The following is a 144179-nucleotide window of genomic DNA, read 5'->3' on the forward strand; positions in this document are numbered from 1 at the left end:
ACCAAAAAATGTGGTCGCCAAATATATATCCTATAGCAACAATAAAATATGGTCACTGTAAGTATATATCATTTAGCAACCAAAAATATATGGCCACTATATGTGTTGCTATAGCAACCATGTTAATTGAAAGAATTTATGGTCCCGAATTCGTTTAATACAGAGGTGTTATCTTAAGTGTTATGACACTTGAACAAACATGCAGCGGAAATATAAAGATAAAAGAACAATACTCAGAATTAAAAATGTTCACAAGTAAAGACTTGTGAACTTGCCCTTTACAAGACGGAAAAATATATTAAAATCAGTATTCCAAGAATACAAACAGAAGAGGTGCGAAAACTTCTTCCTTATGAATGAATCATTCTCATGATCATTCTTACATTCAAATCTAGATACAAAAAGAAAAATATTAAAAATTCTAGATTTCAAAGATGTACTCGTGAGGAGTACTTAAAGAACTTATGAATGAATCACTATCTTGATCATTCTTACAACCAAGTCTAGAAACATATATACTGAACAATCTAGACTACAAAGAATGTACTTATGAGAAGTACGTAAAGAATGTACTCATAAGGAGTACGTAAAGATTGTACTCATGAGGAGTACAACCAACCGATCATAAAAACACACTAAAACACTCATGTATTTTTTTCAGCTCTCGGTGTTTTTTTTCTTCGGAATCGATAAAAATCATTGAGTATTGAATCGGTATTTATAGACATTTCAAGCTTCCACTCCTCAGCCCATGATCTGCAAGAAAACCAACCACAAGAGCACTCAAGAAAATGGGTTAGTGGGTTAGTTAGGAAGTTAGAATAAAGTCCACAATTAAATCCACTAAGCACTACTTAGCCCACTAAGCACTATACTTAACCGACTAAGCACTATACTTAACCCACTAAGCACTACTTATTCCATAACTAAAATTTAGTTTAAAAAATAAGAAAGTTAAAAAACACAATGTGGAAATAATCCACATGTTTCAAACTCCCCCTTTTTAACTTTCTGATCAAAACTAAATTTTAGCTTAACTCCCCCTGAGTCATTGCTTGAACTCCCCCTGAATATGATAACCAATATAGCAAATAACAATAATAGTGCAATCCTAGCATAAAAGATCAGAGGGAAAATAACAAACTGAACAAAAACAAATATTGTTCATAAAAATAACTTTAGAGCAGAATATCCAAAGTGTCCTCAGTATCAGCTGCTGCTGTTTTCCTCTGCTCCTTCAGCTTCACCCTCATTCTTTTCTTCTTCTTCATTAACTCCATGTTCTCTGCCTCTGGCATCCAAATGATGAAATGATGAGAAGTCCCTGCTTCAACTTCATGACTAGCTTTTTCTCCCCCTTTTTGATCAGAAAGCGTTTTTCGGAGCATTTCCACCATGGACTGGTGATAGGTAATCTGAGCTAGAGAGTGAGTAAGCTGTTGTAACAAGAGATCTCTAGGAACAGAAACAAGATTGTCAGGGGTGTTGTCAACATGAGGAGCAACACCTTCAGTACCAAGATTATTTTGACCTGATTCAGTTGAGAGAAAATTATCTCCATTCCAGGGAAGATCTTGGACATGAGTAGCCTGGAGAAAATTTTGAGAACCAGTTATCATGCCAAGTGGAGTGTGAAGATATTAAGATTCATCTTGGCCCAAATTTTGAGAAAACATAATGGAGTAGATGAGAGAAGGATACGAAAGATGAGTGGAGGATGAAATTTTCTGGGCAAGATGACCTAAATTATTAAAGAAAAGTTTGCCAACATCAACTTGTAATCCCATCTCCAATTTGTACATGAGTACTGCATGAGTTTTAGTAACCACAGAGACATTTTTGGATGGAATCCAATTCATCACTGTGAGTCTGAACAAGACAAAATAAAATGCAGTGAGTTGAGAAACTTTGAATTTTCTGGGGTGAGCAGGCCAACATTTTAAACGATTGCCAGAAAGAGTCTTACAAACCTCAGAAAAATCACCATAATTATCCTCATCAATCACAGTAGGAGTTTGTAAATGAGAGTTGATAATTTTGGGAGAAAAGGGAGAAAATGGAATTTCACACAAAAACTTTGCCAAAGTTGGAGAATTTTTCTTTAAAAAAGAGGTTTGTAACAGAAGGATCATAAGGACAGGCAATCTCAACTAGACTAAGGATTTTTCTTTGATCACGAAAATCAGTAATCCTATGTCTATTAAACTCATCCTTGGAAATTTTCTTCTCCTCAATGAATTGGCAATTCATGATTTGAGGACTCAAATTTGAATCAGATTCAAAATAAAAGGTTGTACTGAAAACATTGTTTACCTCAAAAGGAGTTGACAGATCATTCCCATCCAATTTCAGCTCTTCTTCCTCAGAAGATTCCTCTTCTTCTGAGTCTTCAAGTTTATCTGGGATGTATGTTGGCTCAGGTGATGCAACACGTGGGGCAGCATTTTCCTGCATTTGAGAGAATTCCTCAGACGAATCACTGTCTGACTCTGAGGGTGGCAATTTTTTGCGAAATGAGACAAGGGGAACTTCCCAGCTATCATCACTTTTCTCTTCTTCTTCAGCCTGGGAAGGTGATGCATCCACTTGAACAGCTTCCTCTGCCAGAGTTTCCAGTGGATCTTCATGTGGAGCAGAGGGTGTTTCTTCAGTGGTGGTGAAATCCTGGGCATCAACAGTGGGAATGTCTACATGCTCAGCAGAAGACATCCCAGAAAAGTCAGGCATTTCCTCATCCTGGTAGGGAACAGCATCCTCAGCAGCATTTTGAAGGGCATTGTCTGAGACAGTAGGTGCGGCAGCATTTTCAGGAACATGTGCAGCAACATCTTCGGAAACAGGATGTTTGAGAACAGGCTGCTGCCATGTTAGGCTGAAGTGTCTCCCCCTGAGTTGATGCTGGTGGAGTTGAGTCGTTGGAGGATAACTCAGTAAAGCTTGAGGAGAGAGCTTGGGCTTCTGGTTCTGCAAAGGTTGGATCTCCTTCTTCATCATCGGTTTCTTCATCAACCAAATGAAGGCCTCTTGGTGAGTTTGGCCTAACTGGAGTACGGCTACCTCTGTCGCCTCTTCTTCCACCTCTGCCGTCTCTGCTGGGAGAATTTCCTCCCCTTCGACGTTGTGACCCAGTAGCATTCAGATCTGGGAAGGGATTCATGTGCTTGGATCGGCGAGTAGGGAACCTTCCTGCAGTGGAAGAAGGACCCACGTTCTGGAAGTTGGCTGGGTCAATTGGATTCAGCTCGTCTCCGGCTCAATAAAGCTGATCGGCATGGCTTCAAGGTTGACAGGATGAACAATGATGGCCAGATTCGGGTCTGCTGGTTCAGGTGCTGCAACATCCTTGTGGACATCACCAACGGCTGGAAGAGGATTTCTAGGAGGAGATGCCATGATACAGTAGATAAAAAAATGCTTCTTGTGCTTTTGATTTTTGAGTGTGAATTTTCGAAAGAGAAGCACGAAATTTATAAGCCCTAATTTTTGCTGAGAAAAATCGAAGTGGATAAGATGAAGAAGTGGGGTGCGTTTTTCTTGGAGAAAGTGTGATTAAAGAGAATAAAACTTTATTTGACAAATTAAGGCAAAACGTGACACATGGCACAATAAGGAGTGGACTTAGTGGAAAATGAAAGACTAACCCATGTACCCATGACCCATATAAATAGGGATAATTCAATAAAAAATAAAATGAAATTAGTAGCACTCACGAAATTTTCACAAAAATAAGAAACACATTTATTAATGATTAATAGTGTGAGAAAAATAACTTGGCTAACAGGCATAGATTTTATTATATATATATATATAATGATAATAATTTTTTTTTTTTTAAACTCTTATTTTCAAGTCAAACAATTCACATGGAACATGATCAAGTGTTCAGTTTGAAGGTTCCTCAGTTACTAAGATATGACTATCAAAATAGAGGAGTTTGACTTATATGATTATAATTGTTCTCTGAAATGTTTACATGAAGCATGATCACGTTTCAAGGTGAAAGACTTCCAGTTACTTATTTAGAGAATAATTCATCACAGTGAAGTCATTATTTAAAGAAGCTAAGCTTCCGTAAATTATGTTGCAGCTTAAGATGTTTGATGAGGTGCTGCAACATATTTCAGGACATGATTATTGAGTACACATCCCGAGAGATTTTCTGAGTTTAGAAAACCTATCATAATCTAATGCCTTTGTAAAGATGTCAGCCAGCTGATCTTCTGTAGGAATGTACTTTAAGCACACTATATTTTTCTCAACTATATCACGAATAAAATGATGTTTAATATCTATGTGTTTAGTTCGTGAGTGTTGAACAGGATTTTTTGAAATGTCAATAGCACTTGAATTATCACAATATATGGTCAGGGTATCACTGGTCAACCCATAATCTCCCAACATTTGTTTCATCCAAATTAGTTGACCACAACATCCTCCAGCAGCTACATATTCTGATTCAGCTGTTGAGAGAGATACACAATTTTGCTTTCTACTAAACCAAGAAACCAAATTATTCCCCAAAAAGAAACATGCACCTGATGTGCTTTTTCTGTCACTAATATCCCCAGCCCAATCAGAATCACTAAAACTTATCAAATTTGTATTAGTTTCTTTGAAAAACTGAATCCCTAAGTCTACTGTACCTGCAACATACCTAATAATCCTCTTCACAGCTTTAAGATGAGTGACTTTGGGATTATCTTGATACCTGGCACACACACAAACACTAAACATAATGTCAGGCCTGCTTGCTGTTAGATACAGAAGACTTCCAATCATGCTTCTGTAAAGGGTGCCGTCAACATCTTCAGCAACATCATCCTTGGACAGTTTTTGACTTGAACCCATTGGAGTTTTCATGTGCTTGGCTGACTCCAACTCAAACCGTTTGACCAGATTTAGAGCATAGTTCTTTTGATTTACAAAAATTCCTTCACCTGTCTGTTTGATCTGGAGTCCTATGAAGTAATTCAACTCTCCTACCATGCTCATTTCAAAAGTGTAAGACATAGAATCTACAAAAGACTGTAAGAGGTTAGCACAAGTAGAACCAAAAATAATATCATCAACATATATATGTACAATAATGATATGGTTATTTGTTCTTCGAACAAATAGAGTTATGTCTGCTTCTCCTCTAGTGAATTGTATTTCAAGTAAGAAGTCAGTGAGTCTTTGATACCAAGCTCTAGGAGCTTGTTTAAGACCATACAGAGCCTTCTTAAGCTTGAGCACATGATCAGGTTTGGCAGAATCTTCAAAACCCTTGGGTTGTTCTACATATGCTTCCTCATTTAGAATCCCATTCAGAAACGCACTTTTGATATCCATCTGATACAGTTTGATTTTAAGAAAGCAGGCTATAGCAAGAAGTAATCTAATAGATTCAATTCTAGCTACTGGAGCAAAAGTCTCATCAAAGTCTATACCCTCAATTTGGGTATAACCTTGTGCTACTAACCTAGCCTTATTTCTAACCACTGTACCTTTTTCATCAGTTTTGTTTTTGAAGATCCACTTAGTTCCTATCACATTTACATGATTTGGCCTGGGAACTAAGTACCAAAGATCATTTCTGATGAACTGATTCAACTCTTCATGCATTGCATTGACCCAGAATTCATCCTTCAGAGCTTCTACAATATTCATTGGTTCCACTGAAGACACAAAACAAGTGGTTCCAGTTAGTGCACATTCAGACGATAAATTTGCAAATCTTACCATATCTCTGTAATTCACTCTCTCTTTTCTTCTGGTTCTTATTCCATCAAAGATATCTCCCACTACTTGAGTAGATGGGTGATTTTTCTGGATTCTACTTGATGGTTCCTTTCTGCAGACATCAAAGGTTGGCTGCAATTCAGTCTCTGCATACTCTGGAGGATGTACTGAGTCAGATGTGGTAACACTTGGCTCAGCACCTTCTTCTCTTGAAACTGGACTGTCTGTATTTGGGCCATCTGTGGCAGAAGTGTCTTCTTCAGTTGTTTCTCCTTCAGCAATCAGGTCATCAACTTCATCTTCAGCTGTTTTACTGCGGGGATCAGCAAAATCATCAAATACCACATTTACAGATTCAACAATGGTTCGAGTTCTTAAGTTATATACTCTATAAGCATGACTGTTATTAGAGTATCCCTTAAATAAACTCAAATCACTTTTGGAATCAAATTTAGCTAGATGATCTCTATCATTGAGGACATAGCAAACACATCCAAACACATGCATGTATTCTAGATCAGATTTTTCTCTTAAAAAATACACCAAAGTATATCTCGAAAAATCATCAACACACACAAATACATATTTTTTACCACCTAGGCTTTCTACCTCTATAGGACCCATAAGATCCATATGTACAAGTTCAAAACAAATGGTGGTACCAACAGGTTGTAACACTTTGTGTGGTACTCTAGTTTGCTTTCCCTTCTGGCACATTCCACATATACGAATGTCCTTGATCTTGAGATCAGGAATTCCTCTTATGGCATTGTACTTGTTGAGCAGCTTCAGATTTTTAAGTTTGTGTGCCCAACTTTCTGGTGCCACAACTCTAATTCACTTACTCTTGAGCTCTTGCATGAGATGGTGTCACCTGTTTGATAACAATTCTCCATTGATCTGGAACCTGTCAGTACACAATGATTTTGATTATCAAACACAGAACAACAGTATTTATCAAATTGAACATGCAGATCATCATCACACAATTTACTAATACTGATGAGATTTGACCCCAATCCTTCAACATGTAAGACATTTGAAAGTTTTTGAAGTCCCTCAAGACTGAGTGTTCCACGTCCAACCACTTTGCATTTAGCCCCTCCTCCATAGGTTACACGTCCTCCATTGAGTGTATAGTAGTTTGATAGAAACTCTTTAGTTCCAGTCATGTGCCTAGAGCATCCACTATCAAAGTACCATGAACCTGAAATGTTAGCATTTAAAGAAGTGTATACTGCTTTGCACATAAGTTTACCTTTGGGAGTCCATATTCTACACTTTTTTTTGGTAAATTCTACCTTTTTCTTGGAGGTGTTCCCTGGAGTGCTGTGACTCATCCTGTACAACATTTTGTCACTACTTAGTTTCTCACACAATGGACGGGTATGTCCTGGTGAGAAACAGTCATGACAAATGTATCCCCTTATTCTGGACTCTGAAGTGGTGACTGTGGAATTTCTGCATTCTTTTCCATTTGAACCCTTCTCTTTTACAAAGACAATTTCTTTCTTCTTTACTGGCTTGTGTTTCTTCACTTGTTTGTTGAACCCTAGACCTTCATTCTTGTTGTACTTCTCTAGTGGCACAATCTCTTCCAGTTTAGTTGTGCCGGTATTCATCCTCTTGATTGCTAGAGTTGCTTCTTTGAGTTCATCTTTCACCTTTGCCAGTTCAAGATCCTTCTTGGTGATACCAACCTCCAAATGTGTGATTGTTTCTTTAAGGGAAGAATTTTCCTTGTTGGCTGCATCTAGAGCTTGAGTCTTCTTCTCCAAGTCACAGAACAATCTCTTACACATTTCTTCCTCATCACTAACTGCTTCATTACTGGATTCTGCTGCATTCAAAGAAATAGAGTTTAAACATGTATAATGATCAGTATTTAACTCAGAAATTTCAGTTACTGAAAGTGTTTCAGAAAGTGTTGCAGCATCCAGAGAAACTCCTTGTGATTCTGTTTCAGAGGCACTTCCAGTGAGATATCTGACAGAAAGAGCTTGTTTAGAGGATTGTTGTTCCTCTGTCTGTTCAGGTTGTTCTTCCTCCTCATCACTGACAGCACAAATCAGACTCATTCCTCTTCTTCTCAAGGTAGTTGCACATTCATTAGCATAATGTCCAAATCCTGAACATGCCCTGCATTTAATATGATCCAAGTTAGGGGGTTCAGAATTTGAACGAATAAATGAAGAATTTTTTAAAGTGTTTTGAGAAGATGTTAGAGGAAATGTTCTCTGTGGAATAGATCTGTTCCGAGGTTGAGTTTTTCGATTTTGTGGAGAGCCATCTGGAAATAACTGTCTAGGCTTGATTCCACTTCGTCTGTATGCCCTATTGAATTTTTGAATCTGAAATGCCACATTGTTGAGACATTCATCCGCATCATCATCATATTCTGTAGCAACTTCTTCCTTTTCTAGTTCTGCCTGGAGTGCATTTGATAGATCATCTGTTGTCCACCGTAATTCTGGTGTTGGAAATACATCCACATCCGCATATGTGATAGTTGGTGGCTTCCATCCAGTAAGAATAGATCTCCAGGCTTTCTCATAAGTGGCTTTGATATACGCCCTCATCTCGACTTTCCAGTAGGTGTAGTTTGTGCCATCAAGTACAGGAGGTCGCATAGAAGCAATCATCAGAGTATCCATCACGAATTCGTTTCTGAAAAAGAAAATAGGAACAAACACTTAGTATACGTCAAGTGTTGGCTCTTGATGCCAATTGGAAGAATTTATGGTCCCGAATTCATTTAATACAGAGGTGTTATCTTAAGTGTTATGACACTTGAACAAACATGCAGCGGAAATATAAAGATAAAAGAACAATACTCAGAATTAAAAATGTTCACAAGTAAAGACTTGTGAACTTGCCCTTTACAGGACGGAAAAATATTAAAATCAGTATTCCAAGAATACAAACAGAAGAGGTGCGAAAACTTTTTCCTTATGAATGAATCATTCTCATGATCATTCTTACATTCAAATCTAGATACAAAAAGAAAAATATTAAAAATTCTAGATTTCAAAGATGTACTCGTGAGTCGTGAGGAGTACGTAAAGAACATATGAATGATCACTATCTTAATCATTCTTACAACCAAGTCTAGAAACATATATACTGAACAATCTAGACTACAAAGAATGTACTTATGAGAAGTACGTAAAGAATGTACTCATAAGGAGTACGTAAAGATTGTACTCATGAGGAGTACAACCAACCGATCCTAAAAACACACTAAAACACTCATGTATTCTTTTCAGCTCTCGGTGTTTTTTTTTCTTCGGAATCGATAAAAATCATTGAGTATTGAAATCGGTATTTATAGACATTTCAAGCTTCCACTCCTCAGCCCATAATCTGCAAGAAAACCAACCACAAGAGCACTCAAGAAAATGGGTTAGTGGGTTAGTTAGGAAGTTAGAATAAAGTCCACAATTAAATCCACTAAGCACTACTTAGCCCACTAAGCACTATACTTAACCCACTAAGCACTATACTTAACCCACTAAGCACTACTTATTCCATAACTAAAATTTAGTTTAAAAAATAAGAAAGTTAAAAAACACAATGTGGAAATAATCCACATGTTTCATTAATGTTATTGCAACCATAAATTTTACATTAGCGAGTCAAAAACTGGTAGCTAATAATTATATTTGTAGTGACCATTATTAGTTCGTCGCTAAATCTTATTTTTAGCGTCCAATTAATTTTCTCGTCACCGAGTACTTTTAGTAGCCACCCTGTTGTGACCACCGGTGACCAAGCTTAATTTGGTTGCTATAAGTTTTAACTACCATTTTCTAACTTTTAGTGACCATAAAAAATCGTCACTAAAACCAAAATTTCTTGTAGTGTCACGATCAACTGTAAATTTTTTTTTTGCACGTTTGTTTTTTTATTTTATTTTTATAATTATTATCTTTTTCTTCTTCTTTTCCCTTCCCCACTAATGACGATCAACTGTGATTTTTTTATTTTTTTATTTTTTATTCCACTAAACATGATCTTCAGATTCTCTTCTTAACTGCCCACTTTCTGGACACATTTTTTTTCAAAAAATTCTCCATCTCAACTTAAATTTTCCTATATATACATGTTACCAAGAACATCGAAGAACACTATCGCTTTATAGAGATTATTATTATTATTTGTTTTGTCCTCTCTTTCATCAAATCAATAATTTTCGGCGTAAGCACTTATATGTTTTTGTATTTGTTAACAATTCAATTATGTTATTTGTTCTTCGTTTTCCTAACATTCTTTATAAAGTATTGTAATTATTTGCACGTATATTTCTATTTTTTGTTGTGTTTATTTTTTGAATATATGTTTCCCCACAACAGTATGTCCAAATATTACACTATTACGGTACAATTGTTTTAGGAATATTAACGACTTCACAATTTATTTTTGGCTACTAGGTAATTTCTTCGATCAAGCAGTTATATTCTCAACAATGCCGACTTCCTTTGCTTCTACATCAATTATCATGGCATTCATTCTATTTGTTTCATTAATCATGGTATTTTTCGATTTCATAAACTTATTTTTTTATCACGTTCTTCCGTTTTTTTCCTCTTTACATGTTATTTTTCAGGTTCAAAGTTCTGCCGTTCGAGTTGGAGTCCATAACATACCAATTTATGGAAAACATCTTTCCATTCTCATTGTAATCTTTTATCGGACAACGATTGTCTTAACTTTCTTCTTCTTCTGTAAATACATGTTTCATTGCTTTCGTACGCAATGTCACTTTCTTTATTTTTATTTTTTTCAAACATTCTTTGTTATTCGTTGTAATTATTTATTTTTTTTTAAATTATTTCTCTTACATCTTCGTAAATGTTTTTATTTTTCTAATAATCATTTTTCTTAACCCTCTTTGTTATTCCCCTTTCTTTGTCAACGATGTCTTTGTAAAAACAAATTAAAAAATAATTATATTTTACGAAACCGCTAATGACATCTTTGTAACTTTGTTTTCCTCATCAAATTATGGATAACTTTTCACTTAATATTTTCTTCAAATATAATCATTTTTAGTGTTACGAGTTTAATTATTGTTAATTTTTTTGACTTTTGGAATATCACCCATTGCACGGGGAGAAATATTAGTCTTCTACTAATTGGAAGCATAAATGTTAACCATATGATGACTGTAAAATTTAATAGTCTCTAATTTGAGAAGATTATTTAGGTATTAACTTGGAAGATCTTGAGACCAAGAATAAATAATTGGTTCAAATGCATATTATTAGTATAATTACGAATATTATTATGGGGTTCTTTGAGGAAACCTCTCATTACTTCTTTTAATGCGGAGAGGCTCAAAATATTTTGTTTTATTTGAGAAAAGTCCATACCCATTTTCAGCCATTATGTTTTCCAACTTTGCACCGGCCTGCCACATCATCACTGCATCACGCGCGATTTTTTTTTAGATTTTTTTTTCCTTTTCTATATCAGTTTTATTAATCGACTATTAAGCATAGTCGATTAAGGAAATTCTTTAATTTTTCTTTTCTTTTCTTTTTTTGTTTTTTAATTTTTTTTCTATATCAGGTATATTAATCGACTATGATGAAGCATAGTCGACTAAAAATCTGCTACTAAAAATAACAAATCACAACTGCAAAACAATGCAAAATCGACTATATTTTACAAAAACAAAAAATATACAAACATTATAATTGATTTATACAATTGGAATCAATAAACAAAAAATCCAAAAAAAATGGAGTCGATCAACCTTAGTCGACTACCAGAGCATAGTCGATTAAGAATCTGCTACTAAAAATAGCAAATCACAACTGCGAAAAAATGCAAAATCAATTATATTTTACAAAAACAAAAAATAAACAAACATTATAAATGATTTATTCAATCGGAATCAATAAACAAAAAATCCAAAAAAATAAATAAGTTGGAGTCGATCAACCTTAATCGACTACCAGAGCACAGTTGATTAGCTTAATCGACTATTGAACATGTACATAGTCAATTAACATTCCAATATGCGCGAATTTCTCTACACGCGCCATCCTCCGCCCGATCCCAAAAAATACTAAATTTGCTTCCCCATCGTCACCACACCGTCGCACCACACAATTCAACCAATCTTTAACAAGAATAAAATAAATAATAAAAATAATTCATACAAAAAAAACACAAATCGGCATTTCAATATCCAAAAAAAAAAAAGAATGATTCAAAGGTATTTGTCAATCATTGTTGGTCACTCCATAAACAATTTTGAGCACATGACAAAACCAACACTAAAAAAATAATAAAAGTAAAAAAAAAAATACCTTCATCAACAATTTCCGTTGATTCTCCTCCGCCAACGAGTGCTTCTTCTTCTTTCTCAACAACTTGTTCCTCTTCTTTTTCCTCCACACGCCGGCAGGGTGGAACATGATGTTGAGAAAGAAGAATATTTCTCCTCCACATGCCGACGACGAGTGATTCCTCTTCTTTCTTTCTCCATCTTCCGGCGACGGGGAGAAGATTGCCAGAGAAAACAAAGAAAAAAAAAAGAAAAAAACAGAGCAAAGAGAAATCAGAGGAGAGAGAAAATACAGAAGAAGAGAAGAGAGAAACGAGAAAGCGGCGGAATGGAAAATTAAAAATAAGATTAGAGTTTTGAAAGAGTATAATAGACAATTAAGGATAGTTTTGGAATTATGAAAATATCACATAGATGGAATATTAGCTAAGAGGGTTTTCTCTAATTATTTTTGGGAGAGGTGTTTCATTAACTATATTTCCTAGATGAGGGGTTTTCGCTAATTTTCCCTATTATTATAGAGTCACATTTAGATTAATAGGTCTATTTAAATTATAACTAGACTTATATGCCTTATTATAAAGGAAAATTTGACAAACCCCCCGTTAGACGTGTGTAGTTACAATCAACCCAAAAAAATAGATTTTTAAGGTAAATCCAAAATATTTTTAATTAATAAAAAATAATTAAGTTTCACTATTATACCCTTATATCAATCATTATGGAAAATCAATTATTTTTTTTGTAAAGATGCAAATCTCTCTAATTTCTCTCGATCTCACGTCAATTTCTGTTTTTCCTTTTTCTTTTTGATTATTTAATGATTTTCTTTATTTCGATTAAAACATAAATAGATTATTTTTCATTTTTTAATTTTGTTTTATTTTTATTTTTGGTTTTTATTTTAAATTATTTTTTTCTTATTTATATTTTTCATGTTTTTCATTTTGATATTTACAAAAATGGTCTTATGTTTATTTTTCATTTTTTTAATGGTTTATTTTTCTTAATTTCAATTTTTTTTAAATTTAATTTTTATTTTTTTGTCTAGTTTTTTTGAATAAAAAATATTTTGTTTAATTATTTTTTTTTTTATATTTCGATTAAAAAATCAATTCTTCTTTTTAATATTTTAAAAAAAATCCAGCAGGTTTATCAAATTGGAATCCACTATGCACGGATTTCGACTAATTTGTAGTGAATTTCAATAAAGTTATAGTGGATTTCGATAAATTTATAGTGAATTTCAACAAATTTATAGTGGATTTCGATAATTTATAGTGGATTTCAACAAATTTATAGTGTGTTTCGATAAGTTTATAGTGGATTTCGATAAATTTATAATGGATTTCAACAAATTTATAGTGGATTTCGATAAGTTTATAATGGATTTCAACAAATTATAGTGGATTTCGATAAGTTTATAGTGGATTTCGATAAGTTTATAGTGGATTTCAAAAAATTTGTAGTGGATTTCAATAAGTTTATAGTCGATTTCGACAAGTTCGTAGTGGATTTTCGATAAATTTATAGTGGTTTTCAACAAATTTATAGTAGATTTCGATAAGTCTATAGTGGATTCCACTTTGATAAACCTGCTAGATTTTTTTTTTTAAATATAAAAAAATTAATTTTTTTAATCAAAAAATAATTAAACAAAACATTTTCTTATTCAAAAAAACTGAGAAAAGAATAAAAAAAAATCATTATAAAAAAATTGAAAATTAAAAAAAAACAAAACGAAAAATAAAAATAAAACCATTAAAAAAAATCAAAATGAAAAAGATGAAAAATATAAATAAGAAAAAAATTATTTAAAAAAAACCGAAAATACAAATAACAAAATTAAAAAATAAAAATTAACCAATTTTTGTTTTAAATTAAAATAAAGAAAACCAGTAAAAAATATTAAAAAAAAAAAAAGGAAAAATAGAAACTGAAATGGCGTGATATGGGGAGATATTAAGAGAATTTGCATATTTAAAAAAAATTAATTGATTTTTCATAATAATATAATATGGTAACTTTCAGTAATATTAAATGGGGGTATTTTGAATAATTCGAGTCAGTTGAGTTTATAATAAATATAATTAATATAAATAGATTTATTATGAAGTCAAAATTTAATAAGGGATTTTTGTTAAATAGCCTCTATTATAAAAAGGTACCTCTATGAGAAAACAATATACAAATAATACTATAAATCATGATATTTTTTTAAGTATTTTAACATGGCATTAGAGCCCTACCGTTGGTTTTTCTTTTCTTTTCCTTTTTTTTTTGTTTTTTTTTTTTTTTTTGTATTTCTCCATCTTTCGCTTGTTTTAATCGAGACAGAGAATGCCATAAACCATTGCTCCTTTTGATTTGTCATTGGTTTGTGGTGTTTATTCTTATTCTTCGTGTTTTCGCCGCTAGGAAAAACACCATAAATTATTGCTTTTATTTTTCTTTGCAGTTTCGATTTTGGTGTTTTTCCATATTTCGCTCGGTATAACCGTAATAAGAAGAAAAAAACACACCATAAACTATTGTTGTTCATCGGTGATGTCCTACCGTCGTGCACGACGTTCCGATCAATATTCTGATCAAGATACCATCAAGATCGTCATTTGCTGATCTATTCAATCGATGGAAACTAGACAATTATCAGAGTTGTCAGAAATTTTGCACACCTTCAAGCACCGAGACTCACAGACGCTAGGCGCCTCAACTGATAGACGTCATTATGATTTAGTTAACAACCTCACGTTGGTCTATCACCCTCCTTGAGTTCTAGGGGAGTGTTAGTAGACACAACCACGGGTCGGTTCCAACTTTTAGGGGACTCGAAACCAACCTATGGTGAGTCGGATTTGAGTCCGGGTCGGGTGACCTCGGGTCTGGGTCCAAACTGGATTTTTAATTTTTTTTTTTTTTTTTTTGTTAATAATAAATTACGATGAAGAAAAAAAAAAGTAAATTTAAATTTGAAAGCACTTGAGCTTAACTTTAAATTCAAAATTACAAAAAAAAATGTTATCTTTTACGATTTAATTCTTACTGTTTTTACAAATTAAAATTTATTATTTTTTTATAATAAAATTCAATTAAAAAGATAGTACTTAACTTATAAATATTTAATTTGACTAATACGTCATTGTCAATATTTGAGCTTAATCAATTTAAATTCTTGAATAAAGCTTACGGATTGAAAGAACTTGAGCTTCACCAATTCAAATCTTACGATTAAAAGATTTATTCTTACGATTTTTTCGAATTATATTTTACTATTTTTATGATAAAATAATCAATAATTTTAATAAGTTCTTGTCAATAAATGAGGTTAATCGATTTAAATTAATTGAAATCAGATATAATCTTTCTTTCTTTTTTAAATAAGCATCTTATTTTATTTTGCATTCGTATTTTTCACACTATCAATTTTAATAACATAAGTGAGTTTGTATTAAGTCATGCATTTGTTTATATATTGAATTGATTCCATACTTTATATTTTTTTAATAGTGAAGATTATATTGAATATAGTACCAAATAATAGATGTCTGAAACTTGGAAATAATGAACGGGGATTGTTTATATTTTTTTAAACTTATTATATTACATTTGTTATTACTTTAATTAATATTATTTAATAATAATGCATATGAAAATTAATAATTTATTTATAGATAATTATTAAACATTTTATGTGGTCCAGTGGTTAGTAGTATCAAAATCATGCAAGGGATCCGAGTTCCAGCCCTACTTGAAAGCATTTTTAGGCATAATTCCTTCAATTAAAATGGGGTCCACAAAAATAAGACCCGAAACCGACCCATGCTAACTCGGATCCAGGTCCAAGGTGGTCGGGTCAGGGCCGGTCCTTTTCCGTGTTGGGTCGTGTCAGACCCGGCCCGTGGCCATGTATGTCTAGGTGTTAGTATAATTAGGATCCGTTTACTTCTAGTTATTAGCCTATACTAATTTTATCCAACCAATTAACAGGTTTGATTTTTTTGCTTTTTTTTTTTTTTCTTTTAGAAAAAGTAACATGTTTACTTAGCTTTATATTAATACCCAGCCCATTGTTGATGAATGGCCCGATCCAATTTACAAAAATTGAAAAAAATTGAAATTTTAGAATTCTATTGAAATTTCCAAAATTCACTTCGGATCGAAACCTGCAGAATCTAAAAATTATAAACATAAATTCCACTTATATGTAACCTCGTTTATAATATATTATCTACATAAATATTAATTAGTTACTCCATAATATATTATCAAATGTTTTTTTTAGTATTTACCTATTTCGTCACACTTTGTGGTGTCTGAAAAGAAGATCTAAGATCTTTCCCACAATCTTTTGTATCCTTTATTAATTATTGGGTAAATTACAAACACCCTCCTGAGGTATGGTCAAATTACAAAAATCCCCCTCTTGTTTGGATAATTACATCTACCCCCCTCAACTATGATTTTTTCTTACACCTCCACCCTTATGGTGCCAAATTCAACATAATCATCTAGATTCCGTGAAATGTGCTCTAGTTTGTACTCATTTTGTGTAAAAATACTGTTTCCGATGCACCACAAACTGATATATACAAGCTAAAAAACACATATTATGATCATCTTGCTTCATAATGTAGAGTTCGAATAGGATAAAACGGGTACAAAAGTGATAATATTCCATATAATCTCGAAGCTTCCACTAAATTTGAGGAGTTGAGGGGGTGGTTGTAATTATCCAAACAAGAGGGGTGTTTTTGTAATTTGACCATACCTCAGGGGTGTTTGTAATTTACCCTTAATTATTTCTCAATTTTATTCTTTTATTTTTTTATTTTTTTTAGTAGATTGCTTTTATCTTTTTGTTGAGATGAACTGGAAGTCTGGCTGTATTGAGGACACCTGTCTCTGTATCAAGCACTGTTAATACATTCATCTGCCAAATTTTCCCAACCAAAAATAAATAAATAAATAAATAAAACTTGTGGCCATTATATTTTCGTATTATTTAATTTGTTCCAGGTGTAGTGGTCCAGAAACACCCCTTACTTTCTCTTTCTCTCACTAAAAGTCTAAAACCATACGGTATAAAACGCTTCTCTCTCTCTAGCAGAAAAATGACGTGGCGGTATTAAATAATTATGGAGGGGCGAGTGGCGGTGACGTGGCGGAAAAAGTGCAAAAAGGCCACTCGCCACCACCTGAAAGGAAAGCGGGTCCCACAGAAATTAAATAGGTGAAAACATATCATCTTCTCATCCATCCTCATCCTCACCCACCACACTTTGGTTTGTTTCTTTCTAGTCCACAATTCTTGCCTTACCCTTATCTCTCTCTCTCTCTCCTCTCTCTCTCTCTCTCTCTCTCTCTCCTCTCTTCTATTTCCTTCTTCTTATTTCTTAATTATTAATTGTTATTATATTATTTTATTTCTTTTTTCTTTTAAGCAACTCTCTTCTATTTCATTTTTTTTAAATAACTCTTTTTTTTATTAGGGCTGGCAATCAGATCATGTGGGTCGAGCTTGAGTTGACTCAAGCTCACGTACCATTGAGTCTCATTATTAATTTATTATATGTTCAAGTTCACATACCATCGGACTTTATTATGGGCTCAAACTTAACTCATTTACTTTTTCGGGCCTTCTGATTCATATCGGGCCTATGTTGAGCAATATGTAAACTACATATTTTACAACTTTGCAGCCGAACGTGTTTAAAAAGAATAAGTATGGGCCAAAGAAACAAAATCATAATATTCATGAAGAACAAAATAGGATAAAAACCATTCGCAAAATAAGATAAAATCATAGTATGTTCCTTGATACAAATCAAGTTTAACATTGTAATGATTAGTCTCCTTAAGTAGTTATATGACAAAAAATGTATCACAAACCAAACTGAAGAAACATAAAATAAAATAAAAAGTAATTCTAGATGTAATTGTATTTTAACCTGTTTTTCGTTTTGACTTTTTTGTATTTTTTTGTTTTTCCATCAGAGTCCACAATGAAGGATTATTTTTTACTAATGTTTTTGCAAAATATAACGATCTAATAAGGTTGTAACTTGTATGTATTAAAATAATAAATAATTTATATATATTTAATTATTAATTTAATTAGGCGGAGGTCATAAACAAATCAAGTTTAATAAAGTGGCTCAAATTTAACCGGTTCATTAAAACTTAAACTTAGTTCAAATATAATCGGGTCGAACCATCGGACTCCGATTACGCGTTGCTCAATTCAGTCCTATTTCTCCCTAATTTGTGCTTCAATACCTCATTTGATATGGTTGGGGTGTAAAATGTGTCCCACACTGACTCGGTATGAAAAAAGGACCAATGGTTTATATTGGACGAATAATAATATAATATACTTATGGCGGTAGGTCTTTGAAAGATATACAAAAACAAAAACAAAGTTTGATCTTGATTAAAATATACAATATCATACTATTGTGGATGTATAATCAATTGGTCTAGATACGTATATGCTTGATTGATCTTATTTTATTACTATTAAAATATTCAATTACTTATCCAATAGTTTGTTTCATAATTAATAATATATTAGAGAGGCCCGTTTGGCTAAATTTAATTTAAATAGCTGGTAAACTCATATAAGATGTTTTAAAAGTTGAAAAGCTTATAAGCTATTTTCAGCATCTTATAAACTTAGCCAAACAACATCTGAATGATGTATTCACCTACAAGTTAAGTTTTTTTGTTAAGGTGGTCATTCAATATGGTATTATATTCATACCAAATGAAAGGCTTTAAGCTCGAATCTCACTGCAATCGCCCATTTCAAATAATTTAAGTGCAAGACTTCAAATGTTATTCGCGTCTGCACTTGAGAGAACGTATTGAAGCGTTATTCGCTTGACTTGAGATGGCATATTGAAAGTGGTGGAATCCAAAATTATATACGATCACATTTTTTTAATGACACGGAACCCAAATACAGGGTAAATTACAACCATCCCCTGATGTATGGTCAAATTACGAAAACTCTCATCATGTTTGGGTAATTACAACAACCCCTTAACTATAAATCTTCTTACATATACACCCTTGCGGTTTCAAATTTTCTGGAATCTTCGAAATTATATGGAATATTATCACTTTTGTACCCGTTTTATGACATTCGAACTCTACTTTTTGAAGCAAGATAATCATAATATGTGTTTTTTGGCTTGTATATATTAAATTGTGGTGCATCAGAAATTGTATTTTTGCACAAAACGAGTACAAATTAGAGTACATTCCACAAATCTAGATAATAACGTTGAATTTGACACCATAAAGATAGAGAGTGTAAGAAAAATTATAGGTGAGAGGTAAATATAATTATTCGAACAAGAGGAATTTTTTTCATAAATTAACCATACCTCAGGGGTGGTTATAATTTACCCTTAATAAATTAGAATACGATTCTATCTTCTTCAAGAGTGGAAATATATATACCACATAATAATATCTTAGCAATATCCACAAATAGGGAAAAAAAATGTTGAATATATGCCTATTTTAAGAGGTTGTAAGATATTTAAGTAATATAAAAATATATATAAATGCATGTGTGTGTGTGGGGATATTTGTGTAAGGAAATGAGCTTTTGCAAGTTGTGGAGACAAAAGCAAGTGTAACTCGCCCTGGATGACGAACATGTGGACCGCCTTTATATTTAATTTCTGGTTAAACATTTATTTATCATGTGGTCCTTGTTGCTTTTTCTTCCAATTGGGGCCCACCTACATTATTCAAATTTGCATGTTCATTGAAAAATACCTATTACCAATTTTAATTTTACTTATCTTCAATTTATAATTATTGAATTTTGATTTAAGTAGTATATATAATTTTTTTAATGACAGGAACCACAGCTAATCATATAAATGCATAAAAACTACACTCTCGTCGTATATATAATTTGCAAACCACACGAGACATGTGAACTATATTAGGTTACCCATGTTTGACAAACTCGACCTAACAATTGTTGACAAGTGGATTCGAACTTGGATCAGTTGACACAAATTCTCACTTGCTCAAACCACTAGATCCTCATTTGGGGGACGATTTTGTAGTATACTAGATTTAGCCCACGGAGAGGTTGTCTAATGGGTGTGGCAAGAAAATATAGTGCCATAATTTGACACAAGTTCGAATCTCCTTGTCAATAATTTTTAGGTTAAACTCATTAATTATACATGGTTAGTTGTCTATTATATTGTTGTTTGTATATCTCATTTGGTTTACAAGGTATTACACGAAAGAGTAAGTATATCTACTGCACCTATAAGATTGAATGTGATTCCTTCGTGTAAAAAAAAAAGCTATATTGGGTGGGTTTTTTGATGCTACACCAGCGAATTACATCGAGTGATTAATAACCGTTGATCTGCACACAATTACACACAAACTCTCATTTGTATGTGTGCTTAGTGGAAAGATATTTCACACACGTGTATTTCATCAAGTGTAGCATCTCAAAGACCAATATGGTTTATATTTTATAATATAACATATTAAAAAACAAATCCATTAAAGTCTAAAATTTATGTTCAAATTTGTAATAGTTTTTTAAATATCAAGCAATTAAGAAAAGAAATTGAATCAACCAAATGAATTTAGTGACGAGGACGCAGAAGACTTTAAGGTACTTTAATTATTTTCTTATACCTTCATCTTATGAATATTTTTCAATTTTTTTTTGGTCAAATATTATTGTTGTTATTCACAATTTGTCATTATAGTAATTATTCGACATATATAATTGATAAGTTTTGTTTTCTTATCACCTTTTAGTTCGAATTAGAAAATATATATTATAATTATTGCGCAGCTTCATTTGTAGTACATTTTCCCCTAGTTACTTTTTCCAACATAAATGAAAGGAAAGCAAATATGAAAATTTCAATGTTATAACATCAAATCAATTCTCGAGCCTCATTTTACAATAAATCTAAGTTAAATTTTACTGTACCCCAATATTGATTATGTTAAGTAGGTTTATGAATTAAAAGAAAAACTAAAAAGAAAAAGAGCGGAAAACTGTGAGTTATTACTCTGGACTTCACATATTGTTGAGAAACATGTTATTACTCTGGACTTCACATATTGTTGAGAAACACAAGTTTTGGGCTTCGCTGCCGGAAATGATTTCAAAAGCAAAGTGCAATTGAATCGTTATAAAACTATTAAAAAAGTAATAACAACAACGACATTAGTTAGTGTAACTGGTTCATGTAATTCAACACGAACCACTTATTCTTTTTTCTTCAAATATTTATAAAACATAAATATATAATGTTGGATTCATAGATATTGGTAATGTTTGAAATAATTTTAGAAATTATTTTCATTTTATTTTGAAGAAATATGTTTTGCTCTTGAGAATGCTAGAGTGAAATCATTTTTAAAGGTGATGGAAAAGTGTAATTTAAAAAAAAAATTAATAGGTAAAGTGATACTTGTTTGTTTTTAGTGGAAATATCTTCTAACGCGGCAGTCAGTCAATTTTTTTCTTATTGAAGCAGCCAAATTATATTTACAATAGACATAAAGACATAAACTTTTGAAATTGCTGTAAGAATTATTTTTGATAAGTTAACAAATACGAATTTATTTTCGAGAAATAATAAAATTGAAATTGAAAGAAAACCAAGCATCCATTGTTTTACGAACAACTTTGACCAAGGGATATGGTTTTTTTTTTTTTTTTTAATATTGTCCTATAAATATAATAATATAATAATAAAATAAGTTGGCCTTTGCAAATATCAAACCCCAACACGAACAATGTTTTCCCGTGAGGGAAGATAGCTGTCCACGAAACGACAGACACGTGGCATCCGACTAATGGAAAAGTGCGAAACCCCCCCTCATTTATTAAATAATTAGTAAACGCTCAGATAAGATTTTGAACAAAACAAAGAAAAAAGAGAAAAAGCGCTGGTGGTGTTAGCTTACGTAGACGCGCCACGTGTCGTCACCTCCAATTCAATTTTAGCCACAAGATTCCTTCGTATTTCTCAATCAAATACCAGAAAGCCCCCCCATAAAGTGCACAATTTACACTTTCACCCCCAATGACGTGGCATCCATAACACTTTTTCTTTCTTCTTCTCTCTCATCCCCACCCCACCCATTAAGCAGCCAAACCCAAAATCATTTCCTCCTCTTATATATTATTTTCCTTTTTTTCTCCTCTCATTTGTTCTTAGCTCATAATAAAAAATAAATTAAAAAAATCTGTGGCTCTTCTTTCACTCTCAGTTGCCCTTTGTAATAAAGTTCTGATCTTGATTTCGAATTCACGGCGGAGAGAAAAAAATATTTTATTTGATTAATAAATAGGTTCAGCGGATTTCTCGGCTAAGCTTCTGGTTTGTGAAGCTATGGGTTCATTACAGGTGAGCTTTATTTTTTTTAGCTATGGATTCTGTAGTTCGATTTGGGTTTTTTTGTTCTGTTTAATTTGATGGCAATTTTACCTTTTTGCCCCTGTCTCTCTGCTGTTTTGCTCTAGTAGTATATAACAGATTTAAAAAAAAAACCAAGAAAAGATGATGGTTTCTTGTAATTCTTCTGTTAGCTATACCAAATAAAATTGAGATTTTGTCAAGAAAAAAATTAAAAATAAATTCTTGTTCATAGGGTAAAATTATGGCCCGAAGTAAGGTCAAATTACGAAAAAGCCCCTCATGATGTTCGGGTAAGTATAACAACCCGGATCTACTTACGAAAAACCCTTTGCAAAATGTGTGGAATTTAGTGGAATCTTTTTGATTATGTGTAATAATTCTCCAGTTTGTAACCGTTTTTCGTTTTTTCTGGTAAAAACTCTTGATAGGACATAAATTTGCTGGTAAAAATTTCTTAATTAATCATTCCGAAAGTGAATCAGATGTGGGTTTGTGCCATATGAGGTTGTTTGATAATCGAACAAGATCGGTATGCGAAAAGAAACGAACTCGTTACAACTCGAATTAACTCAGTCTCTTAATAAAAAATAAAACTTTAATTCTCAGTATTAATGTTTCTAATTGAATTCTTGATGTTTCTAATGCAGGAAGAAGAAAATGGATGTAAGAAAATCGAAATTATCCCGTTGAAAGAGCAGTTCAGTCCCGTGGACGATTGCGGCCTAAAGGTTTTTTACACGCTTCCCTTAGTTTTTTTTGCTTATTAAACAATTTAAAACGTAAATCATTCGACTTATTTCCGTAAATTTTTTGCATTTTATTCGAGTAGGTGAGAAAGCCGTACACGATTACTAAACAAAGAGAAAGATGGACCGAAGAAGAGCACAAGAAATTTCTCGAGGCCTTGAAACTATACGGTCGCGCTTGGAGGAAAATCGAAGGTACGTATTTGATCCGATCCACACACATTTATTTTTATTTTTTCGTGCAACGAGAATTCTAACCTTTTTTTTTTTTTTTTTGAAATTTTCAGAGCATGTGGGCACGAAAACGGCAGTGCAAATAAGAAGCCATGCTCAGAAGTTTTTCTCCAAGGTTTTAATGCTCTTATACAACTACCATTATAATCTAATACGCCGCCTTCTTGAGTAAGTCATATCTCTTTATGACCATCAAGGCGTGCGAAAAAATATAGGGTTTATTGCATTTAGTACCCCTGCGCTGTATCGAATTGCTAAAAAACTCCCCGTGTTATTAAATATTAGCAAAAAGAACCCCTTCTAATGCATTTTAGTTTTGGACACAACCCCTAAGCAGTTGGTTTTTAGTGGCTGGTTGCTAAACAAAATTGAATCATATGGGGTTTTTTTTGCTATCAAAATAACATGGAGAGGAGTTTTGTGCAATTAGATAAAACAGAGGGGTGCTGAATGCAATAAACCCAAAAATTATATTAGTAGTAAAAACTAGATCATTTGGGTATCTATTGTACTAACTAACACACGGAATCTCTTTGGCTCTATTCAGGTTGTTCGTGAGTCTAATACGATCGATGGCATTCCCGTAAAACCGATCGAAATTCCGCCACCTAGGCCTAAGAGGAAACCGATGCACCCTTACCCTCGTAAGCTCGTTTCTCCACTGAAAATGGGAATCTCGATACAGGAGGAGAATATTCCGGCAGCATCTCCGAGCACTTCGGAGGATGAGAACCAATCTCCTACTTCCGTTTTATCTGCTGTAGCTTCGGATTCATCGTCTGATCTTGCTCTCAATGATTCCGATACCGAGGCGCCCAAATTTCTTCCGGAAGATTGCCAAATTGGAAATTCGAGTGAAGATGAACGAAAAAATCTGGTACTACTATAGCGCGATTCGTTTTTATGAGCCTTGTTTATGATTGCATTTGATTTGATTAGGGGTGTGGAAATTGGAACGGAAGTTTTGAAATCTCGCTGATTCCAATCCGAAAACCGATTTTGGAACTATAATTTTGATTTTGAATTGTGAAAGTTTCGTAATCCAATATTTCCATTTTTTTAATTGAATTGGAAAACATATTAGATTCTCGGTTCCCGATTTTATGTTAATTTTTTAAAATATTTCCGAATATTCCAATTTTTTTTTCCGAAAATTACACTTATAATATCAATATTATCATATAAATTAGCTGGCCGGAAAATGGGAATTTATTTTAATTTTTTTTTTTATTTTGCCAATTTCGATCGGAAATTTTCGATTTCAGAACAAGTATTTTTTTTTCCAATTTCTGATTTTTTTTTTTGGAATGGAATTGGAATTAGTTTTCCACTTCTGAAAAAAATGGAATTTTCCTGAAAGTGCTAATTCCGATTTGATCGGTCCGATTTCCAAACCTAGATGTGATCAAAATTTATGTTCAAACTAACAATTTCCGAAATTTCAATTTTCGAATTATTTTGGAACAGAATTGAAATTAATTTTCCACTTCCAAAAACAGAATTGGAATTTTTCCAAAGTCCTAATTCCGATCTGATTTCCTTCCCTAGATATTGATCCAATTTATACTGGAACTAACAATGTTTTACTTTTACCGAACAGGAATCGGAAATTTCGTCTTCTTGTGGACAAGAGTCGAACGAATCTTCCGCCCAAAGTTTGAAGCTGTTTGGCAAGATATTATTGATCAATTCCACCGTGGAGACTTGTGATCGATCAACTACGCCAGTTTATAGTAACGAAATTAAGACTAGTAATATCTCGTGCACACAAACGACGAGTGATAAGTGGGGCCCGTTTCCATGGTTGACTCTCGAAGTGCACAATCCAACCCCGGTCAAAGCGCAGCCCTTGTACAACGATGAAAAGACGTTTTCGTCCTCGACCGGTTCGAATAGCTGCCCTCAACGGAGAGGGGAGGATGAAAGGGCGTTTTCGTCCAATAAATTGAGTAGGAAAATATCGGGGTCGTCGGTGAACTCCAGGAGGGGGTTTATGCCGTACAAGAGATGCCTTGTGAAGCAAGATTCGAATGTTTCCTCCACGGAAATCGACGAGGAGAGGGAGAAAGAAACGATTCGACTTTGCTTGTAGCTAGTAGGAGAAAACAAATACCCTGTATTTAATGTCTGATATTATTTGTCTTCTATTTTTTTTTTGGGCACTTTTTCTAGTTGACTATTGAAAATGTACTTGTTGAGTAAATTTTTGAAATTCTTGAATATTATGTTGACATCTGCAAGAAAGCTGTTAACTTTTGTACTGTAATTTGAAAGAGATGCATTTTCTGCTGGGAAAAAGTTTTAACTGTTTTTGGAGCCAAAATGGCAAGATCTGTTTTATGTTATTGAGAGAAAGAAATGTTATTGTGTAAGAGACGACAACGGGCCATGCGATAATACGCATGCACCACCGACCAGCTAATCGACGACGACTAATGCTAAACTTTTTTTTTTTTTTATTTTATTTATGAGTGGTGCTATTTCTATCTCTAAATTAGGGCTGAGCATGAATCGGTTTTATCGGCCAACCGATCCACTTTCGACCTACTTCTTTTGGTCGATAATTTTGTTATCGGGCCGGTAATTTTGACCGATCCATTTATACTCAAAAGTCGGTTGGTCGGGTGATAATAATATCAACCAACCGACTTTTTTAATAATTTTTTTTATTATAAATATTTAATTGTAATTCTTATTTTTTTTATTTTAAAATAATATATGAAAGAAGTAAAAACTCAAAAACTCAAATCACAAATTTATAAACCTTTCCGTACTATTTTTATTTTATAATTCTTATTCCAAATTATTCATTATATATTTATTTATTGCAGAAGTTTAATAAAAAAAACTCTTAATTTTAAAAATTTAAGATTTTTACTCAAATAATTTTTCTCTCAGTTTTTAATATCTTTTAAAAAAACATCTTATTATTGTAAAAAAAAAAATGATGGCCGATAATACCAACCAACCACCCATTGTTCACCCGACTCATAATGGTCGAGACGGTAATGGTTTTGAATTTTCAGCAAAATCGGATGGTCAGGTCGGGTAGATAATTGGCCAATAATTGCCCAACCCGACCCATGCCCAACCCTGCTCTAAATTATCTAAATTCGCCATCAAATTTATATAAAATATTATAAATATTTCTAATCCACCATCATCCCCTTATACCGCTTAATCCTCCTATGTTATAATTTTTTTTTTTTATTGCAATAAAATATTTATTACAAGATATTCAAAATTTCATATCATACGATCTACAGATTATGTGACTTGTGTTAATGCAACAAAACATTTCATTCAATTTTGCACAACAACATTGTTAACTTTAGATTTTGTATAGTTACCAGTCTGTTGATCCTTTCCAAAAACAAGATTCTAATAATCATTCAATCCTTCTCGATTTCTGGGCGGATAGCGCTGAATGAAATGTAACCCATTTCAAGATATTCAAAATTTCTTATCATCGACCTGCAGATTATGTGACTTGTGTTAATGCAACAAAACATTTCATCCAATTTTGTACAACAAAATTGTGAACTTTAGATTTTTTATAGTTAGCAGACTGTTGATTCTTCCAAAATACAAGATCCTGAAAATCGTTCAATCCGATTCAGTTTTTGGGCGGATTGCGCTAAATGAAATGTAACCCATTTTCTAAATTTTAATCCACCGAAAACAACAATATCAAAATTCTCTGTTTAAAAAAAAATCTATTCAACGTGAATTCCTACTCTTTTTGACCTTTAAGTGTTTTTCTCTAAGGAAGGTATGGCTCACTTAAGGTGGAGAGAGTGAGATTTTGTAATAAAGATTATAGTGGAAAATTGTGTAGTTTTTTGTAATTATTCTAATTAGTTTGGTGGTAGACATTCTATGAATTTGCATAAGATATGGGTCAAAGAGAAAGAAAGAAATAAAATAGGAAATATTTTAATTTAGTAGTGAAATAAGATATTTTAAAGGTAAAAATAGCACTGTCATTTTTTTTTACTAACATGAATAGAACATGCATAAAGAAGAAAATGACATAGCAAAAATAAAGAAAGGCATATCTTTGTTTATATTCTACAATTGTTCTTGAATACTTCCCTTTTATATGACTTCTTCGACCCTGCACCCGATGATAAATATCGGGTAAATTTTTTGCTGCCACGTGTCCTTTTTTATATTTTATAATATATCTCCCCACTAAAATTAACTTGTAGGGGTCTTAGAAAAATACAAAAAATAACACGTGGAAGCAGAAGACCCACCCAATGTATATCACCGAATATAGGATCGAATGAGCCCCTTTTATAGATACACATAAACAACTTAAAATGCCACTCGCTTGATCAATTGTTCCGAAAGTTCCCCCCTTATCGGTGATATTAATGCCTTCACAAATAGAAGACCTAATCACATGATCAATAATGTTAACCTCACTACCATGATTAACAATGTTAATGCCTTCACAAATGAAAGACCTAACCACATGATTAATAATGTTAATGCCACTACCATGATCTTGAAAAATCACTGTCAATTGGTTCATTCTATTAATTACTTCTCCAACAATCTCCACATGAATGACCAAATTGAACGTTCGCAATCAAATTACTATCGAAAAAGTTCACATGGAATCGAACAATATCAAGAATGAGGTGACGTGACCTCTCACACCTCGTTGCTCTTCAAATAGACTCATGTAGGTCTTTGAGTTTGTTTTTGCTTTCCGTATTTTATTTTAATTTATTAGAAAGCGTATAATCCCTAAACGCGTTTCCCTTTTCGATTATCTTCTATATTTATATATATTCATAATTATTCGGTTTGAAATAATTATAATAGCTCAACGGGTACCCAACAAACTGTTTGCCTATAATTTTCAATAATACAATGACATTCACACAATAATAACTGTTTTTTATTTTATAAATATTATGCATCCTTCATTTTTATAATTATTAAGAATCAAATATATTAAAAAAAAAATTAAACATATGTTGTATCATTTTCTTTTATTTGCTTACATTTTATATTTTTTTTATACAGGATTTTGCAAAAAAATATAGTACATATAAATAAAGGGGTGGCTAGAATAAATACCAAAATTTTCTCACTTCAATACTACCAAGTTTTATACCATACTAGTACTTCACCCGTGCGTTGCACGGGGTTAGTTTTGAAATGAGAAAAAATAATAATATGGAAATGGTTATTTCTTTATAACTTCATGAATTCAAGTAAAACAAAATGGAAGGAAATAAAAAAAAAATAAACTTTATCTCTTAATTCAGAGTTGTAACATATGAAATTCAATTAAATATACAAAGAAAAAAACGCGAAGCGCGCAAAACACAATATGAAGATTAAGTGAAATCATTCAAAATATATGGTATAACTCTATTTTGTGGAATGCAAACTACTACACCATGTCAATCTTCTACAAAATAAATAACTTAACAACCAATACGATAGCAGAGAAGTAACACAATAGATATTCAAATAACCTGCAAGTTTATCACTAACGGCGTTCAATTAGTGATGTACATTACTCAAACAATAATACAACCTATAAATATTTCAAAAAAGATAATGTTTACGCCATTATTGATACCATTGCTGATACCAACACCGATACCAATACGGATATCAATACTTACCAATATCGATACTAATATCGATACTAATACTGATACTAATATCGATACTAATATTAATACTAATACTGATACTAATATCGATATTAATACTAATACTAATACTAATATTGATATTCGTACTGATATTGATACTAATAATAATACTAATACTAATACTAATACTAATACTAATACTAATACTAATACTAATACTAATATTAATACTAATATTAATACTAATACTAATACTAATACTAATACTAATACTAATACTAATACTAATACTAATACTAATACTAATACTAATACTAATACTAATACTAATACTAATACTAATACTAATATTAATACTAATACTAATACTAATACTAATACTAATACTAATACTAATGCCAATGCTAATACTAATACTAATACTAATATTAATACTAATACTAATACAAATATTAATTCTAATACTAATACTAATATGCTAATATGGTTAATGTTAATGCTAATATACATGTACTAATACTAATACTAATTTTATGTTAATGCTAATCTGGATATGTTAATGTTAATTATAATTCTAATCCTAATATTATCCAAATTCTTATCCTATTCCTAATCCTATTCATAACACTAATCATGATTCTAATCCTAATCATATTCCTAACACTAATCATAAGTCTAATCCTAGCCTAATAATTTTAATACTAATAATGCTAATGCTTATACGCATGCTAATGTTAATTCTAATTATAATTATAATCTTAATTATAATCATAATCCTAATCCTAATGTTAATCATAATCCTAATATTAATACATGTCACTAATTGTAGTACTAATCATAATCATATTCTTAATTGTAATTCTAATACTAATACTAATCATAATCATAATACTAATACATGTCACTAATTGTAGTACTAATCATAATCATAATCTTAATTGTAATTCTAATACTAATACTAATACTAATCATAATCCTTATATATCACAATCCTAATATTATCTAATACTATATTAATTCGAATCCTAATCCTAGTCTTAATACTAATACCAATTCAAAGAATATTAATAATAATCACAATTCTAATTAATGCTAATACTAATCACAATACTAATAATGATTTTGTATCAATGTGTTTTGCAATGATCTATTATTTTGTATAAAAAAACAATTATATTCAATCTCGCAACCTTTATATCAAAGTCCTTATGTGTGGTAACTGAAGCATCCAAAAACACATTAAATATATTAGAAATTAATATTTAATTATATTATCAAACTGACATTAAAATTATTTAAATTGAAAGGGTATAAGCAAACGTAAGACGTAAAAACAACAATAATTGTTGTTAATATGATAGATTATGAAAATCCTCATGAACTTTGGCTAAATTACGAAAAACACCCCCATTTATCGGTAATTACCAAAATTTCCTCATGTTTGTTTCTATCTTACACGACCCCCTTAAGGTATGATTTTTTTTTTTTTTTTTTTTGCAATCTTTTTTATTCCATGTAATATCCCAAAAAATGTGGATTCTATCATTGTACACGTGACATTTCTTTTATCCTACTTTTTAAAAACAAAAATTACCCTTAGGGGATGTAGTTGTAATATTAAAAGGTTGTGAAACATTTATTTAAGAAAAATAAATTAAGATTCCGTGTAAAGTCTCCCTTATGGTAATTTTTATCGCGTGTGCAAGGTAGAAACAACATTTTTCGGGGAATATTCCAAGTAATAAAAAAAAATCCGTGAAAAATTATATTGTAAGGGGGTTTGTAAGATGGAAAGAAACATGAGGAAAATTTTGATAATTATGAATATGTGGGGCTGTTTTTCTCAAATTAGCCTAAGTTCAGAGGGTTTTTGTAATTTATCCCTGTTAATATACATCTTAAATTGATTTACACGTATGACCATATGTTAAAAACTAACATAAAGGCTGATGCTAATCAAAATAGATCAAATTCCAAGTAAACAAAAGTCATCATAAAATGCTTATGTAAATAATAAATGAAAAAATAAAAATTAATTGATTTTTTGTTTAAATCAGTCGAATATATTGTGATTTAAAAAAAATAGAGATACATAATCGATAGTAGATTTTTATAAACATTATAAAATAAATAATTTTATTTTATAAATATTTAAAAAATGTAAAGTAAAAAAATAAATATATCTTATTATATATGATGGGAAAATAGAAAACTTAAGTATATTTCACTAATTTACATACATAACTTGTAAGTTAGACAAAAGAACTCATGTATTCCAATATCAAAATATAGTGAGACATACACGGTGTTAAAATATTTAATAATCAATTATTTACGCTATAATACCCTACATTGATATTTTTATTTTCTTATGATTTAAAATTTTAATTTTAAAAATTAGTCAGGATATTTGTAGCTAAACATTTTTTTCCGTGATAGTATGTTTATATCTTTACCCACACTATAATGGATTGTAATAAATCTCGTATAATTTCAATATGGTACCAATATCGTACCAAATGAAATGATAACCACTAATTTGATATTTGTTAGATAATTTTTTATTGGTATAATATGATACTGGAAATTTGATAGCTTTTTCCATCCATAGCAACAATATTGCATCAAACTTTTTCGATTTGGAAAGACACACACATAATTATGCAATTACTTCTTATATAATTGTAGTCATTTATATAATATATAAATATTTTATTGAGTTTGTAACTAAAAATGGATTGTAGAAACTATTAATTTGCCTATTGATATTGTATTTGTTAATGTAAACTATTTAAAGTAACAACACCTCGAGTGAGGTTATTAAATGGGCTATCAAAACCTTTAACCACAATTTTCATACTAAAAAAATAGTAATTTTAATTCCAATAGAGTTATGAAATAAGGGTTGTATTTTGATACTTTCAGAATTTAAAAATACTTCATGCCGAATAAAATATCAAATGTGAGTTATGAATTTAACCACACACCTCAGTGCCCATTTAGATTATGACATGTGGCAGTTAGATATATAAATTAATTTAATTATTTTTAATTGACAACCATTTAATACCTATGGTTAGAGCATATTAAATATCACATAAATATTTGCAAAATCATTTTGATACTTTTGAGTTAGAGTTGCTCTAGATATGTATTTATATATATCTATCAAAGTTATAGAGAAACACTTATTAGTAGAATACGGTATATAGTATATACAATCATTATACATTTTAAATAAAACAATTGATATTCTTATTTTTTTGTATTTAATAAAGTGAATAAACGAATTTAATATTGAAGATTTAGAATAGTATTGTCATATTTTGAAAATATATAAAAATAAATATTTTTTTTATCAATTGGTTAAACTTAACTTATGTTCTTCAATTTATTAGTATAATCATGAGAAATTTTGTATTTTAATTAGTATATAATTAAAAAAAAAATCAATTATAAAATTTATTGTCACTGGATCCGGTGAAGAAAAAAGAAAAGATAAAACAATAACATGAAATTCATGTAGTATAACTTTTTAATATGGTAAATAATTGGATAATATTAGTGCACACATGACAGGAAATAAAAATTAAAGTCAATTTCCGCAATATAGTAAATTCAAACATGTATCTTTCTTTTATACAAATAATGTTAATCTATGATATTAAATTAGTACAAAAAAACATATTCTCTAGTCATGTTCACGTAAAATGTATTATATATTAATATCAAATGATTTATTCTGCATATTTTTTTAATATAAATCCAAATTTATTAATTAAAATAAAAATTTTCGTAACATCACAAATCATGCAACAATAATAAGAGGAGCCTTTTTTAAATTGTATTTAACTAAATTTAAATTAAATTAATTACTATTAAAATTAAATTCAAAAATAAATCTATTTATAGTTTCCAAGAAAGTTGATATATTTAAAGATTTTATAAATGATAGATATAAATATATTAATAAAATAATAAAATATATTTAATTATCTTTAATTTTGGAAATGATGACATGTTTTTTGATGATTTATTTTTACCAATCAATTTGCCACATGAGATGAAATTGAATACATGTCATCATTTGAAATTGACAAATGTCAATCAATTAGGTGTGGAATTCAACTTTTATATATTATATAGATTTTAAAGAAGTTTTTAAAGTTTTTCTTAGATTAATACCACAATTTTTTTTAATAGGAAAGTACTAAAATATCCCTCATCAAATAAAATACAATTTATCACAAAAATATCTTTTTTCCTCATTTCAATACCAAAAATTAAACAAACTCTCTTCTTCTCCACTAAACCCAACCCTCTCTTATTCTCCCCCAAACCCAACCCTCTCTTCTTCTTCTTCATCTTATTACAAACCCTCCAAAAAATCTCAAAATTTTAAAAAATCAAATCTTCACAAAACTTGTAAAACGGAGTCACAAAACAATAAAATGGTGGTTAACATGGAAGGAGAACTCATTAAAGTATTTATTCATGTCTTTTTTGAGATTCAAAGTCGATTTTGAAGAATTTTTTTTTTTGTTTTTTTTGAAATTCGCCTAAAGTTTTCGACAAAAAACATGTCGAATTTTTAATACAAATTTTGACAAGTTGGTGTCGAAAATTGATCAAAAATTCGACCTGTATGTGTCGAAAACTGTAGGCGAATTTAAAAAAAAAAAAAATCTTCAAAATCGACTTTGAATCTCAAAAAAGACATGATTACATACCTTAATGGGTTCTCCTTGCTCATAAACCATCATTTTATTGTCATTTGACTCCATTTTGTAAGTTGTGTAAGGTTTTGATTTCTTTAGTTTTGAGATTTTTTTAGAAGGGTTTATTGGTAGGAAGAAGAAGAAGAAGGAGGTGAGGGGTTTCTGAAGAGGGAGATGGGTTTGAGGGGATTTGCGTGTTTGGCATTGAAAAAAGAAAAATGAGATTTGTAATGTATTTTTGGTTTTTGATTTTCATTAAGGGTATTTATGTAATTTAACCATTTATTTTTTTGGTGGTATTAAAGTAAGAAAATTTTGGTACTTGTTCTAACCATCCCCATAAATAAATCATTAAAAAAATATTTCATCTTCTTCCTATCCCCCATCCATGCAACTGGTTATCCACTTCTCCTCTTGGCTATTTGATGTAACAAGTTATTTATGCAATGGGTGCGGTCGAGTTTCAATATTCAAATCTGTTATCCGACCCATATAACTTGGGTGAACATATTTGTAAACTGGTATTGATGGTTTATAAAATAAAATTTACGGGTCATGGGGGGTTGGGTTGTGTATTCGCTAGTTTATGTTCACCCCAAATCATAGTTGTTATTTTTTTTTTAATGAAGGAAACTCACAACCAACCATATAGGTGCACTGAGTGAACTTACACTCTCGTGTAATAGCTTGCAAATTATACGAGAGACGTAAATCACACTATTCTAATATGTGACAAGCTCGACCTAGCGACCGTTGGCAATGAGATTCGAACCTGGGTCAATTGAAACATACTCACTTGCTTCAACCGCTAGGTCATCCTTTGCGGACCTAATCATAGTTGTTATTGTTACTGCCTGAGGAAGTTAATTGTAATGGTTAAACTGCTAGGTCATCTTCCTTCCACAAATATATCTCTCTCTACACGTTCTTCTCTAGTTTTTTTTTCCTTTTTCTTTAATTTTTTTAGGAAGAAATATTACAGAGAAGGAAAAAAAATGATATTTTTAGCTTATGAGATGATTTTTTGTTGAAATAATTAAAGAGGGCAACAAACATCCTCTCTTCCCCTCCCAATTTTTTTCTTCAGAAATCCGAAATCCTAGCCAAAATTCGCATTGTGCCTTCCGTATGTACATACTTCCCATCGTTTGTTCTTAGTAATTTCCGTTTGCAGGTTGGTTTTAACTTTGTTTGTTGTTTGAAGAATTGCGTTTGGTGTTGAGATTCGATTCCTCTGGTTTACAATTTGCAAGGTATGTCTTAAGTTATTTTTTTACAAAGACTTTGTTTAATGTTTTTGTTGTTTGCAACGTGTTCCATAAACAATTTTTTTGCAACGTGTTCCATAAACAATTTTTTTTTTCAGTTTGCTGTTTGCATTTGGCGAAGCCATAGGTAGTTTATTGCTTGCAATTCAATATTGCTAGTTCTGCAGATTGTTTTTCTTCACTTTGTTGTTTGCATTTGACGAAGTCATATACAGTTTTTTCTTTGCATTTCAATAATGCAAAATCTGGGGTTTTTTTTTCCAGTTTGCTGTTTATATTTCGCGAAATCATATGTATTTTGTTGTTTGCAATTCAATAATACAAATTGTAAATTTCAATTTGCTATTTGCAGTTCACAGAGTTATAGGCGTCGCAGTTCATGGAGTCATAGATGGCGGTGATTTTTTTAGAGTATGAGTTTGTAATATAAATAGTATACTTTTTTTTTACGAATTAATTTAACTTTTTAGTTAATATTTGGAAGAGATGTGTTTGAGAATTTGTTTGGATAAAGAGATGTTTGGGGATTTGATTTGATTTGTCTTTAAGTATTTTGACCACAGTAAATCTTATACATAAAAGTAAGAAACGCTAAGGCAGCTTACGGAACCTTAATGATATATTTGTAACATTTTTTAAATTAATTACATCTCTTATTTTTCAGAATATTTTTCTCTAATGACTTTCATTGCAAATCGTTTAGCAAAATCCTAATAAACTCGCATATAGTGTTTTTTTTTTTGTTTTTTTTTTTTGTAAACAATTATGTTGTGGTTAATATTTCTTACGAATAGCAACTAAATGGAAGTCAAATAACTTATTTTGGTAATTTAAATTTCACACCTAATTATTTTACTATAGTGTTATTTTTTTTAATACAATAATTATCGTATATTTTTATTTTTTTATTTTTTTACAATGCTAGCCGTGCATCGCACGGGAAAATTTCTAGTATTATTAATTTATTATAACATGGAGATTTTGACTTGGATCTATGCAAATAAATTATAATATAGAGGGATCTATAGCAAATTGTCCCTAATTTATAACACTCTATATTTTTGGACTATTACAAATAAGCCCATCATTGGCTACTTATTCATAAATATGACCAGACCAAAACTCATTTACAAAAAAGTCCAGACAAAGTGCAGAGGTGTGTAAAAGACTAAAATATCCCCTCACATTTAATATGCTCTAATTTCACCCCTTTAACCCAATTTAACCTCAGCTTGACCCTGAATTTTACCATTTATTCAATTTTGACCCTTAACCAAAATTTTTAGTCCAATTTTGATAGTCCCCACCGTTGACCGCTGGTCTCGGACGTTGACTTTTTTTTTTCTTTATGCTTTTTTTTTCTGCCGCTCACCAGCGATCTACGTTGATCTCCGGATGTGTTGACCTTTTTTTTTTTTCCTGAACGTTTGTTGGCCCTCGTAAAAAAAGAGTAATAATAATGTGGTTGACAATTACCGTTTAACACAATCATATTGCAATATTACTATCTAGCACAATAATATTTACACAACAAAATAAGTATGTTACATATTAAATTATGTGTGATACAATAATATTATTATGTTGGTCGATCAACAAAGGCAAACATAATAAAAAATAAAAAAGAATAATATTGTTGTGGTTGACAGTAATATTAGTAATATTATTATTGTTTTTCAGTAATTTTACTGTTAACCAAATAATATTATAATAGTAGACAGTAATATTATTACGTTGACTGGTCAACAAATCAAACAAAATAAAAAAAATTAAAAGAAAAATAATAATATTGATGTGGTTGACAGTAATATTATTGTGTTTACAGTAATTTTATTATCAATCACAGTAATATTACAGTCACCTGTTAGCGGCGGGCTGACAAAAAAAGAAGATTTTTTTTTTACAAAAAAATAAATAATAATATTGATATGGTTGACAGTAATATTATTGTGTCCTATGATCATGGATTGAATCAACACTCTCTGCTTGACTACCATCCAACAAAATCACGATCTTCCGAACTTTATGGACATCTTCAGCATAAAACGCACAAGCACGTCTACTCTCTTTAAGATCAATGTCATGTTTGCTGGGGAGACCATGAGTACTGTTCTTCAAATAAAAATTGCAATCCTCGATATTTTTTTCACGCTCAACGTCCAAAAGTCAAAGGGTCGCATACGTGACGATTCCGGACGATAAAATTTAAAAAAACATGTATATTGATAGTCTTCACTCGAATCCTCTTTGATTTGCAAAATTTTTCAGAATCTGATTAAGTTGAATAATCATCTGTGAGTGATATGGTCCCCAAAATGTGTCAAATCCAGCGGTGGACGACGACAAATCAATTCTTTATTGCTTTATGACCGCTCTCAACCCTAATTAATGAACAAAGAAAAAATTTAAATCCACAAGTAATATTAAATTTCACATTTATGTTTCACAAGTAATATAAATTACCTGTTTGTTGAGATATTGTTGAGGTGGAATACAAAATCTGTACATGCACGAGCAAACCTATCTTTGTATAAGAGCCAAGTTGTTTCAAGGTACTCGAGTAGATCCGGATGGTTTCTGTACTCATCAGCAATCGGCGCAAGGTTACTTTCGAATTCTGCAATAGATAGTGAAGTTACAATCCTTCGCCAAGCCCCATGAACGAATGCAATTCCTCGAGACTTACTGTTACCCAAACATTGTGCAGCACGACGACCCACATTCTTATTAATATGGAATGTGCTTAGAAGATGATATGGCTCCGGCAACACATTGTCTAACCCCTTTATCAGCCTAAACTCTCTATCAGTGACAACAACACCCGGTACACTGTTTGGGAGGTATAACTTTCTCAAATTGTCCTCTCAAATTGTCCAACGCCCTTGTATATTGCTCTTCATTCTCATGACGCATAAATGCCATCGCAAAAGTAAAATTCAGACCCTCGGAGCAAACACTAATAACCTCCAACAAAGGCGTTTTGTACACATTTGTTTTGTACGTACAGTCGAACAGTAGAACATACAGAAACAATCTCAACATTTCGACCGACTGAGGGTGAGCTAGCCCACATCAAATCAATAACTTCATGCGTAGTTGGATCAGTGTGGATCCACTTATAATAGTTATGCTCCTCAAGCAACCCAACCAAATGCTGCATAATTGTATGTCCACCCCTAGCCTACTTTTTCATTTTTTTCCTTTTCATTGTATACTTGTCTCAAATGCACATCCTGTGCCAAGTTGTTCTCTTTCAAATGTACTAAAATCTTCTTTGGCGGCACATGACTTTTTGCCAGTAATGTCCACCTCATCTTTAGTCATTTTCGTAGAGTCATGCCCCCACAAATATACGGGATCATGATTATGCTTCTCATATAATATTCTAAGTTCCCATCTATATCCTTGTAGTGTTCAGCTCTCACCAACAGAATTTACAACGACATTTCTTTGTGCTAGTCCATCTCTTATTTTCCACATCTATGTCCGTTGAAGTTACTCACTTCGCCCCAAATAGATCACAAGTAAGATATACTCTATTCTTAGGACTACTACGCTTCACCAACTTTACACCAAGATTCTGGGCGGTAGCTCTCGCCCAATCTATCAACTCATTCTTCGAGTTAAATAGTTCCTTTACTACAAAATGCTCACTATGATGAACTTCAAATGTAGAAGAATTTTGTTGTTCTTCCCGAAATAATTACAAACAAAATAAAGTTAAAAAGTAGTAACAAAATTAGTAGTAAAAAGAAAAAAATGCAGAACTTGTCGGCGCCCAAATCGGGCGCAGAAAGGCCAACCGTGCATCCGCTTTGGGTGTGGATCAGCCTTTTCCGCGGCCAGTTTGGGCGTCTAAATCAATTTTCCGCGCTCGTTTTGGTCGTGAGCCACGTTTTCCCGATTTATAGAACAAAAATGAATAAACTTTACCTCATTGGATTTTGTATCTTGATCCTCATCCGATGCACTCATTTTCTTTTGTAAATCACTACAATAAAATGAATTTCGGGACTATTTATAATATAAAAACTTGAGAGAATTTTTTTCTAGAGAGAGAAAGAGAGGTAGATAGTGAACTATTACAAATCCGTATTCATAAAAGTGGTACCACGAATATCAAGTCCCTTGTATAAATTATATTTTATTTGATGAGGGGTATTTCAGTACTTTGATGATTAAAAAAAGAAAATGCTCTTTACGGTTTAAAAAGTGCTATTTACCGTTCAAAACAAAAAAAATGTTTATCTCTCTAAAACCCCTAAAATTTTCGAAAAAAATGGACGAACGCCTAAGTCGGGCGCCCGCCGCCTGAACAGACGCCCAAAGTGGGCGTCCGTTCAGGCGACCGGCGCCCGACTTAGGCGTGTAAACAGTTTTTGGACGCCCGGTCCAGGCGTCGGTTCGGCCGGGAAAAGCCCAAACTGGGCGTTCGATTAATTTTTTTTTTTTTTTCTGTTTTAAAATAAATATATTTTTTTTCTGAATTAAAATAAGTTAGTAAATTTAATATAATTTATGTTTACAGAATGTCTAATTGGGCGAAAAAATTCGGACTCGGAAAAGGGAAAGGACCCCTCATTCGTCCTCCTGCAGATTCGTACTTCTACGATAACTTGCCTCCGTCTACTATTCCAGGATATCGGCGTATGCCCGATGACTTCTTCAGGACGATCCAGGACATGTGCGCCCCATTTGCTAAGTATCTACAGTTGGACCGTGCTGATGCTGACGATCGGGATGCAGGACCCTCTCAGGGGCGACATTCTCACCGCAGGCGTAGGACGAGGGATACTTAGGTGTTCAGGACCTGATTTTCGTTTTTTAGGCAAAATTTATGTTTAATAAAATATGTTGTTCAAAACCTTATTATTATTATTATTATTATTATTATTATTATTATTATTATTATTATTATTATTATTATTATTATTATTATTATTATTATTATTATTATTATTATTATTATTATTATTATTATTATTATTATTATTATTATTATTATTATTATTATTATTATTATTATTATTATTATTATTATTATTATTATTATTATTATTATTATTATTATTATTATTATTATTATTATTATTATTATTATTATTATTATTATTATTATTATTATTATTATTATTATTATTATTATTATTATTATTATTATTATTATTATTATTATTATTATTATTATTATTATTATTATTATTATTATTATTATTATTATTATTATTATTATTATTATTATTATTATTATTATTATTATTATTATTATTATTATTATTATTATTATTATTATTATTATTATTATTATTATTATTATTATTATTATTATTATTATTATTATTATTTTATTATTATTATTATTATTATTATTATTATTATTATTATTATTATTATTATTATTATTATTATTATTATTATTATTATTATTATTATTATTATTATTATTATTACTATTATTATTACTATTATTACTATTATTATTACTATTATTATTACTATTATTATTATTATTATTATTATTATTATTATTATTATTATTACTATTATTATTATTATTATTATTATTATTATTATTATTATTATTATTATTATTATTATTATTATTATTATTATTATTATTATTATTATTATTATTATTATTATTATTATTATTATTATTATTATTATTATTATTATTATTATTATTATTATTATTATTATTATTATTATTATTATTATTATTATTATTATTATTATTATTATTATTATTATTATTATTATTAGTATTAGTATTATTATTATTATTATTATTATTATTATTATTAGAACATAATATAATAATAATAATAACATACTAACATTCATTATAACATCATAACATAATAATAATAACATACAATGTCAATAGTAATACATTATATTTGGAATATCCCACGCTTCACGTCGACTCCGCAACGCCTTTGGTAGACTACTCTGACCTCCCATATATTGGAAAATGATTATGTTTCCCGTATACTACTCTGACCTCCCATCTATCGTCCGACCGTAGCTCTCCGACAATTTGAAAACCACAGTGTCTTTTTTTGCTACCGGTCCTTCTCGGGCGCGTGTTTGGGTTAGTTGATGGACATTCTCGTTTCTCCCCGTATAGGTCACAAGTCAGAAAAATCTTTTTTTTAGAACAACTTTTTTTTAGCATTTTCACAAAAAGACCTCTTGCAACGAACCACGCCCAAACCACTACCTCATCCTTCGAGTCAAACAACTGAGTTGTTGTAAAATAATCGGTATGATCAACTTCAATTGTAGACGTATCGTCCTGAAAAAAGCGTAAAAAAATTGATAAAAAAAAAAAAAAAAAAAAAAAAAAACGTTTCAAAGCCAAAAGCCCAACTCGGGCGCCCGAAGGTGCAGTGCACGCCCATGTTGGGCGTGCAAGAGCCAACTGCACGCCCAACATGGGCGTGCACTGCACCTTCGGGCGCCCGAGTTGGGCTTTTAAACGTTTAGCCCATTTTTTTCGATCGAAAAGACGGAATTTTTACCTCGTTGTGTCCGCTATCCAGATCTTCATCCGATGAACTCATTTATGTTCGTATATCACACCAATAAGTATGATTTGTGATGAAATCGTCTTGAGAGCGAATTTTTTTAGAGAGAGAGAGAGAGTCTTTGAACGGTAAATAGCAATTTTCAAACGGTAAAAAGCAAATCCCTAAAAAAATTATTTATGGTATTAATCTAAGAGAAAAATTGTAAAAACTTCTTATGGTATTAAACCTGTCGAAGTCGGAAAAATTGGTATTAATTTTAGGTGAAGTTTATAAAAGAGATTAAAAGAGGCACACTCTTTGTATTGGGATTTGAAACTTTTTGGGTGGGTGGGGACTCTATAGAAGAAAGTGTTAGTTAGCAAATATAATAGCTGGAGAAAAGGGGCGTTGCTTCCCAAGAAATTTCTTCTTCTTCCATGGCGTTCGAGGCCGACGGTAGGTTCAGTGATCGGCGATCTCCGCCGACTCCGGCGGAGTTCAAGGGCTCTCCGGGATCGATTCTGCACACACTATTGGCGCTAGTGCTATGGCTCGGTTCCGTCCATTTCAACTTCGTCGTCGTCCTTCTCTCCTTCATTCTGCTTCCTCTGCAGAAAGCACTAGGGTTCGTATTCGCTTCCTTCTCAATGTGTGTGTGTGTGTGTGTGTGTCGTAATTCAATTTATTTTTTGAAAATCTGAATTTGCTGTTCGGTTTCAGAGTAATCGGATTGCTTCTGATATTTATGGTGATTCCAATTGATGACCGGAGCAAATGGGGTCGGAAGTTGTCTAGGTTAGCTTTACGCCATTAATTGTTCTATTATTGTAAAATTGGTCTTAGTATTTCCAATTAATTTTTCATCGAATTGTGTTCGTGCTGTTAAAATTACAGTGTTAACTGATTGATTTGATCAGGTATATATGTAAGCATGCGGTTGGGTATTTCCCGGTGAGTTTGTATGTGGAAGACATCAAAGCCTTTGATCCTAATGAGGCTTATGGTAAAGCTAGTTTTTTCTTCTGAAAATCTCTCTCTGATTTTTTTATACTTGCTGCTGCTTGGAACTCTGAATATGATCCCGATTCTCTACTTTATCGTACCAGTCTTATAATATTAGTGATATGTTATGTTTTCAGAAGAAAGTTGATTACTTCTAATTTTTTTAACGATGGCAATCTTAAGAAGCCTACCATGGAGTATTTCACTTTTCATGCATTTGTAATGTTAATAGCAGTGCAATAAGATGCGAAAGATCTGTTGCATGCACCTCAGCATAATGAATCATATTCTAATTACCCTTGAGGACGAAATTCTTCGGCATTCGTGATTTGCATGGATTAATTCTGCCGACTGGCAACCATATCTCAAGTTCTAAACAGTATGGTGTAATATCTTGCATTTAGTTATTTGAATAGCACAGTAATAATGTTGCATCAGCTTATCATGCGCAAATTGTTTTCAATAGTCAGTGGTATTCACATTTGTCCTGCACCCCTTGGGTTTGCTTAAAGAAGCGTCATTAGCATCAAAACGAGTCTTATACTTTAGTTGATAAAGATCAAGCGAGGGTTCAGATGAAAATAATTTGGGTGCTGAGTATTAAAATATCATACCTTCGACAACATGATTGGGTGTTTAAAAAATAAAAAGAGTTTGCCTTACAGTTTAGCTAATGAATCAAGTTCTTAGAAGGGGACAAGGTAAATCATCAATGGTCAAAATTGCGGTCTCTCATCTGTATGGAGTGGGGCAGACCGCGTAAAAATTAGGCTCGATGTATTCTGTTCATATGTATATGTTCAAAGGGTAAATTCGTCCTTCAGATTGTCATAGTTACCGTTGCCACATTACCACGTGAAATATTGTTTTCATTTTGGCATACTGCTCTACATATGGATCAATTATTGCTGATACCATCTCGTAGAAACTTAGTCAGTTGCAGTTGAGGGTTTGAGTGAAGACTAATAATGTGTGATGTTTATCATCGGTGTTTGGAAGCTGCTCGTCAACCCTCTTATCAATAGCCTTCTCCTTGTTGATTCTTTTTGTGGCATTAAGTTCATCCCCCGTCTAGACTTCTGTGATCTCTCTATTCTAAGTTCCACTTCCAGGATTTCTGTGTTAGGTTCGAACTTTATCTGGTTACTGATGGTGGTTTTATTTGCTGTTTTTGGTTGCCGATGTTACATATTAGATCCAGATGATTATAGATGACACGAGAAGAATGAAGAGGAGAACCGAAGTAATTTGGATGGAAAAAAGTTATAGTAAAACTTATTTCCTTTATCATTCCCATCTAAATTATAGTCCAGGTGATAACTTTGGATTCCATAATTAGAAACATAAAACAATCATTGGCATATATAACAACCAAGGTCCTTGAGCTGCTTCTTTCAGTGGATAAACCGGGTCCTTTCTACGCTGGTAGATACTGTTGCAACTGCTGTTGCTTGAGTAGGAGGTTGGGCCAATTGTCTTTTATACCATTAGGTATTCCTTAAGTGCATGATTCTTGAGTTTTGAAACTCCTTCTGTTTTTAGTATAGATTTGCCTGCAGAAGCTCCTTGAACACTGCTGCATGCAATCTTTTGCATATGTAGATGTGAAATTCATATGTTGGAAATGCAAGAGTCCAAGTAGGCTCTCATAAGTAGCTTCATTTTTGGTGTCAATTTTTTTTTTTTTTTTTGTTTAGTAGCAATGAGGTGCATAAAGCTCATGCAGATTTTGGATTCAAAATTCAAGGAAGGTGATTAGGTTACATAGGACATGCAAGATTCCAAGTTGAACTCCGTACACAGTTTAATTTGATGTCTTAATTTTTTTAGCTAATTGGTTCAAATAAATGCCTGCATGGATTTGCCCAGAGGATTTTGTGTTGTCTTCGTTTTTGTTGTCATTGTATCATATCCAAAATAGTCACGACCCCAATAATTCTGTTTCTCAATGACAGTTATTGGAAGTATTTAGTCTAAGGACAGGGCCAGAACTTTCTTTCTGTGTCAATGGATCACTAATGACAAGTCCCAAACCTTACTTGCAAGCTGTATCACAAATAACATAGACCTCAAAACTTCTATTTGTTTAGTATAATTCCGATTTAGCATAAAAGTCACTTTATAGTTTGCTTTCATGATACTTTCAAAGCGGGTTTTTGCTACTACCAGTCGATACCATGTTTTTCTTCTTTAATGTGGAAATTTTAGATGATAGTTCCTTTCTTACAGAAATTTTGGACCTTGATCCTTTCAGTTTTTGGTTACGAACCGCATTCAGTTTGGCCTATAGGAGTTGTCGCACTTGCTGACCTTACCGGTTTCATGCCTCTCCCGAAAATCAAGGTTCTTGCAAGTACTGCTGTAAGAATCTTACTCTTAAATATATATATCACAAACTCATAATATTGACATGCCATGACGACTACATGTGATTATGAAGAACATTTGATCAGGTGTTCTACACTCCATTCATGAGGCATGTATGGTCGTGGTTGGGACTTTCACCTGCCACAAGAAACAATTTCAGTTCTCTTCTCTCGTCTGGTTGCAGCTGCATCATAGTGCCAGGTGGCGTTCAAGAGGCCTTTTATATGGAGCATGGCTCTGAGGTTTATCCCTTGAACTCATTAAAGTTCTTCTTATGCTTTTTTTCCGCTTTTTATTTGAACTTGTGCTTATTAAAGTTCGTCTGAGTGTTACTGTCCAGAACCCTATTCATAATTGAAAAGGAAAATGGACACAAAAGAAAAAAGAAACAGAAAAAAGGGCATAGGTGAAATATTTGTATGGGATGGTATCACATCTAAGTAGATAGTGAGCGAGTGGAAGATAAGTGGCTCCTTTTTCATCATCCCTTTTGCAATGTTCTACTCGCTAATTTTTCTACTTCTTCATACACAGATTGCCTTTATTCAGAAAAGAAAAGGATTTGTGCGTATTGCTATGCAGAAGGGCAATCCTCTGGTTCCCGTTTTTTGTTTCGGTCAGGTATAATCAGTTTTCGTTCTTCCTTGGATTGTTTTTTTCTACGAAAAAGTATCCATACATATAAGCAGGAGTAGCCCAGTAATCACTTGATGACTCGTGTAATATATTTGTATATGAAACATATCTACTATGTAAAAGTGCAATGCTTTCTCGATGGAGTCCAATATTACTTACTTTTACATAATATATTTGTATACCTCTCTGTTATTAAATGTTACAAACAGTATCTTTCATTTCATAACTGTTTTCGGCTCTTTCAAACAGCAAAACGAATACCTGTTGTCTGATTATGTCAAATTATTCTGCAGTCCGACGTATACAAGTGGTGGAAGCCTAGCTGGAAACTCTACAGGGATTTCTCGAGAGCTATAAAATTCGCACCAATTATTTTCTGGGGTGTTCTAGGGTATGTCGTACTGAATTATGAATATCGGCGACCCTCAATTATTTTGCCTTTTTACTTCCATAACGACTTTTTTATTTAATGAGGAAATAAAATATTTTATTATGTGGTAATGAGTGCTCGTTTATACAACTGTCCATTTTTATGGTTCTTTTGCAGTTCACCTCTACCTTTTAGGAATCCCCTGCACGTGGTAGTTGGTCGACCGTTTGTGGTAAATAAAAATCCACAACCGACTGTGGAAGAGGTACTCTGTATACACCTTTTACTTTGAATTTACGCTCACAAATTCATTTGAACAAACTTTAAAATGCTACTATGTTGGTTCGTCTTGTGTGTTTCTAATAGAGGACAGCCGATAAGTCTTACATTCATTAGTCTTGTGCATTAGTGGTAGAAATAAATGGTAACCGATAAGATTCTACTGGATCTGTCGGAAGATTCTTCTTCCAAGGCTAACAACTAATATGAATCATATCGCTAATATATATTATATGTATAAATAGTGTTTATAGTACCTGGGGAATTTTGTTATTTAGTTGCAAGAATCTGGGATTTATGCGTTGGTTGCTAGCTGTATTTCTAAGGTTGATATGGGTTTCGTGCAATAACTTGGAGGGAAAATAGAGAACGCATTATGACATGTATACGAGAGTCATTCCGTTTTTCATAATTGTTTGTTTGTCTGAAATTGTTGAATTCTCATCTCGTTTTGTTTTTGTCTTATGTGGAAATTGATTAAGGTTGACGAAGTCCATGCCCAGTTTGTCGAAGCGCTTAAAGATCTGTTTGAAAGGCACAAAGCCAGAGTTGGCTGTGCTGAATTAAAGTTGAGGATTCTCTAGTTACCACTTACCACCACACCTTGTATCAGTAGTAATTCCTTCTTGTTGTATATTTGATATATTTATTTATTAGGGTAAACTATTGAGTTAATAGCAAAACACCCCTTGTACTTTTTCTAATTACCAAAAACGTCATTATCTTTTATTTTATTTTATGAACTTCTCTTTTGCTATGTATGTTGCTATGTTTTTTATTTCCTTGGACTTGCTCACAAACAGTGAGCTCCAAAGGTATTGTTCATCTTCTCTAGTAAGACCTTGGTGTAAATATCCGGAAACTCGTCGGATTTTCTGGTCCTCAGTCGTGATTTGTAAAGCTATAGTTACTTGGGTATATTACAAATATAAGTCCATCATAGACTATTTATTCATAAAAGGGTTCAAACAAAAACTCTTTTACAAAAAAATCAGATATTGCCGAAAGGTGTGAAAAAGACTAAAATACGCCATCAGATTTTAATATGCTCTAATTTCCTTATTTTATTCAATTTAACCTTAATTTGACCCCAAATTTCACCCATTATTCAATTTTGACCCATGACTCAATGTTGACTACAATTTCGTTTGTCGCCGCCGTTGACCGTTGGTCTCCGGTGTTGATTTTTTTTTTCTTTAAAATTTTTTTGCCCGTTTAAGCAGTATATTGCTGTGGTTGTCAGTCATATTAACTATATTACTGTTTCACACAGTAATATAGTACTCTCTAACACAGTCATATTAACACAACAAAAATCACAATTGTTGTGTAATAGAGTAATATTAGTATGTTGACCGTTCAACAAAGGCAAACATAATAAAAAGCCAAAATAATTAATATTGATGTGGTTGATAATAATATTACTATCAACCATAGTAATATTACTGTAATGACTGTAATATTACCGTCAACTAAAGTAATATTATTGTGTTTACAGTAATATTACTATAGTAGACATTGATATTATAAGGTTGGGGTTGTCTAGGGTCCGAGAGGGCTGTACTTCTCGGACCGTAAAATATTTAATCTAGTGCGTTCAAAATAATTAAATTTTAATCTCGTCCATTGATTTTCTGTACGGACCTAGTACGACCTAGTACGATACATGAAATTTAAAAATAAAAGTACGATCCAGTAAAAACACATCGTACACATTCGTACACACATTGTACTATACATAAATTACTTAATTAACCTTATAAACTCAAATCAATAAATTAAAATCTTTCATTAAAAAAATGCACAATAATCAAAATCAATTAACACAATTACACGCCAAATAAAATCAAAACCTCCAAATGTTCTTCCCCAAAATCAAAATATATGCCGATCGAGATTAAGAAGAGAAGCCCTAGTTTTTCCGCGCTACTTTAACGAAGAGAACCAAGAAAGTTGGAATTGTTGGGAAATATGGTAAGTGTTCATCGTCTCGTCGCCTCTCTCAATCTTCTCCGATGGCCAATAAACTGGTTTGGATGGGTGGAGGATATATGAACTTCTATGGTTATTCAATGTGCCTCAGGATTCATAAGCTATTAAGGAGCGATATACATTTATATTTCGTTCGTTTTTATTGTGAATTACAGTTGGTCTCTTCAAATCAATACCAGAGAAATCGAAGACTGCCACTTAAAAGGTATCACTGAAATTCTTGTTAAATATTTATTTCTTTTGTTTTTCCGCATTATCTTGCTCTCTCTAATATTCCAGGTGACGAGTTTTCTGTTTTTTGGAATTTTTTTAAATGATAGAGCTGCAAAATTCGTTGTCATGTTAATATCTAGTTTCTTCGTGAAATTCTATTAGATACAGTGAATTAATTGAACTCTAAAAGGGTAAATATTAATTAAAAAATGATTCACAACTCTAAATAGGTGGGTTTTTTTCTCTTTTTTTTTTCGCGTTGATAAAAAAATGAGTTTGTTTCACAGTTTTAGGCTTCTGATTATTTATGCTCGATAAGTTGTGAATTCCGTGAATGATTTAGTGGGTGCTCTGCTCAGAAAATAGTGAAATTGGTGGATTGAACGACTTTTCTGAGTGCTAGTAACAACAAAATTCAGGCTTTTCCTCTCGATGTTAAAGTTCACATATTCCAGTTGAACAGTGAAATTCTACTAAAGAGTGTATGCTACTTTCTAGGTATGCTCCTTGACAGATTATTATATGAAACCTTTCAGGACGTCTATTTGATATCAGACTTTAGTTGTAGAATCCATGAATGATGTTTTAGGGGGCAATAAGATTTATCTCTAATTCTAGAGCACATTTTGCTAATATATCCTTTTGTATTTCAAGAGTGCAGGATTCAGATTGAAGAATCACAGTGATATTACATAGTATGTATATATGTGTGGCGTCTGGTTTAGAGCAGAGCAAAATAAGTAGTTCTTTCATTCATTGATGAAGCTTATTCTTATTATTAAAACATTTGAATAGAAAATCGTAACATAAGGTGATAATGTAGCAGCAAACACGTTCTCGATGACAATCATCAAAGGAGAAAGGTATGGCTTCTTTCACCTTTTCACGAACGAAGCCAAATTACTTGTAAATTGATTCAAAACGAGAGCTAACGATTTGAATTTCATTTCAAAGTGAATTCCATCCAAACAAGCTGAATGTGTTTGTTATTGTGATCTCGTAATAATTAACTTCAAATCTTTTCTTATCAAAATGAAATCCATATGTAATCTTTGCATCAATTATGTTATTTTCTATTATCAATTGTACATGCACTTGATGTCTTCGACTGAGCTACGAGATTATGTGTTGCAGATTTGAATATATAATCTTTGCATCGGTTTGCTTGGCCGAGATAAGAAGTGTTGTGCACGGTGACGAACTGATGATGTAGTGCTCATATCCTTGGAGGACAACTATTCTTGGGTTATGAGCTCTGCTATAGCTTGTAATTTTGGAACCAGAAATTTAAGAATTTTCATGCATTTCTTTTGGATACTGTACTCCCTTGTAGTGGAAGTTTTGGATTCATATCTATATTATTTCATTGATTCGTCGAAAACAGTTAATTTATAATGTAATAGATCTTTTCTGGTTTTGGCTCTTTTTTGTAATGGTTGTAACGACCATTTGTTGCTATTCAGAGGCTACTGTTCTGATGGCAACAAGGTATTTTTGTTCTTTTGCATAATGTGTATCTCTCATATTTTTCTAAAAATATGCAGTTTTTTGTTTGTACCATGAACTTCTTTGGTTAAATTAATTTTAAAAGTATTATTGGATGATGGAGAAATAAAAAACACTATAACCTGTTGAGACCATACTACAACACATCCCCCGGATGGAGAGATGGCCGATGGGGGGTGTTGCTGAAACACACCAGCAACTTTTTATGTATATAAATTGTTTACAGTTTAAGTTAAGCTCGCACTAGCCCACTAATCTTAAACCTTAGAGAAATTGGTCCTATCTCGGAGTTGTAGAAACAAATTGACGAGAAATGAAAATTTGATGAGTTTGTTTAACTTATTTGTATTATTATGCATCTCTACAATTTACCAGCAACAAGTTATTTGATTATTAATGACCAATAAAGTGTTTTAGGTTTGATTAACCTACATGCCTGCAATAATTTGATTAATATTTTTTGTTGATGATACCTCTTGCTAGGCAGATAATTCGGAACAATATGATTCAAATGTGAAATTTCAACCAAAATGAAAGCTGGATTTTAGTGGTAGTAGCATATGATATTTTTGTCCACAATTTACTTGGATGAGAATCATATTTGCCTTTCACTCAGAACGTAGAATAATCAAAACTATGCAGAGCATTAAGAAAGTAAGAAAGTAAAGCCATAGCATGAAAGAATGTTTTTGCACATGAAAGAAACATTCAGCCTATATATCAATAGCAGCTAAATGTTTTCATTTGTTATTATTATTGTCACATTATTCTAATACTCATAATCATCATCTGGAGCTTTCTCTGCAATATCTTTAGGTGAATGTGTCTTGGTGAACCATTAACTTATACCAAGTGAAAAATTGAGTAAAATTTTTGTGGCATATTAAAGAATTCATTTAACAGGAAATATACGCAGCTATTCCAATCTAACATAGATTTGAATATTGTTTTTTCTGCTTGGATCTGTGTAACTAAGGAAGCAACATAAATTCCTGTGTCAATAAGAAAATAAGTATTTTTTTCCTTTTTTCACAGAACCTTCACAATGATGGAATAAAAAAGATTATATGAATCAAGAGAAGAAAACCCAAAAATCTGGAAAAGGGAAGGCTTGATAGAGAAAGCGACGTGATTTAAAAAAAACAATTTAAACGAGAAGAATGTGTTGACAAGTTTCAACCGCATCATGAATTAGATAAACAAACAAAAAATTAAAACCCTACTCCTTAAAAGATCGATGATTTTGTTTTCTTGAGAGGAATGGTGAAGACGATGAACAGATCAAAAACGATTATTGAAGAATAAGATTTTAATATAAATTTAAATTTGTTTATTCGTAGTTAACTTTTAAATTATTAATTATATAATTAAAATTTTAAGTTTAATTAAAAGGGGTTTTATGTAATTTTACTTGTAATCTAGGGGGTTGTACTTTTTTTACTGGGTACGTACTAATCCTACGTGGCACATTCTCATTGGTAGATTACTGTCCGAGAAGTACGGCCCTCTCGGACCCTAGACAACCCCTATAAGGTTAATCGGTCAGCAAATCAAACAAAATAAAAATGCCAAAAATCAACGGCGACGACGGGCGAAATTGTACTCAAAATTGAGTTTTTGGTCAAAATTGAATAATTTGTGAAATTTGGGGTCAAATTGAGGTTAAATTAAATTAAATGATGAAATTGGAGCATATTAAAATGTGAGGGGCTATTTTAGTCTTTTACACACCTCTGAACAATGAGTGGACTTTTTTATAAATATTTTTTTGTTTGGACCCCTTTATGAAAAGGGGAAATATGCAATACACCCTTCAAATAGAAAATATTTCGAACTAAACCCAATTGACTTTTAAAGACTTTTCTTACACCCAAATTGTATTCTTAATTAGTGAGACCTCCCTCTACTACCCTAAACTACTGTAACCCTAATTATTTGCCCACATCTATCACTTTCATCTTCTCCACCTCTCCACCTCCTTCAACTCTCTCCGAAAATTCCAACTTTCATCCACTGCCGTTGCCGCCGCCACCGTCGCTCATTGCCATCGCCGCTTCCTCTTTCTTCTCCACATAAATATCTTTCTCTCTCGTTTCTTATCTCTCTCAATTTCTCTCTCTCTCTCTCTCTCTCTCTCTCTCTCTCTCTCTCTCTCTCTCTCTCTCTCTCTCTCTCTCTCTCTCTCTCTCTCTCTCTCTCTCTCTCTCTCTCTCTCTCTCTCTCTCTCTCTCTCTCTCTCTCTCTCTCTCTCTCTCTCTCTCTTTACACCACCATCGTCTTCACACATATCTCTACACCACCACCATCGCCACTCGTTGCGGACGTCGCGTCCTTCGTCTCCAGGTAAGGTTTTTCTCTCTTTTTTGTTATCTCTATCGATTTCTCATTTTTTTTTCCCAGATCTGTCCACCACCACCACCGCCGTTGTCGTCGACTCCCCCTCAATCTCTTTCGTTATTTTTCTATCTCTATTAATGTATTTTTCGATTTCATTTTTTTTCTTCCAGATCTAAACTAGCAGCATTAAAATGACTAGAGTCATATTCGAATTTTTTTTCTTCTCCAGATCTAAACTTTCTATCTCTTTTTCTGTATTTTTAGATTTCTCTTTTTTTTTTTCTCTAGATCTAAACTAGCAGTAGCAGCATAAAAATGACTATAATTATATTCGAATATTTTTTTCTTCTTTAGATCTAAACTAGCAGCAGTAACATGACTATAGTCATATTCGAATATGATTATTATTTGAATATGACTATAGTCATATTCGAATATGAACTTAGTTGAATATGGCTGTAGTCATATTCAAATATATTCTATCTTTTCGTTTCAAGTAAACAATAGGCAATTTTCGTTGTTTTATATAATTTAGTAAACATAACTGTACCACACTACACAATCGAATTTTTAAATTAAAAATGTAAAAAACTGCAATATAAAGAAAGAATATGACTACAGTTGATATGGTCACATATAGTCAACTATAGTCATATTCGGCGTAGTAAACAAGTGGAGAAAAAAATTCAATTTAAAAAAAAAATTTAAAATTTTTTTTATTAAAAAAAATATTAAAAAATAAAAATAAAAAATAATAATAAATAATAATAAAAAAATAAAAAATGAATCCGAAATAATAAAAATAAAAAAATAAAAAAATCAATTTGTTTTTTTTTTTTTTTGATTTGATAGCAAATTTTTAGGAATTTGGAAGTAGGTTTTTAGGAATTAGATTGTTGTTATTGGAAAGAGAGAAACAAAAAAGAATAATTGATACAAATTATGCGAATTGACATAAGAGTAGTATTGGGATACAATTTCTAGGGGTTCTCACAAAGAAAAATTTAAAGGGTGGACATATCACCATTTCTTAGCTATATGAGGAGCTTATTGCTAATGAGAAAAAGTATCCCATGATGTGTTAATTTTAGTGAGCCCAAATAAATAAAATACAATATATTTCTATATATATACATATATTTTTAATTGTTGTATTTTTTGGAAAAGAAATAAAATTTTCAGAATTAATTTCGGAAATTAAATTGAATTGGAAATCGGAAATTCTGAATATTTTTTTTATATAATTCCAATTGCAATACAAAAAAATCAGAAATCTTCGGAAATCTGAATTTTGGAATTCATAATGATTTTTTTTTTTACAAAATCAAAACTTTTCGATCGGAACCAACATAAATTGAAAATTTCATTCCAACTTTCACCCCCTACACTGAAACGGTTAAACTATCCTTCACTTTAATTGATTTAAAAATTAGAGAAAACTCTTCATTGGGTACGTAATAAGAGATAAGGAAAATGGATATTTTGTATTTCAAATTAAACCCATAAGTTGGAATCATTTGGAAAAAACTACTTGTTTTTTTTTTTTTTTTTTTTTTTTTTTTTTTTTTTTTTTATCTAATTTACTCTTCACCCTCTCTTGTTTCTTACGATCATATCTCGGCTTATGAGATTCTATGCTTGATGAAATACATCATGTGATTTTAAATTTTAAATCTACATATATAACTACCCACTAGGCACATATACACATGACTCAGTTGGCGGCGGCTCCAATTCCGGTGTCAGGCTCCACCTAACTTTCTCACCAGCCACGCAGCCTAAGTGCCCTCCCAATCCCTGTTTCGACCCAACCCACGAAGGATTTGGCTTCCCACCGTGTATAAACCCAGATCCGTTTTCCCTCACTCACAAAGACGACGATTTCCTTCACAGCAGAGAGATCGAAGGTAAGAAGGAAGAAGATAGGGTTGTATCACTCGTATCTCTCTATCTCTCAATATATGAAGTATATATAGACTCAAGGATTCGATATCAAAGGCAAGAATCATTGGAGATTTGATTATTGCCATGGAAATCCGCGAACAGATCGGAGCAGCGCTGAGAGAAGAGGCGCAACGACAGAGAGACTTAGGGTTTGCGGTCTCAACTGAGTGGGAGTATATAAGTGAAGGATGGATGGCTTGGATCGAGCCCCTTCATTCAACGGTCTAGATCAAAGGGCTGCAAGGGTAAGTAAGTGAGGAGTGGGCCGACTCCATGGAAGTGGGCCGCCGGTGGGTTAGCTCTCTTGGGCCCGATATAAGTAAATCATTTGGGCCATTTTTTAAACTAACAATCGCCACCTGGGATCAAATGAGTCATCGGGACAAATTTGGGATATAAGGTCATCATTATCATTTTAAGGTTCTTGCACTCAAAAAACACAAAGGCAATACAGTACAAAAGTAATAATCACATAGATTAAATAATTACAACAATTAAAGAGGGGCAGTCACGAAGACATCCTAGAGATTACACAGAGTAATTATGATTGAGAGATTAGGCTCAAGCTTTTCAAGCAAGAGCGAACTTCTCGAGTGGAGACACTTAGTACCCATATCTGCTGGATTAAATTGTAAGGGAATTTTCTCCAACTTGATAATACCCTGTTCCACTACATTTCGTATGAAGTGATACTTGATCTCTATGTGTTTAGTACGATCGTGGAAAATCGGGTTTTTACATAATTGAATTCCAGATTGGCTATCCGAGAAAACAGTGACATTTTTTTTAAGAAAACCAATTTCACGAAGAATGCCTTTCAGCCATATACTTCTTTTATAGCCTCAATGGTAGCGATGTACTCAGATTCAGTTGTAGATAGAGCTACAATATGCTGCAGTTGAGATTTCCAGCTAATACATGATCCACACAAAGTGAAACATAAGAAGTTGATGATTTCCTACTGTCTCTATCATTAGGGAAGTTGGAGTCTACATAGACAATTAATTCAATTCCAGTCTTAGACTTAGAAAAATTCAGATCATTATGCAAAGAATGTTTCAAATAACGAAGAAGCCATTTCAAGGCTTCCCAATGCGGCATACATGGGTTTGACATATAACGACTCAAACAACTTACCGCATAAGCTATATCAAGGAGAGTGCTTACCATTAAGTACATCACATAACCTATTGCATTGTCATAAGGAACATTTTGCATAGAGTCAAATTCAGTTTAAGTCTTGGGAGACTGATCCTTACTTAATTGAAAATTGGGCAGCTAAAGGCACGTTTGTAGGTTTAGCATTTGACATGGCAATTTTTTTCTAAGATCTTTCTCACATAAGAAATATGATTCAAGAACAATGAATTACTATCTCGATTTCGATCAATGTTCATGCCCAATATTTTCTTAGCATCTCCTAAGTATTTTATTTCAAATTGTTCACTTAGACGCATTTTCACATAATCAACAGATTTCACACAAGAGTTGATTATAAGCATATCATCAACATATATCAATAAAAAAATAGGTACAAAATGAGTATCTTTGAAACAAAGACAATGATCATAAGCACTTTTCTTAAACTTAAACGGAAACATGCAAGAATCGAATTTCTTATTCCATTTTCTAGGTGATTGTTTCAAGCCATATAAAGATTTTTTCAGCAAACAAACATATTCGGGCCTCTTAGAATCTATAAAGCCCTCAGGCTGTTTCATATAAATATGCTCATCTAACTCACCATGCAAGAAGACAGGTTTTTACATCTGTAGACGTTTACATTTTAATATAATTTATATTATATTTAAATTGAATTCCAAGATTATAATTTGTCTTTCAAAATAAGTTATTGAGATAAATATCAATTAATCTTTAGCCAATAGAATTATTTCTTCTATTCCAAGTTATATAAGATAATTATCAATTAATTATTGGCCAATAGGATTATTTCTTCTCTTCCAAGTTATAAGAGATAAATATCAATTTAAAGAGAGCCAATCAAATCATGCCACGTCATCAAAGAAGGTTATCAATGACTCTTATTCTACCACTATAAATAGGGACCCTCCGTACACAATTCAAGACACAAGCGAAGAAGAAGAAAAACCATAGGAGAAAATTCTCTCTACAACATCTCAAGCATTTTTCATCAAATCGAGGGCGTTCTTCAACAAATCAAGATCGAACGAAGATTGAAGGGCCGAGTCCATCAAGAACTCCAAGATCTTCAAGTCAAATTTCAAAGAACTAAGATCTTCAAGTCAAAGCCCATCAAAGTTCAGCATTCGATCCGAGATTCAAGTCACAAGACCCTCGGAAAACGTTATTCAAGTTCAAATCAAATACGGAGAAGATCAAGTCAACGACTCGACTCCGAAATTCAAAGTCAACATATATTGTTCTTGAGAGAAGAATCAGATGATTAAATTAGAGTTTGTAACTCGCAATATTTTATTTTAATTCGATAAATTATCTTTGTGCAAGTTTTTCTTGTTTGTTTAAATCGCAGATAAGAAATTGGTGCTACAAGTTGATCAACCAGATGCACAAAGCCAATGCTAGTCAAGTTGTGGAGAATCAGATAGAGGCTCAAGACGAAGTCGAGACATCCACAAAGCAACAACCAGTTGAAAACGAGAAGGCTCCAACTCAAGAACTTCAAGTTTCTCCCGAAGGGATGATTCATGTAGATCAAGTGATGACGTTGATCAGTGGAACTATCAAAGACAGTTGGAAGGAAGTCTGAAGTCGTCATCAACCTATTAAGCCATACACGCAAAGGATTGATGATCTAAATATGCCAATGAGCTATATACCTCCAAAATTTGAACAATTTGACGGCAAGGGCAACCCCAAGCAACATGTGGAACACTTCCTTGAGACTTGCAATGATGCCAGAACGTACAGAGATTAACAATCACAACATAAAATTAAATCCCAACCATAAGGGGTTGAGAAAACGATACCTGAGCGGAATCTGGTTGGATATTCGTACGCCCTATTTGAACGAGCACCACCCAACTTGACGATGCTCTGGTACCATGTTGGGTGGTCGTTCAAATAGCATAAACATTACAGACCATAATAATGAACCAAATGATACAAGAATTACAGAAAACCTATGGGAGCAGGGGATGATGAATTACAGATTGGTCGAAAACAATAAAGATACATAATATAATAATAAAGATATACGAAATAGACAAATCTTGGCAGATCCACATATCTGAAATTGCTGGCAACGGCTCAGTCCTCCATTTCCCGTGTCCACATCCAAGGCTCAGTCGGCGGCGGCTCCAATTCCGGTGTCATGCTCCACCTAACTTCCTCACCAACCACGCAGCCCAAGTGCCCTCCCAATCTCAGTTTCGACCCAACCCACGAAGGATTTGGCTTCCCACATTGTATAAACTCAGATCCGTTTTCCTTCACTCACAAAGACTACGATTTCCCTCACAGCAAAGCGATCGAAGGTAAGAAGGAAGAAGCTAGAGTTGTATCACTCTATCTTTCAATATATGAAGTATATATAGACTCAAGGATTCAATATCAAAGGCAAGAATCATTGGAGATTTGATTATTGCCATGGAAATCGGCGAACAGATTGGAGCGGCGCTGAGAGAAGAGGCGCATCGGCGGAGATAGAGAAGAGAGACTTAGGGTTTTAGGTCGCAGCTGTATGAGAGTATATAAGTGAAGGATGGATGACTTGGATCGAGCCCCTTCATTCAACGGTCCAGATCAGAGGACTGCAAAGGCTTAAGTGAGGAGTGGGCCGACTCCATGAAAGTGGGCCGCCTGATGAGTTAGCTGTCTTGGGTCCGATATAAGTAAATCATTTTGGCCCATTTTTAAACTAACAAAACAACTGAAGGTTTGGTGAATAATGAATTAAACTCCTCTACGGCCTAGTAGAATTTCCTTTGTGAATATAAAATTCCACTTCGAAAATGAGTAAACTTCATTTTCATCCCTGAGGTTTATAGTCAAAATCAAATTAGTCCCTCGATTCTAATTTGCTTCAATGTTATCCTCAAAATTTAATTTCACTGCCAAAATCAAATATTTTTTACTTAATGCCCACATTGCCCTTCAAAACCCTGGGGTTGAAAATGAAATATATCTAATTTGACAATTTTAAAATTATAATACTTTTTTAAAAACTATAATAAATTATATATATCTGATACATATATGCATGAAAAATAAATATCCCAGGATCTTAGCAAAACACTATATTTTAGAAATTTTGCAACCAAATAAAAAAAAATATGAATTGCTAATTTATATGAACCAAACAATTATAGCATTTATGTTTAATATTTGGGTAAATTACACACACCCCCCTGAGGTAAGCTTAAATAACTGTAAGGTCCCTGTGGTATCGATAATTACACTCAGCCCCCTGACACGTAGTCAGAAACTCTAATGGGATAATGAATTAGATACGTTATTCCGATAGGGTTCTAACGGACTATTGGTTTCAGAAAGTCGTGAAGACAACAAAGAGCTATGGGGTGACATGGCTCCCCGAACATTCCCGAACATTTCTTAAATCACCCATAGCTCTTTGTTGTCTCCACCACTTTCTGAAACCAATAGTCCGTTAGAACCCTATCGGAATAACGTATCCAATTCATTATCCCATTAGAGTTTCTGACTACGTGTCAGGGGGCTGAGTGTAATTATCGATACCACAGGGACCTTACAGTTATTTAAGCTTACCTCAGGGGGGTGTGTGTAATTTACCCTTAATATTTTAACAAAAATATTAGTATATTACTATTATTTTGGGTTTCACACGGTGTGTGTATGTGTATATATATATATATATTAGATTTGATTTATATATACATTTTATATTTGATTTATAAGCTAAGTATTTCCAAAATTTTGGGAAAAATAGGTAGACTTCACACAAACACTAAATAAAGTTTTGATCATGTGTATGTTTTATTAGATAAACTAGCATTTTTTCTCCTGCGATGTACGGGATATTATTTCAAAAGTGAAAAAGAATAATCAATTTAATATAAAATGAAAAAATATAGCACATTAACATAGAAAAAAATAATAATGTAGTATTATAAATGTTACATATTAAAATTTAAGAAATCGAATTTCTATCTTTATCTCTTAAGATTTGAGATATATTGATGAAAAATAGGAGATTAATAATTGTTGAAAATTATAGTTAGAAAATTAGTAGAGAAAAAAATATTAAAAATAAGTAATTACAGATGTACCATTAGGGTAGGATTCTTCACAGTTTAGTTTTAATTTTGATAATTATTGAAAATTATAGTTAGAAAGTAGTAGAGAAAAAATATTAAAAATAAATAATTACAAAAATACCATTAGGGTTTTCGGGTTGCCCAACGTTTCTTTCTTTTATATATAACTAGCATTTTTCCCCGTGCGATGCACGGGATATTATTTAAATTGTGGAAAAAAAATAATCAAAATACCAATAGGGTTTTTTAGTGTTGATGCTCAACGTTTCTTTCTTTTATATATATGTATTATTCATATTGAATTTCTAGCTTTATCTCTTAAGATTTGAGATATATTGATGAAAATTAGGAGATCAATAATTGTTGAAAATTATAGTTAAAAAATTAGTACAGAAAAATTAATAAAAATAAATAATTACATATGTAGCAATTTTGATAATTGTTACAAATTATAGTTAGAAATTAGTAGAGACAAAATATTAAAAATAAATAATTACCGAAATACCATTAGGGTTTTTTAGGGTTGCTCGGCGTTTCTTTCCTTTATATATAAGATATATTAACGATTATTGTAAACTTTGCATAAAGTAATTATAAGAAAATTTGAAATTGGTCAAAAAAAATTGATTAAAAAAAAAAACTGTGTGAAGCCCAAAATTAGAGTAAATTGCAAATACTACCCCTGTGTTATCTCGAAATAGCAAAAACCCCCCTGTGATAAATAAACTAGCAAAAACCCCCCTGTGAAATTTAGTCAAAGGCAGAATCCCCCCTAGCTGATTTTTTAGACTTGAAATGACAAAATTGTCCCTCAAAATGTATTTATATATATACATATTATATGTATATTTATTCTTTTTAATTTATTTGTTTAGAAATTAAAAAAATAAATAGTAAACAACTAAATTGATTATTTTTTAAATAAAATAATTAAAATATTTATAAAATATAAGAATTTATTAATTGCAAGACTCCAGGGGTATTTGTGTCTTTTTATATCAAGTCAACCCTCAAATAGTTCCATAGGGGGGTTTTTGCTATTTAAATAATTTCACAGGGGGGTTTTTGCTAGTTTATTTATCACAGGGGGGTTTTTGCTATTTCGAGATTACACAGGGGTAGTTTTTGCAGTTTACTCCCCAAAATTAGGTACATTTCATTTTCATCCCTAAGGTTTGAAGGGTAGTGTGGGCATTATGTAAAGTATGCTTTTTTTTTTGCTATAAAATTGTGTCCAAAGGTTGATATTGAATAAAATTACGAACATAGAGACTATTTTGATTTTGACTCTAAACATCAGGGGCGGAAATGAATTTTACCCCTTCGAAACCAGATTGATCTTTGCTGCAGGTATCTAATAGCCGTCGATTTTCATCAAAAATAAAATGAAATGATAGCCGTTGAATTTGTTCGTCCAAAAGATTCAACTTTTGTCCAAAAGATATGTAGATAAGACAATGAATCATCGTCGCTAAAATCTCCCTCAAATTAAATGACAATGACATGAAATTCTTGGCATTCTCTTTGCTCTTGTTTGTATAATAATAATGATGATTGTTCTTTTCCTTGACTACAATATCAAGAAATAGCAATTTCTAGCTAGCACTCTATTAAATTAATGTAATATGGTTAACATAAAAAGAAGGTATATAAATAAATTAATTAATGCATGGTTAACAATATCAAATAGTTGCAGATTAAAAAAATATTATTTTGAGACTGCCAAAAATATTTCTTATTTTTTATATGATTGAGCATGTATTAAGAAATCTATAAATATGCATGAGTTAACTCTTAAATTACATGTCTTGTTTTAAAAAAAATGAATTATTATATATGAGATTATTTTTTAATATCAAATAAAATCTTAATTATTCTTCAAACATATCTCCAGTTAATTGGAACAGAAAACCCTGTGTTTCATTAAAATGCTAAAAAAACTCATATTGTTAAGGGGGATTTTCGTAATTACACAAACATGAGAAGGATTTTCGTAATCATGCCTTATCTCAGGGGGTTTCTCATAATTTTTCCAAAATAAAAAGATAAAAAGAAAAGGTAAAAATTGCTATTATGATGTGATATAATCATATTATGTGTTGGTAATGAGTCTGAATGCCTGGTTAATGTTGATTAATCAGACTTATAATGCTTCTTTCAGTGTCGTTGGTTTTGTGTAATACTAGAACCTAACTGAAAACGAAAGTCTTTAATAAAAGGGTTTTTTTTTTATTATTTTTTTATTTTTATTTTATGCATAAGTTCGTGACCGACAATCTTTATTATTTTAGGTTCAAATGTTATATTTATTTTGTGAATAAACTCATTTCTTTAACATGTATTACGAGTAAATGCAAACTTAATGGTTATGACAAAATTACGGACGTCCAATCCTTTAAACTCAATTCCTAATTGTTATTCTAATTTAATTTCAATTTCATCAATCTTGACCACAAAAATCTAATTTTGACTTTTTTTCAAACTTTTCTTTTTATGCCGCCAATTTCCCGCGTTGATTTTTTTTTTTGGTAACTTTTTTTCCGCCCGCCGCTTATCGTGAACATTAGTACTCCTGTTGCTGGCAGCAAAATTACTGTAAACACTATAATATTACTGTCTTTTGTCTTTTTATTTCGCTTGCCCTGACACGTTCAACGTAATAATATTACTATCTTTGACAATAATATTAAGTAACATTATTGTCTTTGACAAAAATATTAAGTAATATTACTGTCATTTACAGTAATATTACTGTTAACGACAACAATATTAAAATTTTTGACCTTTTATTCTGTTTGTCTTTGTTGGCATGTTAACATAATATTATTATCACACTATGATTTATTATGTAATATAGTGATTTTGTTGTGTTAATATTACTGTGCTAGATAGTACTATAGCAATATTATTGTGTTAAACAGTAATAGTTAATATTATTGTCAACCACATTGATATTAGTATTTTTACGGGGGCAAAAAAATATTATGGAAAAAAAAAATTAAACAAAAAAGGTCAACGACAACAACAAATCAAAATGGAGTCAAAATTGTGTTTAAGGGTCAAAGTTGAATAATTGATAAAATTATGATCAAATTAATGTTAAATTGATAAAACTGACGTCAAAATGGAATAAGAGATGAAATTGAAATATAATAAATGTGAGGGGTATTTGAGTCTTTACCACACCTCTGACCTTTATATGAACTTTATATGAATTTATTGATAGTAGCCCCTTAATAAGGTGATAAAATTGAGGAAATACTTTAATAAAGTCTCACATTGGATAATTCAGATTTCTTGCCTACATAAATTCAAGCTTCATTCATATGATAAAACTGGATCATAAATTGTTCGTTTCTTGGCACTTTTGTTTAGATTGTTGTAATATCTGAACTTTAATGATTCCATTCTTTGTTGGTTTATTTCACCTTTTTTCATCTTTTGAAGATACTCCAACTTTGATTATTCTTTTTTCCTTTCGGATAAGCAATATATACATCTTTTTATCTTTTATACCACACCCTTATTTAATTTAAATGAGTTGAGATCGACCTATCGAAAATTGTAAATGATTCGAATCGAGTTGAGCTCAAATTCAACTTATTTGAAGAGATTAAACACGGTTCATCGGAACGGCAAGAATATAACAGGAACGGTGCCCTCCATTCTGAAATCCCTATCAAAAATTATTTTGGCATCGTGACGGAACGGAACATTGGGATAACGGTGTGACGGGCGAGACAGAGCCACAAAATGGCTGTGTCGTGACCGGAACAGCTGGAACATAAGACAAAAATAAAATTAAAAAAATCTGAAGGAGGATCAATTTGAGTAAAAAATAAATAAAATGTTTACAAGTTGGCGTATATGGTATAGCTTATAAGTTTTTGAAAAGTGAAAATGAGCTCAATCTCAATTTATTCACGCTCAAGCTCGAACATGAACTGTATCGTTGAACTAATTCATATAATTTACACTTCTACCCTCATTCCATATCGAATGTATCATTAACTCAATTTACTTTGAAAAAAAAAAGAGAGAAAAAGAAGGTTGTATAGTATCTATATTGCTTTCTAAATAAGTAATGTGTATGATCAATCAATTTCACTAATCACTTGAACATGATTACTATAAGTTTACATCTATGTAAGTTGATTGGAATATAAATCAATGCAAGTATTCGATTAATTATTTGCACATACGATTTTTTATTGTGAAATTTCCATCTTGTTGAAGATAAGAAATGGCCAATCAACGTGATCGTGCCAAGAACTCCTAATTGATCTTATAGGTTATTACGCACTAATTTTCTTTTAAGGGGTCTTTACAAATAAGCTCATCAATTGGTACTTATTTATAAAAAGATCAAGACAAAAAACTTCTTTACCAATAAGTCCACACATGGTCCAGATTTTTGTAAAGGACTAAAATAACCCCCATACTTTAATATGCTCCAATTTCATCCTTAACTTTATTTAACCTCAATTTGACCCAAAATTTCACAAATTATTCAATTTTGACCCAAAACTTTTTTTTTTCCAGCCGGATTCCGGCGTTGACCGGCTGGCTGTCAACGCCGGTCTCCGGCGTTGACTTTTCAATTTTTTTTTTCTTTTATTTTCTATCTTTCTTTAACCTTTTTTTTTCGTTTAAACAGCAATATTACTGTGATTGACAGTAATATTAACTATATTACTGCTAAACACAGTAAAATTAAACTAAACTACAGTTGAACACAGTAATATTGCTATATTAATCTCTAGCACAGTAATATTAACATAACAAAACTCATTATTATTGTGTAATAGAGTAATATTACTATGTTGACCGTTCAACAAATGTAAACATAATAAAAAACCAAAAGAATTAATATTACTGTGAGTGACAGTAATATTACTATAACAACAGTAATATTACCGTCAACCACAGTAATATTACAATAATAGACAGTAATATTATTACGTTACTCCATGAATAACACAAACAAACAAAAAATCCAAACAAAATAATAATATTGATGTGGTTGACAACAATATTACTATAACAACAGTAATATTACCGTCAACCACAATAATATTATTGTGTTTACAGTAATATTACAATAATAGACAGTAATATTATTACGTTACTCCGTGATAACTTAAACAAAACAAAAAACCCAAAAAAATAATAATATTGATGTTGTTGACAGTAATATTATTGTGTTTACAGTTATTTTACTGTCAACGATAGTAATATAATAACGTTGACTTGTCAACAAATCAAACAAAATAAAAAAAAACAACAAAAAATAAAAAATAATAATATTACATTAATTTACTGTCAACGGCAGCACAATTACATAAATGTATTGTCAATGGCAGTACAATTACGTTAATTTACTGTCATTGACAGTATAATTACGTTAATTTACTGTCAGTGACAGCACAATTACGGTCAACGTTTAGCGTCGGACGTAAAAAAAAAAAACAAACCAAAAAAAAAAAATACTTAAAAAAACACTTAAAAAAGTCAATGCCGGAGACCGGCGAAAAAATCCGGAAGAAAAGAAAAGAAAAAAGCAAAAAAAAAAAAAAAGTCAACGGCGTTGACCGGCGGTCAACGCCGGAATCCGGCGGCAAAAATTTTTTTTTGAAAAAAAAAATGTTTGTGAAAAAAAAAAGTTTTGGGTCAAAATTGAATAATTTGTGAAATTTGGGGTCAAATTGAGATTAAATTAAGTTAAAGGATGAAATTGGAGCATATTAAAGTATGCTCCAAAAAAAAGTCAAAATTGAATTTTTGTGGTCAAAATTGGATTTTTGTGGATAAAATTGATTAAATTGGGGTTATAATTAAGAATTTGGTATAAATGGTTGAGGGTAATATTGAGATATACACGAGTGTTTCCTTTATTTATAATAAATATTAATGAGATGAGCTTATTGGTGAAAGAGATATAGCCCCTAAACCTAGAATAATAAATATGCTTGGTTGGGGACTTTATCACAAAAACCCCTTCTTTGAAAAGCAAAAAGAAGAAAAGTATCAACCAAACGGACATCTAAAAAACTTCAAAATCTAAATAAACACATATATTTAATACTATAAAACAATAATTCTCTTTTTTTTTCTTTTTTTTTTTTTTTTTTTTTTGTAAGAGACGATTATTACAAGGCCGGTTCTGACTATAGGCGAAAGAGACGGTCGCCTCGGGCCCCGATTTTTAGAATAAATTAGGGGGACCCCAAATAATATTTTATACTCTTTATATATACTAGTCATAGTACTACATGATATTTTAAAATAATTAAATAAACAGTTCAACAATTTGAATAACCATAAAAAAATTCGCTTATCATTGCATTTGATGTGAATGAAATGTCTTAGATCAATTATAATTAAATAGATATTGAGTTCTTCTATCAATCTATTTCAAGATTTTAAACTTTATTTTTCAGCAATCTTTGCATTTTTAATATTATTCTACGTAGTTTAACTCTAATTTAAAAGAGTTTCGGCAAGTTGAAATATACTATATTAAAAAAAAAATATACATATGTTTACTTGTTCAATGATATTTCTATGAATAATTTCAAAAAAACTTCGGAGCTCTACCCCGAACCCCGTAAACTTTCGGTTTACCTTAACTTCATCTATATTTTAGTTATATTTTTCCTCAAAATTTTAACTACTAATCAAATTCTTTTTGTCCGGCCGTGCTCCTTGAATGATTTAATGTGTAAATTATCCTATACATAACAGGAGTCCATTTTTATAAATTCTTAAAACTCGCCTAGGGTCCTTAATTTCTCTAGAACAACCGTACGAACGAACCCCCAACCAACCATATAAGTTCACTGAATAAACCTACACTTTCGTATAATAAATTACAAATTACATAAAAGATGTAAATCACACTAAGTTAACCATATATAGTTTAACCATATATGACAAATTCTGATAAGGAGTTATAAAATTGTAATTTGAAAGTATAATAACAAATGCGCTTCATGCACAAAAACCTCCCCGAAATTAATTCCTACCACATGTTTGAAGAGATATTCGCATGCATATTCTCTTCAACCTCTTTACTCATTCTGTGTGGTACCATAAAAATTCCCTATAACAATTATTAATATCAAAAAAAAAAAAAAAATGCCACGTGTCACTAGATTCTTCATTTTTTGGTATGGATATTACACTTTGTAAACATAGATACTTTTCCATCTTCAATTTACAATAATTATATATATGAAATTATTAATAATATATATATTATATATATATATATATATATATATATTATACATATATTCCAATTTATTTCAAACCGCTTTTGCAAATACTTATAAAATAACAACACTCTTACATTACTCAAATTTCCTTCATTTACGTGTTTATTCATCGTCTCCTTTTAACACAAGCTCTCTCTCTCTTCTCTCTCCCCTCTCTCTCTGGTTAGATCTTGTAATTCAAGCTAGAAAGTGATTGTGATTCCGAGAAAATGGCTCCAACTCTGAGCTCTGCTGATGCTGAGAAGATTTCCACGCTTAAATCTGATGTCGCCACCCTCGATCAGATCAGGTTTTCTTCTCCCTTTCTCTCTCTAATTTTTTTTATTTTTTCCTTTTTCCGAAGCATTACAGATGGTGATTTCTCTAGATCTAACATTGATTAATTTTGATTTTATTTATTGTTCAGTGAAAATGAGAAATCTGGATTTATCAATCTGGTGGCTCGCTACCTAAGGTATAGTGATAATTATCCGCAGTTTTCCGCCATTAATGCATCCGCTTTTGATTGCTTCTTAATTAGAAATTAGGAGACGTATTTTTGGAATTTTTTTTTGGCATTTATGCCGAATTAGGAATGCATGCCGCCTGTGTAGGTCAGTGTAGTGTGTTTGAGTTACTAATCCTTGAGCTTCAGAGAATTTTATATTTCAGCAATTAACAGATTTAGCGACTCGATTTTTTGAATATTCAATTAGATTTGCTGTACTGTTTTAGCATCAAGGAATTGTGGTCTTGAAATTGTTCATTGAATTAGGTGTTTCATCAAATCCTATCACGAGCTGTATTTTCTGGATTAGATGACAGTATTATTACCTTATGATTTCCGCAAAGCTGAATTTTTACGGTTTTTTGTTATTTGGCTGCAAATCAAAGTGGTGAAGCTCAACATATAGAGTGGAGTAAGATCCAGACACCAACTGACGAGGTGGTGGTGCCGTACGATACCTTAGCCCCTGTTCCTGAAGGTGTCTTAAATCTTGATCTTTCTTTTTTCACGTTTATCATCTTTATTTCATGTTAATTATTTGACTATGAATCAATCGAAATTGGTTCGTAATTAATTGGCTTTAGTTTAAAGATGCAGTAAACTAAGCTATTTTTGTTATTCCAGATGCTGCAGAGACCAAGAAGCTTCTGGACAAACTTGTGGTGTTAAAGCTCAATGGAGGCTTGGGAACTACAATGGGATGTACTGGTCCAAAGTATGACTTTACAGTTTTCCGCATTTAATTGATCAATTTTAGATGGTTTTGCGTATTGTTTGGTGATTGGTCCAAGGAATTTCTTAAATCATTTTGCATTTGCATCTCACTGCATTAGTTTCTACAGGCTGTTAAGATGAATATTATGATGTATAACGGATAATATGACATTGAGGCTGTTGATTACCTTGACGGTGATAACTAAAATAGATAATTAATGAACAACAGTCGTAAAATTTGTTGCCACTCTCCATTAGCATTACGGTACGACGATTTGCTTGACATTGCATGATGATTGAAGAAGAACATTTTGATGTGGTTTTATACCACTCTGTAATATGTATCAAACTTAAAACTGTGTTTATTACTCTTGACATCGTATTTATGCAGTTTTGAGATTTTATACTCAATAGCAGAAAAATAATTATCAATTCACATCAGAAGTTTAAAAAACACTGCAGAACGTTATATATCTGCATTAAGTTGTTGTAAATGTTCACCGGATCAGAGTTCAATACTTTAGAAACAAGTGGGAATTACTATGTCTCAGCACCTAAGAACCTCTATTTCCCTATTCGTACTAGCTTATCATGATCTGCAGATTTGGATATTTATCGTTCATGAATGTGCAATTATGCTCTCTCGATGTTATTTACTTATTTTCCATGAACTTTCAGTTGTAACTGTATGTTTCTTTGGCCCAGGTCGGTTATCGAAGTTCGCAATGGCTTGACATTTCTGGATTTAATAGTCATCCAAATTGAGGTATTGTGTGCACTAAATATTCTCCTATACACTTTCAGGCTCATGTAGCTAAAATATCTAGTTACTTGCAGACACTGAATGCCAAATACGGGTGCAATGTTCCCCTGCTATTAATGAACTCATTCAACACTCACGATGATACATTGAAGGTGAAATTTCAATATAGCTGCAAATAGTATTTTCCACATTTACTAAGTCATCTGCTGATTTTTTCTCTCTGTGAATTGTAGATTGTTGAGAAGTATGCCAACTCAAAGATCGACATTCATACATTTAACCAGGTTTACAGCTATCTGCTTTCTATATCTTGAAAACTATGATAAACTCCACAATTTTTAATTATTGAGGGAGGCAACATTTCACATTGTTAATTTAAAATTCCCTGCAATTTCCAGAGCCAATATCCTCGTCTGGTTGTTGAAGATTTCAAACCACTTTCTTCCAAAGGAAATACTACCAAGGAGGCATGGTATTGTGTCTTTTAACTCTTTGCTCTTCTGATACTTGAAGAGTTGAACACAAATTAGTTAAATAAGTAATACTGTCATATGGTGTGTATTATTTGTGAAGATAGTAGTTTTTCATGGTATGTTATTGATCAACACTTTGTTCTTAAATATTGATTTACATATCCTATTATCATATTGGTTATATGAATTTTTAAAATTGTATCATTATTAGATTTTAGATCGAAAAAATATTTTCTTCGCAATTTAATTATTTCTTTGTAGTTACTGTACTGATTAGTACATCGAGCAGCGCTTCAATTATTTGATCCAAATTGGTTTGTCTGAGGTTTATGTTATATATGAATAAGTGCTCTAAAGCCTAACTTATTGCTACCCGAGCCTCATTACTTCAGATTTCTTAGTTTGTTAACTTTTTGTTTTTCATTTCATCTCAGGTACCCTCCTGGTCACGGAGATGTCTTTCCTGCTTTTAAGAACAGCGGGAAGCTTGATGCATTGTTATCACAGGTATAGCCCTCAAGATGCTGTATTTATACACTTCACTATGCATTATGACTCGAGTAAACTTACCAAGTATTGTTGATCTCTTCTTGTACTTTCCTCACAGGGCAAGGAATATGTCTTTGTTGCCAACTCGGATAATTTGGGTGCCGTTGTTGACTTGAGTATCCTTAGTGACTGGGACATGATTCTTACATCTCATATGAACACAAAATATACTTTTCTTGGTTGCCACTTTATCGTAATTACTTACCATATAGCAAATATCTTTTTACTTATAGTGTCTGTCATGTGGTTGAATTCAAGTGATGTGCAAAAAGATATCCTTAATTCATTGTCGCAGAAATCCTAAGTCATTTGATCACAAATAAGAATGAGTATTGCATGGAGGTTACACCTAAAACACTAGCTGATGTGAAAGGTGGTACTCTAATCTCTTACGAAGGAAAAGTACAGGTATGTTTCTACAACTAGCTGTCTTCTAGTCTAGTACAATTTCTTTTTTTCTTTTTTCATTTACAGCTATTGACTATTGCGTGGTTGATGTTACAGCACTAGTACTAACAACTAAAATTTTTACTAACCTTAATTTTTGTATCGTCTGCTGTACAGCTACTGGAAATAGCGCAAGTTGCTGATGAACATGTGAGCTTCCTTTTCTTCCATAATATTCTTCTATTTGTATCACGGTACTATTAATCATGTTAAAAGACAAGTCATGTTAACAGGAGCGTTAATTTTCATAAGTAGTCATCGTTTCAAATAACAAATACCCCTTTGAAATTTGTCTTTGTTTACGAATTTAACCTCAATAGCTGCAATTCTAAAAATAGAAACAAATGTCACAGTGGTATTTATAATTTACAGTTAGTCGAAGCTTCAAGGATAGTTTTTGCAATGTATGATATTTTAAATGCTAAATAGATGAAGGCTATGAAGTGAGATATTGCACCTGTATCTTTAATTACGTATTTTTATATAAGGATCATTGGACCAAGCAATATTTCTTTATTCCATTTGGGTTTGTTTAAAGCATGTTTCTGGTCATCCCTGCAGATAATTTCATCCTACTAACTGCTGTAGACGTCATGGCTAATTTATACATAATTATGTTTCATACAGGTCAATGAATTTAAGTCAATAGAGAAGTTCAAAATTTTCAACACCAACAACCTGTAAGTTAGCCAATCATCTTCTTCGAGCTAAATTTCTAATTCAGTGAATGTAAATACATTTTTAGGTCAACACGTGACAATTTTTATGTAACGAAATCACGCAGGTGGGTCAACTTGCAGGCGATCAACAGACTTGTTGAAGGAGATGCACTGAAGATGGAAATTATTCCCAACCCAAAGGTATCTAATCTATAACCTTCATTATTAATCAGGGTTAAATTAAGTTATTATTATTTTACCCATCTTCCTGATCAATTCAATCAATTGCTAGGAAGTTGACGGGATCAAAGTTCTTCAACTTGAAACTGCCGCAGGTGCTGCAATAAGGGTAAACAACCACCTAATGACTATTAAATGTTTCATTAATTCTCGTTATGGCTAGTGATTGCCTACTTCTATGAATTACTGATAACATTCCTCTCTCTCTCTCTATCTAGTTTTTTGATCATGCTATTGGAATTAACGTTCCGCGATCCCGTTTCCTTCCCGTGAAGGCATCTTCCGATTTGCTCCTAGTCCAAGTAAGTTTATAAATATGATGTCGTGATTAATTATTGAAAATGCATCCCATATTGTTTCTTAAGAATGAAAACTGAATGAAAGGTGTTGTTTTACAGTCTGATCTGTACACCCTGTCTGATGGCTTTGTGACCCGAAATCCAGCTAGGGCTAATCCTGCCAATCCTTCCATCGAATTGGGACCCGAGTTTAAGAAGGTTCACACTTTATTTATTTATTTATTGAGGAAAAAAGGTTCAGATTCATTTTTAGTGACGTTATTTGCATTAATCTCGTGTAGCTCTCTACTTAGGAATGTAACGAGAGACTTTTGTGTACACAGGTTGCCAGCTTCTTAAGCCGGTTCAAGTCTATCCCCAGCATCATTGACCTGGATAGTTTGAAGGTGACAGGTGACGTTTGGTTTGGAGCTAGCATTACTCTAAAGGTACTCTCGACTTTCATTTGAATTTGATATTTGTTACATTCTTAGCAACTTCTCCAATTTCTGAAATTTGGATTCTTTTTTTGTTTAATAATCTTTTCGGCTATTAATTTTGATTTCAGGGTAAAGTTACTATCACTGCGAAACCTGGTGTCAAGCTAGAAATCCCTGATGGAGCAGTGATTGCTGACAAGGTAACACGCTCGAGCTCGTTTCGTGTAAAAAAATGATTTAAAATTACAAAATGACATTATTTTTCCCTTACTTTTGCTTAAAATTTTGTTCAGGAAATCAACGGTCCTGAAGATATATAATGAATATATACGATGAGAGAGCTACGACTACCTCTCCTGTCGAAACGAGAGCTTCTCAAATATAATGAATTACTCTTTTTTTTGGTTGAAATATGTTAGTTTTGAACATGAGAAAAATAAATGGGATTTCGGTTTTATGTATTTCCGCTACATAATCGCCACTACAAGTGGCGAGTTAATAGTATAAAGGTGACGCTGCCTTGTTCTAACGAAACCTTATAACGTGTCAAATTTACTCACATCATATATTTGACGGTGTTAAAATTTTATAAGGTTTCTTGATATGCTCTTCTTGTTTTGATCATATTATTTACAAAGTTCTAGTTTATTTATTTTTATTTTTTATTTTCTTATATCATTTATTTATTATTATAGAACACGTGGAAATACAAAACCTGAAACTTAACCAACACTACAAACTCGCTCCCGATCTATGAAATGCCTACACCAGATTAAAAAACATCGAGTGATTCACTATTGATCCATACAAATAACTACCCACTAAACATACATACAAACGAGTGTGTGTTATTAATAGTGCAAAATTATTTGGTGTATTTCACCGGGTGTAGCGTACCATCCACAGAACTGTCGCTCCCATAATGAAAAGTATATCTATTTTTCTGTTACTTCTTTTAGATAAGCACTGTACACATCGGTTTATCATTATAATGCAAATCGTCGATCATGTATTAAAATGCTCTAGAATAACACAACTTATATTATTTTTACATATAAGATTTTACTATTCGTACCTTTTTCCAAGACTAGAAAGGTGCATGTGTGTGCTGATTTCTTGATTTCTTGATTTCTTCTATAATGTTTCCCTTTTTTATAGTTTTATTTAAATAATAAGGGCAAATTGAAAAAAGTACAAGACAATGGCTACTTAATTAATTAGTTTTAATTTTAAAAAAATCAATACACCAGATTGGGGCATTCCGAGAATTGAACTCGGGACCTCTCGCACCCTAAGCGAGAATCATACCACTAGACCAAATGCCCTCGACGGCACAAACCAAATGATTGTTGTTAAGTGAATCAAAATTGGTTCAGTATTTTATATGTTATCGGGTTAAATACACTTTGCACCCTGAAATATAGCTTATGTAAAACTTACCCCCTTGGTATCATTTATAACACTTATCCCCTCAACATTAATTATTTTATATTTTAAAATTTAAAAAAATAATAAACATAACAATCTGATAATAAAAATTAATTATTTGGTTTGTGCCATTGAGGGCATTTGGTCTAGTGGTATGATTCTCGCTTAGGGTGCGAGAGGTCCCGAGTTCAATTCTCGGAATGCCCCAATTATTCATTTTTAATATTAATGTTTGATTTTAATTAGACATTATACAATTATGTAAAAGCACGTGAATATTTTTAGAAGTTTTCTAGGGTTTGTAACATTAAGAGATAATTAATCTACAGCACTACAAAATGTACAAAACAAAATATAAGAAGACACAAATCATTCAAATTAAACTAATATAGTAAAAAAAAAAGTATTTAAAAAGTAAAATTAAAAATAATGATTAAGAGATTGAGATAAAATGCTACAATCTTTTTTTGCGGAAGAACACAGTTTGTCTCGATCTACTGTCTTTTCTCGCTTTATCTCTCAGAGTATTTATGCTAAAAATTGGACACGTTTCATGAAACATCAAATTTTCTAGCTAATTGCATACATCACTAGACCAACTAAATATGCATTGAAACATGAAATAACATATTCAACATGCTAATTGAAAGAATATACCAAAAATGCAAGAAACGACAATGTGAATGCTAATGTAACGAATCATGAGCTAAGTAAGTGCAAATTAGTGCACTTTCGTAGCACTACCAGTGCTCAATTTGATAACCATTTGTACGCCGAGCACATTGAAGCGTAAAATTAATGCAATGGTTTATTTCATGCGTGAAATACATCGAGTAAATTGTAATCATTCATTCATTCCACATAAAAACACACATACTCGTACTGGTTTGTAGATAATCGGTAAAAACCAAAAGGTATAACTTAATGAAATAAAACAACTCAAGACGATAATAATAATAATAATAATAATAATAATAATAATAATAATAATAATAATAATAATCATGATAATCGTAATTAATCATAATAATGAAGTGTCGCCTTGATCTTTTAAATAGTGGATCTTATTAGGATATATATGTACAATGGTGACCGACTCCATATTCAGTTGCTTTGTTATTTTTTTACGACAAATTAATATTTGAAAAGCAATTGTGGGAAGTGAGCCGCAGAAGCTCCATTGATGCCTTTGTTAGTGCAACCATCGATAGAGATCACAACATATAGATGCATAATTGGTATTTAAGTGGTGTCATCACCTTTGACCACTGAGATGATAGATTATTGATGCCTTATAGAGTCGATGCTACTACTCTCTTGCAGCATCAACATCTTAGCTTGTTCTCTTTTCGTACAAAAGTCTGATACAAAGAAAATAATTCAATGATATTAAAATGACGTAGAAAAGAAAATTAATTATAACAAATCGTTGAATAAACTTTATTGTGCAAATTGTGTGCTAAATAAATTGCATTATATTTGAACTAAAAATGCACACATAAATATTTAAATCCATTTCAGTTACAGTAGTGCAAGATTTTTAATGGTATAAAGTATAAACCACTGAAAGCTATTATTTGACTCGGAATTTATCGAATTAACTCGTTCGTCGTTTAGTTGCGTAAGGTTGTAGTAGTTCAAATATCACGAAAAGATGTTAGACATTATATTGAGCTAATAACATGATTTTTTTTTTAATTCTTTTTGCCATACGTTTGTTAGATCATATGTTGATTATCTCTAAGACCATAATCCTAAGACCACTCATTAAGTTATGTCCAAATAAATCACACACTTTGAAACTCGAACATGTTCATGCACATGATAAATATGTCTCAATTGTGCATCACAGACCTTATTGGTCGTTAAATATCATCTATCTAGTATTATAATTTTATGATTTCTTTCTACTATGGAGATTAATGGACATTTTATTTAATAATTTCCAAATTAAAGAAGCCAAAATACTCTGACACTAGTAAAAATGTCATAATTTTCAAGATGCGTCCCAGTTGATATGTGTGGAACAACATTTACAGGATTTTCACGTGATAAGACCTATCACTACTAATCATACCAATCAAATAAGGCCTAAATAAAACAAAATTGTAGATTAACTGTATAGAGACAAAAATTAGTAACTTTTTATTTATTTATTTATTTATTTATTTATTTATTTACATGTGCTCTTCTTTTCTCATCTTTGTAGAAATAAAAGAGATTCTCTTTCGAAAAAGGAAGTCAAAGAGAGGTAATTACACCAACAATGAATACACCGAGTAACGGGAATAGCACCGTATTAATTCCAATTTAGTCGTGCAGATGTAGTGGATATTTATTTGTGATATATTAAAAATTATATTATGCTAATTGCATGATAAATAAACCACGCGTCGTATTTAAATGAACAATGCACACACACACACACACACACACATATATATATATATATATATATATATATATATATATATATATATATATATATATATATATATATATATATATATATATATATATATATATATTGGAAATCTAGTGGATATATATCTATTTATGATGAATCAACAAGTACCAAAACTTAATGCAATACAATATTTTAAGGGCTAAATACACTTTGCACCCCTGTAGTATAACCTATGTAACACTTACTGTCGTAAAGTATTATTTGTAATACTTACCCCTCAACATTAAATATTTTATATTTTAAAACTAAAACATAATAAACATAACAATCTAATAATTATTGGATCATAAAAATTGAAAAGTAACTATAATTAAATTATTGAAAAAATAAATAATATATATTGTAAAATAATGAATGAAAATATATTTTAAGAAATTAATGAACTAAAATAAATTAAATACTTAATACTACTATTATTTATATATTGATTTCTTAAAATTTATCGATATGAATATATTCGATTTATTGGTCAAATACTAATTAGATGTTATTTATTAAATATGTATCCAACAGTACAAGAAAATATTTTTAAATTTTAAAATATTGCATTTTTCAACAGATATTTTTAGTTGTATAATTTAATTACTCTTTTAGTTATTATTTTAAATAAAAAAAGATAATTTTAAGGTTTTAGTATTGAAAATATAAATGGAATTGAGCTTGAGGGGGTAAGTGTTACAAATGATGCTTTAGGGGGTAAGTGTTACATATGGTATACAATAGGGGTGCAAGTGTATTTAACGCATCATTTGAACTTCTTTCGTATCAAAACAATCACAATTTTCAGGCCAAAACTTTAATGGTATCAACCACTGAAAGCTGTTATTTGACTGACAATTTATCCATGCAACCAGTTCAACATGTAGTCTTAATAAAAAAAAAAATTCATCATGTAGTCTCGTAAAATTGTAGCAATCCAAATAACACGAAAAGATATTAAGCGTTATTAGGGGCGGCCCTCGCCCCTGGCCCATGGCGAGCGAGGACCAGACCCAAGGCCCACTTACCAATGGGAGCACAATTTGTTTTTTAAAATAATATATATTACGTATACCGTTTTTTATATTATTTCTTATTTCTTCTTCAATGAACTCAACTGCATTCCAATCTCGAAGCCTCAATTCTTTTTTGCGTTTCCCCTTTGTTCCGCAATTAACTCAACGGCAAACTCCTATCTCCATGCTCTAAATTTGTTTCACATTTCTTTCGCAATCAATTTAACGGTAAACTCATATCTTCAAGCCCTAAAATTATCTTCTCAAAGCAGATCTTGAATTCCCAAGATTTGCCTCTCCAAATTCGTCTCCTCCACGATGTCGATAAATTGGTTGTTTATTATCAGTATTTTCCATATTCAAATCCACAGCAAAAAAATTATTATTGGAGATAAATTTTGTTCAACTTCATTCTCCCAAAGTGAGGAAATAAACAGCTTGAAGAAAATTGTCCCATCATTTTGCCATCACTGCCTACTTTCCGCTCACTTTGAGACTTCCGGTGAAAGGGCTCCAGCAATTCCGGACATCCTATTTTCGAAGGAAGAATAGCCTCCAGTGAATTAGAGAAACTTTGTTTAAATCAATAGAAATTAGAGATAATGCCTAACTAACTAAAGATGTTGAATGATTAACATTAAGAGAACTTTCAAATTTTGAAATTATATTAAGTTTTGTCATTTGGTATGATGTTTTGCTTCAAATAAATGTAGTTAGTAAAAAGTTACAATATGCAAATATGAATCTTGATGTTGTTGTTAAACAATTGGAAGGATTGATTTCATTTTTCAAGGATTATACATTAAATGAAATGAATTCAGGCATTGTAGATGCTAAAAAACAGCAATTAATATGGAAATGGGCAGGCCCAGCCCATGGGTATTGCAGGGGAAACATTTGCTTTGGGCCCCCAACTAGGAAGGGGCCCCAAAAAAAAAAGTGTATTATATATATATATTGCAAAAATTAAATATTTGATATTCTCATTTACATGATCGGCAGAAAAAAAAAAAAAATTGCTTCTTTAGTTTTGTGGGCCCAAAGCTCTAAAAGTCAAACATCAATTAAAAAAGAATAATATTGTACTAGCAAACAACTTAAACAATTACAAAACCTATTTTTCTAACTTTTTCGGTGGCTACGGCGGTTGCAGGGGAATTGCTTTTCCCATTCTTCAAATTCTGCATACACGGTTTGTGTTCTTTAATTTGAGTATTTGACATATAATATACATATACTTTCTTGAATATAGGCCCTTTTCTTGCATCAAATTTTAACAAAGCTAATAAATTATTATATTCAAGTATGAATTTTTTTCTTATTATAATATAGTACTGTTTTTCTTTTGTAGACTAAATTCTATAGAGTTTGTCCGGTGTCCTGAATTGAAATTGCAAATTATGGGTCCTCGAAAATATATGTGTGGGAATGATAAAATGAAAAAGAAACAAATAGTTGAATATTTTGTGTAATGTATGGCTGGTACAATTGAAAAGTTTATAACAAGGGGCAATAATACAGTAAGTTCGGGTTCAAAGTCAGTTGAGAATTCGATGAACAATGATGAAAATTCGAATGAGGATAAGCAAGAAGGTTGTGAAGTAGGGCCTTTGAACATTTACGATCCCGGAAATTGGGATAAGATTGATCACAGTCTGAGAAATATTTTGGTAGAAAGAGGGCCAATAAGAATAACAGATGATGGTGTCACTTTTCCTAAAGATAGGAGTGGTAGACATTTTTCTTGTACACTTTATGTCCGAGATTTGTTAAATGGGGAGAAACAATATAGAAAATGGTTGGTATATTCCCTTGTTAAAGACAAAATATTCTGTTTTTGCTATAAATTGTTCAAGCAGGATAAAGTCATCTCTCGTCTAACTGCTGAAGGATACAAGGATTGGAGAAATATTGGTAAAAGACTTAAAAGTCACGAAACCAGCAGAGAACACCTTACATGCATGAGTAAATGGATTGATTTGCAGATGAGACTGAAAAAGTACGAGACAATAGACAAGAGTTTGCAAGTGCAAATCAATAAAGAGAGAGAACATTGGCGACAAGTATTATTGAGGATAATTGCTCTGGTGAAAACGCTTGCTAATAATAATTTAGCATTTCGTGGAGATAATGAGAAAATTGATCAAGAGGACAATGGCAACTTTTTAAGCTTTATTCAGATGATTGCAGAATTTGATCCAGTTATGCAAGACCACCTCCGACGTTTTAAGGGTGGATCGATTTATCATCATCACCTCAGTCACAAGATTCAGAATGAATTGATTCAGATGTTAGCAGGTGAAACTAGAAGTGCAATTGTGAAAATCATCAAAGAAGTGAAATACTTCTCCGTAATACTTGATTGTATTCCTGATATTAGTCACGAAGAACAAATGACTCTGGTGGTTCGACGCGTAGATATTTCAGTTGTGCCGGTAACAATTAAAGAATTTTTTGTGCAATTTTTGAAAGTGGATGACACAACAGGTTTGGCCCTTTTAATGTACTTAATGATGCATTGAACACTCTTGAACTTGATATTGCCGACATAAGACGTCATGGTTATGATAATGGGGCTAACATGAAAGGAAAACACAAAGGTGTTCAAAGAAGACTACTTGAAGTGAACCCGAGAGCGTTTTATACACCATGTGGTTGTCATAGTTTAAATCTTACACTTTGTGATATGGCCGGTTGTTGTACCAAAGCTGAATTTTTTTTCGGAGTAGTGCAGCGTATCTATACTTTGTTTGCATCTTCTACAAAGCGGTGGGATATTTTAAAACGTCATGTTCAAGAACTTACACTTAAGCCATTGTCTCAAACTCGATGGAAAAGCCGTGTTGAAAGTCTTAGAGCTATTAGATACCAAGCACCAAAAATAAGAGATGCATTACTTGACTTGGCAAATAGTAGAGAAGACGCCAAAACAAAGAGTGAAGCTAATTCTTTGGTCACTCATGAACTTGAGAATTTTGAGTTCTTGTTTGGCATGATTATCTGGCATAATGTGTTGTTTACTGTAAACGTTGTGAGCAGAATTCTTCAAGCTGAAGATATGGATATTGATGTTGCTATCAAACAACTTAAGGGATTAATTTCATTTTTTGAGAAGTACAGAGAAAGTGGATTTTCGGAGGCAAAGGCTGAAGCTAATGAAATTGCAAACGAGATGGGAATTGATCCTGTATTTTCTGAAAAACGCATCATTCATAGAAGAAAACATTTTGACGAGAGTTCTAGTGAAGATGTGTTACAATCAACCGAAGAATGCTTTAGAGTGAAGTAATTTCTCTATGTGGTAGATCAAGCGCTTCTGTCGCTCAATACCAGATTTGAACAACTTAAAAAATATGATGAAAATTTTGATTTTTTGTTCGACTTCAAGAGACTAAACTTGATTGATGATGAGGCTTTAAATACTTACTGTGTCAAACTTGAAGAGTATTTGAAACACGACACTTGTGATATTGATGGGATGGATTTATGTATGGAGTTAAAAATCTTTAGATATATTTTACCAGAAGAACTGAAAAGGCCGATTGAAGTGTTGAATTATTTGCAGGTTATAGGCGGTGGTTTTCCGAATACACGGATTGCTTACCGAATTTTGTTGACGATTCCAGTTACTGTTGCATCAGCTGAAAGGACATTTTCAAAGTTAAAGTTGATTAAGTCGTACCTCCGATCAACCATGTCGCAAGAAAGATTAAACGGACTAGCGATGTTGTCGATTGAGAAGGATATGGTACGAAAGATTGATTATTCGAGTGTTATTAGTGATTTTGCTTCGAAAAATGCTAGAAGGGTAATATTTAAGTGATTTTTTGTATTGAAGGTTTATCCTCCTTTATTGATTTAATTATCTATGCACGAAATAGTTTTATTTGTTCATCAAAATTACTCAATCTACTGTGTTTTTGCTTCACCGTGTTTCACTGCTTAATTTTATATGTATATAGTAGTTTCGTTTTTGATAGTTTAATAAACACCTCTAATGTAAAAATATATTAATTATGAAAAAGTTCAGTAATATTATCGAAGAAATGGACATTTTTTTCAAAACTTGCTTAGGGCCCCCAAATTCGTTGGACCGGCACTGGAAATGGGGCATGTATTTGTTAAAAAAAACATCGTAGAAAGAGGCATTTTGATGAAACTTTTAATAATGAGAGATAACATACATCAGCATAATAATATTTTATAACCTATTATTTTCTTGTAATAATACGCAATGCTCTTTCTCAGTTGAGGAGTATGTTTAAATTTGAACAATTGCAATTGTTTCAATCTATTTTTGAATTTTTATTTGATGCGATAAAAGTTATTTCATTAGATAGTTAAGAATTAAAAGTATTGTTATGAGAATCTCGAAAATGATTTAAAGTATGGTGATGTTTCTGATGTTAATGCTAGAGATTTACTTTTAGAATTGAAGATGTTGCAAGTTAAGTTACGAAGTAAATCATATGAATTAATGAAACATGGAATTGCACTAACATATTAGAGTTTGTTAGAATTATGGACATGTTTCTAAATGTAATGATTACTTATAGAATATTATTGACTATTCATTTTATTATGGCATCCGTTGTAAGATTTTTTTTCAAACTAAAGTTGTTGAAATATTATTTAAGAACTATAATATCTCAAGAAAGGCTTCATGTATTAGCAATACTATATCTTGAAAAAAATTGTTGGAAAATATTTCATATGATGGTAAAATTGATGATTTTGCTTCTAAAAGTGCATGGAGAAGATATTCAAATGATACTTTGATTGTTTTATTTATTTATTTTGTATGTGATGCTTAATTGCAGTGATCAAGCTACGAATTAATTGGATGGTAACTTGATGTTTTTTTTTTTGCTTCTTTGTATCATGTGATCTTAATGAATTTTTTTTCTTCTTTTTTTGATTTTTTTGAGTCTTGGTACTTTGTCTGGGTTATGTACTGTTTTTTCCTTCTTTAGCGGTATTGTCCTATTGGGTTTTACCCTAAGAAAGTTTTAACGAGGCTCAAAGAATTAAAATCCATTTTTTTTTGTAAACTCATTTATCTAAAATGATTTACGCGGCAGCAAAATGACGAAAGTCGTTCACAATAGTCTTCTCTTTCTCTCTCTTAAAATCCTCAAATCCACCCAAACCCCAAAATTCCCAAAAGCCCCAAAATTCACAAAAACCGTCAACCTCTCTCACAAATCCTCCCAAATTCGAAAATCTCGTCAATTCGGAAGGTAATTAATCATATAAAGTAGTTATATTTATTTAATTTGTGGTTAATCATGTGAAAATCTCAGAAAATCGCGACTTGGGGTTGTTTTTAGTGTTGGGTTTTCGAATTTTCCACGCCCAAAATGGGCGTGTGAAAGCAGTTTCCACGTCTGGTTTAGGCATGGAAACTGCTTTCCCACGTAATTTGAAAGGTAATTAATCATCAAAGTAGTTATATATATTGAATTTGTGGTTAATCATGTGAAAATCCGCAGAAAATCGCGATTTGGGGTTGTTTTCAGTGTTGGGTTTTCGAATTTTTCACGCCCAAAATGGGCGTGTGAAAGCAGTTTCCACGCCTGGTTTTGGGCGTGAAAAAATAGTTTGGGCGTTCGGTCCAGAAGCCGGTTCTGGACCGGTCGTCCGGTTCAATTTTTTTTCCCCAGTATAACCAAAATGAATGATTATATTTAAATAAGTCTTAGTTAATGAACTCGTTGTAGTCTAGTTGGTCAGGCGTTTCGCGTTTTACACAATAGACCCGTGTTCGAGTCTTGATAGCAATGAGTTTTTATTAGTTTTTTGCCCAGTATAACGAAATACATAATTAAAGTCCTGATATGATTCCTTTTTTATTAAAACACAGTCAGCACGCGCGCTCAAATCGGGCGCGGAAATCTGTGTTGCGCGCCCAAACCGGGCGCGGGAAATACTTTCCGCGCCCAAACCGGGCGTGAATCGTGTTTTTTTGCGCCTAGTTTGGTCGTGAAACGTATTTTTCGGCGTCAAATTGGTCGTGAGTCGCATTTTCGCGATTTAAAGAACAAAAACGAACAAATTTTACCTCATTGGGTTCCGTATCTCGATCCTCATTCGATGCACTCATTTTTTTTCTTTGCAAATTGCTACAATAACATGGATTTTGGAACGATTTCTAATATAAAAGCTATTAAAAATAAAATTGTAGAGAGAGAAAGATAAGTAGATAGTGGATTTTTTAAACCCGCATTAGTAATTTTGCTACCGCAAATATCACCTCCCCTCATTTATTGTAATGAAATTAACGTTTTATTAGTTTAACATATGTTTACGGTAAATTAATTAAATTTCATTAACTAAGGGCACATTTTCAATTTTTCGTCCCGAGCCTCCAAACCGTCCTGGCCGGCCTTATGCATTATAGTGAGCTAATAACATGAAATTTTTGCCTTCGATTTGTAATATCCTGGATGTTAGATTTACCTTTTTAACGTTTTATTTTTTGGTCCACTAATCTTTATTTTAATTAATTAAATTGTGGGTAATTCAAATTATGGTATTAAGGTGATTTTATGGTAATTGATTTGTAACGTTGAAGGTAATAAATTAAAAGACCATGATGGGTGGGATTTGTCTTCTGCCGTTACAAGTCAATCGTGGCCCTCTTCTCTCGTCAATAAAAGAAATCCACAGCTCTTCTTCTCAACCATCAGACGCAATTGAGAATTCCATCACTTACAGAATACTAGTGAGTTGTGATATTAGAGAGATAGAGAGAAGAAGGTGTGTCTACGAATAAAGTTCTCAAGGAGATTCAAAGGAGGCCTGGCTAGGCTCGGCTTGTAGATTGTTATCGTTCATCGTCTCTATCGGAATCCATGGCGAACGGTATGTCGATAATCCGAATTATGTGATTATGTTCTTAAGATGAACTTGATTTCAAGATTCTGTGATTTAGGTTTTCCGCATAAAATAAATAAAAGTCTTTCAATTGGTATCAGAGCAGGGTTTTGAAATCGATTCATCTTAGAACTCAAATATGTTATATGTTGATTGTACGGTTTATGATTTCATGAAACTAATTCGTGATAATAAATTCTATTTTGAATCTGTGATCGTGGTTCTGTATTGATACGGGTTAAATTTTCCGCAAATCATACATTTTGCACCGATTGGTGAATCTTTCGTGGGTATTGAAAAATCTATAATAACGACATAAACTATAAAAGTTTATGTGTGTTGTTTGACTCTTGTTAGATTGGATTTTATATGTATATATATAGGGTACAACGTGATATTGCAAACTCACATGAAAATTATATTTTAATGTACTGTTAATAAAAAAAAAAACAGTGGGTCTAATAGATATTACGCATGCATTTGTTATTGTCACGGTGTTAAAATATGCATACAGTACATGTTGATTGAATTGATATTGATGTTTGTTTTTCAATTAATTTATTATTCGGTCAATATATATATGCACCGTACCTGCCTATACTTTGATTATTTTATATCAGCATGATTAGAGTACATACATATCCAGCAGAACGTATAATATTGTATATGCAATGAACTACATGTAACATTTCGATGCTAATTGTGTATGTATTTAATTTTGATAGTTCTGTGAGTACATGAATTGTATGTATGTTGTGCGTATTTTATCACTCAAATTAAAATAACGAGAATATTATTAGTTTTATATTTATGAAATTTACGAATCTTGTAGTTGCTAAAGTGACCTAGATTAGTAAAATCTAATAAATATAAGAACTATATGAAAGTTTAATCATTTACATGATATTAAAGATTATAATATTCTCAAATTGCAGTCATAATTAAGAAATTAAGACTAGCTCAAAGGATAGTCGATTTTAATTAATTATGAACTATGTAGGGTATCATAATGTGTATTACTTAGCATTTAGAATTGTTTACCTAAAGGTAACATGACTAATTGACGAGTGATATTCTCAAATTGCAGTCATAATTAAGAAATTAAGACTAGCTCAAAGGATAGTCGATTTTAATTAATTATGAACTGGGTAGGGTATCATAATGTGTATTACTTAGCATTTAGAATTGTTTACCTAAAGGTAACATGACTAATTGACGAGTGAGATAAATTATGTTAGACCCTACTTAGGTGTTATAAAAGATCATTTACACCAACATAGAGTGAACAATAGGTATGCTGTAGTTCACCCAAAGACGAACTTGTAGTGATATCAATAGTTCATCTTATTTGACTCAAGGTCTTATGTGAGCATCCTTTTATCTTTACCTTACTATATTTGCTATTTTTATTTCAGTTGCTATTCCTACTTATTGTACTCGCATGCTTCTGGTATGAACACTCTCAGTGAGTCAAATTTCTCCGAATGGTATGAACAAATTCAATTCACCTTGGGTGTTATGGATTTGGACCTAACATTGATTACTGAAAAACCTTGGGAAATAACGGATGCTAACAGTGAGGAAGAAGTTAGCCTAATTGAAGCCTGGACCAAGTCCAATAGGCTTACTCTTATGCTTATTAGAATGACCGTTGCTAATAGCATTAAGAATTATCTTCCCGAGGTTGACAATGATATGGAACTGTTAACGGCTATTAAAGAACGCTTTAAATTAAATCACCGGACAAGTCGTTAGCAGGGACACTTATGGCTGAATTGACTACCATGAAATATGGTGGTGATAAGGGAATTCAGGAACACACCCTGAATATGACTGATAAGGCTTCCAAACTTGGAGCTCTTGGCATGAAAGTGGAAGAGTCCTTCCTTGTGCAATTTATCCTTAACTCACGTCCATCAAAGTTCGGCCCATTCAAAATCAACTATAATACTCAAAAAGATAAGTGGAATTTGAATGAGCTGACTAGTATGTGTATTCAAGAGGAAGTGAGATTAAAGCAGGAAGAAAATCACTTTGCATTGGCTGTAACTCATGGAAGTATGAAGAAGAAAGGGAAATTTGTGAAGAGTGGAAAGAAATTCGCACCAAACAAAAGATATGAACCTGGTGAAAGTAGTCAGGGTCATGGAAAGGCTTTTGTTGTCACATGTTACTTTTGTAACAAGAAGGGACACGTAAAGAAGGACTGTGAGAAACCTAAGGCTTGGTTCGAAAAGAAAGGTATTCATCTTTCTTTTGTATGTTATGAATCAAATCTTATTGAAGTTCCTTCTTACACTTGGTGGCTTGATTCTGGTGCTACAACTCATATCACAAATTCATTACAGGGATTCCTTACAACTCGGAAACCGGAGGAAAGTGAAAAGTACATCTATATGGGGAACCGTCTCAAATCTAAAGTGGCGTTTGTTGGCACTTATCGCCTCATATTAGAGACGGGTCACAAGATGGATCTTGAAAACACTTTTTATGTACCTTCGTTTTCTAGGAATTTGGTTTCTTTGTCAAAACTTGATGTGTGTGGTTATTCAGCTTTAATTGGTTGTGGAAAACTCAGTTTTATGTTTAATTCAATAATAATTGGTTCCGGTACTTTATGTGATAGTTTATATAAAATATCTTTGAATCATAAGTTTGAACAATCATTATTAACCACTCATTCGGAAGTTGGCGTAAAGCGAAGCCTAAATAACGAAAATTCTTCTATCTTGTGGCATAAACGATTAGGGCATATCTCCAAGGAAAGAATCGAAAGATTGGTAAAAACTGGAATTTTGGAAAATCTAGACTTTACTGATTTTCAAATGTGTGTGGATTGCATTAAGGGTAAGCAAACCAAACACAATAAAAGAGGTGCCACAAGAAGTAAAGAGTTTCTTGAGTTAATCCATACAGATATCTGCTCACTACCTATTCCATGTTTTAGTGGAGAAAAATATTTTATCACCTTCATTGATGATCTATCTCGTTATGGTTATCTCTATCTAATTCATGAAAAATCTCAAGCCGTTGACATGCTTTAGGTGTTTGTTACGGAAGTCGAAAGACAATTAGATAGAAAAATTAAAGTTATACAATCAGATCGGGGTGGGGAATACTATGGTAGATATGATGAGTCGGGACAAAATCCTGGCCCATTTGCTAAATTCTTAGAAAAGCGTGGTATTTGTGCTCAATACACAATGCCTGGAACACCACAAAAGAATGGAGTTGCTGAACGTCGTAATCGTACTCTTATGGATATGGTTAGGAGTATGTTAAGTAATTCAACTGTACCCATTTCACTTTGGAATGAAGCCTTGAAAACCGCTATGTATATCTTAAACCGAGTTCCCAGTAAGGCATTCCCAACAACTCCCTACGAGTTGTGGACTGGTAGGAAACCTAGTTTAAGATATTTACATGTTTGGGGTTGTCCAGCAGAGGCTAGAATATACAATCCAAATGAAAAGAAATTGGACCCTAGAACAATTTCTGGATATTTTATTGGTTATCCACTAAAGTCAAAAGGGTACAAATTTTATTGTCCTAACCATACTACGAGGATAGTTGAAACTGGAAACGCCAAATTCTTAGAGAATGGTGAAGTTAGTGAAAGTCTTGAATTAAGAAAGGTAGAACTTGAGGAAATTAGGGTGGATATTTTACCATCTTATTTCCCTCAAGATGAAGTTACTCTTCAACCTATACAGTAGGTTGAAACAAATGATTCGCCACTCCATTCACCACTTCATGAAGATGTTATCATTGGCAATACTGTAGAACCACCACAATCGGTAGCTTTGAGGAAATCTCAAAGGGAAAGAAAATCTGCCATATCCGATGATTATGTGGTGTATCTACAAGAATCTGATTTTGATATTGGTATTCAAAATGATCCAGTTTCATATTCACAAGCCATGAAAAGTAAAGATTCTAGTAAATGGATTGATGCTATGAATGAAGAGTTGAAATCAATGTACCATAATGATGTCTGGGATCTTGTCGAATTGCCTAAGAACAGTAAGAAAGTCGGTTGTAGATGGGTCTTCAAGACCAAACGTGACTCGAAAGGCAATATCGAAAGATTTAAAGCTAGACTAGTGGCCAAAGGTTTCACTCAAAAAGAAGGCATTGATTATAGAGAGACTTTTTCTCCAGTATCTAAGAAAGACTCTCTTAGAATCGTTATGGCTCTTGTAGCTCATTATGATTTGGAGTTGCACCAAATGGACGTGAAAACCGCTTTTTTGAATGGGAATTTAGATGAAGATATCTATATGGACCAGCCTGAAGGATTTGCAAAACAAGAAAAGGAACACTTGGCTTGTAAATTTAAGAAATCCATATATGGACTTAAACAAGCTTCTAGACAATGGTATATCAAATTCAATGATACCATTACTTCCTTTGGATTGAAGGAAAACACTGTTGATCAGTGTATATATCTAAAGGTCAGTGGGAGCAAGTTTATCTTTTTAGTCTTGTATGTGGATGATATTTTACTAGCAAGTAGTGATCTTGGTTTGCTTCACGAAACTAAGACTTATCTTTCCAAGAATTTTAAGATGGTTGATAAGGGTGAGGCAAATTATGTTATTGGGATAGAGATCTTTAGAGATCGATCTCAAGGATTGTTAGGCTTGTCTCAGAAAGGATATATATCAATCGAGTTCTTGAAAGATTTAATATGCAGTTTTGTTCAGCCATTAATGCTCCTATCACGAAAGGTGATAAATTAAGTGAAAAGCAATGTCCAAAGAATGATTTGGAAAAGGAGAAAATGAAATTGATTCCATATGCATCAGCAGTTGGAAGTCTGATGTATGCACAGACTTGTACTAGACCAGATATTAGTTATGCAGTGGGAGTACTTGGTAGATATCAAAGTAATCCGGGAATAGAACATTGGAAAGCAGCAAAGAAGGTTATGAGGTATCTTCAAGGAACAAAGGATAACATGCTTACTTATAGGAGATCGGACCAATTAGAGGTTATTGGTTATTCAGACTCCGATTTTGCTGGTTGTGTAGATAGTAGAAAGTCCACATCGGGCTTTGTATTTCTACTAGCTGGTGGAACAATGTCTTGGAAGAGCGTAAAGCAAAGTATTAGCTTCTTCCACAATGGAGGCTGAGTTTGTAGCATGTTTTGAGGCCTCGAGTCATGCACTGTGGTTGCGAAATTTTATCTTAGGGCTTAATGCTGTTGACTCAATTGCTAAGCCTTTGAAGATATAACACCGCAGCAGTTTTCTTCTCTAAGAATGGAAAGTATTCAAGTGGATCCAAGCACATGGATCTTAAGTACTTGGTTGTTAAAGAAATAGTCCAGAAACAACAAGTGTCAATTGAAAATTTAAGTACAACTCTTATGGTTGTTGATCCATGAACCAAGGGATTGCATATAAAGACATATGAGGAACATGTTATTAGAATGGGTCTTTTGAGCAATCCATGATTTGATGAGTTATGATTATGTAATTGAAACTTAATTTATTTAATCAAATGTTTCTTTTTTCGTATTTCCTATTATGTGTGCACATATTATATTTGGATTTAACAGGATTTGTCCTAACAAGACAAAATTAAAGGGGCTATTATGGATTAGAATAGTAAGGGTTATTAGTGGCGTGATACATAGAAGGGAATATGATGAATGAATCATATAACCGCTATGATTCACATTAATAACTCAAACTAGTTCTAGTATTAAAGTACTCTATTTACCTATTATGGTAATCACCTTAATTTTCTTTCAAAATCGTGATCTCGTGTCAAATGTTTTGTATGAAGAACCCACCGAGTCAAATATTTTTAAACTTATTTTTCTTAATCGATTTTTTGGTCCACTAATCTTTATTTTAATTAATAAATTGTGGGTAATTCAAATTATGGTATTAAGGTGATTTTATGGTAATTGATTTGTAACGTTGAAGGCAATAAAAGACCATGATGGGTGGGATTTGTCTTCTGCCGTTACAAATCAATCGTGGCCCTCTTCTCTCGTCTATAAAAGAAATCCACAGCTCTTCTTCTCAACCATCAGACGCAATTGAGAATTCCATCACTTACAGAATACTAGTGAGTTGACATATTAGAGAGATAGAGAGAAGAAGGTGTGTCTACGAATAAAGTTCTCAAGGAGATTCAAAGGAGGCCTGGCTAGGCTCGGCTTGTAGATTGTTATCGTTCATCGTCTCTATCGGAATCCATGGCGAACGGTATGTCGATAATCCGAATTATGTGATTATGTTCTTAAGATGAACTTGATTTCAAGATTCTGTGATTAAGGTTTTCCGCATAAAATAAATAAAAGTCTTTCACTGGATTCATTATCTTACAATTCATGCATCTAAATCAGTTGTTCTCTAAGAACTTAACCCTAAGACCACTTCAAAGTTATAATAAGTTCATGCACTTGATAAATATGTCTCAATTGTGCATCACATACCTTATTGATCATAAAACGTCATTCATCTAGTATTTTCATTTTCTGATTTCTTGCTATTAAGCTATTTGCAGTTCTAATTCTATTAAGTGCAAGACTAAATTAAAATTTTCAATGTACAAATACTATAATGCTCTTACTTGTTAAAAAATAAAATAAAAATTGATGCAATACCATAACCAAAAAAACCACAAACATTTATCCACAAAACCACAAGACCAAATTCTCTTGTTCATCTTCCAATACCCACAAAAATATTTCTCCTTCCTTTTCCATATGCACACCAAACCTCAACATTCAAAACCCTCAAAACTCAACAAAGCTGACAAAGAGGGCAAATATGGAATCAAAAGACATCAAAACGAAAAATTTTACGGTGGAAAAACCCACGGTGACGGAGGTATGCATTTATGTATTTTTTAAGCTAGGTTATCGTTCTTGGAACAGAATCCTCACAAACGCGATTCGACATTAACAGGTCGACTTTTGCCCCTTAAAATCGATATTACGATGTCGAATTATTCCCCCAAAATTCGACGCTTAGATGTCGAAATAAGCTTGTTTCCCAAAAACTCTTATTTCGACATCTAAGCGTCGAATTTTGGGGGGAAAATTCAACATCTTAATGTCGATTTTTGGGGGCAAAATTCGACATCTTAATGTCGAATCGCGCCTGCGCGAATTTTGTTTTCAACAACGATAACCTAGCTTAAAAAACACATAAATGCATACCTCCTTGGGTTCTTTCTCCGTAGAATCTTATATATTGACGTCTTTTGACTCTATACTTGCCCTCTTTGTAGGTTTGTTGAGTTTTGAGGGTTTTGAATGTTGAGATTTTATGGGTTTATGGAAGATGAAGGAGAAAGGTTTTTGTGGGTTTTAGAAGACGGAGAAGATGAGAATTTAGTCTAATGGTTTTGTGATTTTTTAGTTTATAGTATTGCATTAATTTGGTTTTTCAACATGGATATTATAATATTTGTACATTATTTAATTTATTTTTGGTCTTGCACTTAATGAAACTAGTATTGCATAGCTGCAGCCTTGTGAATATTAATGGACATTTAATTCAAATAATTGTGTGTTTGTGTGTGTGTGTATATATATATATATATATATATATATATGTATATATATATATATATATGTATATATATATATATGCACATTCCAATTTAAATAAAAGAATGTGTATAAATTTGTTAATTGATAATCGAAAGAAAATTAAAGTTTCAAGAAAAAAAATAGACAGAAAAAAACGAAATATACAAAGATAAATAAAATAGTTTGCCGCTAATTCGTTTTTTTCTTTTTGCCACAAAATTTCAATTTTTAATTTGGGTCCCATCAAGATTATTAACTAAAAATAATTTAATTGTCCACGTCATTTAACAAGTGGGATCCGTTTTTTTCTCAGGAGTCCGTCTCAAATGTGCTCCTTTATTATTTCTATCTTATATCTAATCCATTATAATATGGTTTGGTTTCCAAGACATTATTAGTCAAGATAAGATTATCTGCTCTTGTGAGATCTAATTATTTAACTAACCAACCAAAGGATAAATAAATCAAATTGAAAATTGACAATTGACACAAAAGTCGATAACATTTTTTAAGTATATGTGCTCTTATTTTCTCATCGTGGAAGAAGTTAAAGTGATTCTCTTTCGAAAAAAGAAGTCAAAGAGAGGTAGTTGCACTAACAATGAAAACACGGAGTGACGGACATAGCACCGGTTTATTTAATATTAGACCAAGTAAATAAATACACCAAGGAAATGGTTATCATCCATTCGCACACAAACAACACACACACACCTATTGGTGTGTAGGTAAACAGCAAATATTGCAATCGTTTGCTTAACAACATTTTCTGGCAATACATAATATAAAGGCTCAGTTATTCCTTATCGGAGCGTACATTATTGTTGCCCCTAAAGATTCGATGCTACTCTCTTGCAACATCAACATCTTGTTTTCTTTTGATATACAAGGATGAAGATATAAATATAGTATTTCAACTGACAAAAACAATAATTACAAATTGTTATATAAACTTTATTGTTGTGCTGATTGCATGCTAAATAAATTGCGCCGTATTTGAACAAACAATGCACACGTAAGTATTTATATCCATTCCGGGTTTTAGTAGTGCAAATGTAGTGGATATTATAATTTAACAACTTTATTGAGCTAATTACGCCGTATTTTGAACTAACCACGCACACAAATATTTATGTCCGTTCCGGTTTGAGTAATGCAAAAGTAGTGTATATAAATTAGTCATAAATTAAAATTTAATCAAATTATAAGTTGTTCAAAATCAGAAGTCGTGCGCAACAACAAAATTTTATCATAACTATCTTGATGCAAATTATATCTCCCATTACCCAATGGATCTTCGATCCAGAGTGGCTCGTTCATACGTAAGAGCTCCACCAGTTCGTTCATGGCTGCGACAACTGTCTCGATAATGACGGATTTATCGATCTCGTGTGTCACACTCGTCGACCAATGTTGTGAGATGAGATTCCATGCATTATATTTTTGAACAGGTGTACTTGCAATGCGCTCTGTTCCAGCAAAAGACAAAGTTGGATTTTCCATATAGTTGCTGAAAAAATCGATCGCTCGTTTGTGCTTAAAAAAAAAGTGTTACGATAACCGATATTAATAAATGTCCCAAATAAGCAACTCGTACTGATTGTGTGTTTCTTGAATATATGATTTTACTCGTGCAATTAGATAAACTCAATCACAAGGACTTGCTATAATTGTTAAATACGGAAAACGACAAAACTTTTCATGTCCAAAAATGATTCGACTATATATATGAATATTAGTAACTGTTTTACCGTTATATAAGTAAAACAAGCAAAACTAAAAGTCCGATTTAATGAAATAAAAACAATTCTAGAGAAGATAAAATCCGAAATTAATCATAATAATCTAGTGACGCCTTGATCTTTTTAACGGTGGAGCTGATTAGGGTATGCACGGTAGCGACCGACTCCATATTTAGTTGCGTTGTCAATTGGCTGTGACAAATTAATATCTCAAAAAGCAAGTATGAGAATTGAGCCACTGTTACCGGTGTTGGAACTTGTTTTTATTTAATTCCACTACCCATTATCCTCCAAACGGGCCTCAAGCATGTTTATATATGTTTTGTAAAAAATATTATAATTCCGCGTGTGTCAATATGAGCCAATCCGGTGCCAAGTGCAATGACTCACCAATATTGAGTATAAGTTTTTGATGTACTAGTGATATTAGTAGATGGAGGTGAATATTATCAACAGAAACCACCATCCGATTGACACACAATTTGTTACTTTTCACACATAATGTGACCCATGTAACGTATGGGTCTAGGTTTAGTGGGCAAACTCAGAGCATACATTATGCACGCTTCGGGAAAACCATAAGTATGCTCCGTATATACTTCCATACAGTGGACCCGTATACGACCCCAATAAAAGACGTATACGGGGGCGGCGCATAAAATACGACGACGTATGATGAATAATCAAACCGTACACGTCAATCGTATATGAGGAATAATCAAATCGTATATGAAGCAAACACACATCGTATTTAAGGGTGTAATGTGCAAAAAGTTTTATATTCATATAACTTATCACAGATGATTCTATAGTACATGTTTACAAAAAAAAAAAAACGTCCTTACAAAACAAATAACCACCAATTTTAAAAAATACCATATGTGTCGCAAAATACAAAAAAACCCCGTTATACAAAAACAACCCAATGTGTCTACACTATAATGCACTACTGGTCAATAGTGCATATGCTATTACAGCACGCCACTTTGTCATGGAGCAAGTTTCTGCATCCGCCCAAACACTTTCATCGTCTCTAGCAACGTAGTAAGCATTCAAACACATATGTACTCCGCAATCACTAGTACCCACCTGTTGACGCGATGGTATAACATCTTTGATTGTGTCCGGAGGCAACTCCAGCTGCATGGTTTTGTAGAGAAACCTCTTGTAAAACAATGCCTATACATCAAAAAACATAGAATTGTTGACTCTAGTTTATAAGAAACACGTGTGAGTGAATATAAATGAATAAGGACTTACGATTGTATCGGCAACGGATCTGTATGCGGCATTCTTGATCGAGTTCATTAAATGTAAAGTGCTATCTCTTGTGTCCACAACATTCATGTACCAATGGATGCCATCGCAAATTGGAAAGAGAATGCACCTAGTCTAGCTAAAGTTGACTGACAAAAGTTCCATGAAAACTCAGTTGGATGGACCAAATTTGCTTACCCGTGTCAGAAACTGATCAAACTCCTCATCAGTGACCATCGACAAACCCAACCCTTCTTTATGTATTCGCGATAAAATATTTGCCTACGAATATTAAATTACACATGTAATATAATCGTATTTGTATTAGTCACTTAAACATACACAATGAGCGAAAAAGGTTTTACCTGGACATGTGAAGGAACCATATCGATCAAATGTCCCGCAAATTTATCTGAGGTTGGATTGCATAACAAATATAAGTAGGAATCGATTGCGAAACTCGAAACCCACTTACCGAATAGTATTGTTACGATTTCAGACCCATCGACGCTTGCGAAGTTTTTGACCAAATATTTTGCTTAAATTCACCTCTCATAATGAATTCATCAATGACCACTCTTTCGTGATCTTGAATCTCAAACCGCCCTGTGTAAGTGAGTTTCCATTTATATGTTGAATGTGTATCCCATTTAGGCTTATCGTCCTTGTCAACCATTTCATTTGTAATGTCAATTGATAAAGGAGTAATGCGTCCATGTCCGCGTCCCCGTCCACGTCCACATTCATTCCCTTGTCTTTTGGGTGCCGACGTAGTGGTACCCGGACTGACAAAATCAGGCTCATTTCTCTTTACCATTCAGTCATCTCTCTGTTTGATCCTCTTTTCCACGAAGGACGGACAGTAGACAACCAGTGCCTGTCTCTCCCCCTCGTTCTCTCAATTTTCCTCATCGACCTCATTCGTATGTTCGCCGTTATGATGATGAAGTATTTCCAAACATAGGTTATGTTTAACAAAGCAAATGTATATGTTTTATATCGCAGACATATGTGTTTTACAAAGAACACGTATAGTTTTACAGAGAACACGTATACTGTTAACAAGTATATGTTTTACAAAAATAGGTATATGTTATACAATTTAAACGTATATGTTTTATACAGAAGACGTATATGCTTTACAAAGAACACGTATATATTTTACAACGAAACAGTAGATGCATGCCACAGAAAACGTATTAAATCAGTTTATCAGCAGTATGTGCATTGTACTTACCATGGAGGACGGACTGTAGGCAACTATGGAGGACGGACTGTAGACAACCAGTGCATGTTTCTCCCCCTTGTTCTCTCCATTTTCCTCATCACCTCATTTCTCTGTTCCCCGTGATGATCATATTTTTCATTTTAATCATCTCTGCCTTGGTTTGATTCATTTTCATCTAAATAATCATGAAGTCTATCCGCACATAGGTTCTGTTTTACAAAGAAAACGTATATGTTTTATAAAACAGACGTATATGTTTTACAAACAGCACGTATAGTTTACAGAAACAGGTATATTGTTACAAAAAAACAGGTATATGTTTCACAAATCCAACATATATGTTTTACAAAGAAAACGTATATGTATGACATAGAAAACGTGTAATAACAGTATATCAGCAATATGCATAATGTACTTACATGTATGGTGGTGTCAAGATTATTAATCTCCCCCGCTTTCTCCTCTTCTCCTCCATCGTTTTCCTTTTCTTCTTCTCTCCTGTCCTCGTCCTCTCCTCTGTCCCCCTCCTGGTTGTACATAAAACGTACCAATAGTCCAATAGTGCAACCGTTGAAATATGGCGCGCAATCAACAACGTGAAGCGACATTTGGCTAACCAAATACTCATACACAGCCATCCCCCATGCAATCAACCCTACATGCTCCACTTTATTAATGTAATGATAAATAAAATGGAAGCATGTTCGGCCAGGGATTGGAAACAAAAGACAGTTACAAACGTATAAAGTGTATAAACGAATGAAGTCTTCCACTTTTTCATCCTTATCTGCATACTCTTCCAGCATAGTAACAATACGATTTTGGTTCGCATTTTTATGATCTCCATCGAAGAGGTTAGTAACAATAGGACAAGAGCTGTTGGTTTTTAGATTTATGTTAATTGCATGTCCGTCGTTGTATAATCCCAGCATTGTAGACAATTCTACCGGATCAAACGGGACCGCAATTGAACATTTCCTATCCCCGAACTCAAGTTCATTTGAATCAACACTATATCTCGTCATCAAATTTTGTACCTTTACAAAGTTGTGCCCCAGTATGGGCATGTCTATATAGTGTCCAAATGGATTTGAACTCAATACCTCACGTTGTAAGGGTCCCATCTTTGCCTTTATTGCGGTCATCGTTTTCATGTAATGATGAGGGGAGCATCGAGTCTCATTTTCCCTTTTCCTCTTGTTGTTAGCCGACTGTTTTTTTGGACCCATTTCTGGGAATACGACAAACAACACAAAATATACGAATGGGTAAGAAACTAAACACTACATAATTTCTACGGGAATACGAAAATGCTTTATAGTTTAGTCCACTACCACAGCTAAAAAACTAATAATCAAACTCAAAAAAACGAAAAAGATAGAGTTTTTTGACCAAAAAGAATCTGGGTATGAACACACATGTCTCTTACAACCTAAACATGCGTAATCACAAAACCCATCCACTTAAATACTCAAAATCGTTCATTTCGACAAAAAAACAAAACGTTTTTGTGAAGGTGTTTTACTCAGCAACAAAAGTACAAATTTTATTGTGTAATTTTAGGGTTTTTCAAATTGGGTTTCCATTATTTTTCAAACAAACATGCCATTATTTCACGGCAAGAACTAAACCTTCACAGAAGGTTAATTTTCGTATTTTCTCAGCTTCAAAAATTTGAAGACGACTCTAGAGTATTTTCGTATATCTTCTTCTTTCTTTTTTCTCTTTTTTTTTTCCTCGTCGTCAGCCAATTGTTCTTCGCGGGTATTCACAACGTTGGGTTTATTCAAATTCGAACTGAAGTTACGTATCTGGAAAACGTGCTTTGTTCAGCACGTTTTCACGAAAAAACGTATTTGTTTGACAAAAACATATCAGAAATAGCGTGTTTTTGTTCGGCACGTTTTTACAAAAAAACGCGTTCCGTAGAGGAATAGAATGGGAGGGTGTAATTTGGTATTACAGAGAGGGGTATCCCAGACATTTCGGATGGGGTAGGGAGTGAAGTGTAAATGAAAGTTGTCAGACATTTGACCTTAATACCGTTTGATCTAAAGCTCTGAAATTACCAAAAAACACTGCCTCTCCCCGTTTAAATAATTATTAAAAAAAATTAAAAAAAATTAAAATAATAAAAAATTCAAGACAACGAGAAAACATAGTCCACTACGCCAGTCATAATTTTTTTTTTATTATTATTTTTTAATAATTATTTAAACTAGGAGGGGTGATTATTTTTTTTTTTTTTTCAGACTTAGATCACTAAATGTTTTGATTTTAATTATATAATTATGTAAAAGCATGTGCATATTTTTAGAAAAACCTAGTCTAGAAGTAGCATATATTTATATTAAAATATAAGTATGATATATATATAATAATATAATAATGTATAACCATTAAACTATTATATTTCTCGCATTATATATTTTTTAATATCCTACTCAAGTTTTCTAGGGTTTGTAACATTGAGAGATAACTAATCTATAGCACTACAAAATATACAAAACAAAATATAAGAAGACACTAATCATTCAAATTAAACTAATAAACTAAAAAAAAGTATTTTAAAATTTGTAAACTTTAAAAATAATGAATACAAACAGGTTATTTCTTCAAGGTTTTATTAACTCGTATCACGAGATTGAGATAAAAATGCTACAATCATTTTTTGCGGAAGAAAACGGTACGTCTCGATTTCAGGTGTTGTTATCGCTTTCCGAAGGTCTTGATTATCCCTTTACACGTCTTGCGTTCCTTAGGATTGATAGTGTAAAGCTACTGCCTGTTCTCGCTTTATCTGTCAGAGTATTTAAGCTAAAAACTGGACACGTTTCATGAAACATCGAATTCCCCTCTAGCTAATTGCATACATCACTGCACCAACTAAATATGCATTGAAACATGAAATAACATATTCAACATGCTAATTGAAAAACTGTACAAAAAATGCAAGAAATGACAATGTGAATGCAAATCTAACTAATCATGAGCTAAGTAAGTGCAAATTAGTGCACTTTTCTAGCACTACCGGTGCTCAATTTGATAACCATTTGTACGCCAAGCACATTGAAGCGTACAATGCAATGGTTTATTTCATGCGTGAAATACAACGAGTAAATTGTTATCATTCATTCATTCCACATAAAAACACACATACTCGTACTGGTTTGTAGATAATCGGTAAAACCAAAAGGTATAACTTAATGAAATAAAACAAGTCAAGATGATAATAATAATAATAGTAATAACAATAATAATAATAATAATAATAATAATAATAATAATAATAATAATAATAATAATAATAATAATAATAATAATAATAATAATAATAATAATAATAATAATAATAATAATAATAATAATAATAATAATAATAATAATAATAATAATAATAATAATAATAATAATAATAATAATAATAATAATAATAATAATAATAATAATAATAATAATAATAATAATAATAATAATAATGGTAATAATAATAATAATAATAATAATAATAATAATAATAATAATAATAATAATAATAATAATAATAATAATAATAATAATAATAATAATAATAATAATAATAATAATAATAATAATAATAATAATAATAATAATAATAATAATAATAATAATAATAATAATAATAATAATAATAATAATAATAATAATAATAATAATAATAATAATAATAATAATAATAATAATAATAATAATAATAATAATAATAATAATAATAATAATAATAATAATAATAATAATAATCATGGTAAACGTAATTAATCATAATAATGAAGTCTCGCCTTGATCTTTTGAATAGTGGATCTTATTAGGATATATATGCACAGTAGCGACCGACTTCATATTTAGTTGCTTTGTTATTTTTTTACAACAAATTAATATTTGAAAAGCAATTGTGGGAAGTGAGCCGCAGAAGCTCCATTGATGCCTTTGTTAGTGCGACCATCGATAGAGATCACAACATATAGGGGCATAATCGGTATGTCAGTGGTGTCATCACCATTGACCACTGAGATGATAGATTATTGATGCCTCATAGAGTCGATGCTACTACTCTTTTGCAACATCAACATCTTAGCTTGTTCTCTTTTCGTACAAAAGTTTGATACAAAGAAAATAATTAAATGATATAAAAGTGACGTAGAAAAGAAAATTAATCATAACAAATTGTTGAATAAACTTTATTGTGCAAATTTTGTGCTAAATAAATTGCGTTATATTTGAACTAAAAATGAACACATATATAAATATTTATCTCCAGTTTGAGTAGTGCAAGATTTTTAATGGTATAAAGTATAAACCACTGAAAGCTATTATTTGACTCGGAATTTATCGAGTTAACTTGTTCGTCGTTTAGTTGCATAAGGTTGTAGTAATTCAAATGACACGAAATTATATTAGGCATTATATTGAGCTAATAACATGATTTTTTTTTTTTTTTGCCTTACCTTTGTTGTATCTTATATTGATTATCTCTAAGAACTTAATCCTAAGACCACTCATTAAGTTCTGTCCGAATAAATCACACACTTTGAAACTCGAACATGTTCATGCACATGATAAATATGTCTCAATTGTGCATCACATACCTTATTGGTCATTAAATATCATTTAACTTGTATTATAATTTTATGATTTCTTTCTACTATGGAGATGGATGGACATTTTATTTAATAATTTCCAAATTAAAGAAGCCAAAATACTCTGACACTAGTAAGAATGTCATAACTTTCGGGATGCATCTCGGTTGAAATGTGTGGAACAACATTTACAGGATTTTCACTTGATAAGACGTATCACTACTAATCATACCAACCAAACAAGACCTAAATAAAACAAAAATTGTAGATTGATTGTATAGAGACAAAAGTTAGTAACTTGTTTTTGTTTTTCTTTTTTTATGTACATGTGCTCTTTGTTTTCTCATCTTTGTAATCTTTGTAGGAATGAAAGAGATTCTCTTTCGGAAAATGAAGTCAAAGAGAGGTAGTTACACCAACAATGAATAGAGTAACGGGCATAGCACCGTATTAATTCCGATTTAGTAGTGCAGATGTAGTGGGTATTTATTTGTGATATATGAAAAATTATATTATGCTAATTGCATGCTAAATAAACTGCGCGTCGTATTTAAACGAACAATGCACACATAATATATATATATATATATATATATATATATATATATATATATATATATATATATATATATATATATATATATATATATATATATATATATATATATATATATATATATATATATATATATATATATCCATTCAAATTTTAGTGGAAATCTAGTGGATATATATCCATTTACGATGAATCAACAATTGATCAAATTAGTTGTTGTTCAAAACCAGAAGTACCAAAACTTAATGCAATACAATATTTTAAGGGCTAAATACACTTTGCACCCCTTAAGTATAACGTATGTAACATTTACCGTCGTAAAGTATTATTTGTAATACTTACCTCCCTCAACATCAAATATTTTATATTTTAAAACTAAAACATAATAAACATAACAATCTAATAATTATTGGATCATAAAAATTGAAAGTAACTAAAATTAAATTATTGAAAAAATAAATAATATATATTGTAAAATAATGAATGAAAATATATTTTAAGAAATTAATGAACTAAAAATAAATTAAATACTTAATATTACTGTTATTTATATATTGATTTCTTAAAATTTATCGATATGAATATATTCGATTAATTGGTCCAATACTAATTAGATGTTATTTATTAAATATGTATCCAACAGTACAAGAAAATATTTTTTAAATTTTAAAATATTGCATTTTTCAACAGATATTTTTAGTTGTATAATTTAATTATTCTTTTAGTTATTATTTTAAATAAAAGAAGCAAATTTTAAGGTTTTAGTATTGAAAATATAAATGAAATTGAGCTTGAGGGTGTAAGTGTTACAAATGATGCTTTAGGGGGTAAGTGTTACAGATGGTATACATTAGGGGTGCAAGTGTATTTAACGCATCATTTGAACTTCTTTCGTATCAAAACAATCACAATTTTCAGGCCAAAACTTTAATGGTATCAACCACTGAAAGTTGTTATTTGACTGACAATTTATCCATGCAACTAGTTCAACATGTAGTCTTAATAAAAAAAAAAAAAGAATTCATCATGTAGTCTCGTAAAATTGTAGCAATCCAAATAACACGAAAAGATATTAAGCGTTATTAGGGGCGGCCCTCGCCCCTGGCCCATGGCGAGCGAGGACCAGACCCAAGGCTCACTTACCAATGGGGGCACAATTGTTTTTAAAAATAATATATATTACGTATACCATTTTTTATATTTGGGTAAATTACAAAAAAGCCCATGACAAGGACACTTAATTAAAAGAGGGACATCCAACTTTTTTGTCTTTCAAATAAATCCAGCTCATTTAAACATATTTGCAAATAAGGAAAATCCTTTTATATATACCAAAATTACCCCCAATTCATTGAAACCTAATTCAACTCCAATTTCATAATTTACACCACAATTTAGCCCAATTTCATTAATTAACCAATTTTAACCCTAATTTCAGTTTTGACCCCAATTTTAACCCGCCACCACCGGAGACCGCCGATCGTCGCCGTTGACCACCGTTGACCGCCGGTCTCCGGCGTTGACCTTTTGTTTTCTTTTTTTTTTGTAAAACTTTTTTTTCCCTGAATTTTTTTTCCGGCCAATCAACGTTTACTTTTTCTTTCTTTTTTTTACTAATTTTTTTTTTCTTAAAAAAAATGTTTTAATTAATATTACTGTCTTGGCTGCTAAATTACTGTCTCCGACTGTTATTTAACTGTCGTGGATAGTAATTTAACTGTTAATTGACTTTTTTTTTCCTTCAAAAATATTTTAATTAATATTACTGTATTCGTTGCTAAATTACTGCCTCCAACAGTTATTTAACTGTCGGAGATAGTAATTTAACTGTTAATTGATTTTTTTATTCTTAATAAAAATTAATTAAGATTACTATATTCGTTGCTAAATTACTGTCTCCAGCAGTTATTTAACTGTCGGAGACAGTAATTTAACTGTTAATTGACTTTTTTATTCTTTAAAAAAATATATTTTTAATTAATATTACTGTATTCGTTGCTAAATTACTGTCTCCAGCAGTGATTTAACTGTCGCAGACAGTAATTTAACTGTTAATTGACCTTTTTTTTTTAAAAAAAAAATTCTTAAAAAAGCTTAGGTTAATTAATATTACTGCCTTGGTTGGTAAATTACTGTCTCCAACAGTAATTTAACTGTCTTGGACAATAATATTAATAATATTACTGTTCGAAAAAATAATATTCATAATATTACTGTCTGAGTCAGTAATTTAGTAGCCAAGACAGTAATATTAATTAAAATAATTTTTTTCTAAGAAAATAAATTCAAAAAAAAAAGTCAACGGTGGTTGACTGGCCGGAAAAAAATTTCAGGAAAAAAAAAGTTTTCAAAAAAAAAAAAAATCAACGCCGAAGACTGGCGGTCTCCGGCGGTCAGTGCCGAAATCTGGCCGAAAAAAACAAATTTCAAAAAAAAAATTATTTTCTGAAAAAAAAAATTGGGGGGTTAATGTGATATATTTGTTTAAATCCGGGGTCAACGTGTAATAAAGGAAGATAGAGCATAATGGATGTAATTGATAAGAATTATATTATGGAGGGTATTTTAGACTAAAGACATGGGGATGGGTTTAATTGAGAGATTGTTTTTTTTGTGGACCAAAATGCATTTAAGTCCCATGTGATGGACCTTTTTGCCATTCGCCCTTTATATTATTTCTCATTTCTTTTTCAACGAACTCAACTGCATTCCAATCTCGAAGCCTCAAATTTTTACGGCAAACTTCTATCTTCATGCTCTAAATTTGTTTCACATTTCTTTCTCAATCAATTTAACAGCAAACTCATATCTTCAAGCCCTAAAATTATCTTCGCAAAGCAGATTTGAATTCCCAAGATTTGCCTCTCCAAATTCGTGGAATGATTGGGTCAAAAAAATAGAGAGATAAATGACAGAATGATTGGGTCAAAAAAAGTAATATGGAAAGAAGGGGTTAAAAGTTAAGAGACGGAGAGAATAGAGGTTGGAAGAAGAGAAAACAAAAATAATTATAAAATAATAACAACAAATATATTTTTTTTGGGCCCCATTAGAAAGTGGGCCCTGGGACTGGCCCTGCTTGCCCTTGGCCAAGGCCACCCCTGATCCTCGATTGATTATCAAATATTTGCATGCACGTAATTAGTTGATCTCTAAGATCTTAATTCTAAGACCACTCGCTGAGTCCGAATAGGGTGAAAACGAGCCGAGCTCGCCTCTTTGCTCGAGCTCGAGTTCGAGTCTATTTTGTCGAGCTCCAGCTCGTCAAGTTCGTTCTTTTTTGGCTCGAGCTCGTGCCATTTTGTCGAGCTCGAGCCCAAGCTCATTTGGTTTTTTTCTTAAATATTTTTTTAATTATTATTTATTATATATTATTAAAAATTATTTTAAAAAATACAAAATAAACAATAAAGTGTAATTATATTTAATATTAATATTTTATTTTATTTATTTCTATAATATTTTATATTATTATGCATTATTTAAATAAAAAATATAAAAAAATTAATCAATAAGGCTCGCGAGCTAGCTCGTAAGTTCACGAACAACTAAAAACTGGCTCGAGCTTGGCTCGGCTCGGTTCGGCTCGTGAGCTCGAACTCGTAAAACTCAAGTTTGAGTTCGAGCGTTTTTCGAGCCGGCTCATCGAGCTCACGAGTCGGCTCGACTCGTTTACCACCCAAACAGTCCGAATAAATCACACACTTCGAAACCCGAACATGTTCATGCACACCATAAATATGTCTCAATTGTGCATCACAGACCTTCTTGCTCATACAATATCATCTATCTAGTAGTATAATTTTCTGATTTCTTTCTACTATGAAGATTAATGGACATTTTATTCAATAATTTCCAAATTAAAGAAGCCAAAACGCTCATCTTACACCGGTAAAAAGGTCATAATTTTATTATATTTTCTTTTATCACGAATGCATCTTTTTCAAAACTCGACGTGTGATTTTTCAAAAATACTAACCAAAAATTGTTTATAAAAACCAATCCATTTGAATATTTATCCAACAAGCAAAATAAAAGATATGACTTAATGAAATAAAACAATTAGAGAAGATTATAATAATTAATCCTGATTAATCATAATAATCAAGCAAAACAATTCGTTAAATAAATTTTATTGCGCTGATTGTGCTACACAAATTGCGCGGTACTTGAACTAACAATGCACATTAAAGCACGTAGATTCATTCCGGTTTTAGTAGTGCAGATGTAGTTGATATCATTTTATGATAAATTAAAAACTTTATGGTGCTAATTGTGTGTTAAAGAAATCGCGATGTATTTGAACAAACAGTGCACACATAAGTATTACTGTGTTAAGAAGATGTATAGTTAATATGCCTGTCAACCACAACAATATTGATGTTTAAACGAGGCAAAAAGATGTTTAAGTACAAAATAATTTTTTTTAAATGAAAAAATTAACGCCGGAAATCGGCTGATATCAGGAGAAAAAAATAAAAAAAAATGAAAAAGTCAACACCGTAGACCGGGGGAAAAATCAGGAGAAAAGTAAAAAAAAAAATCCACGCCGTTTAATTGAATAATTTGTGAAATTTGAGGTTAAATTAATGTTAAATTAAATTAAAGGATGAAACTGGAGCATATTAAAATATGAGAAGGTATTTTAGTCCTTTATAAAGAAATCAATACCATAAATAATTTCTTTTAATAGCAAAGTAAATAAAAGGGGAAATTGGCTAGACACCCCTTATTTTAGACTTATATAGGTGGAGATCCATTCTATTAGATGAATATAGGTGTAGGTCCTTGATCATTTAATTTTAATTAAATTATTTATGTATAGACATAGATACCCCCAATTAATATTTTTATTTAATTAGTTAATTTAAAAAATTAAGGAAACAAATCCCACAATCTCTCACTCTTTCTCCTCTCCACATGGTTACAACTCTCTCCCCTCACCCACACGCCCCATCTCTCTAGGGATGGCAACGGGTCGGTTCTGGGCCGGGTTTGCCTAAACCCAAGACCCGACCCACGAAAAATATATAAACCCAAGACCCGCCCCAACCCAAACCCTAACTAAACGGTTCCGACCCGCCAGACCCGTTAGACCCATTAACATACAAAAAATTTAATATTTTTTTAACTTTCATAACATTTTGCTTGGATGTTTTTACGAAATAATTCTAATACTAAAATACAATATTTTAAAAAATCTCTACAAGTGACATAACATGAACAATAAAATTACTATTAATTATATATAACTTCGATAATAAGTAAAATTCAAAATGTAAGACAATTAGCGGTGGTCGACAAGTGAAATATATATATATATATATATATATATATATATATATATATATATATATATATATATATATATATATATATATATATATATATATATATATATATATATATATATATATATATATATATATATATATATATATATACGGGTCTGTTCCGGGTCGGTTCCAATAAGACCCATAACCCGACCCAAAACCATCCGGTTCTATAAATTTAAACCCATTACCCGACCCAGACCCACCCCAAACGGGTCGGTTCCGGGTCCAAGACCCGCCAAACCCGTACCCATTGCCATCCTCTCTCTCTCTCTCTCTCTCTCTCTCTCTCTCTCTCTCTCTCTCTCTCTCTCTCTCTCTCTCTCTCTCTCTCTCTCTCCCTCTCTCATCCCCTTCTCTCTCTCGCACACTTATATTATTTCTCTCTCAAGCCTCTAGCTAATGTGAAAATTAATTCTTCATTTCTTTAAAAAAATCTTTAATTCTATTTTCATAATTATTGTATAGCAATCTTTAATTATTAATTTTCTTGAGACCATATGTGTTGGATTTTAATTGTTATTTCGTATGTTCTCGATAGTATTGCATTTTTTTGTTTGGATTTTCTAATTAGTTTTACTTCAGCAAACAACATAATAAAAAATCGGACAACAAAATAAATTGCAACATAAAATAGAAAACTGCAAACTGCAACTTATAACTGAAAATTGTATTATCAAACACTAAAAATAATTTCAAACAACAAATGAATGTGAATCATTAAACAATCATTTTTTTTTTTTTTTTGCGCTCTAGAGGACCTTTTACATGTTAGCAATATGAACAAAAAATGGATCATCTTTTATCATTTTTGGACAAATACGAGTTGAAACGCTCTCGCGAGCATAAATATTTATCACACACAAAGAGTGTCCAGTGCCGAAGTTCGACAATGGGACATTCACCTAATGCAGCGGGAAAAAAATGTAACGAAAATCGCTCATATTCTTTCACACCATGAACTTTTTCACCATTGACATTGATTTCGTGGACGTCCGTATGCATTTAATATTCTTTTTCCTCTCTTTGATGTTGTTGAACAATGGCTTGGTCCTTTTTTTTTTTGCAGTGGCTGTTGAACGTAAAATAAAAAGAGATAATGATTCAACGTTAGAAAACAACAAATGTAATAATTGCAAATATTAAAAACCACTAATTGCAAATTGCAAATACAAACGGTAAAGGCAAACTGTAAACGAAAAATGATAAAGAGTGAAGTATAAACTGTAAACTGTGAAGTATAAAATGCAAATACAAACAGTTAATTATGAAATGTGATAGCATGTAAAAATGCAACAAAAAAAGAATAGCAAACAAATTTCCTACGAACAACTACATCGAAATTGTAGCAACAATTAAATCAACAATCCCTAGCAAAAAATAGCAAATAGCAAACCAAAATCATAGCAACAATTTTTAGACTCCGGTCTTTCACCTATTTTCATTCTCGGATTACCTAAACCACAATTTCATTATTTCGCCTTCGGTCTTTAGACTACCTAAAAAACAACAAACCACAATTTTCATTCTTCAAACTACCTAAACTTAATGGACTATCTAAAGTACCCAAAATCTGTAGACTTCGTACAAATGACACTCAAACTAGCAAAATTAAATCGATAAAACCACACACAAACAACAAATTAAAAATGCAAACTGCAAAACTAGACTTATGACATAGACAAACTCTAAAGGTTATATCCGATTTTGGCGATTCGAAGTCATCATTTAGATTCGTTGGCAATGAAAAATAATGGTTTTCGAATGAGAGTTGAAAAATTCGAAAAATATTATGTATTTTTTAGTTAATGTAATTGGTGCTTACCGAGACTTATACGTGTTTGAACCGTCTTTAAATTTATTTGATGTGTGCACGGTGTATTCTCTGCGCGATTATGCAAACACGGGGAAGAGTGGAAACCACAAACACCAAACAATGGAAACACGAACCAATACTCCAAAATAGCAAATAGAGTTTCCAATATTGCAAACTAATAACGAGCAAACACTTACCGGCAAATAGCAAACAAAATTTAGGAGATTGTAAACAATCCGAAGGCCCTACTATGGCATTCGCGGTACAATTTTTTGCTAGGGTTCTTTAATTTTGGCGGTCGTTTTGTGGATGGGTTGGGTTGCTTTTGATATCTGTGAATAACTGCTATTCTTTGGGATTTTGGAGATTTGAATGAAGGCTTGATTACGGATCTTTTGGAGTAAAAGGAGTGGGATTTTAATTTCCATATAATGTTAGGGGCATTTTTGGCACAATAAAAACAATATATTTAATGAAAATAGGAAATTATTAGTTGGACTTTGAGACATAAAATCTACTATATGAGGACCTATAGCAAATTGCCCCTTAAAATATACATCATCAAACAAAATGCAATTTATAAAAAAAAAATTATTTCCTCATTCAATACCAAAAATTTAAAAAATTAAAAAATTCTATTCTTCTCCCCCAAACTCAAACTCAAACCCTCTCTTCTTCTTCATCTTCTTACAAGCCCTCCAAAAAATCTCAAAACGCAAAAAAATCAAAAACCTCACAAAACTTATAAAATGAAGTCACAACAAGACAATAAAATGGTGGCTTACATGGAAGAAGAACCCATTAAAGTATGTAATCATGTCTTCTTTGAGCTTCAAAGTCGATTTTTTAGTTTTTTTTTTTAAATTCGCCTACAGTTTTCGATACATATAGCTCAAATTTTTGATCATGTTTCAACACCAACTTGTCGAAAATTGCATAAAAAAAAAAAAAAAACAATTTCGACACATACATTTCGAAATTTTTATAAATTTCGACATGTATGTGTCGAACTTAGTTTTTTTAATACAATTTTCGACAAGTTAATGTTGAAAATTGACCAAAAATTCGACTTGTATGTGTCGAAAAACTATGGCGGATTTAAAAAAATCTTCACAATCGACTTTTAAGCTCAAAAAATACATGGATACATACCTTAATGGGTTCTCCTTGCTCGTAAACTACTATTTTATTGTCTTTTGACTCCATTCTGCATGTTGTTTAAGGCTTTAATTTCTTTAGTTTTGAGATTTTTTAGGAGGGTTTGTTAGAAGAAGAAGAAGAAGAAGAAGAAGAAGAAGAAGAAGAAGAAGAAGAAGGAGAAGTAGAAGAAGGAGAAGAAGAAGAAGGAGGAGAAGAAGAAGGAGGAGAAGAAGAAGGAGGAGAAGAAGAAGGAGGAGAAGAAGAAGAAGGAGAAGAAGAAGAAGAAGAAGAAGAAGAAGAAGAAGAAGAAGAAGAAGAAGAAGAAGAAGAAGAAGAAGAAGAAGAAGAAGAAGAAGAAGAAGAAGAAGAAGAAGAAGAAGAAGAAGAAGAAGAAGAAGAAGAAGAAGAAGAAGAAGAAGAAAAGAAGAAGAAGAAGAAGAAGAAGAAGAAGAAGAAGAAGAAGAAGAAGAAGAAGAAGAAGAAGAAGAAGAAGAAGAAGAAGAAGAAGAAGAAGAAGAAGAAGAAGAAGAAGAAGAAGAAGAAGAAGAAGAAGAAGAAGAAGAAGAAGAAGAAGAAGAAGAAGAAGAAGAAGAAGAAGAAGAAGAAGAAAGAAGAAGAAGAAGAAGAAGAAGAAGAAGAAGAAGAAGAAGAAAAGAAGAAGAAGAAGAAGAAGAAGAAGAAGAAGAAGAAGAAGAAGAAGAAGAAGAAGAAGAAGAAGAAGAAGAAGAAGAAGAAGAAGAAGAAGAAGAAGAAGAAGAAGAAGAAGAAGAAGAAGAAGAAGAAGAAGAAGAAGAAGAAGAAGAAGAAGAGAAGAAGAAGAAGAAGAAGAAGAAGAAGAAGAAGAAGAAGAAGAAGAAGAAGAAGAAGAAGAAGAAGAAGAAGAAGAAGAAGAAGAAGAAGAAGAAGAAGAAGAAGAAGAAGAAGAAGAAGAAGAAGAAGAAGAAGAAGAAGAAGAAGAAGAAGAAGAAGAAAGAAGAAGAAGAAGAAGAAGAAGAAGAAGAAGAAGAAGAAGAAGAAGAAGAAGAAGAAGAAGAAGAAGAAGAAGAAGAAGAAGAAGAAGAAGAAGAAGAAGAAGAAAGAAGAAGAAGAAGAAGAAGAAGAAGAAGAAGAAGAAGAAGAAGAAGAAGAAGAAGAAGAAGAAGAAGAAGAAGAAGAAGAAGAAGAAGAAGAAGAAGAAGAAGAAGAAGAAGAAGAAGAAGAAGAAGAAGAAGAAGAAGAAGAAGAAGAAGAAGAAGAAGAAGAAGAAGAAGAAGAAGAAGAAGAAGAAGAAGAAGAAGAAGAAGAAGAAGAAGAAGAAGAAGAAGAAGAAGAAGAAGAAGAAGAAGAAGAAGAAGAAGAAGAAGAAGAAGAAGAAGAAGAAGAAGAAGAAGAAGAAGAAGAAGAAGAAGAAGAAGAAGAAGAAGAAGAAGAAGAAGAAGAAGAAGAAGAAGAAGAAGAAGAAGAAGAAGAAGAAGAAGAAGAAGAAGAAGAAGAAGAAGAAGAAGAAGAAGAAGAAGAAGAAGAAGAAGAAGAAGAAGAAGAAGAAGAAGAAGAAGAAGAAGAAGAAGAAGAAGAAGAAGAAGAAGAAGAAGAAGAAGAAGAAGAAGAAGAAGAAGAAGAAGAAGAAGAAGAAGAAGAAGAAGAAGAAGAAGAAGAAGAAGAAGAAGAAGAAGAAGAAGAAGAAGAAGAAGAAGAAGAAGAAGAAGAAGAAGAAGAAGAAGAAGAAGAAGAAGAAGAAGAAGAAGAAGAAGAAGAAGAAGAAGAAGAAGAAGAAGAAGAAGAAGAAGAAGAAGAAGAAGAAGAAGAAGAAGAAGAAGAAGAAGAAGAAGAAGAAGAAGAAGAAGAAGAAGAAGAAGAAGAAGAAGAAGAAGAAGAAGAAGAAGAAGAAGAAGAAGAAGAAGAAGAAGAAGAAGAAGAAGAAGAAGAAGAAGAAGAAGAAGAAGAAGAAGAAGAAGAAGAAGAAGAAGAAGAAGAAGAAGAAGAAGAGGAGGAGGAGGAGGAGGAGGAGGAGAGGAGGAGGGAGGAGGAGGAGGAGGAGGAGGAGGAGGAGGAGGAGGAGGAGGAGGAGGAGGAGGAGGAGGAGGAGGAGGAGGAGGAGGAGGAGGAGGAGGAGGAGGAGGAGGAGGAGGAGGAGGAGGAGGAGGAGGAGGAGGAGGAGGAGGAGGAGGAGGAGGGGTTTTTCTTGAGAGTTCTTTTTTGAGAGGAAATGTGTTTCTCATTCTCATTTAAATGACATTTGTAATATATAAATTACAATGATTTTCCCCCATGGTAAATACCACACATAAATTAATTATCAAAACCAATTTACAAACATACCAATACAAACCACACTAAAAAAAAAACTGGATTAAACTCAAGCCAAAATCATCATTTGATCTACCCCTGGAGAGGCAACCCCTACTATGCTACCCTTATACCCAATTATTCGGCCAAACTGCACTCATCATTTCTGGTCCTGCATTTAGCATTTTCGTTGATTTATTTATTATAATTATTTTTTTTTAAAACCTGTTTGTTTAATTTATATATTTTTTTATTAATTTTTATTATTTGTTTAATTTTTTTTCCTTTTTTTTATTTTTTTTTTAAATCAATATGTTTACCGTACTGAAAATAACTACATGTAACTATAGTAAACTATAGTCATTAGTAGTTAGTTATGTTTTTTTTTTTTACCCCATATTTTTAATTGACCAATTGTTTACACACACAAATATTGGCTTATACAAATGAAATTCATAAATCCCAACAAAAAAAAATTACATTTTCAATATTTATAGTATAAATCACCTCATAACCAACAAATACAAATAAAGAATACACAAATATATGCATATGTAACTAGTAATGTATACAGTCTACTGAACACTGTAACTTGAAGCATATATAATTTCAACCAAATTTTTTGACATCTTTAAGGAGAGGATCAATGGCTTCCATTACGCTGCAATTGCAAAATCAAAACAATTTTTTTTTAGTGCGAATCAACAAAAATTGAAGAAACATCAAAACATTCAAAAATTAACAACCACTACGAGATTGAGAGATATGGAGGGAGAGGCGCCATAGCAGCGAAATGCTACAAATTTTAGACCAAACCGTCAATGACTATTTACCCCAAACGCCTCCTACAAAAATCCAAGCCGCCACCAACCACCCCAGGTTCTGCTCTCGCAAATGAAAAAAATTATCGAAACAAAATTTATAATAAAAAAATTGCCATAAAAATACATATCTCGACGATAGGAATCCAATGGTGGGTAGGCCGTCAAATTCCTACTGCCGGAACACAAATTACTCCTTCGGAAAGACCCACCGTTGTCGAAATACGAGCCGGCTGAAAAATAATTGCAGAAACAGATCGAGCGTTCCGAACTGAATGAAATCGCCACAAAAAGAAAGAGTTCGGCGAGAGGAATCCAACGGTAGTTAAACAATCGAATTCCGACCACCGGAGAGAGTTCGCCGGTTGGAGATCTTGGGGGCAGGATTTTGATCCGCGAGTTGAGAGAGGAAGAGAGAGTCCAATATGAGTTGGCTATGGTTTACAACTGATTTAAAAAGACATTTTAGGTACTTCAAATTGACCTAGGCGGTATGTCAAATTATTATAAAAAAGGAGGGGTTTGTACGAAGAAGTAATCCCCTTGATGGTTACTTATACATAATTTGCATTGAAGGACTCTAAAATAATCCTGGTATTAAAATAGGAAACTTTTGGTACTAGTTCTAGTTGCCCCATATATTTTTTTTTTTTTTTTATCACGGATGCATCTTTTTTTAAATTCGACGTGTGATTGATCATGCTAGTCTTTAAAGTGATAATATATACAGGATTTCCACTTGAGAAAACGTCCCACTGCTAATCGTTCCAACCAAACAAGACCTAAAGGAAACAAATTGTAGATTCACTATATAGAAACAAAAGTAAGTAACTTTGTTTTTTTTTTTTCTTTTTTTTTTGTACGTTAATTTGCTCTTCTTTTCTCATCTTTGAAGAAATTAAAGAAATTCTCTTTTGGGAAAGGAAGCCAAAGAGAGGAAGTTGCATCAATAATGAATACACCGAGTAACTGACATAGCACCGTTTTATATAATGTTATACCAAGTAAAATACACCGAGTAAATCATTATCATTCATTCACACAAAAATGCACACACACTCCTACTGGTGTGTGTGGATAAACAGAAAAGAATTGCAATAGTTTTCTTAAGCAAAATATGTAATATAAAGGCGCGGTTATTGCTTACCGTTCCATAAATAACCATGAAACTCACAAGTATATGTTGTAAGGCAAAAATACTAACCAAAAATTGTTTATAAAAAACAATCCATTTGAATATTTATCCAACAAGCAAAATAAAAGATATGACTTAATGAAATAAAACAATTAGAGAAGATTATAATAATTAATCCTGATTAATCATAATAATCAAGCAAAACAATTCGTTAAATAAATTTTATTGCGCTGATTGTGCTACACAAATTGCGCGGTACTTGAACTAACAATGCACATTAAAGCACGTAGATTCATTCCGGTTTTAGTAGTGCAGATGTAGTTGATATCATTTTATGATAAATTAAAAACTTTATGGTGCTAATTGTGTGTTAAAGAAATCGCGATGTATTTGAACAAACAGTGCACACATAAGTATTACTGTGTTAAGAAGATGTATAGTTAATATGCCTGTCAACCACAACAATATTGATGTTTAAACGAGGCAAAAAGATGTTTAAGTACAAAATAATTTTTTTTAAATGAAAAAATTAACGCCGGAAATCGCGATGTATTTGAACAAACAGTGCACACATAAGTATTTATATCCATTCCGGTTTTATCAGCGCATTCACAAATTTATTGTGCTAACTGCGCGTTAAAAAAAAACTGCGCCGCGTTCGAACTAACCTCGCACAAAAATAATTTTATGTCCGTTCCAGTTGGAGTGGGGAAATCGGAAGTTTAATCAAAATTATAAGCTGTTCAAATTATAAGCTTAACATTTAATAAAATTTATAAGCTGTTCAAAATCATAAGTAAATATTGCCAATGGGAACTATTTTATCGTAACTACCTCCATGCAAAGTATACCTCCCACTGCGCAATGGAGCTTCGATCTACAGTGGCTCGTTCATACGTAAGAGCTCCACAAGTTCGTTCATGGCTGCGACAGCTGTCTCGATAGTGACGGATTTATCCATCTCGTGTGTCGCATTTGTTGACCAATGTTGTGATAGTGAATTGCATGTTTCTTGAATATATATGCTTTTACTCGTGCAATTAAATAAACTCGATCATAAGGAGTTGCTTATTAAACAAAATTCCTGATAATTATTACGAAACGAAGAGACTACAAATTCAAGCTAAACGCATTTCAGACCATTGAATAGTAACTTCTAAATAATATATATATGAATATTATTAACTGTTTTAACGGTATAAATAAAAAACAAGTAAAACAAAAAAGTATGATTTAATTAAAAAAAAAACAATATTCGAGAAGATAAAATCCGAAATTAATCATAATAATGAAGCGCCGCCTTGATCTTTTTAACGGTGGAGCTGATTAGGGTATGCACGGTGGCGACGGACTCCATATTCAGTTGCGTTGTCAATTGGCTGTGACAAATTAATATCTGGAAAGCAACCGTGAGAAGCGAGCCACCGCTACCGGTGTTGGAACTGGTTGAAGCTCCGTTGGTGCCTCTGCTGCTAGCACGGCCATCGGTAGAGATCACAAAACCCGAGGGCAGAATCGGTATTTTCGTTGCGTCCTCCCCATTCACCACAGAGAGGAGCGCCTTCAAATCCATCGGGGCGTATATTATTGCTGCCCCTAGAGAGTCGATGCTACTCTCTTGCAGCACCACCATCTTGTTTTCTTTGGGTACAAAAGGCTGCAGATTTAAAAAAAAAAAAAATCAATGATATTAAAGTGAAGTTAAAAAGATAATAATAATAATAACAATAACAAATTGTTAAATAAACTTTATTGTGCTAATTGTGTGCTCGATAAATTGCGTCGTATCTACACTAACAATGCACAATAGTTCCAGTTTCGGTAGTGCAAATGCAGTGGGACAACAATTTATGATAAATTAACGACTTTATTGTGCTAGTTGCGCGCTACATAAATTCTGTGTCGCATTTGAACTAATAGTGCACATGTAAATATTTATATTAATTCCGGTTTTAGTGCAAATGTAGGTGCATATCAATTTATGATAAATCAACAATTAATCAAATTATACGCTGTTCAAAATAAAATTACGAGTAAACGGACACAGCACCCCAGCTTTTATCAAGGCACTAATTAATTTTCTTTTCATTCTATAGATCACATTGAGTCAGAAGCTTATGGTACATATCGGCCTTCAAATAATAAATAAATAAATTAAATAAATCCGTAACTAACCTGGATAATGGAAATACGATTTCCGGGATGTTTCCCGGTTGAGATGTGCGCAACAGTAGTTACAGGATTCCCATTGGATAAGACATCCCACTGCACATAAGATAAAAACACATTTTTAGTCTTTCTATATTATTTCCAATCGATTAAGACATCGTTCGGTTGCCAAGATAGGATTAGTCAGGACAAGAACATAATCTTATAAGGTCCAATGATTTAATTAAAAGAAAACAAAGTTGCAAACTGACAATCGAGAGAAAAGTCGTTAACTTTTTTTTTTTTACGTACCAGTGCTCTTCTTTTCTCGTCGTGGAAGAAGTTGAAGAGATGCTCCTTCGAAAAGGGAAGCCAAAGCGAGGTAGCTACGCTAACAATGAATCCATCAGGTTGATGAGGTCCATTACTTTTTCGGAGCGCGACACAAACTCCGCTATTTTGATATTCTGACGGATTTGGAAAATCGAGTTTATCCGACATGCACAGTACTTCGAAAAAACTCTCCACCATTCTTTGGGAAAGTGTCATTACGTTTCTCTTTCCTTCAAGCGACTCGATAACTGAATGACAAAAGAAAGGAAATAGTAATTAACGTTTTAACCACAATTTCCATTCATCGAAGTCATCGGAATACGAGAGGTAAGAGAACATAATAATATTAATAATATAATAATAATATACCTCCTTCAAGTTCGTTTGTAGGTGTGGCGATTAGTCCATTTGAGAATGCAAATCTCTCGCACATTCTTTGAAGAGTAGTAATCCAGCGTTTGGCTCCATATGCTTGAGAACCACAAACGAAGTCTCTGTACAGACGATGAGTCGATAATTTGTCGTCCACTTGTACATGTTCAATCCATGTAACCTATTCAAGAAAATTGATATTCAGTATGTAGATAGCGTAAAAGAATAGAGCTAATAGCATTCGGCACCCCGTATTACATCGAATTGCTAAAAACACCCATGACACATAATATGAGATAAAGAGTACTCACTTAAAATGGAATATTAGTCAATTTGAAATAAATGGGTTTTTAATTTTATATATAGAGAACTCACTGTTGATTTTCCATTTGAAATATCTTGAATAATACACCCTGAAGGAAACCTCCAAGAACGAATGGGAACGGAATCTTGGAGCTGTGTTATGAAATCGTAGGACATGTCCACCAACACCCAAGTGCTCGAATTAATTTGGCGGGAATATCGAATGAAGAAAAATTCCCGGGGAGCAACAAGAGGCGACAAAATGTGCATTTTTTGATACAACTGCGCACCAAAATAAGTCAAAACATTCAATTTTTTATCCATTCAGATATCCCGAAAAAATAATGATAATAATAGTATGGATTTTTTGAGGTCCTTACCAAATGTAACAAACCACCAAATATTCCAGTATCGATTGCTTCAAGGGTCGTCGCTTTTGTGACGATAGTAGGAAAAAATTCCTTCCATTTGTTCTGCAAATTATTAGCAAATAAATTTTCACTTTTAAAATAAAAGAAAAAAGAAAAAAGAAAAAAACAAAACTCCAATGTGTAACATACATACCACATCAACAAGCATTTCGATTAAATGTGTGGCAGACATTGCCACCTCGCCCGAATCTTTCGAAGATTCAAACCGAGCACTAGAAGTGTTGACCTGGTTTGACTTGGGGAAAATCATATCATAACTATCTCTACGTAAAGTATATCTCCCATGATCCGATGGAGCTTCGAACCACAGTGGCTCGTTCACACGTAACAGCTCCATAAGTTCGTTCATTGCAGCAACAGCTGTCTCGATAATGACAGATTGATCCACATGTGTCACACTTGTTGACCAATGTTGTGACATATATTGTTCACCAGGTGCACTAGTACTGGGCTCCGTTCCAACGGAAGGCAGAATTGGATTTCCCATGTAATTGGTCAAGAAGTTGACCGCTCGTTCGTGCTGAAAAAAAAGGTTTACGAAAATCGATATTAATAAATGTCCAAAAATGCATGTTTCTTGAATATATGCTTTTACTCGTGCAATTAAATAAACTCGGACATAAGGGGTTGCTATATTTGCTAAGTACGGAAAACGACGAAACTTTTCATGTGCAAAAAATAAAGATCTCGATTATTTAGTATATAATATATCGATCGATCAGATCACCTCTTCTTTCAGACGTGCATTTTCGATTCTCAATCTCTGTAGATTTTGGCGTTTCTCTTCTTCACAAACGCCTGAGCTATTGCAAGAGGGACAAAAGGCGTTTTTCAGAGCCTCGTGCATCGAAAGGTTCTCGAAATGAATTCTTTCGTTCTCCGAGCGGAGGGAATTGTTGTCTGCTCTCTCGTTCAGAGCCTGTAAACATAATGTACAATCAAGTTAATAAATCATCGTAAAATGACCGTAAAAATATTTGTGTACTCTGCATAAAGAATAAAGCACCTTTGTCTGAGTTCGTTTATTTTGAAACCAGAATTTTATCTGCTTTTGGTCAAGGCCGAGTTCTCTGCTCAATTGTTGCCTTTGGTTCTTGTCCGGGTGCGGACATTCGTTATAGAAACTGTGTAAATATCATAAATCGGGAAACGGAAAAATATTATACAGAGAAATTCTATTTCAAGTGTCTTGTCTTTCGAGTGTAACGAGAAATTTTCAGCCATGCAAATGAAGGTTTATGAAAAATCGAAATGTAAATGGAATAAAATTATTTAGACAGAAATTAATCGTACGCCTCGAGCTGCTGAATTTGTTCGGTAGTGTGACGGTGGTATTGCTTCTTGCCCTGTTCTGAGTTGTAGTTTTCTTCGTCGCCCGATCCATTTCCTCTGTTAGACAAATCCATCTCTTACAGCTCCTTTTTATTCCTAACAACACAAAAAAAAAATATATATATATATATATATATTATTCATTATATATATATACAATGACTTCATATAGAAACCGAAAAAAGGGACTCACCTAAGTGCAAAAACTCTGCAAAACACAGTATGAGTAAAAAAAAAATATGTAAATAATTCTGCTATATGAAAATATGGTTGTCTTGGACTAAATATATAGCTTGACCTAAACGAGAGCTAAGAAGCAAAAATAGAATTCTATGACGATATTCGAAATAATTTCAGATACGAGATACCCTACTGAATGTGGACGGAATCTCAGGGTCTACAGAATCCTGCTGAATAGAAAATATATACATCATAGAATATAATTTATGTCTTTATTTGAAATATCAAATGCAGATTCTAATGATTAAATAGTGATTATGAATGTATAGCAGTAATTCAAAAGTTTCCTTTTATTGCATTAGCTTATATGGATTGTTAATGAATTTAGTAATTGATGGTTTGAATAACATTTATTCCGAATCTGTCATTTCTTGATTCTGATTGTTATTATCTGCAACGAGAAATGAAGACCGATAACTTAATCAACACGAAAAGAAAAATATACATTTATCGCGTATTTGTTGTCATGAATTCAATATTACGGAGAAGACCTCGGTTTCCTAAAACGAACAATTTATATACACTATTAACAATCACAGAGAAGATATCAGTTTCCCTCAGTTTCATATTGCCGAGAGTTCTAATCGGTTATTTGTCGACATTACGCACCATGTAAACAAAGTTATTTCCTTTCTTTTTCTACTAGTTCATCGAGAAAAAATAAACATGCCTAGATATATATAAATAATATGGCCTTCGACTTCCTAAAACGAAAAAGGTTGAATAAAAGTTAAGGTTTAGTACTAACAAATGAATCATTTAACATCATGTTCCATCTAAATTGATACATTTATTTCCTCGATGCTCCATGCACGTAAATCAGGAACAAGAACTTCCTTCTTTCTATTAAATAACAACTCAGTCCATTCAGTTTCAATTAAATATACTATTAGTTCCAACATATTATGCTAGAGTACTTTATAAAAATATCTTTTCCGAGGTGTAAAAGATAATAACAAGATCTTATGCTATCATACTTCAATAATTGCAAGTAAATTTTACATATATAAAAATAGCCAGGAAAATCTTGTAACTAAAATTATGAAAAAATATGAATTTGAGCCATATTTTTTGACGACTTTATACCAGTCGACTTGTCTGAACTTTCGATGATCAAGCACTTCATTTCATGCAAGGTTACAAAGAGTAGCATATATTCCCTGATTCTTGCATATACCATGCACAAATCATACCTATATTTTTTAGCATAATTTAATTACTAACTTACGGTGAAACATTGAAATCTAATCACATCCCACGTAGAAAAATGTATCAATAAACATATTCCCAATTGCGACGCATTTCGACAAGCAACGAGTAATCGATCGGGGTTTCAGCTGATGCAAGTAGTTTTATTCGAATATCAATCATGTACGTAACAAATAGTATTGCAATAAAATTATTACTATCTAAGGCAAAAACACGAGCTAGTTCTTGAAAACATCTATTAATGGACATTTACGTACCTTGTGAACGAAGTTACTTTATTTCTTTTTTCTACTATTCATCAAGAAAAATAAACATAGCTAGATAAATATCGCATTCGACTTCCTATAATGAACAATACGTATACATTATCTCCAACATGGCTTTAATTAAACATTAATTAACATCATGCTCCATCCTTTTGTAAATTGATACATATCTTTTTTTCCTCAAAGCTCCTCGCATGAAAATCGGGAATATACTTCATTTAAACTATCCCTTAGTACATCCAATTTCAATTAAAACTAACAGTACGAAACACTATGAGTTCCAATATAGTATGCTGAAGTCTAATCGTAAGGTGAAAACGTAAAAACCTAATCTCGAGATATATATTAGTTTATCAAATTTATCAAAATTTCACTATTAACCTAATTAAGGTGAAAAGTTGAAATCTAATCTCCGCCGACGTAGAAAAATGTATGCAATGTCCGTATCAATAAATTCTCGATGGCGAAGCACTACGACACGTAACGAATAATCAATCGGGGTTTCAGCTGATGGAAGTAGTTATATTCGAGTATCAATCATGCAACAAGTATGTATTGCAGTAAAAATCATCACTACCTACGGCAAAAAAAACACAAGCTAGAAACAAAACTAAGAACTTCAAATTAGGGAGATAAATTGAAGAAGAGCTCGCAATGCCCAAAGGTACAACCTGTTGCAGCGCGATGTACAAACATCAAGCAGAATTTTTCCCTCTTTTATTTTTCTTTCCCATCTCCCCCGCGGAGAAGAAACCAAAAAACACAAAAAAAAATTACCGCGACAATAGGGCAAGGGCTGCGCCACCGTTCTGGCGGCGTCCAATAGGCAGTTTTCACCACTGCGCCGCCAGTCAGCGGCTTCTTCTTCCTCCGGCTGCCTCATCTCCAACAGGTGAAAATCATGGACGATTATAATTATGCTTTGTTCGACATATGAATTACTATTTTCCAGACACAACAAAAAAAACTTGATCGTTTTGAGTAACATTCTAAAACTCTATTAACAATTCAATTTATTATTGTTTTTCTTTTTTCCCTTTTTTAAATTCCAATTCGGACCAAAACCCCATCCATATATTCGTCAAAATAAAAATACAAATAAACATTTATAAATTAATACAGTTAGAATTGAAAAAATTCTATTAATTTAATGAAATTTTAAATACCGAACTAAGAATTTAAATATGTTTTTTTACCGAATGAGGATTAGAAAAAAATATTATTTACGCGAGGCTATTAATGTATCGAAGTTCTACTATAAAACAAAGTCATACGAGTGCAATGAAGTAAGCAAATCAGGTCTCCATATCGAACTTCTGTTGTAAACTAGAATCATAAGAGCATCTCCAATGGAGAAGCAAATCGAGTCTCTAAATTCTGTTTTGGAGACTCCATAGATTTTTTTGTTTTTCTTTTTTTTCGATAGAATTTTAGAGTCTCTAAAAAACAAAATCCCACAATGAAGGACCTTATAATCTTGAGTCTCTGAATTATGTTACGTAGTATTTCATATAGTCTTTTGATTATGGCTCAAGTTTTATTCATATACAATGTTGTAGAAAATTAATTTTTTTTTGAACAATCTTAATTATTTTTATATATATAAACATCGATCCAAAAAAATAATTTTTTTTAAGAGATATGAAATGTTGAACTACAACCATTAGATATGGTTTCAATTAAAATATTAGTAGCCCGCATGGGTGTAGCTCAACTGGTTCCGGAGGTATCAAGTTGGTGCAATATCCTATGATCGAATCCTGGCAGCCGCAGTGTGAGAATTTCAACTCCAATGAGGGTTGGTTCTTTGTGGGCACCAGGTTCGGGTCCGCTACATTAACGGCACGTCCCTCCTGCCCTCAATTCATTTTTCTCCATGTTCTTCGCCATAAACAGAGGAAAAAAAGTTATGCAATAAAACTTTTCAAGTATTGACAGCCAACTCAATCTTCTAGTTGAAATACGTCTGGAAACTTCAAATTCCCCAAAAATAAAAGTCTTTCTCTGGCTTTTCTGTTCAGATATATTGCCCACGAACGAGAATCTTTATCGTCGTAAAATATATTTTTCTCCACAGTGCATCAGATGTAGAGTTGGGGTTGAATCGGCATTACATGTTCTCCTATCTTGTCGAGATGTGGGCGATATTTGGATCTGCCCGCCGTTTGATCAACTAAAAGTGCATTCAATAATCCAATCTCATTTGCAATTATTTGAGCTTCTAGTAACCAACCTGGACAAGGATTCGCTAAATTTGGCCACTACGGTTATGTGGAAGTGTTAGGACCAACGGAACAAGGAAATGGACGGGGAGAACAGTATACAAGCGGTCACAATTTTGGGTTAGTATAGAGACTACCTCAAGGAGCATTCAGAACATCAACTGCGTTCGTTTCTCACACAACCTCAACGACTCCCTACAAAGTGGAAGCCACCAGACGATGGAGTGATCAAAATTAATGTGGATGCAAGCTTTCCGCGAGGTGAGACCTATTATGCTACTTCACTTGTCGCTCGCAATTCTAGGGGGCGAGTGCGTGTTTTGGATGGTTCACAAGTTCGCCGGACGGCCAATGGTGGTAGATGGAGAAGCCCATGCTATTCTCAAGGCATTAATCACAACACAAGAAAAGGAGTGGCCGAACATTATTGTGGAATGGGACAATTTACAGGTGATATCAGCGCTTCGGGACAAGAATCATTCGGTTCTTCCGTTTGGAGCATTCATTGAACAAAGTCTGTCTTTATCTAGAGTCTTTGTATCTTGTACGTTTGATTATATTAGACGATCTGGTAATAAATTCGCACATATGTTTGTGTCGAGCTATGGTCATTCTTGTAGCGAGGGAGCAACCCTTCCTTCGGACTTGGCGGATATTGCCCAATAATATTGATCGAGATTCTCAAAAAAACTCAACCTTCTACTTCTAATTTCTTCAATTCTCATTCACTACACCTAAAGCCAATCAAATTCCCTTAAATTTCTACAATCATTGAAGAGAAAAGAAAGAAAATAAAACTCACAATCTGAAAATTTTGAAGTGGTGAAGAAGATGAAGAACAATTAGAGTTATTTATGTTTTTTTTTTTCATTTTTTTCTTACCGTTGAAAACCAACGGTCATATTTGCAAATCATTCAAATTTTAATTTTTATGTATAAAAATAAAAAGTCGGAAATCAGAAGTTTAATCAAATTATAAGCTGTTCAAATTATAAGCTTAACATTTAATCAAATTATATATATTGCCGATGGAAACTATTTATCATAACTATCTCGATCCAAAGCATATCTCCCGTTGCGCAATGGAGCTTCGATCCACAGTGGCTCGTTCATACGTAAGAGCTCCACAAATTCGTTCATGGCTGCGACAGCTGTCTCGATAGTGACGGATTTATCCAGCTCGTGTGTCGCACTTGTTGACCAATGTTGTGATAGTGAACTGCATGTTTCTTGAATATATATGCTTTTACTCGTGCAATTAAATAAACTCGATCATAAGGAGTTGCTTATTAAACAAAATTCCTGATAATTACGAAACGAAGAGACTACAAATTCAAGCTAAACGCATTTCAGACCATTGAATAGTAACGTCTAAATAATATATATATGAATATTATTAACTGTTTTAACGGTATAAATAAAAAACAAGTAAAACAAAAAAGCATGATTTAATTAAAAAAAAAACAATATTCGAGAAGATAAAATCCGAAATTAATCATAATAATGAAGCGTCGCCTTGATCTTTTTAACGGTGGAGCTGATTAGGGTATGCACGGTGGCGACGGACTCCATATTCAGTTGCGTTGTCAATTGGCTATGACAAATTAATATCTGGAAAGCAACCGTGAGAAGCGAGCCACCGCTACCGGTGTTGGAACTGGTTGAAGCTCCGTTAGTGCCTCTGCTAGCACGGCCATCGGTAGAGATCACAAAACCCGAGGGCAGAATCGGTATTTTCGTTGCGTCCTCCCCATTAACCACAGAGAGGAGCGCCTTCAAATCCATCGGGGCGTATATTATTGCTGCCCCTAGAGAGTCGATGCTACTCTCTTGCAGCACCACCATCTTGTTTTCTTTGGGTAAAAAAGGCTGCAGATTTAAAAAAAAAAAAATCAATGATATTAAAGTGAAGTTAAAAAGATAATAATAATAATAACAATAACAAATTGTTAAATAAACTTTATTGTGCTAATTGTGTGCTCGATAAATTGCGTCGTATCTACACTAACAATGCACAATAGTTCCAGTTTCGGTAGTGCAAATGCAGTGGGACAACAATTTATGATAAATTAACGACTTTATTGTGCTAGTTGCGCGCTACATAAATTCTGCGTCGCATTTGAACTAATAGTGCACATGTAAATATTTATATTAATTCCGGTTTTAGTGCAAATGTAGGTGCATATCCATTTATGATAAATCAACAATTAATCAAATTATACGCTGTTCAAAATCAAATTACGAGTAAACGGACACAGCACCCCAGCTTTTATCAAGGCACTAATTAATTTTCTTTTCATTCTATAGATCACATTGAGTCAGAAGCTTATGGTACATATCGGCCTTCAAATAATAAATAAATAAATTAAATAAATCCGTAACTAACCTGGATAATGGAAATACGATTTCCGGGATGTTTCCCGGTTGAGATGTGCGCAACAGTAGTTACAGGATTCCCATTGGATAAGACATCCCACTGCATATAAGATAAAAACACATTTTTAGTCTTTCTATATTATTTCCAATCGATTAAGACATCGTTCGGTTGCCAAGATAGGATTAGTCAGGACAAGAACATAATCTTATAAGGTCCAATGATTTAATTAAAAGAAAACAAAGTTGCAAACTGACAATCGAGAGAAAAGTCGTTAACTTTTTTTTTTTTACGTACCAGTGCTCTTCTTTTCTCGTCGTGGAAGAAGTTGAAGAGATGCTCCTTCGAAAAGGGAAGCCAAAGCGAGGTAGCTACGCTAACAATGAATCCATCAGGTTGATGAGGTCCATTACTTTTTCGGAGCGCGACACAAACTCCGCTATTTTGATATTCTGACGGATTTGGAAAATCGAGTTTATCCGACATGCACAGTACTTCGAAAAAACTCTCCACCATTCTTTGGGAAAGTGTCATTACGTTTCTCTTTCCTTCAAGCGACTCGATAACTGAATGACAAAAGAAAGGAAATAGTAATTAACGTTTTAACCACAATTTCCATTCATCGAAGTCATCGGAATACGAGAGGTAAGAGAACATAATAATATTAATAATATAATAATAATATACCTCCTTCAAGTTCGTTTGTAGGTGTGGCGATTAGTCCATTTGAGAATGCAAATCTCTCGCACATTCTTTGAAGAGTAGTAATCCAGCGTTTGGCTCCATATGCTTGAGAACCACAAACGAAGTCTCTGTACAAACGATGAGTCGATAATTTGTCGTCCACTTGTACATGTTCAATCCATGTAACCTATTCAAGAAAATTGATATTCAGTATGTAGATAGCGTAAAAGAATAGAGTTAATAGCATTCGGCACCCCGTATTACATCGAATTGCTAAAAACACCCATGACTTCTGCCTTGAAACTCTAAATCGACACATAATATGAGATAAAGAGTACTCACTTAAAATGGAATATTAGTCAATTTTAAATAAATGGGTTTTTTATTTCATATATAGAGAACTCACTGTTGATTTTCCATTTGAAATATCTTGAATAATACACCCTGAAGGAAACCTCCAAGAACGAGTGGGAACGGAATCTTGGAGCTGTGTTATGAAATCGTAGGACACGTCCACCAACACCCAAGTGCTCGAATTAATTTGGCGGGAATATCGAATGAAGAAAAATTCCCGGGGAGCAACAAGAGGCGACAAAATGTGCATTTTTTGATACATCTGCGCACCAAAATAAGTCAAAACATTCAATTTTTTATCCATTCAGATATCCCGAAAAAATAATGATAATAATAATAGTATGGATTTTTTGAGGTCCTTACCAAATGTAACAAACCACCAAATATTCCAGTATCGATTGCTTCAAGGGTCGTCGCTTTTGTGACGATAGTAGGAAAAAATTCCTTCCATTTGTTCTGCAAATTATTAGCAAATAAATTTTCACTTTTAAAATAAAAGAAAAAGGAAAAAAGAAAGAAAAAAAACTCCAATGTGTAACATACATACCACATCAACAAGCATTTCGATTAAATGTGTGGCAGACATTGCCACCTTGCCCGAATCTTTCGAAGATTCAAACCGAGCACTAGAAGTGTTGACCTGGTTTGACTTGGGGAAAATCATATCATAACTATCTCTACGTAAAGTATATCTCCCATGATCCGATGGAGCTTCGAACCACAGTGGCTCGTCCACACGTAACAGCTCCATAAGTTCGTTCATTGCAGCGACAGCTGTCTCGATAATGACAGATTGATCCACATGTGTCACACTTGTTGACCAATGTTGTGACATATATTGTTCACCAGGTGCACTAGTACTGGGCTCCGTTCCAACGGAAGGCAGAATTGAATTTCCCATGTAATTGGTCAAGAAGTTGACCGCTCGTTCGTGCTGAAAAAAAAGGTTAACGAAAATCGATATTAATAAATGTCCAAAAATGCATGTTTCTTGAATATATGCTTTTACTCGTGCAATTAAATAAACTCGGACATAAGGGGTTGCTATATTTGCTAAGTACGGAAAACGACGAAACTTTTCATGTGCAAAAAATAAAGATCTCGATTATTTAGTATATAATATATCGATCGATCAGATCACCTCTTCTTTCAGACGTGCATTTTCGATTCTCAATCTCTGTAGATTTTGGCGTTTCTCTTCTTCACAAACGCCTGAGCTATTGCAAGAGGGACAAAAGGCGTTTTTCAGAGCCTCGTGCATCGAAAGGTTCTCGAAATGAATTCTTTCGTTCTCCGAGCGGAGGGAATTGTTGTCTGCTCTCTCGTTCAGAGCCTGTAAACATAATGTACAATCAAGTTAATAAATCATCGTAAAATGACCGTAAAAATATTTGCGTACTCTGTATAAAGAATAAAGCACCTTTGTCTGAGTTCGTTTATTTTGAAACCAGAATTTTATCTGCTTTTGGTCAAGGCCGAGTTCTCTGCTCAATTGTTGCCTTTGGTTCTTGTCCGGGTGCGGACATTCGTTATAGAAACTGTGTAAATATCATAAATCGGGAAACGGAAAAATATTATACAGAGAAATTCTATTTCAAGTGTCTTGTCTTTCGAGTGTAACGAGAAATTTTCAGCCATGCAAATGAAGGTTTATGAAAAATCGAAATGTAAATGGAATAAAATTATTTAGACAGAAATTAATCGTACGCCTCGAGCTGCTGAATTTGTTCGGTAGTGTGACGGTGGTATTGCTTCTTGCCCTGTTCTGAGTTGTAGTTTTCTTCGTCGCCCGATCCATTTCCTCTGTTAGACAAATCCATCTCTTAGAGCTCCTTTTTATTCCTAACAACACAAAAAAATATATATATATATATATTATTCATTATATATATACAATGACTTCATATAGAAACCGAAAAAAGGGACTCGTGCAAAAACTCTGCAAAACACAGTATGAGTAAAAAAAAATATGTAAATAATTCTGCTATATGAAAATATGGTTGACTTGGACTAAATATATAGCTTGACCTAAACGAGAGCTAAGAAGCAAAAATAGAATTCTATGACGATATTCGAAATAATTTCAGATACGAGATACCCTACTGAATGTGGACGGAATCGCAGGGTCAACAGAATCCTGCTGAATAGAAAATATATACATCATAGAATATAATTTATGTCTTTATTTGAAATATCAAATGCAGATTCTCATGATTAAATAATGATTATGAATGTATAGCAGTAATTCAAAAGTTTCCTTTTATTGCATTAGCTTATATGGACTACTAATGAATTTAGTAATTGATGGTTTGAATAACATTTACTCAGAATCTGTCATTTCTTGATTGTTCTTATCTGCAACGAGACTGAAGACCGATAGCTTAATCAACACGAAAAGAAAAAATATATTTATCGTGTATTTGTTGTCATGAATTCAATTTTACGAGAAGACCTCAGTTTCCTATTGCCGAGTGCTGATCAGTTATCCTGTAAAAAAGTTCGTTATTTCCTTTTTTTTCTACTAGTTCTTCGAGAATAATAAGCATATATATATATATATATATATATATATATATATATATATATATATATATATATATATATATATATATATATATATATATATATATATATATATATATATATATATATATCCTTCGACTTCCTAAAACGAACAATTTATATACACTATTAATAATCACAGAGAAGACCTCAGTTTCCCTCAGTTTCATATTGCCGAGAGTACTAATTGGTTATTTGTCGACATTACGCACCTTGTAAACAAAGTTATTTCCTTTTCTTTTCTACTAGTTTATCGAGAAAAATAAACATGCCTAGATATATATGGCCTTCGACTTCCTAAAACGAAAAGGTCGAATAAAAGTTAAGGTTTAGTACCAACAAATGAATCATTTAACATCATGTTCCATCTAAATTGATACATTTATTTCAATAATTGCAAGTAAATTTTACATATATAAAAATAGCCAGGAAAATCTTGTAACTAAAATTATGAAAAAATGGATTTGAGCCATATTTTTTGACGACTTTATACCAGTCGACTTGTCCGAACTTTCGATGATCAAGCATTTCGTTTCATGCAAGGTCACAAAGAGTAGCATATATTCTCTGAATCTTGCATATACCATGCACAAATCATACCTATATTTTTTTGCATAATTTAATTACTAACTTACAGTGAAACATTGAAATCTAATCACATCCCACGTAGAAAAATGTATCAATAAACATATTCCCAATTGCGACGCATTTCGACAAACAACGAGTAATCGATCGGGGTTTCAGCTGATGCAAGTAGTTTTATTCGAATATCAATCATGTAAGTAACAAATAGTATTGCAATAAAATTATTACTATCTAAGGCAAAAACACGAGCTAGTTCTTGAAAACATCTATTAATAGACATTTACGTACCTTGTGAACGAAGTTATTTTCTTTCTTTTTTCTACTATTCATCAAGAAAAATAAACATAGCTAGATAAATATCGCATTCGACTTCCTATAATGAACAATATGTGTACATTATCTCCAGCATGGCTTTAATTAATCACTAATTAACATCATGCTCCATCCTCTTGTAAATTGCTACATTTTTTTCCTCAAAGCTCCTTGCATGAAAATCGGGAATTTACTTCATTTAAACTTCAAATTTCAATTAAATCTAACAGTATGATACACTATGAGTTCCAATATAGTATGCTGAAGTCTAATCGTAAGGTGAAAACGTAAAAACCTAATCTCGAGAGATATATTAGTTTATCAAATTTATCAAAATTTCACTATTCACCTAATTAAGGTGAAACGTTGAAATCTAATCTCCTCCGTAGAAAAATGTATGCAATGTCCGTATCAATAAATTCTCGATGGCGAAGCACTACGACACGTAACGAATAATCGATCCGGGTTTCAGCTGATGGAAGTAGTTATATTCGAATATCAATCATGTAACAAATAAGTATTGCAGTAAAATTATCACTACCTACAGCAAAAACACAAGCTAGAAAAAAAACTAACAATGGAACCTCAAATTAGGGAGATAAATTGCAGAAGAGCTTACAATGCCCAAAGGTACAACCTGTTGCAGCGCGATGTACAAACATCAAGCAGCATTGATCCTCCCCAAGATTTTTACGAGCAAGAAACTGATTCTTCATTGGTCGTGGGTTTTGCACCGGAATTTTTTTTTCAAGTTGATTAACTGATACTTCGTTGATGATGGGTTTTTGCACCAGAGGCGGTTTCTTTTAAAAAAACCTTCACACCCATAGAAATTATAATAGCCATTTTTTGGTTTATAGAACAATTAAAAAAATATATAAAAAATTTAGCAGAATCTTAAGTTACAAATACAGGAGAGTTCTTGCCGGAGAGAACATAACAAAATCTTTTACCTGACAAATAATACTGCCATGATAAATCACAGTGACTGGCCAGCATGAAAAGCTTCTAAACCAGCATCGGTTCCAATCCAAGTGAGCCCCGTTCCTTTCGATATTCCTCTCGCTTTCATCAACTCCCTCAATTGGCTCACACTATCCCATTTCCCAGCATCAGCTAACGCGTTCGACAAAGCAACATACGCTCCAGGCCTACTCTCTCCACTCACTTTGAAAAGCTCGTTCGCTGCTATTTTCGCGAGCTCCACATCGCCATGGAGTCTGCAAGAACTCAGCAAAGCCGCCCAAACGTCGGAATTAGGCCTTTCGGACATTTGCATCACGAATTGAAGCGCTTGGTTCAAACTCCCCGCACGCCCTAATAGATCTACCATGCATGCGTAGTGCTCCATTCTTGGCTTCATCGAGTAAACCCGATCCATGCACTCGAATATCTTCCTCCCTTTGGCAACTAATCCTGCATGGGCACATGCAGAGAGTGCACCGAGAAAAGTAACGTAATTTGGTTTAGTGTGACGTTCGCTTATCATTCTATCGAAGAGTTCGAGCGATTCGTTTGGACACCCGTTTTTCCCGTATCCATCAATCATTGAAGTCCACGAATAGACGTTCTTTCTCGGCATGGAATCAAAAATGGATCTTGCATCATCGGTTCTCCCACATTTGGAGTACATGTCTATCAGAGCACTGCCAATCTTTATGTCTGTGAAAAGCTCGGTTTTCATTAACTGCCCTTGGATCTGCTGGCCGATTTCGAACGCTGACAAAAGAGAACAAGCACCGATAATACTTGCAAAAGTAGATATCGTAGGCCTGAAATTTAGGCTCTGCATATCGATGAATATATGTATCGCCTTCTTAGCCGTCTCGACTGATTTACTGTATCCTTCGATCATGGCATTGTAAACCACCACATCCTTCTCGACAGTCTTGTGAAATACATCCTCGGCATCTTCCAAACGGCCTTGGTTCATGTACCCTGTGATCATCGATGTCGAACAAATCACGTTCTGGTCCAACATTAAATCGAACACTCTTCTTGCGTACTCAACCCTCCCACTCTTCACATACGAGTCAACCAATGCGGTGTAAAGCACATCATCACCTTCAACATTGGATTTCAATATCTGGGCATGAACCTCACGCCCCGTAAAAGGTAAACGTGACCCTGCATTTCCGCTAGTCGAACCCTTCAAAATCATCGAAAATGTGTATCCGTCGGGCTTTTCATTCGAGAGGCACAGTTCTCGAACCAAATCAAAAGATTTATCGACAAACCCGTGTTTTGTATAGCCCGATATCATGTAATTGTAGGCCGATAAAGTTCGGCGAGGCAATTCATCAAACACCTGACGCGCGTCTGATAAACAGGAGGACTTGACGTACATGATGAGGAGTTTGATGGAGATATTGACATTGGGTTTGATACCAGCTTTGAGTATGAGGGGATGGATCTTTCGGCCGTGTGAGGGATGATCTGAGTTTATGTAATTCTGAAGAGCTGATGCCACAGAAAACTCAGTTACAGAGCTAACCTCTGTAAGCGGGAAATTCGTATTGGGTTGGTCTAGAACTCTGATTTTGCTTAATATTCCATATCTCATCGTCTTCTTCCCATTTGGTATCAAAGAATCATAGTTTCAACTGTAATTTCAAGAACTCAACGAGTGAATGAATTTTTTTCCTTTTTTCTTTTTTTTTTTTCTTCCTTCCTTCTTCTGGGCTCTCTCACATTAATTCGAGAAAGGGCTTATCATGGGCTGCAATGAATCCAATAGCAAAGAACATTGGGCTAAGACCTAATACGGACTTGGCCCAATAAATAAAATTAAAGATCGAATCGAAATTAGTATTTTATTTTTAAATTGCAATTATTTTTCGCGAAATGAAAAAAATATGTATACTACTCAGGGGTGGAAATTGATACCAATTTTTTTTGTTTTTGCCGATGTTGATCTAACATTTTCTGATTTTAGAATAATATCTTTCAATCCGAATTCTGAAATTCCGAGTTCCGATTTTTCGAAATTTCTTGGATCCAAATTGGAGTAAGTATGAGATTTCGATTTCCGATCCGATTTTCAATTTCAAAAAAATCCAAAAATTTCAATTTTTACCCAATATTACAGTTAGAATATCAATATTATTATGTATTTTATATTTTCGGTGACCAAAAAATAAAAATTTCTGAATTTTGCTGATTTCTTCTATTCGAAAATTTTCTGATTTTGGAACAAATTCTTTCAAACCAATTTCTTGTTTGAATGAAACGGAACTAATTTTTCACTTCCAAAACAAGAAATGACTAATTACTATTAGATTGGTCCGAATTACACGCCTAATAGGCTAATACTACTCCAACCATGTGCTTTAATTAACAAGATTACCTAGAAATTGGGAAGGGTCACAATTATTAAAATCACAATTATTCTCAAAGTTACATTCATAAACTAAAACTAGATTAGTCGCAACGGGAAAGCTTTCAATTTTTAATTGACATCAATTTTCAATTTTCAAAAAATCCCCCCTCATTAATAAGTAAATTTGACTCCGTGAGAGTGAACAAAGACAATACGTAGTCGAGGGATTGTTTTAATTACCCAAATATTATGATTTTTTTCATAATTTAGCTTTACCTTAGGGTGTGATTGTAATTTACCCTAATTTAAAGCAATTTTTCAATATTTTTCCGAAAAGGTTTTTTTATTTATTTATATATTTTATAGTTAATTAAATAATTTTGAGATCATGTAATTAGGTAGATCAACATTTAAGGCACGCTGATAAACTATTCACTCGCTTGTCTTGTTCCTTTCATTTAGTCTTCTTACATCAGACAAAAAAAAACACACACACACACACACACACGCAATTGTGTGGTGTTTTTGTGTGTGTGAAGAAGGGACAGAGAATACATTTCTTTTTTAAATGGATCAGATAGTTACATTAGAGCCTAAATTGGTTGTTACAATCAAGAACTCTTCTCCTTTTTTTCACCTTTTTGGTTGTTATTATTTCCATGGTTGTTAATCTCTTACCATTTACGCTTCGATTCAACAATCCGTTTCAAGTTTTCAACTTTCGATCTTTTACTATTCATAACTTGTCTTAAACATAAATTTTAGCATCTTATTTCGACAAAAAACAAATAAATAGGTTTTTTTATTTATTTATATATTTTATAGTCATAATTAGGAATTTTTCGGAAATCTTCATTTTCGGAAATTTTTCGGAAATTTTCGGAATTTTCCCGAAAAAAAAAAAAAAAGAGGAAAATTTGATCACCGACACAGTAGCCAAACTGCAGAAAGAAACATCAAATAACCAAAACACACAACAGACTCACCAAAGCACACAACAAAGCACACAACAGACTCACAAACACATAATTCCCAGCAACATGATTCCGAGCAACCACATAATTCTGAGCAACATAAAACCCAAGAACAGTTCGCATAATTCCGAGCAACAATAATTCCGAGCAACACAGGCTCATCAAATCAACATAAAACAAACAAACACATAATTCCGAGAAAAAACCCAAAAATAATTCGCAATAATCAAACACATACAAGCTTTTCAGCATAAACAAACAAAGATTTAAAAAAAAAAAAAGAAAATTACCTTGAGAGGAGGGCTGTCGGCGACGGCAACGGATAGGCAGCAGGCGGCGGGATGACGGCGGAGGGATGATCGGCAGCAGGCGGCGGAGAGCAGCGGCGGAGAGATGGGCTGACGGTGGAGAGCAGCGGCGGAGAGATGGGCGGAGGAGAGCAGCGGCGGACGGCGGAGAGGAGCGGCAGCGGCAGACTGCGGCGGCGGAGACGGAGGGGGAGGACCCGGCGGAGGGGGGGCGCCGGCGAAGGGGAAGATTGAAAGAGAGAGAAACAAATCGGCGGAGGGGAAGAAAATCGGAGAAATACAAAGAGGTGCAGAGTTTTCGAGACTTTGATGAGACCTTCCCCTCTATTTTGTTGTTTTTTTTTTTTTTTTAATACATATAATATTGCAATTCAAAATCTCCTAATAAAACATATATTTTGTTATTTGCAATTTAAGTTATTTACCATTCCTTTAATATTTTATATAATCTAAATTATTCCAAAATTCTTAAATATATATATATATATATATACTTGTTTTTTCTTTAATTTCTAATACATATAATATTTCAATTGTTTTCAAAATTTTTAAATATGTGGGTATTTTTGAATATTTAAAAAAATCAAAATCTCCTAATATATAATATTTCAATTGTTTTCAAAAAACATTAATATGTGGGTATTTTTGTATATTTCAAAACTAATAAAACATATATTTTTCTATTTGCAACTTTAATTTATTTACCATTCCTTTAATATTTTATATAATCTAAATTATTCCAAAATTCTTAATTTTATACATATATATATATATATATATATATATATATATATATATATATATATATATGCATTATTACAATTATTTTCTAAATTTACAACTATGTGGGTATTTTTTTTTATATTTTAAAAATTCAAAATCTGCTAATGAAATACACATTTTGTCACTTGCAACTTTAATATGCTTACCACTTCTTCAATATTTTCACCAATTTTATATCTAAATATTTCCTAAATTAGCCCAAAATTTGTAAAATAATCCCATAAAATTTGAAAATATTACATATTTTTATTATTTAATGTGTATAGTATTAAAAAAAACGGGGGCGCTGCCCCCGAACCCCCGTAAACTTGTACATTTTTTACTATATTTAATTCCGAACACCCTTGACAAAAATCCTGGATTCGCCACTGTCCACAACCCACCCTTGTCAAAAAGTCCAAAGAAACCATGGCCTCTGAAAAACACCCGCAGTGGTTTTGTGCACCCTTGTCAAAAAGTCCGAAGAAACCATGCCCCCGGAAAACCAAAGTCTAGTTCAGGATTGGGGATTTTAATATTATTAAGTTCAATTAACTTTCAATTGGAACTTCTAAATTAAAACTGAGGAGGTGGTGAGGGTGGCGCCGGAGAAGATAGTTGTAAGACGAAGTGAGAAATGCCTAAAATTACGAATATAGTTTGTCTGCCATGAAGTGTGGTTTGGGTTTTTCAAGAAATTACGAATATTACAATGGGGTCCCTAAAATTTAAATTATTTACATTTAAAAGTTGAATTATTAATGAAATGGATAGAAGGGTATTTATGTATTTTCCTTTCAAAAATCCCATCATCATTCGCACAAAGCGAGAGTGAAACACACAACTCGAACTAGGGAGGAAAGTGCCTTTAACTAATGTTCATAGGGGGGTTTTAGTATTTTTTTGTAACACATGGGGTTTTTGAGCCATTCGAGATTTCAGAGGGGTACTATTTGCAAAAAACTCTTTTTTTATTATTTGATTTGCTTAAGTTTTTCGTATCCTCAGTTGATTATCAAATATTTGCATGCATGTAATGAGTTGATCACTAAGACCTTAATCCTAAGACCACTCTTTAAGTTTTGTCCGAATAAATCACACACTTCGAAACTCGAACATGTTCATGCACATGATAAATATGTGTCAGCGTCACTGGAGACCTTATTGGTCATAAAATGTCATCAATATAGTAGTATAATTATTTGATTTCTTTCTACTATGACTTATGGACATTTTATTCAACTAGTAAGTGACACGTGCGTTGCATGTGGTTTATGATTTTTGTTAATTATTTATATATTTATTAATAATTTTCTTTATTAAAATTAATTTATATTATAAACAAATATTTAATAAATTAGTGATATGATTTAATATTATGTTTATGTAGATTTCCGATCATATTGATTTTGGTTGATTTTAATGTAGCACAGTGCATAACAAAACCTTCATATTCATTACTTTAAACTCCTTAATTAAAAAACAAAATTGTGCATTATAAGTGATTATTTTTATTATTTTAAGGGGTCAAATAGACTAAAATATATAAATAAAAATAAAAACTAATGAAAAAAAAATTATTTTTTTTTCTTCTGGAAGGGCGGCTCATCCCCTTGTGGTACCTTAGTTACGCCCCTGCTTTCATCTTGGTGCCTTAGTGACACCCCTACTTTCATCTACCCTAATAAAAGCTTACTTTTAAATTTCATCTTTTAATCTAATATATAAATCAATGAGGGCAAATTTCACTTTCTCACTTCGTCATCTGATCTCAAATCACTTTATCCCCCGTACCTAGGGGTGCATGTTGGAACGGATTTTCCAATTTCAGCCGGTTCCGATCCGAAAAGTTCCGGTTTTGGAACAACTTTTTTCATTCCGACTTTCGAATTCCGATTTCCGAAATTTTCCGATTTTTTGGATTGGAATTGGAATTATATAAAATAAATTTGGAATTTCCGATTTCCGATCTGATTTAATTCCGAAATTAATTCCGAAAAAATCCATTTTTTTTCCGAAAAATACACCTATAAATAGTATATATTATATAATACTTATTTTCTGAAAAAATACGCCTATAAGTTTTGTTTTAGGATTTTGACATAATGATTTGTTGTTAGAAATTTTATTGGATATTATGCGGTGTTTATTTTTATTTATTTTTTTGAACTGAAATTTAGTAGTTATTAGTTTTACTTTTATCGACGTGGATGTTCTTATTTTCGAAAAATTATGAACATTTTCGAAAATTTTGGCTACGTTTTGAAATTTTAAAGCTTATGTGATTTCCGATTTTTTTTCCAAAATTCCCAAATTTTCGGGCCTTTTGGAATTGGAATGAATGTTTAGATTCCGAATATTTTGGAATTGTAATTGGAATTGGAATTGATTTTGTACTTCCGAATTTTTTGGAAATTTTCCGAAAAGGCTAATTCCGATCCGATCCACCCGACGTTCACCCTTACTCGTACCAATGTAACCCTCTCTATCTTCACGATTTTGACCTTGAAGTTGTTAGCCAAGGTCAGAAAATTACAGGAATAGTGAATTCTTTGTTCAAGTTCTTTTGTTTTCATTCTCAATTCTAAACTTTTGACCTTCAGTTCCTCATTTGCACGTGAAAAATGTTCAATAATTTGCTGAATCTCTTCATTTTTTCTTAAGCTCTAACATCCTTTTGTTGATAATACAACCACAACCCCGAGCTCGTTCACATAAAGGAGGATCGACCCATTTGAAAAAATCACAGTAATTCACTGGATAATTGCAGGATATTTGCATATTCTCTGTGAAAGCATATTGAACCTTAAAAATTTACCATAACAATTGATTCTATTTTCATTAAAATTAGTGGATGAGTTCCCGCTACTCCAGCTTCTTCTCATGTTACTTGAGCCCATACTTTATGACTGTGGTGAACTATTTTCAGCCATGCCTTTGTTGTTGAAGAAAACAACCAAAAATCGCGAAGAAAGCTGCTGGTTTTTTTCTAGGGAAAGTGATTTGAGAATTTGATGGAAGAGGGGAGTGGAAAAACGATGCAAACTATTTAAACCAGGTGAGTGGGCGTTTCAGACCTTGTCCAAACGGCATCGATGTCAAAATCGTGAAAATTGACGGAGAAGGTTGACTTGGGGCAATTGTACAAGTGCCGGGGGATTTGTGGGGGGTGGGGGGGGGGGGGTGTTGTAAATCGATGCAATTAAGGATATGAGGGGGCAAAGTGATTCGAGGTTAGAGTACAAGGGGAAATGGAAGTTGCCCATTTATATATGTTTTATCCTCAAATTAGTGTAGATATAATGATATTGATAAAATTAAAAAAATATTTCACAAATTAATTATTTTGATCTAAACAATAACATTACATGTACCACAACCTCCAAAATTTAATCAAAATCAAATTAGAAATTATATTGATAGCTACGTATGATAGTGAGTATTAATAAAAAAAATTATAATATAAAAAGTTGCTATAATCCACCCAAAATAAATATTAATTAAATTTTCTGGTGACAATTTTATAAATGTGATAACATACGTTATTCCTTTAAAAAAAATACATTATTTATTTACAGAAAACGAAAATCTCTAAAAGTTTGTTCTAATAAGAAAAAATATTATTTAAAGTTTAGAGTAGGTTAAGTAAGAACTATGTGAGATACTACAAAAAATATTAAAAGTAATTTGTAATATCAAAGATTGCTTACCATTTAACTTAACCTTATATAGTTGTCCGCACTTTATTAGCACCTCAAATTTTAGGACTATTTATTTTATATAATATAATAAGTTGTGGAATTATTTTTTCAATTTTATCTATTTATTTTTATGTGAATGATTTTTTTCTTTATTCTCTTCAAATTACTATAAATTATTGAAATTGACAAATTTAAACGTACCATAAATAAATTATTTGAGCTAAATGGTGACTGAAATATAGTCAAATCTATATATAATATAAAAAGAGGATCTATGCTCTATATGATTGACATGTGGCAAATGATGATGTCATTTGTCAAAATTGCTTAGTTGGAGTTCAATTGATTAGGTGGATTCTTCAATTGATTAGGTGGCATTTTTATTTATGGATGTTTTTTAGTTCTTTCCTATTTTACATTTACACAATCATTTAATAATTACCACATGTATATATATTATTTCCAAAGTTAATATTTTATAAATTCGAAATAAAAAAAATCTTATTTATATTTTCAGTATTTCAAAATATTTTTATTGAAAAAAATTCATGAAACTCAATTTTTTTACGAATATTCAAATAATTTTCATAAAAAAAATGTTTTTTTAAATACTAAAATATTAAAATAAAGGAATATTTTGTTGTTGTAGTTGTTTCATGCATTTAATATTTCATGCATTTAATATCCTATAAATTCGATTTTTTTTTTAATAGTTTAAGTTTTCGAAATATATTTTCCACCTATATTTTTTTAAAATTCAGAAAACTCAATCTTTAATGTATAAATATTCAATTTTTTTATATCATGTATATATTTTCGAATTTTTTAATATTATGTATATATTTTTGATTTTTATTATATTATGTTTATATTTCCGTAATTTTTGTTTTTTTTTTTGTATTTTTTTAGTATTAGATCTTTGAAATATATTATATTTATAGGATTTCACAAACTAATTCGAAATATCATGTTTTTAGGTAATTGTTTGAATTTTTTTCTTTTTAAATCCGATAGTATATATATTATGCTTTAAATATATTGAATTGTAACTAATTTCTAAGAAAAGATAAATCTTCAAATATTAATTTTGGCAAACATATCATAATTTTATTATTTGATTTGATAAATGTGAAGGATTTAATATGGGAAAATAATATATTGATTTTATTTCCCATTTTGAGAATAAAATATTTACATGACACAATATTGTACCATAATTATTTAAATTTGCTTATTGATTTCCGGAAAAGAATGATTTCTTAACAATTAATTGATTTGTGTCTTAATTATGTATTATTTACCTTTTTAGCAAACTAAAGACAAGTATAAAATCATTTTTACCCTACACTCATCACCTTCATCCAATTTCGTTCCAGAAAACTACAAATGTTCCATAAAGTTTCATTTTTTCAGTTAATTTTCGCATGCTTTATATTTATGCGTTTTTATTATTAATTATGTCGTATTCATACAATAATTATTTATAATTTTATTTACATATAAGATTGTATATCTAACATTTTATTTTGTTTGTTTATTATTGCAGATATAGTCGGCAAAGGTTTGTTTTTCGTACTGATTGATTATTTTATGTTAAGATTTAACTCCATAATAATATATCATTACATTAAATAATTGTCTTATTTGAAATTGAAAGGAAAAACTCAAGACTCAATGATAATATAGAGATTATAGGTAAGACTCAAGACTCGGTTACATCAAATAATTGTCTTTTTTGGATTGTGCCAAGAGAGCCGGTGAGTGGAGTTTGATTGGTCTACCAATTGTTCATACGAATTTATATTATATATATATATATATATATATATATATATATATATATATATATATATATATATATATATATATATATATATATATATATATATATATATATATATATATATATATATATATATATATATATATATATATATATATATATATATATATATATATATATATATATACAACGAGTATTGCCGCAATACAAGATTCGTTGTGTATCATTTTCTTCTATGGTGCAAAATGGACATTTTTTCCACTATGTTTAAGATTGTTGATACTATATGATTTGATTGCATTTAGTTGCTTATTTTAATTTCTTTAATGTTGATTTTCATTTTTTTTTCAAATATCTGTGTTGTTTTCTTAATCATTATGATTCATGTTGAGTAAAATTTTGTTCTGGTTATTCATCTGGACTTTTTACAATAATTCAGTACTTAGTGTAACGAAGAAATAATTTTTTTTTTATTTCTTACGTGAAATATTTATTTTATTTTTCTAATCCATAAGTTCTTAGAAAATTTCGAAACAAATAAATATTTTGTATTATCTATAAATGAAACTGTTTAATTATTAATTTAAATGTAAAAGTGAGCTTTTAGAACTATTAGTGTGCTGAAATATTTGAACAGTTCACATAACCTTAAATGTCTTAAATTATTAAACATATTGGTAGAAATATATTTTTATGTGTATATATATATATATATATATATATATATATATATATATATATATATATATATATATATAATAAAAAAATATCTTTAAAGAACTTTTAAAATAGTATATCATACTTTACCTTATTAAAATATATTTTTAATCATATTATTAATATACAGTATTGGTATTATTGATAATATAACAAAATATTTACTAATGGGCAATTCGAGCTACTATGTAAAATATCGTATTTAGTTTGGTTACCTACATGAATATTACTTACTAAAAAAATCAGAACCCCAACTATAAATAGGTGGTATATTTTTTTTTTTGCTAGATTTAGTTTCATATATTAATTGTAAATTTTGATATAATTTATCTTACATGTGTAACTAATTCTTACAATAGATATAATCAAAATAAATATAAAACATAATTTGACATGACGTCGATTTATTAGAACTTAAATACTATAATAACATTTAAATGAGTTTCTAAAAAAAAACATTTAAATGAGTTATTACGACTCTGATTTTTAAGTTACAAAATATTTGGTAAACATATAAATATTTCTATGGGTTATTATTATACATGCATGTGGTGATATATTACAAAATATTTTAGTATTATGGACCTCACATATCTGAAAGTTATTAAATATATATTCGTACTTACTCTTTCCACAATTCCTATAGATGAAAAATAGTAACTTTTTTACATTATAGTTACTAAAATATTTAATTGTACTAAGATATTTAAATATGCTATAAATTTAAGTAATGAAATTTTTAAGTTTTTTTTGCTTAATCTTAGAGTTCTAAACATTACTAAAATAACATTTAAATGACTATGTATACAATATCATAAATTGAATTCCTTTTCTTGACAATTTGCTTTTGATAAATTAGTAAACAAAATTGTAAGGGTTTAAATATGTAAATATACAAAATTTTATTTTTATTATTATATATATTCATAAATAGTTATATAGTGAAAATATTTATAAAATATAATGTAACATGTAAGAGTATATATATATATATATATATATATATATATATATATATATATATATATATATATATATATATATATATATATATATATATATATATATGTATATATAATATATTGATATTGATATTTTCTTGAATATTGAAAATACTGTCAAATTCATTTAATCAAATAATGAACTACGGTCTATCATAAGAAATAAATATTATTAAGGATTGTTGTGATGATTTTAATATAAGGACGAATGGTAAAAAAACCCATCACATGGGACTTAAATGAATTTTGGTACAAAAAAAACAATCTCTATTAAACTCATCCCCATGTCTTTAGTCTAAAATACCCTCCATAAAATAATTCTTATATCACATTGATATTTTTTTCCTAAAATTTTTTTCCGGCCGATCAACCACCGTTGACCGCCGGTCTCCGGCGTTGATTAATATTACTATCTTGACTACTAAATTACTGTCTCAGACAGTAATATTACTGTCTAGGACAGTATTATTATGAATATTATTTTCCCGAACAGTTATATTATTAATATTATTGTCTAAGACAGTTAAATTACTGTTGGAGACGGTAATTTAGCAGCCAAGGCAGTAATATTAATTAAAATAATTTTTTTTAAGAAAAAAAAAATAAAAAAAAAATTCAATTAACAGAAAATTACTGTCTTCGACAGTTAAATAACAGCTGGAGACAGTAATTAAGCAACGAATACAATAATATTAATTAAAAATATTTTTTTTAAGAATAGAAAAAGTCAATTAACAGTTAAATTACTGTCTCCGACAGTTAAATAACTGCTGGAGATAGTAATTTAGCAACGAATACAGTAATATTAATTATAATATTTAAAAAAAAATCAATTAACAGTTAAATTACTGTCTCCGACAGTCAAATAACTGCTGGAGACAGTAATTTAGTAGCAAAGACAATAATATTAATTAAAATATTTTTGAAGGAAAAAAAAAAGTCAATTTACAGTTAATTTTACTGTCTCCGACAGTTAAATAACTGCCGGAGACAGTAATTTAGCAGCCATGACAGTAATATTAATTAAAATATTTTTTTTAACAAAAAACAAAATTATATATAAAAAAAAAAAAAGTCAACGTCGGAGACCGCGGTCAACGGCAGTTCACCGGCCGGAAAAAAATTATGTAGAAAAAAAGTTTTTCAAAAAAAAAAAGTCAACGCCGGAGACCGACGGTCTCCGGTGGTGGCGGGTCAAAATTGAAATTATGGTTAAAATTGGTTAATTAATGAAATTTGGCTAAATTGGGGGTGTAAATCATGAAATTGTAGTTGAATTGGGTTTTAATGAATTAGGAGTAATTTTGGTATATGTAAAGGGATTTTCCTTATTTGCAAATAAGTTTGAATGAGCTTTGAAAGACAAAAAAGTTGGATATCCCTCTTTTAATTAAGTGTCCTTGTCATGGGTCTATTTGCCATTTACCCTTAATATAATTAATAATTTCATAAGAAGTCAAATTATTTAAAAAATTAGATAGATATAATATTAATAATATTTTAATTATACTATTTAGGTTATCCTTGCTTGAGTACTCATTGCTTATCTTTTCAGTAAGGTGCATTTTTTTCTGAATTTTAGAAGTCGGTCAATATGTATTTGCAATCTCTTTAGGTAGGAGATTGCTTCATGTGCATATGATGTTGTAAATAGGTCAATAGGTTGGTGAAGATTTCATTTCTATTTTTCATAATACTTCAATCGTTTTTATTCAGATGGTTATTATGTCGGCATACGATCGATAACAAGTTTATCTAAGTTGAGGAAGTACATTTTTACTTTTTGGGGGAAAATACTAAATTTCTAATGTATTGTGACTCAATTTCATAAAACATTTAAACTTTGAGTATTAGAATGGGTTTATTATTATTAGTATTAGTATGAGTATTAGTATTAGCATTAGTATATATTAATATTAGTATTAGTAATAGTTGAGTATTTGCATTAGTATTAGTATTAATATTAGTATTAGTATTAGTATTAGTATTAATATTTAGTATTAGTATTAGTATTAGTATTAGTATTAGTATTAGTATTAGTATTAGTATTTGTATTAGTATTAGTATTAGTATTAGTATTAGTATTAGTATTAGTATTAGTATTAGTATTAGTATTAGTATTAGTATTAGTATTAGTATTAGTATTGGTATTGGTATTAGTATTAGTATTGGTATTAGTATTAGTATTAGTATTAGTATTAGTATTAGTATTAGTATTAGTATTAGTATTAGTATTAGTATTAGTATCAGTAATAGTATTAGTATTAGTATTAGTATTAGTGTTAGTAATGTGTTAGAATTGGTGTTAATATTAGTATCAATATCAGTATTAGGTGGCGGCTGCTAAAACATCGGATAAAGCAGAACACTCAAAAAGTCAAGAAGACTCGGCTTAGTATTAATATTAGTATTAATATTAGTATTGGGGTATTAGCATTGGTATATGTATTGGTATTAGTATTGGTATTAATATTGATATTAGTATGAGTATTCGTACGTGTATGTGTATGAATATGAATATTATTATTAGTATTAGTATGAGTATGAGTATGAGTATGAGTATGAGTATTAGTCTTGGTATTAGTATTGGTATCGGTATCGGTATCGGTATTGGTATTGGTATTGGTATTGGTATTGGTATTGGTATTGGTATTGGTATTGGTATTGGTATTGGTATTGGTATTGGTATTGGTATTGGTATTGGTATTGGTATTGGTATTGGTATTGGTATTGGTATTGGTATTGGTATTGGTATTGATATTGGACATTGGTATTAGTATTGGTATTGGTATTGATATTGGACATTGGTATTAGTATTGGTATTGGTATTGGTATTGGTATTGGTATAAATATTAGTGTTGATTTTAGTATTGATATTGATATTGGTATTAATATTGATATTAGTCTTAGAGCAACTC

General features: G+C 32.0%; 6 protein-coding genes, 2 long non-coding RNA genes, 2 other non-coding genes and 1 pseudogene across 15 annotated transcripts; 6 read left to right on the forward strand and 5 right to left on the reverse strand.

Moving 5' to 3' along the window:
- The first annotated feature begins 22112 nt into the window (after positions 1-22112).
- On the forward strand, positions 22113-25667 carry LOC105956279 (protein REVEILLE 2). Its single transcript, XM_012980122.2, has 6 exons — positions 22113-22431; positions 23091-23171; positions 23273-23384; positions 23477-23538; positions 23971-24300; positions 25024-25667. Exons 1-6 carry the CDS (start codon positions 22417-22419, stop codon positions 25513-25515), a joined length of 1092 nt encoding a protein of 363 aa, XP_012835576.1. The 5' UTR covers positions 22113-22416; the 3' UTR covers positions 25516-25667.
- Positions 25668-41811: 16144 nt separating this feature from the next.
- Positions 41812-46956, forward strand: DGAT2 (diacylglycerol acyltransferase family). The gene is made up of 9 exons (XM_012980121.2): positions 41812-42170; positions 42266-42340; positions 42463-42548; positions 44802-44908; positions 45001-45156; positions 45449-45535; positions 45844-45941; positions 46098-46185; positions 46682-46956. The coding sequence occupies exons 1-9, from the start codon at positions 41983-41985 to the stop codon at positions 46781-46783; spliced, it is 987 nt and encodes a 328-aa protein (XP_012835575.1). The 5' UTR covers positions 41812-41982; the 3' UTR covers positions 46784-46956.
- Positions 46957-47905: 949 nt separating this feature from the next.
- LOC148767064 (uncharacterized) lies at positions 47906-49854 on the forward strand. 2 transcript variants are annotated; one of them, XR_016034239.1, is made up of 2 exons: positions 47906-48396; positions 49059-49854. It is a non-coding gene; the product is annotated as an uncharacterized LOC148767064 (long non-coding RNA). The 2 variants fall into 2 exon arrangements; XR_016034240.1 differs by having other exon boundaries at positions 49066-49854.
- A 6716-nt stretch (positions 49855-56570) lies between these two features.
- On the reverse strand, positions 56571-57846 carry LOC148767065 (uncharacterized). Its single transcript, XR_016034312.1, has 2 exons — positions 57011-57846; positions 56571-56911 (listed from the first exon to the last, which is right to left on the reverse strand). It is a non-coding gene; the product is annotated as an uncharacterized LOC148767065 (long non-coding RNA).
- An 8670-nt stretch (positions 57847-66516) lies between these two features.
- On the forward strand, positions 66517-72289 carry LOC105956276 (UTP--glucose-1-phosphate uridylyltransferase). Its single transcript, XM_012980120.2, has 20 exons — positions 66517-66994; positions 67112-67159; positions 67579-67670; positions 67817-67907; positions 68612-68672; positions 68744-68821; positions 68903-68953; positions 69068-69141; positions 69577-69649; positions 69750-69807; positions 69987-70099; positions 70256-70288; positions 70766-70818; positions 70923-70998; positions 71090-71146; positions 71256-71339; positions 71436-71534; positions 71660-71764; positions 71884-71955; positions 72049-72289. The coding sequence occupies exons 1-20, from the start codon at positions 66915-66917 to the stop codon at positions 72073-72075; spliced, it is 1425 nt and encodes a 474-aa protein (XP_012835574.1). The 5' UTR covers positions 66517-66914; the 3' UTR covers positions 72076-72289.
- Positions 72290-73008: 719 nt separating this feature from the next.
- TRNAP-AGG (transfer RNA proline (anticodon AGG)) lies at positions 73009-73080 on the reverse strand. Its single transcript has one exon. It is a non-coding gene; the product is annotated as a tRNA-Pro (tRNA).
- A 238-nt stretch (positions 73081-73318) lies between these two features.
- On the forward strand, positions 73319-73390 carry TRNAP-AGG (transfer RNA proline (anticodon AGG)). The gene has a single exon. It is a non-coding gene; the product is annotated as a tRNA-Pro (tRNA).
- A 4730-nt stretch (positions 73391-78120) lies between these two features.
- LOC148767068 (uncharacterized) lies at positions 78121-80631 on the forward strand (annotated as a pseudogene).
- A 33455-nt stretch (positions 80632-114086) lies between these two features.
- On the reverse strand, positions 114087-129466 carry LOC105956273 (homeobox-leucine zipper protein HDG11). 4 transcript variants are annotated; one of them, XM_088825131.1, is made up of 11 exons: positions 129334-129466; positions 117850-117984; positions 117563-117680; positions 117284-117475; positions 116690-117076; positions 116506-116598; positions 116198-116407; positions 115820-116003; positions 115430-115698; positions 115145-115234; positions 114087-114626 (listed from the first exon to the last, which is right to left on the reverse strand). In XM_088825131.1, the coding sequence occupies exons 2-11, from the start codon at positions 117960-117962 to the stop codon at positions 114246-114248; spliced, it is 2037 nt and encodes a 678-aa protein (XP_088681257.1). In that variant the 5' UTR covers positions 117963-117984; positions 129334-129466; the 3' UTR covers positions 114087-114245. The 4 variants fall into 4 exon arrangements, with proteins under 4 accessions (XP_088681257.1, XP_088681256.1, XP_012835569.1 ...); XM_088825130.1 differs by having other exon boundaries at positions 129316-129448; XM_012980115.2 differs by lacking the exon at positions 129334-129466 and adding an exon at positions 120381-120613.
- Positions 123183-131317, reverse strand: LOC105956274 (homeobox-leucine zipper protein HDG11). Of its 2 annotated transcripts, none has more exons than XM_012980118.2 (12): positions 129650-131317; positions 129334-129512; positions 126945-127079; positions 126658-126775; positions 126379-126570; positions 125785-126171; positions 125601-125693; positions 125290-125499; positions 124887-125070; positions 124497-124765; positions 124212-124301; positions 123183-123694 (listed from the first exon to the last, which is right to left on the reverse strand). In XM_012980118.2, exons 3-12 carry the CDS (start codon positions 127055-127057, stop codon positions 123317-123319), a joined length of 2034 nt encoding a protein of 677 aa, XP_012835572.1. In that variant the 5' UTR covers positions 127058-127079; positions 129334-129512; positions 129650-131317; the 3' UTR covers positions 123183-123316. The 2 variants fall into 2 exon arrangements, with proteins under 2 accessions (XP_012835572.1, XP_012835571.1); XM_012980117.2 differs by having other exon boundaries at positions 129316-129512; positions 129650-131303.
- On the reverse strand, positions 129315-131259 carry LOC105956275 (pentatricopeptide repeat-containing protein At1g28690, mitochondrial). The gene is made up of 2 exons (XM_012980119.2): positions 129650-131259; positions 129315-129512 (listed from the first exon to the last, which is right to left on the reverse strand). The coding sequence occupies exon 1, from the start codon at positions 131257-131259 to the stop codon at positions 129676-129678; it is 1584 nt and encodes a 527-aa protein (XP_012835573.1). The 3' UTR covers positions 129315-129512; positions 129650-129675.
- Positions 131318-144179: the final 12862 nt, after the last annotated feature.

Source organism: Erythranthe guttata, chromosome 11 (genome assembly GCF_056151865.1).
Source record: "Erythranthe guttata isolate IM_541 chromosome 11, IM_541, whole genome shotgun sequence".
Lineage (NCBI taxonomy): Eukaryota > Viridiplantae > Streptophyta > Magnoliopsida > Lamiales > Phrymaceae > Erythranthe > Erythranthe guttata.

Excerpts from the sequence above, each read along its gene's own strand:
- LOC105956279 (XM_012980122.2), top strand. Across the intron at positions 23,172-23,272 it reads TGGACGATTGCGGCCTAAAG|GTGAGAAAGCCGTACACGAT; the intron begins GTTTTTTACACG and ends TTATTCGAGTAG. Across the intron at positions 24,301-25,023 it reads AAGATGAACGAAAAAATCTG|GAATCGGAAATTTCGTCTTC; the intron begins GTACTACTATAG and ends TTTACCGAACAG.
- DGAT2 (XM_012980121.2), top strand. The coding sequence starts at position 41,983 with ATGGCGTTCGAGGCCGACGGTAGGTTCAGTGATCGGCGATCTCCGCCG. Across the intron at positions 44,909-45,000 it reads AGGTTCTTGCAAGTACTGCT|GTGTTCTACACTCCATTCAT; the intron begins GTAAGAATCTTA and ends ACATTTGATCAG. Across the intron at positions 45,942-46,097 it reads ATTTTCTGGGGTGTTCTAGG|TTCACCTCTACCTTTTAGGA; the intron begins GTATGTCGTACT and ends GTTCTTTTGCAG.
- LOC105956276 (XM_012980120.2), top strand. The coding sequence starts at position 66,915 with ATGGCTCCAACTCTGAGCTCTGCTGATGCTGAGAAGATTTCCACGCTT. Across the intron at positions 67,671-67,816 it reads CTTAGCCCCTGTTCCTGAAG|ATGCTGCAGAGACCAAGAAG; the intron begins GTGTCTTAAATC and ends TTGTTATTCCAG. Across the intron at positions 68,822-68,902 it reads CTCACGATGATACATTGAAG|ATTGTTGAGAAGTATGCCAA; the intron begins GTGAAATTTCAA and ends TGTGAATTGTAG.
- LOC105956273 (XM_088825131.1), bottom strand. The coding sequence starts at position 117,962 with ATGGATTTGTCTAACAGAGGAAATGGATCGGGCGACGAAGAAAACTAC. Across the intron at positions 115,699-115,819 it reads TACAAACGAACTTGAAGGAG|TTATCGAGTCGCTTGAAGGA; the intron begins GTATATTATTAT and ends TTTGTCATTCAG. Across the intron at positions 114,627-115,144 it reads ATCGTATTTCCATTATCCAG|CCTTTTGTACCCAAAGAAAA; the intron begins GTTAGTTACGGA and ends TTAAATCTGCAG.
- LOC105956274 (XM_012980118.2), bottom strand. The coding sequence starts at position 127,057 with ATGGATTTGTCTAACAGAGGAAATGGATCGGGCGACGAAGAAAACTAC. Across the intron at positions 125,694-125,784 it reads TCGAAATGCTTGTTGATGTG|AACAAATGGAAGGAATTTTT; the intron begins GTATGTATGTTA and ends AATAATTTGCAG. Across the intron at positions 124,302-124,496 it reads ACGAGAAAAGAAGAGCACTG|TGGGATGTCTTATCCAATGG; the intron begins GTACGTAAAAAA and ends TCTTATATGCAG.
- LOC105956275 (XM_012980119.2), bottom strand. The coding sequence starts at position 131,259 with ATGAGATATGGAATATTAAGCAAAATCAGAGTTCTAGACCAACCCAAT.